At 43.5% G+C, this 132,124-nt stretch overlaps 8 protein-coding genes across 10 annotated transcripts; 3 read left to right on the top strand and 5 right to left on the bottom strand.

Annotated features, from left to right (window-relative positions):
• Positions 1–2,807: 2,807 nt before the first annotated feature.
• On the top strand, positions 2,808–15,705 carry EIF2AK1 (eukaryotic translation initiation factor 2 alpha kinase 1). Its single transcript, XM_074158619.1, is given in 18 exon segments — positions 2,808–2,856; positions 2,859–3,197; positions 3,200–3,245; positions 3,247–3,347; positions 3,723–3,881; positions 5,693–5,829; positions 6,599–6,630; positions 7,084–7,183; positions 8,001–8,081; positions 8,470–8,567; positions 9,042–9,095; positions 9,737–10,106; positions 11,081–11,192; positions 12,805–12,911; positions 14,170–14,290; positions 14,396–14,475; positions 14,810–15,043; positions 15,525–15,705. Coding segments are annotated over 18 exon segments (2,343 nt in total). The 3' UTR covers positions 15,648–15,705.
• Positions 15,706–15,978: 273 nt separating this feature from the next.
• On the bottom strand, positions 15,979–19,080 carry AIMP2 (aminoacyl tRNA synthetase complex interacting multifunctional protein 2). Of its 3 annotated transcripts, none has more exons than XM_074158682.1 (4): positions 18,936–19,080; positions 17,747–17,953; positions 16,993–17,224; positions 15,979–16,491 (listed from the first exon to the last, which is right to left on the bottom strand). In XM_074158682.1, the coding sequence occupies exons 1-4, from the start codon at positions 19,041–19,043 to the stop codon at positions 16,106–16,108; spliced, it is 933 nt and encodes a 310-aa protein (XP_074014783.1). In that variant the 5' UTR covers positions 19,044–19,080; the 3' UTR covers positions 15,979–16,105. The 3 variants fall into 3 exon arrangements, with proteins under 3 accessions (XP_074014783.1, XP_074014784.1, XP_074014782.1); XM_074158683.1 differs by having other exon boundaries at positions 19,029–19,043; XM_074158681.1 differs by having other exon boundaries at positions 18,930–19,043.
• A 266-nt stretch (positions 19,081–19,346) lies between these two features.
• Positions 19,347–30,168, top strand: PMS2 (PMS1 homolog 2, mismatch repair system component). Its single transcript, XM_074158679.1, has 15 exons — positions 19,347–19,421; positions 19,770–19,909; positions 20,464–20,550; positions 21,343–21,445; positions 22,138–22,321; positions 22,818–22,985; positions 23,734–23,831; positions 24,011–24,110; positions 24,380–24,464; positions 24,955–25,107; positions 26,181–27,093; positions 27,703–27,870; positions 28,153–28,253; positions 29,152–29,321; positions 29,758–30,168. The coding sequence occupies exons 1-15, from the start codon at positions 19,402–19,404 to the stop codon at positions 29,899–29,901; spliced, it is 2,634 nt and encodes an 877-aa protein (XP_074014780.1). The 5' UTR covers positions 19,347–19,401; the 3' UTR covers positions 29,902–30,168.
• Positions 30,169–31,057: 889 nt separating this feature from the next.
• On the top strand, positions 31,058–48,033 carry LOC141472032 (radial spoke head 10 homolog B2-like). Its single transcript, XM_074158789.1, has 21 exons — positions 31,058–31,190; positions 31,787–32,120; positions 32,831–32,906; positions 33,172–33,240; positions 33,448–33,621; positions 35,441–35,526; positions 36,165–36,285; positions 37,139–37,315; positions 38,000–38,141; positions 38,633–38,754; positions 39,219–39,408; positions 39,875–39,986; positions 40,071–40,150; positions 40,255–40,403; positions 41,466–41,573; positions 42,607–42,783; positions 43,552–43,683; positions 44,827–44,878; positions 45,381–45,491; positions 46,478–46,673; positions 47,098–48,033. The coding sequence occupies exons 2-21, from the start codon at positions 31,867–31,869 to the stop codon at positions 47,282–47,284; spliced, it is 2,715 nt and encodes a 904-aa protein (XP_074014890.1). The 5' UTR covers positions 31,058–31,190; positions 31,787–31,866; the 3' UTR covers positions 47,285–48,033.
• CCZ1 (CCZ1 homolog, vacuolar protein trafficking and biogenesis associated) lies at positions 47,737–60,681 on the bottom strand. Its single transcript, XM_074158790.1, has 15 exons — positions 60,487–60,681; positions 58,777–58,874; positions 58,562–58,655; positions 58,390–58,464; positions 57,298–57,345; positions 56,612–56,695; positions 55,423–55,598; positions 54,702–54,783; positions 54,024–54,085; positions 52,977–53,088; positions 52,340–52,373; positions 51,896–52,013; positions 49,722–49,880; positions 48,822–48,949; positions 47,737–48,087 (listed from the first exon to the last, which is right to left on the bottom strand). The coding sequence occupies exons 1-15, from the start codon at positions 60,583–60,585 to the stop codon at positions 48,032–48,034; spliced, it is 1,425 nt and encodes a 474-aa protein (XP_074014891.1). The 5' UTR covers positions 60,586–60,681; the 3' UTR covers positions 47,737–48,031.
• Positions 60,682–66,767: 6,086 nt separating this feature from the next.
• Positions 66,768–69,457, bottom strand: LOC141471708 (parvalbumin, thymic CPV3). The gene is made up of 4 exons (XM_074158355.1): positions 69,397–69,457; positions 68,901–69,033; positions 68,352–68,461; positions 66,768–66,793 (listed from the first exon to the last, which is right to left on the bottom strand). The coding sequence occupies exons 1-4, from the start codon at positions 69,455–69,457 to the stop codon at positions 66,768–66,770; spliced, it is 330 nt and encodes a 109-aa protein (XP_074014456.1).
• An 8,018-nt stretch (positions 69,458–77,475) lies between these two features.
• LOC141471693 (parvalbumin beta-like) lies at positions 77,476–79,726 on the bottom strand. The gene is made up of 4 exons (XM_074158330.1): positions 79,621–79,726; positions 78,851–78,983; positions 77,982–78,091; positions 77,476–77,501 (listed from the first exon to the last, which is right to left on the bottom strand). The coding sequence occupies exons 1-4, from the start codon at positions 79,679–79,681 to the stop codon at positions 77,476–77,478; spliced, it is 330 nt and encodes a 109-aa protein (XP_074014431.1). The 5' UTR covers positions 79,682–79,726.
• Positions 79,727–85,554: 5,828 nt separating this feature from the next.
• On the bottom strand, positions 85,555–90,420 carry LOC141471685 (parvalbumin, thymic). The gene is made up of 5 exons (XM_074158320.1): positions 90,362–90,420; positions 88,637–88,704; positions 87,639–87,771; positions 87,310–87,419; positions 85,555–85,998 (listed from the first exon to the last, which is right to left on the bottom strand). Exons 2-5 carry the CDS (start codon positions 88,695–88,697, stop codon positions 85,973–85,975), a joined length of 330 nt encoding a protein of 109 aa, XP_074014421.1. The 5' UTR covers positions 88,698–88,704; positions 90,362–90,420; the 3' UTR covers positions 85,555–85,972.
• Positions 90,421–132,124: the final 41,704 nt, after the last annotated feature.

A 132,124-nucleotide genomic window follows, 5' to 3' on the forward strand; every position in this document is an offset into this window, starting at 1 on the left:
AAGAGAGGAATGTAAGCTATAAAAAGGAAATGCTGAACATAAAAGAAAGCAAAACAAACCCACAGCCCTCAAGGACAGAGGCAATTGATATTAAGTCCTTTTTAAAATGCTGATTGGGTTTCAAGATGACACCTCTTGAAATACATGTAATTGTGTGTGCACAGTAAGCTGCTGAATACTTATGTGATCAACTATCAATTTCTATATGTAAATTTTTGCTACTATCTTACTATAGCACGTAGGTCCTTTTTAACTTTAGGGAAACTATAAACCGAGTGTTTAAAGCATAAGCTGCTGTGTTATACTGAAGTAACTGAGGGAACAAAGTGTAGAGCGGTTTCAGATTTATGGTACAACTTGGTGTTGTTGTTCATGGCACAACTTTGTGCTCTTGATAAAACTTAAGGTAGATTAAATAAAGCACAGTGAATTAGAGAACTTCTAGCCCCACGAAAGACAAATTATGTGCAAAGCCTTTAATTAGATCTTTCCTCCTTTAAAATTTTCAATTTAAATCCGCTCTATACACATTTTCCATTTCTGAGAAGATAATGCACAAAACTGGAAAATTCCCTCTCATTTTACTAAGAAATTAAGACATCTTTGTCCATCTGGAAGACTAAGATGACAGTTCCTGGGCTCAGTGATTTTCACATAAGATCCAGTCTTCAAATTGCAGATACCAGTGGCATCTCCTTTTTCCAACTGAAACAGAACCAAGACTGCAGCGAAAGGCAAACAGACAAGTATTATCTCAAAAAAGCCTGAGTGTTATATTGACCGAGGTAAACCTTAAGTATTTTTTAACCTATTTTTGACTGAGTGATACATTACCAGGTGTCAAGCACTTTGCAGCAGCAAGTACCAATGCCAGCGAGACTAATCAGATCCACCGCTTTTTCAAAACGTCAATACAATTCTTAATTTGCACAAAAGATCTGTTTGACAGAGAAGTACAAAAACTATCAACACTGATAATTTTCCTCTCCGGCTTCTCAGCAGACGTACAGACCCTGCTCCTGTGCCGCGCTGAGCGCAAGTGTGCGCTGTCACGTGCGCCGAGCGTTGCTACCCTGCGGTGATGTCATAACAGACGTTTCCCAGTATGGTATTGAAAAGTAAGACAGGTAAGACAGTTTCTTGCTTCCCGTGGGGAGTTTTGCGCCAGCGCTGTTTAGATTTTTTCAGCAGTCTCATCACAAAACACATCAGTTATGCCTTCCATCTAAATATTTAAATTTGGTCTCCACTTTGTGTACAATAAATCACAGCTGAGGAAGACTTTATACCAGATCCCATTCACAAAACTGTGTCTAACTGGGGAGCAGTGATTACACATTTATCTCATTACAAAACAAACACTTTCAGCAGTGATTGTAAAAAACCGGCAGACGCAGACACAAACACCTCGGTGGAAGTAAGGAGCCAAGCAAAGCTACTCTGCACAGACGTGAGGAGCGGGCACATCTGCACCCCCAGCCCAGCGCACCCCCCCAGCCCAGCGCACCCCCCCCCCCCAGCCCAGCGCTGCCGGGGGCAAACACATCGAGGGGACGGAGAAACACCCCAAACGCAGGCACGCCCCAAAAACAGTCCAGCCACCAAGCCGGGAAACGCTTTACCCTTAATTGGGAGGAAATTACGCCGGCGGGGCCCCGGAGGACCGCAGGGTCCGGTGCCCGCCGGCGGGACGGACCGCCCGCTGCCGCCTCGGCCCCTCATCGCGGCCCCGCCGCCTCCGGCCCCTCGGCCCCGGCGCTGAGCCCGCGGCAACGGCTCGGCCGCCCCCCATCCGCCCTCCCGAGGGGTTTTGGTTCCCGAGGCACCGGGAGCCGGCGGGGACATGTCCGCGCTGGGGAGCGGCGGGAGCCCCGGCCGGCTGGGGGCCGGCCCCGCGCCCTGCCCCGCGCCCTGCCCGCCCTCCCCGCGCCCTGCCCCGCCGTGCCCGCCCTCTCCTGCCCGCCCCGACCGTGCCCGCGGCCCCCGCCTCACAGAGCGTCCGGAGGCAGGACCGCAGCAGGCAGCGCCCAGTGGCGACTCTGTGCCCATGGCAACGCGGCGGGGGGGCGGGGAGCCGGCGCCGGGGGGGGGGGGGGGAACACACAAGGGGAGACGAATCGAGCCCGGACCCCGCGAGCGGGAGGCGGCAGGCCCCGCGGGGAGCCGCCGACCCACCGAGCGCGGAACCACGCCGCGGGGCCCGGGGCGGGGCGGTCCCGGCCGCCCTCCGCCGGCGGCGGGACGCGGGGAAGCCGCGCCGAGTCCCCGCGCCGGCAGCGGGAGGAGGAGGAGGGAGAGGCGGGCGGCGGCGGGACCCCTGACGGAGGAGGCGGGCACGGAGCGGAGGCGCCGCGCCGGGAGGGGCCGGTCCCGCCGGCCCAGGGGGTGGTGGCGGCGGCGGCGGGGCTGGGTCCCTCCGCCGCGTGCTGGGGCCGGCGCCCCGCCCCGCCCGGGGTCCCACCCCCTCCGGCTGCCGCCAGCCGGGCGGGCAGCGGCCGAGCGCCCGCGGGCCGGGCCGGGCTGGGCTGCGCCGGCCGCTCCCGCCGGCCGCCCTCCCCTCCCCTCCCCTGCCGTCCCTCCCGTCCCTTCCGGGCCGGCCCCTCCCCTCCCCCGGCCCATTGATTTCCAGGCGGGGAGGCGCACGCGGCGCCGCCGGGCCCGGCCCGCCCGCCCCAGGCCCGACGCTCTCCCCCCGGCCCCGTTACCTGGCTCGGCCCCGCTTGACTCGGCGCTGCCGGGTCCCCCTCGCCGCAGCCCCCGCCTCAGCCCGGCCCGCTCCGCCTCCTGTTACAGCCCGTCGGGGAACAATGACGTCCCTCCGCCGGCCTCTTGCATCCGGGGCCCGGCGCCGGCCGGGCGAGCGGGCGGGGGGAGGGAAGGAGGCGGCGGCGGCGGCGGGGGGAGAAGCGAGCTCCTCCGGGTCACACGGGGACCGGCACCGCCCCTGTGCCGCTGCCGGGAGCCGCTAGAGGGGGCTCGGCGACCCCCGGTCCGGGCGAGGGGCCGAGGGGCTCCCGTGGGGCGATGCGCGAAGCCGCGGCCCGGCGGTGAGGGCTTTCCGCCGGCCCTGCTGCCTGAGGGGCCGCCCCGGCCGTAGCCTTCCCGCCCGGCTCGGCCTTCCGGGCCCTGTCCGCCCCTCTCCGGTTAACGTTTTATCTCTCCGCGCCCAAAGAGCGGCCATAAGCGCCGGCCCGGCCCTGGGGCCGCCCACAGGGAGGCGGGCAGGCCCCGCCGGCCGGGGCGAAGGCCGGCGCCCGGCATGTGGCGGGGCGGGTTCCCGCCGAGGGACGCGGCCCCGCGGCCCGCCATCGAGTTTCCTGAGGAGAGCCCGGAGCCTCGCTTTGACGGTGAGAGGGGCGGGCGGGGCTCCCCTTCCCGGGCGGCGGGACGGGACGGGGGGCAGAGCGGCTGCCGTTCCCTCCCGGCTTCCCCTCGCCCGGCGGCGGGGGCGGCTGGAGCCGGCGGGCCCCGGCGACCGCGGAGAGCCCCCTCCCTCGGGGCCAGCCTCGGCCCTCCGGCTAGCCGCTTTCCGTGTGCGCTTAGAAAAATTAATTATAGTTACTTTCCTAATTAGTGCCTTAAGGTGTTCCGTGGCAGCTCGTGTGGTGCCTGTTTGTGAGCCAGGGCGTGTTGAAGCTGTGCGGGTTCGTGTGTGGTTTTGGTGTTGTGGTAAATAGGCGCATGGTGAGACCTGAACTCATCCTCCTGGCTGTCCCTTCCAGAGTCGGACGTGCCGGCCGAGCTGCGCGTTGCCAACGGGTCGCAGAAGTTTGTGAACTTCACTTCCACCATCCAAAACCAGCTGCTGCTGGTGTCGCTGCTGGAGCATCTCTGCCACATGTACACCCACAACCCCCTTCACTCCAGGTGTCTCTTCCGAAGTTAGTACGAGTGGCTCTTTCCTCTCTCTTAAACTGCCTCACCGCAATATACACCGGATTCTGCTGTGCAGGGTTGCAGCATAGCGTCAGTACAAAGCTGTAGGTCTGATCCCACTGGGACAAGAGTAATTCTGAGAAGAGGATGAGTACCCTGAATCAACTCAATTGGGAACGAGGACCTGTCTTATTTTTTAAAACAGTAACAGAATATTGTTGTGGATGCAAGGATCGGACAGCTCTGTTCCAGCTAAATCACGTGAGGGGTAGCAGGGTAGATTATCTCACTGTTAAATCTGATCTAAAAACATGGATAGAAGAGAAATTTAATAAAATTACTTATCAAGAAATAGCTGTAGCACGGTCTTCGCTAAATCTTTCAAAACTATGGTCTGTGAAGATCAGAGTCAATACCTTTAAGTCCTTTATTTTCTCGTAAAGTCTTTTGATATAATTCAGGGAGCTCACATTTTTAGGTGTGAAATGTTTCCTTTGAAATCTGTCTGATGTGTGAATTATCTTAGGTATTTTGTTCATTTAGGCATGTACTTAATGCATTTGAGAAACAATCTCTAAGGTTTTTCTCCTTACTATATGTGATTGTAGAAAATAAAATCTAAAACATTGCTTTTGCTTAAAATTGAAGCCATTTATAGCATCCAGTAACAACAGTGCAGACAACTGTCATTTTTTTTTGTTCTCAAAATCTGATATAGGTGTTTGACCCTGGCTCTTACTATTCTCTCTATCAAACCCCAAAATACTGGGGGGAAAAAACCCAACCACATTTCCTCCTTTTGGGAGAGGAAAAAAAAAAACCCCAAAACCCAACCTGGGCCTTTTCCAAAGTATGTAGCTGCTTGGCTTCCCAGTGTACTTCTATGGAAAGTTGATGTTCCTCCATTGGTACAGCTTAAACCAGTTTCCCAAGTGGAATAAACCTGATGAATAACAGAAAAACATATTGCAGTAATCATATCTGTTTTGTGGTTTTGGCTGATATATTCATGTTGGCAAGGCTGGGGTTTTCCCCCTTTTCTGGTGTGTGTAACTGTGTCCATAAGGCTTGTGTAGCAAAATTCCTGATTTCTTACAGGTTCACTTTCAATAAATTTTATCTGCTTTAAAAGATAAGTAATAGGCTGATATTTGACATGCTGGTACCAAAAAAACCCTACCCTCTTGCAAGCAAGTTTAGTTTAAGACCTTGGAACTCCTAAAACTTCTAAGTACGTTTTTGTAGCGTCTTCCCAGTTGTGCCCATCTCCAGTATTTGTTATTTTTTTATCTGCCACAGCATTGTTTTACTCCAGCTGAGGAAGATGTGGTGCTTTGGGGAGGATGGAAGGGGGTGACTTCATTCCTTACTATGAGTATGTGTAGAAATGCGTGAGTTTGTATGTAAATTAGGAAGTCTTGACATTACCAGTTTTTATTATAAACACGCCCTCGTAGCTGTGACATGCTTTCAATTTCTCTTTTCACCGATCAAAATTAGTCCAAGGGTAACAAGTAAGTGAACGGGTGGATGTTTGTATAACTCATCTGCTGAGATACGGAGAAGAGGAGATGCAGTTGTGACCAGGAAGGGCATGGCAAATAACTGTATTATGCAAAGGGATTCCCACAGAGCGGCTCTAGTTTGGATTTAATTAGTTTTTATTGCTTAGAGTATGGGCAACAGCACTAGAGTAGGAGTGACTGTTCAGTTTTTCAGATGTGCTTTCTTTCAAATCAGGTTTAAAAAACAACTGTTTACATGATCTTATAGGCAGGATTTATTTAACGTGACCTTTCTCTGTTCCTTTGCACAGTACTTCGTCAGGCTTTCACGAGAACAGGGCTGCTCTCCCCCTTTGCCTTCTGCGATGAATTTAGTACTGTAAGACTGCAACATAATAGAGCCATTACTGAACTAATGAAAGCAGCTAATCGACAAATACTTAATGGGGTAAGCTTTGTTAAATTTCTTCGGCAACCTCTGCATTGGGGAATTAACACATGATTGCATCCAAAGAAGCTTTTGTTAGGGGGAGAGGGGGAGTGTCTTTTAATATTGGATTGGATCTTTTTAATAATTATACAAAATGCTATTCCCATTCTACCTTAGCTGTCACAGACAGCATGTTCTGGCTTTGCAGGTGCAAAGCAAAGCTTTTGAAGCCAGCAGTGTTTTGTTCCTTATTAAATAATAAACCCCCAATGTTAAAATACTTATAAACACAGGCAAGGTGTTTTCAGTATTGCTACACCTTTTTTAGACAACAGGGACATCCATTTTCAACTTTTAATGAACAGTTACCATAATCAAGTTGGTTGATTATGTTAACACCCTCCTAGTTATGTTAGTGGAGGGCATGATGTGTATACTGCGTAACGTGCTTCAGACCCAACCAGACCTGTTTGCTTATCTTGCTGGTTGAGCTAAGCTAGTTAATTTTGTCTTAAGCACATTTTAAAGCCCTCGTTTTATCCTGTTTGCCAGCAGAACTCTAAAGGGCAGTAATCTCTCCAGCAGAGAGATGTTAGCAGATTACTGGCAGGATAATAATACTTTAATTTTGTGAAGCTCTCTGCAGAATGAAGGGCTATCAGTAACCTCGTTTGCTTCTAAGAACATAGTTGTGGTTTCTGTTTTGCTGTAGCTGTCTGTGCCGATGGCACAGTAGACCTGTTACTCCATACGGCATGTTTTTATGTTGGATTTTGTTGTTTCGTAGGAACTTGATAATGGAGATTCTCATGCAATTGGGTATGTATTCAAAGCATTTAGAAATATTAAACAACTCCCTCCCTAAAGTCCCTTGCTCCACTCTGAATTTAATTAATACTGCATTTCATATTTTGGCTCTGAAATGTAGAAAAAAAAGTGAAAATTCCTCCAAATTCTCAAAATGATCTGGGAAAAATTCCTTCTTCAGTACAGTTCTCACGGTTAGTGCCATCATTCAAAACCCAACTTTTTATCGGGCATAAATTTAAAGAAATAAACTTAGTATTTCTGCTAACGCAGAGTGTGGCTTTGTAGCACACGTGCATGCTGCTGCAGTCTGCTGGTTTTCAGTATTCACTGTGGTAATGTCAAAGTCTTGTCTTCTTTTCATAATGTAAATAGTATTTCTAGATTATGTACACCTGCAGCCTATATAATACCTGTCTTATAAATTGTAATTTTGTTTAATGCAGCCTAACTTTTTTTGATTAGGGAAAAAGAAGTTCTCTTTGAAGCACAGACTTCACGGTACTTGAATGAATTTGATGAGATTGCAAGGCTAGGAAAAGGAGGATATGGAAAAGTGTACAAGGTATTCTTTACCTTCCATTTATAACTGATCAATTTATATCTGGTTTTCCTTTGAAAATTAGAGTTGCTGGTTTGGCTGCTTTGTTTATTTTTCTAATATAAAAACAAAACCACTAATTTTCCAATAGAACAGGAGCAGATCCGCACACGTGAAGGGTGTTGGCATTTCATTTCAAAAGGTGCTCAGTTGCGGTTTCTGTTTTCTGTTTGTCGGAGGCAGGATATATCAAATGTTTTACTTGGTGTATTCTGACCTTTCTAAAGTGAACAAAAACCTCCTTATTTCTTGTGTGAAGTATTGTGATATATTGACTTAAAACACCACAGGAGCTGAGTCTGCACACTGCGATGTTCCAGTCGTGGCTGCTTGGAAAAAAGTAGCCTTAATATGAATATAAACTATCCAACCCGGTGTTGAATTGTATTAAATCCTTGGCCCGTATGGCCAGACTGAGGTTCCCCGCGTGGTACGTGCCATATGTAAATGACAGTTGTGTTCTCACAGATTTATTGAGAACCTGTTTAAGCAGTTACCAGGACCTAGCAGCATTTTTTATTGATGGAAAGATAACTATAAAGCTATGTGTTTCACAAAGATTGGGTTAGATGTTCGCAGTCCTGAAAGGAGGCAAAAGTGGAGTATCTTTATCTTAGACAGCTGGGGCCTGATCCCAGTTTTATTCTCTCATACAGGTGAAAGGTTATCAGAATGGAGTGCAGAAATTAATTTTTAGAAAATAGTTGATTCTAAAGGATTTAATAATTCATTAACCTAAGCACATTAACAACTGATTTTGTCCTATTACAATTCTTTTCAGGTCAGAAACAAGTTAGATGGTCAATTCTATGCTATTAAAAAAATTAGCATTAAGAAGGCTACAAGAAGAGATTGCATGAAGGTACTCTTTTTCCTGTGTTTCATCTCTGTTTTAACTCCCTGTCTGCTCTAGCTGATTCTGATTTAATTTAGTAATGCAGCTGTTTCCCAAAATATCAAACACATTAATAAATTTTTTTCCACATTCTGAGTTTCTAAGATTTGATCGTCTCAATACCTAGAAAAAAAAAAGTTACGAGAGGTACTTAAGTTCATTAAAAGGAACATATTATTAACTTGAATTTGGTAATCTCTGCAACTGTGAAAATCGTAGTTTGTTTTAAAGCTTCCCAATTTTCTCCATTGCTGTAGTAATTTTATCTGTTCTTTCTTTGTCAGAAATTGTGGGGTTTTGTTATCTTTTGCACTCAGAAAAGGACAGTCATACTGTTTCCTTTTCATATTTTTAGGTGCTACGAGAAGTTAAAGTGCTGGCTGGGCTGCAGCACCCTAATATCGTGGGCTACCACACTGCTTGGATGGAACAGGTTCAAACAGTCCACCCAAAAGGAAAGTACACCACATAAAACAAACTGCTTTTTCACATAAATATACAATTTTAATGAAAACCATTTCCGAAATATCAGGTGTCTTCAAAACAGCAGCAGGGTGATGTGAAGGACGGTGCCTTGTGGAGGTGCTTCTTTTACGGTGTATTATCGTATACATTATAAGCCCTAATTTTGAACAGGCTAACTTCTTAAAGGTGAAATCTGGGTGAATATGTAAGAGAGCCCAGTACAACCCTTTCAGTGACCTTGTACAACATGTATTTTCTTTTCAATTAAAGAAAAATGAAAAACATATTAGGGTTGCTTCTTAGTAGACTCAGAAACACCTTTGGCAGGAGCAGAAATAGAGAAAAAGCTATCTACAGGTAATGAAGTTAAATTCAGTAAGAAGCTGTAGCCTAAATGTTAATTTATAGTAAATACATGCATGCTTGGTTTTGTAAAATACCGTATTTATCTTTTCATCCAATAGATAAAACAAGAATGGAGTGGCAGCCATTATCTTTGGAGCAAGAGAGCGGCAAGTAAGTATTATAAGTCTCAATGATAACACTTACTTGGCTTTAATAAGTGTGTTTTTTTTTTTTAAAGCATCATTAAAAGAGTACAGAATTCAGCATATATTGCACAAGTGCTTTTTTGCTTCCAAATGATAACGAAAAAGAAAGCCTTAATCATCCTTGTTGTTTCTCTTCTGGTTGTTGCTTCTCTTCTGGTTGCATAAGCTGAAGAATATTACTGGATACTTCTGCCTTCTTTGGATCTCTGGTTTCTGCTGGAGTCCTGTTGGGGCGATGGGGCCCTCTGTCTCAGAGTGTCGATTGGCCCTTCCAGTGAGGGCCCTGTGAGAAATGCGATGTCACTGCTGAAGTTTAAAGGGATGGGGATGCACCGTTCCTCTGTCCCGTGAGGGCTGTGCCCTGGCACTGTGTGTCTGAGCCCTCACAAGTCCCTGCCGGGGGAGGGCGTTAAAAAGGCCAGAGCCTACGCTGCCAATTGCATCATCCTCAAGTTTTCTGTGGGGAAGCAGCTGAACTCTTACTCTGGAATGCAGTTTGCAATTGGAGGGGAAAAAAAAAAAAGGTTTCAGAATGGTGTGTCACAAATAGATAGTATAAAACTGTGTACATGTTTTGACTTCTCTCCCGTATTTTATTATTTTCAGTGATCGCTGTCACATTCAGAGTGTGGAAAGTGACAGTTCAATTATCTTTGCTGACCTTACTTCGCAAGAAAAGAAGTCCTGTGACAGTACCAGCCTTAGAAGTCTGGATAGTGAATTAGCGCAGAATATGGATGTAAGGGATGATTTTACAAACAGCAATAGTAAAGAGCATATGAAACCAAACCAATGTGAATTATCCATAGAATTACAAGAAGACTCTGTAAGTAGTGTTAGCAGTACATCGACTGATGTGAAAACTCATTCGGCACAGGGACCTCATTCTAGTCCGGCTCAAGATGCAGGCACTGGAAGTAAGTCCTGCACTGAAGGATGCTCCGGGAATGATGTAGCTGTCTGTGGAGAGTTTGAGGTAAATACAGTTATCTTTAGATATACTTAACTGCTGTCTAACTTAATGATGTTTGTAAAGTTGAGTTTGGTAGGCAGAGGAATGATTTATAGTATTAAATTTAAAAAAAAATAAATAAATTACTGCAGTTAAAACCAAAACTAGATAATTTTTACTGAAGGGGTAACACCATTACAAGGACGCTGAGCAGAGGAGCTGGCAAAACAAGCAAAAAAGCTTCCATGTGTTAGTCATCTTAGGTCCTCTCAAAGTGAATGAATATAAACCCATCAAACTGGAAGATGTTCAGTATTCGTTAATGATGGCTGATTCAGGTACTACTGATGAAAGTGTCTAGGTGCTGTCTCTGCAGGGCAGGATTTGGGCAGGCAGTCCCCGCTCTGCCTGTGACGTTCCAAACCGCTGGGCATGGCACAGCCTGCTCTGGAGAGCTTGCCGCTTTGGCTGCTGTTCGCAGTTCCCTCTTGCAAGAAACGCAAGATTTTAGAGGTGTTTGCTTGAGTTGCCCAGGTTAGCAAGTGAACTAGTACATTATCAGAAAGTGACATATTCATGTTAATAAATGATCAAATTACATATCAAGAGATTGAATTTTTTTACTATTTTATATTAATTTACACTATTTTCTTAAGCCAGAATGATCCTCTGTTCAGTAGGTCTAGAAGCTTTTGAACTGTAATTTGAATATTAAGGTATGTTTTTATCATATGACTTATATGTTTATATATTTTTATCATATAACAATTGTTAAAATTTTAGGAACAAGCAAAAAAAGTCCCCAAAACTAGACAGTGTTGTTGCATCTGCTTCTTGAATGCAGTAGATTAGTAATACTATATTTGATGTCATTTTGGTATCTAACTGTTTTTTTTTTAGGTTAGAAAACAATTCTTTTATTAACTTTAAAGAAAATAGCTAAGAAAATACTGTTCATATTACAGTGGCAAAATCATGGACCGTTGTTTTTCTGTTAGGTGGAGTATCGCTTGATGCTTCATATACAAATGCAACTGTGTGAAATATCCCTGTGGGATTGGATTGTTGACCGTAATAAAAGATGCAACGAGAGAACAGAGGAAACTTCCAGTAAGATTCATCACTGTCTTAAAAATTTTCATATTCGTTATAAAGCAAGGGTTTCTTTTTTCCTAATTGGAAGTCAACTTGCCTGAATTTATGTTTTACTTCAGCAAGTTATAGGATGGATCTTCTTTGTTAGATTCTTTATTCACTTACTCAAATAGCGGCTAGGTATTGAATCTGTTGGTAAGATGTTGGTAATGTTGGTAAAAGAGATTCAAGTTCATGTGTTTTAGACAACTCTTCAAAAAAGAATGAATGTGTGCCTGAGGCAGAGCTGTTACCTGGAGAGATCTGTGCCTGGGCGACGCTACTTATTTGGAGTAGAGGTTTTTATTGACAGAATCTGCTTTTTCTCAGCAAGCTGTTTAAATAATTGAAATTCTGCTGTAGTAGTAGTCTTGCTGCTACAAAACACAGTATTTGCAGGCTAATTTATCTGCTGTGGCAAATATAAATACATCCTTTGTTCCAGATAACTTAAAAGCTTTTAAGTACTTTGTAACTTTGTTCTTAAGAACCAAAACTCCTAGAGGCTAATTTGTTGTTGGCCTGAAGAATCTAACTTTCGCTTTGCCTGAGTGGCCGAGGAGTTCTCACACCCATACCAAGCCATCTGCAAAAATGGTTGATGTTTGGAAGTACAAGTTTAATTGTAATGCTCTTAAAGCATTAGAGACGTGTTGCTTTCTCTGGAGTGGTTGTATAAAAAAAGCATATGCTTAACAGATTGTAAGACATAAACTGTATGATTAATGTTTAGTCTTAGTTTTAATCACTATTAAGATAAATCTGTTCTCTTCAGTCATGGAGTAAGGTTTACCAGCTAACTATCAGCTGACTTCCACTAATGTCTCCTCTAATCATAGTCTTTTTAGTTTTCATAAGCTGGAAAATGACATTCCTGGTCAGGCATTGGACCTTGCAAAACGCCCTTTTCTCACATTTCCACAGGGGATGAAAGGGGAATGCGATCATGGGTTAGAGAGTAAGAAACAGAAACCATGTAGGAGTAAATGGCGAGTGTCCAAAGGGGCAACAGACATGTTAGATATGGGTCATTAAGAGTAGGAAGATAGTGTAGTTTAGTAAAATAATAAAGTAGGAAATGGTAAAAACAATGAGCTGGTAGGTTCCTTTAGGACAGCTACAGCCAGAGAAGCCTTGGGGATTTCAGAGGGTAGCGCAACAGCAGAGGATTAGCATCCGAAAAGGAAGGGTGCGAATCGATACAGAAAACATGTCATTATGTAAATTAGTATGATTTTACCTGGAACTGTATTTTTCATTCCAATTCAGCACTTATGTGGAAGTAAAGAGTTTGTTAACTTCATAATCAAATAGCTATCTGGTGGGGCTGGGAGCAGTGTTTTCAGGCAGACATATGTTCGTGTCCCCTGAACTTTCCTTTTTAGAATTTTGAGGTTAGTGACTCTTTGCTGTTTCAGAAAAAACTATCTTGGGAGAAGCATGGGAAATTCCATTTTTAAACTATGCTTATTCTGTTAAAAAATTCCTCCACATCATAAATTAACAGGATTCAACAAGACATACCGCCATAAGCTTAAATCACTCAGTAAAATTAGCTGAAATAATTTAGATTCTAAATTGTTTTCAGGTCCATACCATCTTGTGGATGTCCATTGGACGATGAAAATTTTTCAAGAGTTACTAGAAGGAGTGTGCTATATCCACAGCATGGGAGTGATGCATCGCGACATTAAAGTAAGTTAATTGAATTATTACTTGAAGTTAAGGAAAACAAAGTTAACTTACATTATGGGAGAAAGAAAGGAACTTCGTAGTTAAATTTGAGATGGCTTAAGCTCTTAGGAATTTAGCTGTTACATCTGAAAAAATGCATTGCGTCCTTTATGCCAGTGCCACTTTCTTTACTATAAGCATAGTACTCAATGACATTGACTTAATTGACTTACAAGTGAATTATGATTAAGCTCTGGAAACTTCTTCTCCTTTGTGAAGGCATTTTCTTGTCCTAAACAGGGATGGTCAGATTGGTTTTGTTTTGTCTTGGTCTTTCCTTAATGAAGGTAGGACCTAAATTAGCCAATTACCTAAAAAAACCTATTTTAGGTAATTATAAAAATAAGCAAAGCCCTGTGACCACACCTCAGTTTGCTAACAGCGTATCAGTTAACTTGAACATATTTTTAGAAGCTATAGGGCTGCTCTCAGGCCTTTCTCCCCTCAGCCTGGATTTTTGCCTGGGATTGCCCTGACCCAGGGGCAGGACCCTGCACTGGGCCTTGTTGAACCCCGTGAGGTTCACACGGACCCACTTCTCCAGCCCATCCACGTCCTTCTGGATGGCATCCCGTCCCTCAGGTGTGTCACCACACCACTCCACTCGGTGTCATCGGCAAACTTGCTGAGGGTGAACATAATGCTCGGATTTCTCCTCCTTAATGGTCCTAAACCCAAAATATATGGATAAAACTATTTCAGTTTCTCAAGTCAGTGCTCTCTACTCAAGTCTCTCATCACTTGTTTTTTCATAGTAACTTCCCAGAACAAGCAGCATGTTGCAGCTGTGCTTATCGCACAGAAAAGCATATTTTGCTTTACATTATGTCTAGCCCAATGATACTCAGTCCTCCTTCCTGCTGCATCAGTTGGTCTGATTTGCTGTCTGCTCTTCCCTGTTCCCGTTAGTGTTACTGTTCTGCAAACCTCCCATTTTCTGCTGGAAAAAAAAAGTACTTTATTTTTCCACTAAATCTTTTTTTTCCCTGTTTTACATTTCTTCCCGTTCTCTAGATCTTTCATACATGGTCTTTCTGCCCAAATGTTGCTAACACATAATTTGGTATCAGCTATGACTTTTTTTCTCTCTCACTAATGAACATGTTAAATAATTGTCTTACACCTCTGAAATACTGGATTTTATAGATATTGAAACAGGTGAAATTTCGTAATTATTTATATAGATGTATTTTAGATTTTATACTATCTTTTTTTGTAGCCCAGAAATATCTTTCTGTATGGGTCAGATCATCATGTAAAAATAGGAGACTTTGGATTAGCCTGCAAAGACCTTCTTTGGGATGATGCAGACCAGTGGTTTAAGACAGAAAGGATAAATGGTAAGAGAATAAAAAGCTTAGTGGGGTTTCTATGATATTAAAACCATTAAATATTAAATTCTTATGTGAACACTACCTGAGTAAGTCTAAATTGCCTTTTTAAAGGACTGACGCATACTTCGGGCGTGGGGACTTGCCTCTATGCCTCCCCAGAACAACTGCAGGGCTCTCGCTACGATTTCAAGGTAGGGAGTATTTTTTTTTTTCTATTAACACATGATGATAGATAGTAAGACTAAAACAAGCCTTTCAGTAGGTAAATACATACTCTTCCTACTGTTACTCGTAATGTTTTTGTTGATTTCAACTTGGCCTGCTAGTTTGCCACTAATGCAAAAATTATTTGTATTTCTAAGATCACCTTGAAGAATCTACATAGATTTGAATTTGTATTCCTTGGTTATCTTGAAACTTGTCATGAAGCTTTTTCATATTGTGAATTTTTAATGAGAAAAAGAAATATAGTAAGTAATTAAAATTACCAGTTATGCCAGAACTTTCTCTTCCCCCTGTTACCAGTCAGACATGTACAGCATGGGTGTTATCCTGCTAGAACTCTTCCAGCCATTTGGAACAGAAATGGAGAGAACAGAAGTTCTTATACAATTAAGGAATGGCCAAATTCCTCATACTTTCTACAAAAAATGGCCTGTTCAAGCCAAGTACGTTAAACTCCTCACCAGTCCGAGATCTACAGAAAGACCAACTGCTGCTCAGCTTCGTGAGAGTGAACTGTTCCACACCACAGAACATGTAAGTTTTGCCAATAACCTCAGCCTTCACAGGGTAAAGAGATATAAAAAGCAAATGCCCTTTGTTTCCCTGCCTGTATTATGGGTTTTTATGTTTTGTTTTTAACTTAAGAGAATTGTGTGATTGAGACTGTTTTTTCTGATTGCAGTATTTAGCCCACTATATTAATGTTTCTAGAAATACGAGATAAATGGTTGTGAAGGATAAGGTAACTTTATGAAGCCCGGTCAGTTGATTTACATACAGCTGGAGCTATTTTTATAGTTCAGAAAAGCTTTTGAAAATTTTCATCAGCTCTGCAGAATCTTTTTATTGTGTTCTTTCTTTGCCACACTTCTCAGGTGCAGCTGTAGTACAAATACGCAGAAGAGCAGTGGTGCTGCAGAACGTGTCTGTAGTGGACTGGGAACACAATTCAAATAGGTTAATAAGGCTTTTCCTTGTCTCTCTATAAATGAACTAAACTGACTCTCACTTTCAGGTTATTTCTAACCTACAACAGAAGGTGAGGCAGCAAGAGGAAGAAATAGAGAAGCTGAGAGAGAGGATAAGACTGCTTTCTGAAGAACAAGATGAACGTATGAGACTAGGTTCTCCTGTTTAAGTACAGGAAGAACTCACCTCTATGTGTGCTAACTTATATAAAACATTTCTTTTTTTACATAAAAACATTTCAGTGCATTTTGATTTCCCTGTCCTTTAAAGGTATTCATCTCTCTGTCTAAGTTCAAAAATCTCAGTCGCCAGAAAGGATTCCTGTTGCACTTGGCCTGGGCACAGTTTAACTTGTGTAAATAAGCATTTGGATTACAGGGAAAAATACAAGGAAAAATTAAAAGTGCCTTTTGTCCATAGGACTTCTTTAGATACCTTAGAATCATTAAACAAACATGCATGTTATGCATCAGTCACAAAAAGGAAGGTCACACCCAAAGGGAGCTGTAATGTTTTTATTGACTTTCGCACTCTGCCCAACTGTACTACTTGAACACATCTCAGAAGGGACTCGAAGAACCTCGGGAGGTATGAGATCACCATGACCCTGTTACGAGGAACACACACTCATTTCAGCAGCTTCATCACGGAGCTGAAAGGTGCCAAGTTCTCGCATGACTTCATCCATTTCTGCACGTTGGCTGGGGCAGTGTTGGCGCTCCCCGTCTGCTGAAGCGCGCACCAGGCGACCACATCTGCCACGCTGAGTTCGTTCCCCACCAGCCACGCCGTCTTGCCCAGGGCAGCGTTCATGGCGCGCAGGACGGCTCCTCTCTCCTTGCTGCTGCCCTCCTTCAGCTGGAAGAGAGCTGTGTCCACCCAGCTGTCCATCAGCGTAGAGGTAACTGCACTGTACTTCTGGCCAAACAAGGAAAAGAGGAACCTAGCGATGTTCCCCTCTCCTTCGATAGGGCACATGGTCTGGATGCTAAACTTCATCTGGGGTTTGGGAACTGAAATTAAGAGAAGAAAAAAGTGAATACCACACGGTAGAGAAGTTAATATAACAGTAATCTGTGATGTATTTGACTTGTGATGCCAGCAACACTGTTAAACGTCGTTAGCCTGATGAACAATTCTCAGTTTTCTTAGTGTAAGTACTTAGACTAAGGCAGGAACCTGGGATAAAGCGATCACGTTTTGCACACCAGCCCAATCTCCCACCTAATTTCTATTCTAGCAAACTTATTTGTAGAAACTGAAAAACGCTTCTATAAAAATAATCCTGTGGGTACAACCACCCATGTGAATGCCACATGTATTTTAACTGCAGTTACCATGAACAAGAATCTTCTTCCTCTGTCGCCTTCGTTGTTCACAGCTGTAGAGAGTGGTACCTGTCCATCATGTGTCAGCACAACCACGCCAAGGAGCTGTTGCCAAGGGTTTATAGCACAAGTTTCATTTTCTCACTTATTGTAAAATACCGAGCTACAAGGTAACTTCATTCTTACCATCCTTCCAAATTAGAGTGAAGCCCAGCTGATACTCGTGACGGGGCTGCTTCTTGGTCTGCTCTCCAAAGCACTTCAGGAGGTTTTCTGGCACGCTTTTCACCGAGGAGTGTGTGTGAACAGCCGATAGTATTTTATAGTGTTCACAAAGCAGGCTGTGTAGTACCAACAGTGACAGCGGAGGCAGAGAAGGGTTTGCATTGATCACAATATCTTTCAGGGCTCCGTAATCCTGCATGGAAAGTAAGAAACTTGGCAGATAAGACACATTCCAGATCAGACTTTGAAGCAGTGGAGTTTTCATTTGACACCGAAATGTACATAGCCACGCGTGTGTGTATCTGAAATGCTAAGGACAGTCAAGTAATTCAAGTTGGGACATTTAAAACTTGTTTAAACATCTAAACATCTTCCTTCTTCAACAATGACATAACTCAAGAATGTGACTGAGGGGAATTCTAGTCCAATCTGAAGCCAAAGTTAAAAGCTCCAGTTAGTAACAAAGAAGAAACCGTCATAATTTCACAATTAACCATTCTAGCTTGAATTGATATCCAAATGAGAACATACAGGATTAGTATTTTTAAAATGTTTGTATGTATAACCTGGATGCCCAAAACGAAACGGCAGTTGTAAGTTACTTGTGAGGCTGTAAGACGTGTATATTGTGTCCCAGGTTTTAATGCCACCCTTCCAGCCCCGAGAATCGAGGGCACAGGAGGTACCTGTCCCTCTATATGCTCAACTAACTCACCTTTCCAAGCATCAGATCTAAGTCTGCTCCGTTGGCTGTCAAAGGAGAACAGTCACCAGTTTGAATGATATTAGTTACATCTACATCAGCATCTGGGGTTTGTATCATCTTCGAGAGACCATCGACTGCACTCTTCAGTTCGTACAAGCGTTTCAGGATCTCTTCCTGGCGGGATTCAAGTGCTTGAAGTGACGGGTCAATCTCTTCCTACAGCAGAGGCAAAAAGGTCACAGAGATGTTCAGTCAGCTCAACGTCAGAACAGCCCACGGCTCACTTGACAGCAAGTTTTGAAAGACCTTAAACACATTCAAAGAACCGGAATGTCATGAAATGTCACCGACTTGTGCCTATTAGTCGTCCCTTTAGTCTGGATGAATGTGGTGAGAAATGGGTTATTTAACCAAATCTCTGAAATCTTCCTGCTTAATATCTTTTTTTTAAACCACTAGCTACAGGAATCTCCATAACGTAGTGAAAATCAGACCCCAACCACGGAAACTTCAAGTTGGCAGTGAAAACCCAAAGTCAGCTCGTCAGGATTCCCTCCCTCCCGCCCAGAAGAGCCGACTGACAGAGTGCGTCCAGGCTGCCAAACAAAGGAACCTCCTGGCAACTCCTGCAGTTAACAGAACCCCCGCAGGTTGAGATGGATCATACAAAGTCACTCCTTGAGGCCATCAAGCTGACAGCGGCCGGGAGCCGCCTGGCAGCCGCTGCAGCGCTCCTGGCGCCGGGACCGGCCAGACCCACTCGCAGCCTCCTGCAGCTCGGCCCGAGGGCAGGCGGCGGGGCTGAGAGCGGGGCGGGAACAGACCGGGCCCGGGCCCGCCGGGACAGCCACCGGCTTCGGCTTTTAAAACGCGAACCGGGAAGGGGCCCCGCCAGACCCGGGGAAGCCAAGCCGGGAACTGCCCGAGGCGCTAAAAATACCGCAGGGCGTTCCGGGAAAGGCCGGGCCCGTGTAACCCCCGAGCGAGGGAGGGCCAGCGCCTCCCGCGGGCTCGGACGGGTTCGCGGCGACCCGCCCCCCGCCAGCTCCCGGGCCCCGTCCGGAGCCAGCACCGGCCCAGCGCGGCCGGACCCAACCGGCGCCCGGCCCGGCCCCCCGCCAGCGCGGCCCAGGCCGCCGGGGTGAGCGCCGCGGTCCGTCCCCGTGCGTAGGCGCCCCCGCCGGCCCCTGGCTCGTACCTGCGGCGCGGCGGTGCGGTGCAGGCTGGGCAGGCGGTACATACAGGTCGGCAGCTGCTCGGCCGCCGCGCCGGGCCCGTGGAAGGGCCGCACCTTGTACATGGGCATGGCGGCACCCGCACGGTGCGCCGGGCCCGCCCCCCCCGCGCCCATTGGGCAGGGCGGGTGCACGGCGCCTTGACTGACTCAGCCGCGGGCCAATGGGAATCGGCAGCTGCCGCACCGCCTCCTCAGCTTCTTCCTATTGGCTAGCTCAAGCCATTGATTCGTGAGGCGAGCCTCCATAGGGCAAAAAGTGAAGCTGCCGGCTCTGATTGGACAGCCCTCTTGGCTAATCAGTGTCAACGGAGTTGAAAATTGGTTTCGGACTGGCGGGCTCTTTTATCCCGCGGCCAATGACCGCCTGGGGGTGGAGCCTGCGGGAGAGTCGTCCTGAGGCGAGAGCGGCGCGGGCCGCCCGGTCCCGATGGAGGCGGCGGCGCCGGGGTGAGGCGGGAGCGGGCTCGTCGGGCGGGTGAGGCCGGGGCGGGCTGGAGCGGGGCCTGGCGGGCGGGGCCACTCCCCTCACGGGCGCCTCGGGGCTTCGCTGTCCCGCGGCGAGCCGTGCCCTGGCCCCGGCGTAGTTGCGGCCTCTTCGGCCGCCGCTGGCCTCTCGGTTCCCGCCTCCCCTCCCGGGGAGGCCTGTGGGGCGGCATGGCCTCTGGATGCGCCCCCCGGGGTATCGGTGCTTCTCGCCCTCGGGTGTCGGCTGCCCTCCCTGGAGGAGCGGGCGAGCGGGGCGAGCCCTTCCGCTGCTCTCCCCTCCGTGACGTTCCCGCCGCGCTCTCTCCTCAGCCCGCAGCCTGCCGCAGCCATCAAGCCCATCGACCGCAAGTCCGTCCATCGGATCTGCTCGGGACAGGTCGTGCTGAACCTCGGCACTGCCGTGAAGGAGCTGGTGGAAAACAGCCTGGACGCTGGAGCTACCAACATCGGTAACCTGCTTTTCATCGCAGTGTCATACACCTCTAAAGTACTTCTTTTTCCTCAAAACAGTGTGCATATTAACAAATCCATGGCAGCACGTTTGCAGTGATTTTACACCTCAGATAAATAAAACATTTTGAGGCTCCAGCTGGGCTGCTAGAAGCATGGGATTTTGTCTGTGTTATTTTATTTGTAGCCCTTTCTGCCACTAAATAAGGTATGCACCGGTACAACAGAGCTGATGAGGCTCTGCCAGCTGCCGGCATCAAGCTAGCAGGAAGTTCAGGCAGGGTTGCAGTTTCCAGAGCTGCCAGGATTATAACTATTATAATTGGGAAAACTTCTGTTCAGGCAAAAGTGCAATGAAGCTGAACTTCTTGCACGTACAGGCTGGTTTGCATTAGATTGCCCTGACTTCTGACAGCTATGAGGATTTTTTTGTTGTTAAAACCTCATATGGAAAACCATTCCATTATTTGCTAAAGTTACTTCAAGTACAAAATTAATACCGAGTACTGTGTATGAACATAAAGAATTAAAAGACTGTTAATCAATTTTGTAGATATAAAACTTAAAGATCATGGAGCAGAACTGATAGAGGTTTCAGACAATGGAGGTGGAGTGGAAGAAGAAAACTTTGAAGGCTTGAGTAAGTTGAACCTTTTTCATAATTTATATTTGGACATTTTGAAGGCATATTTTCAGTGAGAAAGCTACTTTAAAAAACAAACAAACCAACAAATTTCCTGTGTTTCCTATTAATTTTTAATGAATGCTTGGCTTTTACATAATGCCTGCATGACCTGCAAGACTTGGGCAAAACTAGTCGAGACTTGTGTAGCACTATTGTGGTTGTAGTTCTTGTAGCTCAGAAATAATCTTTTATTTGACTGCTTGCTTAAGTGGAACAAAGAATAGAAATAATCATAGACGAAAAGTCCTATAAATGTTTGTTTAGATTCATTCATGTTGAGTCATCAGCTATTGTTGAAGGAGTCAAGCTTTGTGAAAGTGACTGCTTTTGAGAGGTGAATTACAAACTTGAATAATTGCTGGAAGCGAACTGACATGGCTCACACCGGTCCTGATGCACAGCGCAGCACTGCAGTGGCTTTCTTGCAGGGCAGAATCGGTGCTGGGTACATCAGTAGCAGAGGCAGGTACTGTGTGCTGCTCCGAGGCGTCTTATAACACATATACAGATAATGCTGGGTGAATTTGGGGTGTAAGTATGGAATAACGGGTGTATCTGAGGATTTTAAAGAGATCTTGCTTATAAGAAAAGGGGAAATGAAACATTAAATATTTAACTATTTTGTCTCTAATAATTATGTAAAATACAATGAATAATACAGGAGTTTTTTTGCTTCCTAATATGCATGCAAAATCTACACCAGTGTCACTTTGAAGTGAAATACGTATTTTAAATATCTTTTTCCAGCTCTGAAACATTATACATCAAAGATACAAGACTTTTCTGATCTAATACGTGTTGAAACATTTGGGTTTCGAGGTGAAGCTCTGAGTTCTCTGTGTGCATTAAGGTATTAATATTAAACTTCTTATTAGTAGAAAGTTTTTACATGCACAAAAATAACTGAAGCCAACTTTTTGGTTTATTGTTATTGATAAAATGAGGCTTTGGAGACTTCCAGTTCCTGGTCAGTTTTGAGCAGTAGGTCGCATTACACTCCAAGTGCTTTCCAACCAAAATTATTCTATGATTCTAAGCATCTGATTGGTCCTTTTATGTATGAAATTTTAGCGTTACTTAAGTATTCAAATCTTACAGTATGGAACTGTGTACACGCATAAGTGTTTGATCCTCTGATGCAAAGCACAGTAATACCTAAGTGCTGTTTGCTAGGCTGTAACTCATTAAAACTGTGTTTAAACTCCTCCCAGACCAACCACACATTCAAAATAGCACAGCTTTTGTACACGGTTCTGTGCATGAGGAATATTCTGCTGTTAGAGATTCGTATGGGGAACATAGTGTCCGACAAAACCAGACTTTAATGTTGCATTTTATAGGAAAAGCATAACAATGTTTGTGCTGCAGCTAGGGAAATGTGACACTACTCTTTGGGTATGGTTTTAGTCGTTTGTGGTGAAGAGTTAGTTTTAATTAAATGACTAGTATTGATGTAGTTTCTGTACCTGATTAGGTTGTGAGGAATGGGTAAGAAAGTAGAGTGCTCAGTGAGTAATTCTGCTACCTCTTTCCTCCCATTAGTGATGTTACCATTTTTACCTGCCATAAGTCTGCAAAGGTTGGGACTCGTTTGGTGTTTGATCACAATGGTAAAATTACTCAGAAAACTCCTTTTCCACGACAACAAGGAACAACTGTTAACATACAGCAGTTATTTTATACTTTGCCAGTGCGGCATAAGGAATTTCAAAGAAATATTAAAAAGGTATGTTAGATCAGAAATTATTAATTCAAATGAGCGTTCCTAACTCAGAATTTATTCACTGCTGAATGATATTCAGTTCCCTGTAGAAGACATTGATTATGTCAGACTATTTTGTGCCTGTCTTATATCTTCATCAAATAAGAAAACAGCTTTCCTGCATGCTTTCCTCATCTGTTCTGCAGTGATTGGTTTTAGAGGGACATTCTCAAATTTTAAGAAGAACCAATATCATAGTCACTTTTGTGTGTTTTAAAATCAGGGACTGCCGTGTTAGGGCTAAATATCAATCTTGTAAACATGCTGTTTGTTTTTAAAGCACTATTTTTCACATTTTTTTTTTTTTGCATATGGGTTGTAAAGATTTTTAAAAAATATTAAACCTGCTCCCTCATCCCCTTTTTCTGTTACCTACAAATATTGAATGTTTTGTTCCTACATTTTTGTTTTAAAAAGAGACATTTCTTATAAATGTGAACTTTCTTTTTTCCTTTAATAGGAATATGCAAAAATGGTCCAGCTGTTGCAGGCATACTGTATTGTTTCAAAAGGAGTGCGGATTAACTGTACTAACCAAGTTGGCCAGGGGAAAAAAAGCTCAGTGGTGTCCACTACTGGAAGTGCTAGTTTAAAGGAGAACATTGGAGCAGTGTTTGGGCAAAAACAGGTATTGCTTTTATTATCGAGAAAAGAGATAATAGAGCCGTATAGAGAGATTTTTAATACCTAGTAACTAGAGGGGATATAAGAAGCCCTTAAAAACCGCAAAGGGATGGAGCATGTGTTGAGGTGTAGCACACCCTGCAGGCTGGGGAAGGAGGAGCCGTGCAGCCTCCCTGGATTGCCTTGACGTTCTAGCTCTGATGGAAGAGAAGGGATTTAGGAGACAGGGTCACTGCGCGATATCTCTGAGGCCAGTTGTATGAGCTGCTGTGCGAGCCAGCCTCTGAAGGGTTGTGCTTTTGAAAAACAGCATTGGCACCAAGGTCTGCCAGTCACGAGAACAAGCAATTTAAAAAATCCTAAAAATGGTGTGATGTGAAAGTCTTAATTGGAGAGCAGAAAACTGAGGTGTTTCTAGCTTTTGCACCCTCTTCCTGTGAAACTAAGTTTCATTAATGATGTGGTTAATCTCTAAATGGGATTGCAGTCAACGCCTGCAGAGGGGTTGGACTGGAATGGTTTCTAAATCATAGCTGTAAAAATAATTCATTATGGCATTGTTTCTCTTTCTCAGTAAGCACAGCTACTGTCTTCTGGTAGGTTTGGGTATTTTCAGTATTTGACTTGGTCAGTCAACTGGAAAAAGCCCAGCATTTTATCAAATAGATTTTAAGGCTAACAAATAGCAATAGAATAGAAGGAAAACATCTATACATGCTCAATGTTTCACTCTTATTTGGTTTTTTTTTCAGTTGCAGAGCCTTATCCCTTTTGTTCAGCTGCCTCCTAACGAAGCTGTCTGTGAAGAATATGGACTCAATGCTACTGACATGCCCCAAAATCTTTATAGGTAATTAGAAGAGTACAAACCACTGTTGCCAGTGGCATTTTGCCATAACCCAAAATTTAACCCAAAAGTAGTGGTTCTTTTAGCCCCTTATAAAATATTCTTCCATTAAATATGCTCAGTCAGAAAAATTTCTTTTCCTTTGCTCCTCCATTGTACTTTACTGTATTCTTATCCAACAGCATTACGGGCTTCATTTCTCGTTGTGACCATGGTGTTGGAAGGAGTGCAACAGACAGACAGTTTTTCTTCATCAACCAACGTCCATGTGACCCAGCAAAGGTGAGATTTTCATATTTCTAACACCAGCAGCGCTAACTTGTTTGATGCTCTCCCAAAACCACTGGATTAGTAGTTGATACGTGTTTGTGGCTTGATGCTGCAAGTCTCTCTGTCTCAGGTTTTTGTCTTCATTGTGTCTATTTCTGTGAACAAAAGCTAATCATATGACGTATGATTTAGTACATTAATTGTTTTGAAGGGGATTAAATAACATACTGCTGGGAAATAGAATAGTATTGACATTTGTTGTTTCTTCACCTTCTCTGCAGGTTGTCAAGCTGGTGAATGAAGTTTATCACTTATACAATAAACACCAGTATCCATTTGTTGTCCTTAGCATTTGCGTAGATTCTGGTAAGTTAGGAGTAATTTTCAGTAACTTCAGTAAAGTCTATAAACCTCATTGAAGAGTAAGTTGTATTTATTTAGAGAATGTTGTTAACTTTCATCTGTATGACTTCTTGCACTGTGGCGATTTTTGGATCTACGGTTGGTGAGGCAGAGGCTGGCTTTAGCTGTGGTTCCACTTTTTTCCCCCCTCTACCTTTTCTGTACTCAAAAGCAACTTCTTACCAAGGAATGAGGAAAAGGCAACCTTATGCTTAGCTTAAATACAAGAAAGCTTGTATCATGTTATTGCACAGAATTAGCTTCTGTTTTGTTTGCTGGAATGTTGAGAAGGTTAAAAGTGTGATTTGCAGACACACGGTGAATGTTAACTGTGGCTCTGGCTTTAATCCTGTGGAATAAACATGGAGGGTGAAAGGGCAGAAAACTGATCCAAGGGTGGAATTCTTCTTACTGTATTTCATTTATAATGTGGTTGTTTTTCTTTCTTCTTTAGAGTGTGTTGACATCAACGTAACTCCAGACAAAAGGCAAATTTTACTTCAGGAGGAAAAACTTTTATTAGCAATTTTAAAAACTTCTCTGATGGAAATGTTTGGTAGCGATGTTAACAAACTGAATGTCAATCAGAAAGTTCTGGACATGGCAGGTAGGATACAAAATGTGACAGTTCTCTGTATGATATATGATAGAGAATTGAAAATGGGAAAATGTGTCTTCAAAAACCCGAAGAAGAAATGGAAAAGAATGTCTGGCTGTTAATTGGTATACCATTCAGGGCAGATTTTTCATGTATTGCTTACATTGAAAGATTGTTATTGACATCAAATAATAAAGAAGGACCCCAAGTTATGAAGTGATTGTTTTCGAAATTACACATGCCAGCACAACATGATTTACAGTCAACTTTATGGGGAAAAAATTAACACAAAATTAATTGGTAACGCTTGAAAAGTATTTCTCCCAAGATAGTGGAAGAGATCTTGTATGTAAATGTCCGTGAGAGAGAATGGTCAAGGTCTCATATATAAAATCTGAAATTTGAGTTCATTGGATTTTGAACTTTCATTTTTATGTAAAGTACAGAAACTGCTGAGTGTCTTGTGACTGTATAGTCTTTCACAATTCCATTTCTGTCTTAACACCACCTCATGCTCCTCATTTCTTTCAACAGAACCTCTTCTAATTTCCTTTTTTACTGACATAGACTCAATTATAGCCTGATTCTTACTGTTATTTTAAATTAATCATCAGTAAAATACATGTCAAGCTGACGACTTGTGAGGCTGAAGTCCTCTATTGATCTACAAATCACATATACTACGAGTATCTGTTGTGCCAGCTCCCTAACACCTTGCCAATGGGCTTTTACAGTGACCATCAAAGTGTAAGAGCAGTTCACTTTGCATTGTCACTCAGTCATTAAACTTTTCTGATAATATAAATAAACATGCTGATTGGACTGATTGCTGTTCCAGTTTAAAAAGAGATTACAAATTCACTCACACAAGTACCATTAAGTTTCTTAAAGATGTCACTGCTTGTCTGTTGGATATTAATGCATTTCAACCCCATCTGTCACTGTGTGAAGCTTTAGGCCTCCTCTGAGGAGTTTTCTATTTTTCTACCTCTCTTTTCATTCCCTTTACTAAAGCACATAATTTAATTCATGTTTCCATCTAACTTTGAATCTTGAAATATTCCTTATTCTGGTTTTGTTAGGTAACTTGAAGAAGACGCCTCCTGAAGAGACAGAAAAGCCTCAGGTAGAAATACTGCCTGACTCTGAGACTGAAAATCCAAGTGGTGAAGGAAAAACAACAATGACTCTTGCCAGATTAAGGGAGTCGTTCTCCCTCCATCAAACGACAGAGAGCAATTTTCAAAGCCCTAAAAGGGTGAAACAGCAGCACAGCTCCCCTAAGCAAATGTCACTTGATAGCACTCTATGTACTGTAAGGACTCAAAAGGCTGCCTTGACTAAGGAGTCCCAGAGATGTCATAAGATGGACTCAAAGAGGTCAATTCCAAGCAGACATTTGAGAAAATTAGAAGAAAATGCAGATTCTGGATTCTGCAGCACTTCTGAGTCAGATGCCGGATGTTGTACACCAGAAGCTGGGAGCTGCGTCAGTAGTGAACGTGTAATTAGTCTTCCTGAAGAAGAATTCTGTAGCTCCCAAGAACAACTTCACAATGAACGTCTTGAAACCGCTGGATGTAGTGAGAAATCATTGGAATGTGATGTTCAGGTCTTGGGCACTGAACAGAAGCTAAATCAAGTGAATGACTGGACTAATCAAAATAAGTTGTCTCAAGAAGCCAATAGCTCTTCCTCAAGAGTAAAATTTTTTAAAAGCAGAAGCTCTCGAAGTGAAGCAGATGAGTTCAAGGCAGGTGAATGTCCCAAAGAGAAGAATGCCAGGAACAATATGCCCAGTGTTGATGTACTGGTGGAAGTTAAAAAGAAAACTGTGCCACTTGAATTCTCTATGAAGGTTTTAGCAGAAAAGGTAAAAAAGGTAATACAGCAACAACAGAAAAGAACAGAAACACAAAATTACAGAAGATTTAAAGCAAAAATTAGTCCTGGAGAAAATAAAGTAGCAGAAGATGAATTAAGAAAAGAAATCAGGTATTTTCACCTTCTTAACATATTGTGTTCATCAATTAAAAATAGACCTGTCTTGGGGGTGTGGGCAGGAGACTTAGATCTACCACTTAGTTTTGGATATATCTTTTATTTAACTTATGCCATTAAAATGTCCGTTTGACAAGTTATTTTGCCTGACAGCACCTGTTTGAACTAAGTGCAAACAGAATGTGGAAAAAGACACTAAACAGAAGGTCACAAACATCATAGATTTGGCACCGTGCCTTCAGTGTTAGTCACTTGGGCTGTCGCCGTACTGCCTGTTTCTATGGCATTGTCACCAGGGGTAGCAGTATCACCTGGATAATCTAATGGCATTATCACCTGGATGTAACATGGGAGAATCCGGAACGAGTCCTGTCTTAATGATGGACTGCGTTCTGCCAGAAATGGCCTCATCAGTCACTGGTGGGTTCCAGATAACTCGGCTTTTTCACATCCATTTCCTGCTTAAATGAGATTTTTTTTTTTTTTTTATGATTTTGTTTCTAAATGTAAAGTATGTTCTGCAGGGGAGAAAGATGTGAAGTTTTACAGTCTAACATGATAACTGATTATGTGTAATTCATAATCTGTATTTTCTATATACAGTAAAGAAATGTTTGCAAAAATGGAAATCATTGGCCAGTTCAATTTAGGGTTTATAATAGCAAAGTTGAATTCTGATCTCTTCATAATTGACCAACATGCTACTGATGAGAAATACAACTTTGAGATGTTACAACAACACACCGTTCTTCAAGGTCAGAAGCTGATAGCGTAAGTATTTTCAGTGTCTTAACAATAATCATTTTGAAGTTTAATTCAATGTTTCGGAAGGATATCTATGATTATATTTATGTAGTATTTCACACTTTCAGAACACTTAAGACAGTTGTTTTTGTATTCTGTGGAAGTGATCAGCTCAGTAGTGAGATATTTTTTTTTTAACACAGAGAAGTGAAATGTTTTACTAGAGCTCTGTGTGAGTATCTCTGGATTGCTTCTGAAAGGGTCTGCTCTACGTACCTGTGCAGTACCATGTTCCCCTCTCTCTTTCAGGCCTCAAAATCTCAACTTAACAGCTGTAAATGAAACTGTATTGATTGAAAACCTGGAAATATTCAGAAAAAACGGGTTTGATTTTGTCATAAATGAAAATGGTGAGTTTGGGCCAGGATTGCTGGAAGTAAAAGAAGTTCAATGGTTTCATTTCATTATGCAAAAAACCTTTTGGAAGTTATCAGAAACTTTGACATAATATGCATTATGGTATGTGGGTGGTTTGGTTTTTTAAGACTTGTGATTCTGTGGTCTGTTTGCACTTTTTAATAGAACATTGTAGATATTCATCTCGCCAGCTTTTTGCAGAAGTTTCCAAAGACTTTGGGGTCACTGCCTCTGTGACTGGATGTGTATTTTCTGGGTGTGTTACGTTAAAATTCTGGTGTTTCACTAGTACACTTGCTCGTCCCAGCAGGGCTAGATGCAGGCAAATGATACACCTAGTAATTTTAAATTAATAGATACCACTGGTAAATGATGTTCTTTGGTTTTCCTTATGGCTTTAGCATTGACTTGCTCTGTACTTTGCAGCAAATTGTCTAACCTGCAAGCTCCTTCTTTTCCTTGTACAGCGAGGATAATGAAAGCGCTTTGCTATTTGGGAAGTCACTACAGATTTTTTCTGTATTCTTCATTCCAGAGTCCCCATTTTTTTTGTCTAAAATGCTTTTAATTATCAATCTCTTACCAACAAAAAATTTTAATTATTTTGTAGTCACGTAACCTCAAAATAGCTTCGTAAACCATTTGTACTTTGAAGTGGAAGGATTTGTCAGAAGGTAGATCTATCTGCTTTAAGTTTGCAAGCAATTTTTTTGTTAATGTAAAAAGGACATCTGCCATAGTTACCACCATGGTTAGTCAATAACATCCATCAAAAGACTAAATTTAAACCCTAGCATGTACGCAGATCACATCATATTAATGTATCAAAGTAGTTTCTCGATTTTTCTCTCAAGTGCTCTGTTTTGTTATTAATTATTGCAAATCTTCCAGCTCCTGTAACGCAAAGAGTTAAATTAGTATCATTGCCAACAAGCAAAAACTGGACTTTTGGTCCCCAAGACATAGACGAGCTGATCTTCATGCTGAGCGACTGCCCTGGTGTCATGTGCAGGCCCTCCAGGGTCAGGCAGATGTTCGCTTCCCGAGCCTGCAGGAAGTCTGTGAGTACCGTGCCTGGTGGTTGCTGTTGATAAATACCACCTTTTCTGGGTGGTATTATATATATACATATATATATATATAAAAAAATAAAATATATAGTGCAGGGGCAGTTTATACTGGGTGCCTGCATATATATATATATAGTGCAGGGGAAGTTTATTTACTACTGAGTGTCAACAGCTAATACTCTTCATTTTGTTCCTTGTGGTTTTGTCTAGTGTGACTTGGGAAAAAATTCTGGTAGATTTTGTTTCAAAAGAGTGCACTTACGAACATACTTAGCTGCATTTTGATCATCACCTAGGATCATCTTTCTGCTCCTAATGCCTGGCACAGTATTTATTTACTGTCGCAGCTGAAGTGCTCTCTTACCTGTGCCAGTTGACAATATGGAGAAAGAAAATAATAATTGTGGTTTTTTGCCTTTACTTGCAGGTGATGATTGGAACTGCGCTGAATGTGCAGGAAATGAGGAAACTGATCACCCACATGGGTGAGATTGAGCACCCCTGGAACTGCCCCCACGGGAGGCCCACCATGAGGCACATAGTCAGTTTAGACATCATTTCACCAGAATAAGTCAGTTTCTGTTATTGCTGTTTTCAGTTTTAATTCTTGGCAATATTTTGAGCTTTTATCATGACTCTTTTGAGTAAAAAATATTTTAGCCAGTCTTAAAATGTGGAGACAGTAGCAAACAGCAAGGTTTCATCGTTGTTCCTATCAAGTCAACAATATCAACATACTGGAATTCATGTGTAAATAACATTTCTTTTATTGCAGTGTGCTGTATTACTTATTTTTGCAATCAAGACTTTTAAAAAATAAATATAAATGTTTATACGTAAAGGTGAAGAGTAGGTGAACCTCATTTTTGTAACTACACTGACTCTTAAGTGGAATGTGAATGTAAGTCTTTAGTAGTGCCATAGAACATTCACTTTCTGTTTTTACATCCTGTGTATGATAATTTTAAAGAAAATGTAAATTATATACAAGTGAAAATACTTCTTTTTTTTTACTTTCACTAAAGGTGGGCTTCATTAGATAATTACTTCAAGCATTAATATTGCGTTTAATGATTAACCCGCTGACATCCGTGTTTAATGCTTGAATAGAATAATTCATCTGATATGTTTAATTAATGTTGTTCCCACCCATATTCCAAACATTTTTTTCAAGAATCTCTGCGAATGAATGGATAAAAGCTGCCTCACCAGGCACTGCCCATCAGGTGAGTCTAAGTTCTGTCTCAGTAGAATCAAAATAGCTAGAAAATCGTCCTTTTGAGTCACAGACCCATTCCAACAAATATCTAGGCTCCCCCATCCCCGTCGGACCGAGGTCTGACCCAAGAGATCCGTGTTCGTTGTCGCCCCTCCTTCCCTTTACCCCGGGGGGCGCGCCCGGGCCCCGGCCCTCCTGCGGGCGTGAGAGGCCCCTGCGATGGGCCGGGGCCTGGGCTGGGGCCCGGGCCCGTGAGGTGGGCTTGGGCCTGCCCCGCCTGAGGGGGCGAGCGGGCCCGGTGCCGTCCGGAAACGGTCCCTGTGGATCACGCGGCCCCCGGTAACCGGCGCGTCCCGCCCCTCACTCTGTGAAGGCGGACCGGAGCCGGCCGCCCCGCCGCTCCCGTGGCAGGCGGAGGTAATGCCGCTTGGACGCGGGCAGGGGCGGGCTCTCCTCGGGGCGGGCCCGGCGCGGTGTCCCCGCCGAGCGGCGGGAGGGCGGGCCCGTTGGTGTGGTGACGGCCGCCATCGGGGCGGGAAGGGCCGCCGGCAGCCGGACGCCATCGCCCGCCCGGGCCCTGCCCGCGGGTGCGATGCTGTGGTTGCCGAGCGGAGCCAGGCGCTGGCCGGCAGCGAGCGGTGGTGAGAACATGGCGGGTGCCCGGGGCTGCCCCTGTCAGCCCTGCGGCGGGCGGGTCCGGGTCTTGTAGTACGAAGCGGTGATCATCCGTGAAATGAGTGGGAGTTGGGGTTACAGCGGCTCAAGCAGTCGGGTAGCCTTCAAGCAGCTCTTACCTGGCAAAATGACTTCATTTTTATAAGCTACGGTGGTTGTGGTTCAATCTGCAGCTCATAACTTTGAAAGCAGGTTAAATCAATAATACTAATGCCGCTGTAACTTTCAAGAAACTCGCCAAACTCATGTTTCTGAGAAATGGTTTTCAACTTTTCCACACAATTAACTCTAGATGCCTAAAACCATCCTAGTGAAGATGGAGAACCCCGCGTGCGTGGCAGAAGCGAGTCTGTGGACAACGTCTGTGTGGTGGGGGTTGGGATGGACTTCGTGGAGGTCCTTCACCGGCACCGCTGCCCGTTAACCCGGCACAAGCCGAGACCACTGCCTTGGGGATCTGCCACTGCAGAGAGAACCCAAAATACATGCATGTGTAATCACGACGAAAAGATTGATAATTTGTCATGTAGTTAGCTGTTTTGTTGTTCTTTCTTTTTATCAGATAGATTATAGGGGAAACAATCTTTGCGTAAGCCAGTAAATATTCAGAAGGAAAATACACATTGAGACAGTTCGGTAGCCATGGCAAAGGACAAAAAGAAAGACGGCAAGAAGACAGAAAAATCTGCACGTTCTCCTATTCCCATGCAAAGTACTACAGCTCGGAGTAGTTCAACAAAGCTGACAGATTTGCAGACCTTAGTGAATGAAGGGGAAGAAACGCAGGCAAATCCAGTGATACCGGATAAAGAACCAGAGGAGGTAGAGGAACCTCCAGTCCCAGATATTCCTCAATACTACAAGGAGCCTGTTCTTACTGAAGTTATTGTAAAAAGGTATGCTTGTTACAAATACATCCGTGAGGTCAAGGATTCTCATTTAAGTATCTCTGGCGTACCCAGTGTCATGGATTTGACTCTCAATTGGAGGCAATGAATCAGGTTATTCAGACCCAGTAGTCATGACACCTTATGAGACTGAAGCCCATGGGATTCTGCTGCCTTCCTGCGCCCTCGCGTATTGCTGGTGCTCTCTGCTTGCCAAAAGCTTCATTTGTTTTGCTTGTTCATCTACGGTGAAGTTTTGTCTAAGTATACAGACAGTGGAGAAAGTGTAGGTCTGTCATGTAATGTTCAGTCGCTGCTGCCTTTTATTAGGGCTGTTCATATCCCTTCAGAATATCCTAAACTGAGGATACAGGCGAATGGCAGCATTAACTAAATCCTTTGGTAGTTCAAGGGGACTATACGTCATGTTTCACATACTGGCCAGGTTGCCTGATTGTAAGCTAGTAAATGCTACCAGTGTGCTTTGTTTTCTTAACTGGAAGAAATATGGGTCTGAGGCAATGCAACAATTATGTGAAATATTAAAAGGAAGGTGCAAAAAATTGGAAATTTTGTTGTAGCTCCTTTTTCTACACAAGATGCAACATCTGGCCTGTGTATAGACCGTGGTAAATCAAAAGTCATTATTACATGTCTGTTGTGATTTAGGTCTACTGGCAGTGATTTGAAATCTTCATTTTAGTTTGTTCTCTTTGTAGCTATGAAGGTGAAAAAGTCGACGGATTGTATGAGGGTGAAGGATTTGCATATTTTGAGGGCGGAAATACATATAAGGTGAGTGTATAAATTAAAAAATAAAGTAGTAGTGGAGCAAGTTCTTTTTCTGGGACTGGCAGGCTATTTCTTTTAATGTACATGGAGGTTGAGCACTTAGAATGTGTAAGCATTGAAAACTCTGATGATTTTTGGCCTTAAAACTTCATTTGAAACTAGTAGTTAGAAGGGAATTCCTATGTCATTATTTTGAAATCTTACAGTCACTGTAGGCTTCAGTTGTGGTAAGAATAAATTTGCAAATGATGCTCTTTTCATTTTAAAGGGTATGTTTTCTGAAGGGCTCATGCATGGATACGGAACTTACACATGGGCTGATGGAGTGAAGTATGAGGTAAAGTGCAATTTAATTTATAACAACACAATTACAGACAATTAAATGTGCAAATTCAAGGAAAGTGGATAAGTTGTAGTAATTGGTATAGTATGGGTGGCAACTGCAAACCTATGGGAGTGATTTCAGTCACAAGCCTGACTTCTCCCAGATAGTTGGGGAACAGCAAGTCTTAGTTTTTTTAAATGTTGTAATTTAATCTTTTAGGGAACATTTGTTAAGAATGTGCAGATGTTTAATGGCCGTTACACATGGAATGATGGCAGCGTTTATGAAGGATCAGTCAAGAATGGAGTTAGGCATGGATTCGGATTTTTCAGGAGTGGTACTCGTCCTGTTTCTTACATAGGCTATTGGTGCGAAGGCAAAAGGCATGGAAAGGTGGGTGAGAACAACAAATGGGAGCATGGTCCTGGGTGACTACCTTCTAGAACGGCAAGGACTCTTTCGTGTGCCATTGCATGGTCTTGTGCTATGTAGAGATCATTTTTCCCAAGGATCTTCTCTAAAGTTGTGAATGCTAATTAAAACAATTGGGAAGGGATCTCGTTTGTAGTGGAAGAGATGAAGGGTATCCTAAAAGAGTAATTGGAGTACTATGTGATTTGTCCTTTACGTTGCTCCAAGTAGATGGTGACAAAGTCAAAACTGACGGCTGTGTCAGTAGGAATGGCAAAGTGATCCCGCCTCCAACATGTGTTAAGCAGACCAAGTAAGATAATTACAATTAAGACTGCTTTATCTAGTGCAAGTAACATCTAGTTCCAACTTTAAAGGCAGGTACTTTTATCTGTCTCCATTTTGTGCATCCAGATTGAGACACTCTTCTGGGCCTGACATTTTGAAGGCTGATGCTCAGCATGTGAGGAAAATCTACCCTAATAACATGGGGTTTTGTTCTGTGTTGCTGATGAGACACCAAAATCACTCAGTCTGCTGTGGGTGGTCACCAGTGTGTTCTGAGAGGAAGCTATTGGATGAAGAACAATTAACACTGTAGACCTGCTGTTGGAAGTTGAGTTCTGAATGAGTCAGAAAACTGGTCTACCTCAGGGTGACTGCTGTGATTCAGAGAGCTGACTTTGGCAACTTAAAGTATTTCCAAGTGGTTTGAGAAACATAGTAAACTTTGACTTGGTGCAAAATGATTATTTTTTTTGAACGCTTGGGATTTTTTAAGGTCTTAAGTAATATTCATCTAAAGAGTTCGATTTTTTTATTTCATTTTATCGCTTCACAGAACCACCTAGGTTGGAAGGGGCCCTTTAAGATCATCTAGTCCAACCAATGAAAAAAAAAAACAAAAAACAAAAAACAAACAAAAAAACCACACACACAACACACCACACACAACCCACACACACACCACCACACCACCCAACACTAATCCATATCCCCGAGCACTATGTCAGCTCCTCTCTTGAATACCTCCAGGGATGGTGCCTCAACCACCTCCCTGGGCAGCCCATTCCAATGCCTGATAACCCTTTCAGTAAAGAAATATTTCCTAATATCTAACCTGAACTTCCCCTGGCGTAACTTGAGGCCATTACCCCTTGTCCTATCATCTGTAACTTGGGAGAAGAGACCGACCCCCGCCTCTCTACAGCCTCCTTTCAGGTACTTGTAGAGAGCAATAAGGTGTCCCCTCAGCCTCCTCTTCCCCAGGCTGAACAGCCCCAGCTCCCTCAGCCTCTCCTCGTAAGACTTGTGCTCCAGACCCCTCACCAGCTTCGTTGCCCTTGTCTGGACCTGCTCCAGCACCTCAATGTCTTTCCTGTGGTAGGGGGCCCAAAACTGGACACAGTACTCGAGGTGGGGTCTCACCAGTGCTGAGTACAGGGGGACGATCACCTCTCGGGTCCTACTCACCACACTGTTCTTGATACAGGCCAGGATGCTGTTGGCCGTTTTGGCCACCTGGGCACACTGCTGGCTCATGTTCAGCCAACAGTCGACCAAAACCCCCAGGTCCTTTTCTGCCAGGCAGCTCTCCAGCCACTCTTCCCCAAGCCTGTAGCGCTGCCTGGGGTTGTTGTGACCCAAAGCTTGAAAAGCTTTTGCTTTTGTTGCTTTCAATACAATGTCTCAAAGTGACTGTATGTAAAACTGATTACATGCGTCTTATGATTTGTGTGTGATCTTTTATTACTGCAGATGAATATTTAGGTATTTAAATTAACTATACTGTTTGTTTCAGGGTACCATTTATTATGATCAGCAATGTACCTCTTGGTATTCAGGCGACTGGGTAAATAACGTCAAAGAAGGATGGGGAATGAGATGGTAAATATGACAACACTTGTTCTTATCTTCATATTTTTGATTTTATATGTATTATACAGTTTCTCCCATTGTTGAAAATGAATACAAATTCTACCATTTCGTAGTAGCGTGTACATTCTACAGGGGAATAAATAATTGTACAAAGTGTTTTATAATAATGAAACAGACCTTCTCTATAGCTTACATTTTTATGTGGTATATTTCTGCTGATCATTCCCACAAAAGAATGTCTAAAGACAAAATCCAAAATCAGCCTTGGTGAACCACGAATCAACATTTAAAAACAAATAAACTCGATTGCTTTAAACTTGATTGATTGATGGAGCTGCTTTCATGAATAAATTAATTATTTGTGGAATTATATATAAAAGAATATTTTGATTAGCTATGGTGATGACTCTGGAAAAAAAGAATTGGTTAATATTTTTGCAGTGATTTGTAAGTTAGGAGGTAAACAGTGGGTACAATCAAACCTCTGTCTCCATGTTGCAGTGAACCATCTTCCAAATTAATGCTTATATTTAGCATTAATAAATGCTAAATTTGTTATCAATGACATTTTGCCTAAACCTTGCTTTCATAAGACCCACTTAGAATTTACTGCGAATGAGTCATTAACTGTTACTGTTTTCTTGCAGCTATAAGTCTGGAAATATCTATGAAGGTCAGTGGGAGAAAAACGTACGTCATGGAAAAGGAAGAATGCGGTGGTTGACAGCTAATCAGGAGTACATGGGACAGTGGATGTACGGCGTGCAGGTATTAATGTCTGCCCCATAACCTCTGTAGTTCAGCATCTGTCCTCTACCGCAGTAAAACTAGGCGGGGAGTTTTGTGCAGGATCAAGAGAGCTTTGTATGATTTTTGCCAGTTGAGGTAGTGGAAATAATGCTGTTTATTGTAAGTTGATTCTCATGTTAGCAGTATTCAAATTCTTAAAAGGCTTTTGACTTAGTCTTACAAAATGATAATTTAATTCTCTAATGTAAAATAGAAACCTTTTTCATAAAAATAAAAGTTTGAAAAGTTAAATGTTTGTGACTACTTAACTTGAGATATGACTTCAGCAGTGAGTATATGTGGCAATTTGCTTCCGTGTCACCTGTAACATACTCTTCCCTCTTGTAAAAGTTTTATGGTGGAAGGAGACGACTTCTGTCATTTTATTTTCCTTCCATTTATGATTCTGTTGGAAAAGAATGTGAGCTACTTGTTCTGTCTTTTCCCTCTGCATAACATTGTCGAGGAGTCCAGCTTGTGAGCAGCGTGGCTGTGTCTGGCATGGTGTCCCTCACCCGGCCACTCAGTGTTACAGGCCAAAGGAGTCAGGCAGGCAGGGTGTCTTCAGGAGTCTCTTGCAGAGCTTGCTCAAGTGTGTGTTGGTTCGTCGTATCCTCTGAGCGCTTCTCCCATGCACCTTTGTAGGGTATAGTTCTGTGGATGGTTTGAAGTACTGCAGCTGCCAGCTGGGTGCTTTTATTTGAGAGATTTGCCAACAGTGGTTCTTAGAGATGCCTAGAGGTTTCTCTTTTTTAAAAGTCTGGACTTGTGTAAATTGTAGCTCTTCTTGAGATGTTTTGGGTTTTTTTTTAACACATGATTTTTTTTCCAGCATGGATATGGGACCCACATATGGTTTTTGAAGAGAATGCCTGCATCTCAGTACGCTTTGAGGAATGAATACATAGGTGATTTTGTAAAAGGGGAACGGCACGGACGTGGGAAGTTCATATATGCCAGTGGAGCCGTGTATGATGGTGAATGGGTTTGTAATAAGAAGCACGGCAAGGTGAGTACTGACAAGCAGTAAGACAAAACTGCAGACAGCGCCAGAGGAGACTGTTCTGCTCTGTATAGTGAATCTCTAGATTTCTGTATGGAGAACTACATGCCATTTGCATTGTGGATGGAATCCCAACATAAAGGGCAGAGTCCACCAAAAGCAGTAGGAGTCCTTCCAAGGACCTTGCTGGGCTCAAGATTTGGCTCTGGGGTTAGATGTGTCTTGTGTGTATAAAGAAAGAAATATGATTTACTGTGGATGTTTTCCGTGCAGTAGGTGCATATTGATTTTTGCAGTGGCTGGTCAGTACTTTCACTCTTACACTACGAGCTGCTGGATCTCAAGCTATCCTCGCACAGAGGTGTTCTCATGTTAATGGGCTGTGAGCAGAGTGCCAAGTTTGCAAACTAAAGATTGCAAATAAGTCTTTCTATAAGGAGAGGGAATGCTTTTTTCCTCAAAATACTTTTCAAAATCAAACAGATACATAGGCAGTTCTTCATTCCAACAGTGTACTTTAATTAACAGATGACAAAGTATTTTATAAAAGAGGGTAGGAAAAATAATTTCACTTTATTTTGTCTCATATATTGTATTTTAGGTAAGATTCTTAAAAGGAAATTTGATTGAGAGCATTAGTGTTATTTTTTCTGATCTTTGATTTATATTTAAATTGAAATCTGTCTGTAGGGCAAGTTTGTCTTCAAGAACGGTCATGTTTATGAAGGAGAGTTCGTAGATGATTGTATAGTAGAATATCCTGCTTTTCGAGTGGATGCAATGGATGCAGAGGAGCTGAATGCCATTTGCACAGGAGGTAATTTTGGCACTGGTAAGCAGCTTAAAAAAACAAATTCTACTCTGTTCACATTTTGTTATTCCTTTTTACTGTAATGTGAAGCTGTTTGTACTTTCTCAAGAGCCAGACATGTTTCTTCAAAGAACTTTGATGAAGATGGGAGTTACCTTAACGATTAATGATTTTTGCTCCCATGCTTCTTGTTGCCTGTGTGTGACAGTGAGGTGAGTGACACATCCACACTACACCTCGTCATGCTTTTGGAACACTGGTGTCTGAAAGCTTCCTAACTTACACAGTATCTGCATTTCCTTTTGGCTAGGGGTTGGATTGAACAGAATTACTCTTCAATTGTTACGCTGTTGATTATGAAATCTCTACTCCTTGCTATAAAGAAGTCTATTATTTTCAGTTTGGAGTCAGTAAGAAAAGAAGGAATAATATATGGTTTATTTTCCCTGTGTGTGCGTGTATATTTTTAACTTCATTTTAGTTTGTTCTAATCTATTTTATTTGCATGGTAGAAAACTTCACAGTCATGAACAGCTCAGATAATCCTTCTGTTCTGGGATCAAATATTGAGTTGGATATATCTTCACTGCTTGACTTGTTTCCAGGGGAAGAGAGACATGAAGAAGCAAAACAAGTAAGAGTCTACTGTTTGATATTTTCAGTTTTCCCCTGTAGTGTGTTTCATATTATTTTTATTTCTGGTTTATTTGTAGTAAAGTAACTCTTTTCATTAACTATTCGAAAGTCTGAAGGCTGTGAAAACAGAAAAGCAAAAAGAATGAATGGGCAGTATTACCTCTTTCTGAGCTTCCACTAGAAGACAATAAAAAAATACGTTAACATATCTGGAAGGGCATTCATCAGCTGCCTGTAGCTACTGTGAGGTTTGTCTGCAGACAGAGACTAACTTAATTTTATCAGTCACCAAAAAATATGTCTTATAACTACATTTGAGTAATGTTCTCATGAACGTTTAACCAGGGATATGCTCTTCGAAGTTACAAGATCAAAAGCATTCTGTGCCCAGTTACAGGATCGGTAAAGGCTGATCCCTGCTTGCTATGAGACGATGCTGAAAACATATCCTGCTTTATTTAGGTAGAATTTGCTGTGTTGAGGCATGTTACAGAACTGAGAAGAATTTACACATTCTACAGCAGCTTAGGCTGTGATCATTCTCTTGACAACACCTTCCTCATGACAAAGCTCCAGTTTTGGAGATTTCTGAAGGACTGTCGGTTTCATCACTCCAACATAACTCTTGCTGAAATGGATCGGATACTGAGCGGTTTGTATTTCTGTCGATGGGGGCTGGACTCTAGGAGTTTTAATAGTGAACTGTGGAGATTTGGAGTGGCAAGTTCTACCACTACCTCAGCTCTGGCAGCTAAGTGCCCTGAGTGAGGACCTCTGTGCCCGAGTTCTCAGTGGATGCATTAACACGTCTCCAGGCACTTCAGATGCTTAAGTGAGAAAATCCAAAATTAAAATCACAACTTGGCTTCCGCTTTCATTCTGTATGCTGAGTGGATGCATTTCTAGAAAGAGAGAATTTGCTGAGATTCGGCTCTAGGGGAGCAGTTCTCCCTTCACCTGCCTGTTTGGAGGTGATACTGAGTCTGGCTTGGCTCTGCCAGGGGTGTTGTTACTCTGTGGTGAGTAGAGACGGAGAGGATAAGAAAGGATGAGTCAATATGCTTATAAGCATTTTAATTTGCATGATAACAATAGAGATACTTTTTCAAAATTTCTAGGTGATAAAACACCACTTGAGGAGATCCATTGTCCACATGAGACTTTACTGTTCAGAACATTTCTATCTTACCTTGTCTGGCTAGCATTTCGTATCTATTATGAAGAGCACAAGTAAGTTTCATCTTTTAGTGACATTTATTTCAGTGTAATCAGTTTGAGGCTTCCCAGACAAGAGTGTTTTTGTTTCAACTGTAGAGAGAAAGGTCCTTATCTGCAGAAGTGTTTCTTAGAAATGATGTCCAGGAATGTTATTCCCGCTGCCTGTCATATCCAAGGTAAGTAATGATATTTCTTCTGTGCCGGGCAGAATTCACCAATTAGTACCACATACATCACAGCTTTATTGTAACTGTATTTTTTTCCCGATTAATTTTTAAAGGTGTCTTATTTTCAGAAGAACGATGTACAGTTTTTGCCATGAGCTATGTCGACAAATGCTGGGAAATTTACAGAGATTTTTGTAGGCCAAGTACCAGACCTCCATTCGAACCCACAATGAATATGAGGCACTTCCTTTGGATGTTGAATGTAATAATCTAAATTATTTCATTTTGTGTGTGTGATTAGATGTGCTTTATTTGTTCAGTTTATATGAGCATTTTAAAATATTCCCTGTGGCTTCTGCATGGTTAAAAAGGTAGGAGTGATGTTATTTGTACAAACTGTCCAACAAATGTTAAAGGGACAGTTCTACAGAATTTATTTATGTACTTGGTGTGGTTTAACCCAGCTGGCAGCAGGGACCACCGTCCGCTGGCACAGGTCTCCCCGTTCCTGCAGAAGGGCAGGGAGAAGAGGAGGGGAAGGGAAAGGAAAAAACCTGGTGGGTAGAGATAAAGACAGTTCAATAGAAACAGTAACAGGAAAGGAAAATACAATAACAATAATGACACAAGTCACTCTCACCACCTGGTGAATTGATTCCAAGTGGTGATCACGGATTCCGGCCCCCCAGCCAACCCCCATTCATTTACCGAGCACAAAGTCTATGGTATGGAATATTCCATTGGCTGTTCCAGCGTTCTCTTTATGCTCCTTCTCATCTTCTATGGGAAGCCGAAAAGGGTCCTTGAAAAATACAAACATCACCTGGCAGTAACCAAAACAATATACATTACTGACTTTCCATATTATTCCTTTCCTACCAAACCTGAAACTAGCAACCACTAGAAAGAAAATTAACTCTGTCCCAGCTGAAGCCAGGACAATTCTTCTGCAGAGTTGAATTCTGATTTCGTGCTTGGTCATTTCAACTAATCAAATCTTTGACAGATGTGTTTTAAGGGACTATAAGTATTTTTGCTGTTTCTCCCTCTGCCCGCTCCAATCATGTAAAATATATATCCAAAAATGTCTTATTGATAGAAATCAAAGACTGGCAGCTTTTGAAATAACATGGTAAACCATTTTAATAATGTATTAATTTAATATACTGCAAGATGAACATGAGCTTCTATACTAAAATTCAGTAATTCAGGGACAGATCAAGATTGCACTCGAAATTTTGACACAGGCTTTAAAGGGAGTTAGATTAGGCCCATGTGGGAACTCCTTAAATGCTGGTAACATGTAACATTTACTCTTACCCAGGATTTTAAACTTCTCAGCAAAGAATTAACTGCTTCAAGACTTGTGGAAATACTTGTCAAGGATGGTCCTTCTCTACGTGACAGCAGTAGTGCCAACCTGGAGCAGGAGGTGTGTATCGAAAGAACATATCACAGCTCATTGCTGCAGGAACAATTCAAATTACTTTTTTAAAATGCTGCAAATACTGCCCTATCTGCTAGAACAGGAGGCAAATTAATTAATTTATTAAAAAAAAATAGAGTACAGACTTGAGTATCTATTTTTGCCTTCCTCCATTCTACCTTCTAGTTTAGCTGATGTACTTGGGTGTTTTGCTTATTGCCTTACCCTTTGAGTACCCTCTGGGCACACCTGACCGAGCAGCTCATCCTGAAGGGTGACGCTGCGTTTTGGGGAGGCTGCTGCAGGTGATGGCTCTGTCCGTGGGGCAGTTTCCTGACGGTGTGTGTGTGAGTCTCAGTGCTCCAGCTGCCGAGGCGTGCGCTGGAAATGTTAAGATGGGTCAGTAATTAAGATGTGAACCCACTGATCCTGAAAATCTGGCCATCCAAGAAACCTGCTCAGTGACGTGCAAGTGCTGCCCCTTGGGTGAGGTTGAGTAGCGAGGGCAGAAGCCTCTCGTGCTACCTGGCGTCCGGCCTGCTGTAGAGGCCTTCACCCTTCAGGAGTTAGCTCATACTCTGAGCGTCTGTTGTGAATGACATAATGGAATTTATTGTTCTAAACAGGATCTGATAAACTGAACACACAGTGTAAGTCTTACTAAGGAATTCATTATATACCCGTTTTGAGGGTGTCTAGAAGCATCATATGTGATTAAAGATTTTAGGTAATAGCAATAGTTGTGTGTTATTTGTTAGAAAAATTTCTCGTAGCTCCAGATACAGCAAAAACTGTGCAGTGTTTTATTTCAATATGACTTATCTAAGGCGTAACACAGTATATCACCTGCTGAATTTTTTGAGCTTTGACTGTTTTCAGTTTTTCTTCAGACGCAAGGATGTTTGAATAGATAAATGAGCCCAGTGAGGCTTCACAAACCATCCCTTCTGAGTTCTTTGCTTGCTGTGGTACATATGCCTGTTAATGAAGGGATTTTGCAAAAATGAATGAATTAATCACTGTGTTTGTTTTACTCTAGTTGGTTTTTCTTGAATTTGTTGAAGCTCTTCTGGATTGTGCGTTGGTGTATGTTACCCGTGATATGATTAAGGAGCAAGTAGACGGTGATTATCAGAAAATAAGCAGCTTTAGAATCAAGAATCTCTCCAAGGGAACCACAAATGTGTCGCTGTACCCACAATATTCTCTGTCCCAGGTAAAGTAGATGCAGACCTGTTAAATATTATTATATGTCCTCTTAGAGGGGGAAGCCGGGACCTGCGTATGTTCTGTGTTTCCTGAACATAGAAACCAATTTCCTCCTTTCGCATGAACAGTCATTTGATGGGGTCCTTCTGCTTTTTCTGTTTGTGGCTACCTTAGATTGTAACATCAGTACAGGCAGTTTGAACACACGTGCACATTTTCCTAGATAACTCTAAATACACAGAAAGTACTTGCAGGTCTTTGGTGCCCAAAGGGGAATTGGCAGGTTGGCAGACTGGTGGAAGAGACGCCTCTGCTTTAAGTTGAGTGTCTGAAATGACCCTGTGGAAATGGCAATCGTCGTGTGTAGCAAGACCTGCAGTTTCCCAGCAGTTCAGCTGTGCTCTCTTCTTGCTGAACTTCAGAATAAAGATTTTGTAGGTTGTAAGATGCCGTCTGTGACGCTGGTATAATTTAGATACACAGGGCAGTTGAAGGCATGACTTAGAAATGTTATTATTTGGAATTATGCACAAGATGGAAGTATTGATTCAAAGAGCATTCACAAACAGGTAGTTTCACAGTGTCTAAGCCAGTAGTGCCAGGGAACACCACCAATTCCCATTCTCTGGGCAGTTCCCATTCCCTTGCATCACTGCCAGCGTTCATGCAGGTGCGCAGTGAAATGGTCCAGTTAAAATAATCAGATTTTCCAAGACTAACAGAAAGTCTTAATTTAAAAATTTATTGAATGTAAAATTCTTCTGCTTTTTATTAGTACACTTACAGCAGAAGTATGATTGATACAGACATAACTGATGATGTTTCTGAGGCAGCTGAGCTCTATACTCGTTCGGGGTTGTCTTCAAGCAAAATTGTCGTCTCACAAGACAAAATAAATAAATACGAGGTATGTAAAAAGCCCACGCTGAAAGATGGAGGAGAGGGTTTGCAATTCAGGTAGCTTTAAGTTTTGAAAGGGACTGGAATTTCATCTAATTCTAAATACAGTGTGTTCCTGGATCCATGTATGAGCCCAGCAGTGGTGCATTTCCATGGCTAACAAAGCGTTTGCTCCCCCGTATACCCTCAGCTGTTGTTACTTCGACTATGGGGTGGTATCTTCTACATTAACTAAAACAGTGGGGAATAAAGCTGCAGTTTTCTCTTTATTTGCAAGTTGGGGAGTGAGAGGCAGAGAAGTGGGCAGAGAGATATAGAAGCAGTGGGGAAGGCAACTGCAATATAATTCCTAACACATTTTTCAGAATTCTTCCAGCAAACTTTTCACCTTCACCGCCTTTACAGTTTTGTACCCAGTGTGTGACTGTAATGAGGTTCTTCATATTCCAAGAACAAAAATGGATTGTCTTACCCCTGTCATCTCAGGGTAAGATAGTAAGGATTATTGGTTTGCACTGGAATCATGGAAATCAGACAGAATTTGGAAACTTCTCAACTTTTAGAAAACATACCAACACCAGCTGTTTGACCTGAGTTTTTGTGAGACTTTTATTGTCAGTCATCTGAAAAGAACGGCGTCATGAGGCTGCAGAAGATGCTTGGGATGACAGTTGGAGAGATCTCAGAGCATCCTTCTCGGATGTACTCTTGAATATTGTTCTCTCCTTTTCACTCAGTGTAATTCCTGGAGTATGTTTCTATAGTTAGGGATAGAAATTCATTATTGTTTCCTCAGGAGCAGTTAAATCGTAGTGTGTAGACCAACATGTAAGAACAGAGGGACGTGTCTGAAGACAGGAAACAGGAGCTTTCATTCTCTGCACTTGTCTTTCCCGAGCTCGGAAACAGGGTAACCCTCCTTCCCTGGCTGGTGGCAAAGTGAAGTGTTATCACCAATTTGCTAATACTTGAAAGTGTGAAACACTATTGCCATTTAAGTGTTTTAAAATAGGCATAATAGCAGAAGCATTTGGTTGGCAGAACGCTTTGGAGATGGGAATTTGTGTGACTCCAACGGACGTGTGATTTCACTTTTTAATTAGAACACAAGTCCAGGTGTTTCATAACTGAATTTAAAACCTCTTGCCAGGCACTGAGACCCTGTGAGGACAGAGAGCTTTCTCATCAAGAATTTCTCCTGGGTGAGTACTGCAGCTACAGGAAGCATCTGTAAGCAGCGGGGCTAGAGGACAGTCGCTCCTCCTGCAGCTGCCGAGGGGGTTAAACAGCAGCTGGACGTCTTGCTGTTACCGAGGGCAGCTGCCGTCACTCGGGCAGTTCCCAAAGGTTTAGGTTTAGCTTTCCACACCCGCTTGTACATAGCTGGGCAAGTCTGAATCCCTGAACTTCTTGTGCTTCTTAATTAGAAGCAATCACATTTTCCTTAAAAATAACTCAAAGGCTTTTAAATTGTAAATTCTTCCTGTTCCTGAAATTCTTCTCCCACTCATACGGGCGTGGAAACAGGAGACTGAACTCTGCCTTCATTATAAACAAACTTCTCAGCAGAGCAGTATTTCAGCCACAGGGCTAGCTGTAATTCAGGTGACAGTTTATATTTGTTTGTGCTGAAGGTCAGACCTGATATTTAATGCACAGAATTACAGACTGAGTAATTCTAATTTTCTCTCTTTGCAATATCAGATACTGTTCTCTCATTTCACACAACTCATGGAGGTATCAAAGACGTTCCGTCATTGTTCGTCTGGGATGCACAAAAAGCACAAGCTTTCTCTCCAGCAAAGGAACTGACAGGTAAAGCCGTCCTGCTGTTTTAAGACTAATGCAAAAAAATGCCTTGTAGCTTTTGAATGGTGAAATTGTAATTGTTTGTGCAGATTTCAGCTTGTCACAAGAGGGCAGTAAGTGAACATTAATTCTGGAGGAAGGTTTTTAAACAATATTTTTAATTTTTTTTTTTTAAATAAAAAAAATTAAATGAAACATTTAAGTACTGACTTAAATAGTTTCCCCAATTTTAAAATGCCACATTTCACTTGTCGGACATCTGTGTGCTGTAATTTGTGTTTACTGTGGGAAGCTCAATCCACAAGCCTGCCCCTTCTTTTTTTTTTTTAATGTCTTAGACAAACAAAAGATCTAACTGCTATTTCTTGCTTCTGTTATTTAATATAAGAATTATTATGAATGGTGTGGCACCACGAGCTGGGATGAGATGCCCGATGTTAGGACAGGCCAGCAGAGAGAAATGGGGAAGAGCATTTTCCTGTGCTGCGGCTGGTGCCACCGTCCCCCGGATGATGAGCGGGTCTCGGCCGGGGGGGTTGTGGCTGGGGAGTGCTTTCTGCAGACAGGGATCTCCATGTAGGCATCAGCTCTTTCACAGAAACCTGATGGCTGAAGAGTTAGGGATCTGAAACAAGGTTGGTTGTGAACGAAGCGGCAGATGGGCCTGGCCTGTTGCTGGGCAGTTGCCACAGGGGCCTGCAGTACCCTTCTCTTGGTGGCCACGTTCCTTCCCCTGGGCACAGGAGCCTGGATACTGAGCTGTCACCAGGTCACCGCAGCAGACATTTATCATAGGGCTAAAGGGGGGAGTTGGTGTTCTTTCCATGCAGTTCCCAGGGAAGGGCTGTCCCCATTCACACGATCATCAGAGGTTCTCAGTTGCCACCTCCCGAGCCGTGCAGTCACCAGACGCTGCCGAGTGTCACATCTCAAACACTGCAGTGAAACTGGAGTGCCCTGATAAATAAATGTATTTCACTTACATGTTGCAGATGAACCAAAAGAAGCCAAAACTGAACAAGATGAGGAGTTTAGTCTGTGGATGCATCAGGTGCAAATCTTTTTCACGGCAAAGTTCTTTCCTGCCTACCAGCATGAAAAAGCGCTGAGGGAAAAAATAAAAGACAATCGAATACGGGATGCGGAATTGGCTGAGCTGAGAAGGATTAAGGATGAGGAGCTGGCAAAGTGGGTGTTGTATCTTCTCTTGAAGTGCTGTTCTCTCTTCTCTTCTACTAACAAAACTACTGAAAATGAGACGTGTGCTTTAGTGAAGTCGCGCAGCATATTGTAACTGGGAAATCAGACTCACCCAGGTGTAATAACGGAATGTAACTTGTGACCTGTGTCACTATCAGGAGTAACAGCTACAGGCTGCCTTCAGGTTAGAGCTCGGCTCTGACGGTTCCTGGCACCTGAGCCCTGCTCTGTGCAAAGGCAGTTAAGACATTGTTTTACATACTCGTGAGTTGAAGTGGTGACGGGGCAGATCTTGTGCTTCCCTACCCTGGGACAGTTCCTGCTGCCCGTCCTGTGACTACAGCCTCAGTGCTCGGCCACTATCAATCTGCCCCTCGCGCACTGCAGTAAATTCTAAACTTTGTTCACGCAGAGTTATTGCTGAAAGAGCAGCGGAAGAGGCGAAGAGGCAAGAAGCGGCTGCAGCAGAAAAACCACTTGACTCCAAGAGTGGGGATTCTAAGGAGTCGGAGGAGCCCGTCGTGCAGGAAGAGGCACCCACTGTAGCACCCCCGGTCGTCACCAAGGCGCCTGCTGGCAAAAAGAGAAAGAAGAAATAAATGTTCTGAAGTTTCGTGTGCAGTAAGGTCTAAAATACAAGTGCGATTAACCCAGCCAGGCTCGTGCATATGCTTTTGAGGGAACCTGTCTGCTCTCGGGAAGAAGGGAGTGTTTGCGTGAGTGTAACCCCTTACACAAAACTGTTCAGGTCAGTATTTGACTTGTACCTAAAAATTCCCTCAGTGCCCGTACAAGAAGTGGCATCTTGTCATGACCTAAGTCCCAATGAAATGGTTTCTGCTCAAAACATGGTTTATTTGACTGAAATACTGCACATAAACAGGCATGTAAGAGGTGGACAAAGGCTGTAATGGGCTGAGGCAGGAGCTGCAGGAAGGGCTCAGCCCAGAGGGGGCTTTCTCCAGGGGCCCTTTGTAACTGCCCAGTTTCACCCTTAGAAAATCAGCAGAAAGTGAGGATGATGCAAATGACCACAGGAAAACAAAAAGATGCCCTTGAAAGTGTAACAATTATTAGTTTTATTTTGCCGTAAAATATTCACATAACGATATCAGAATGGAATGGTACAGATGAATTCAGACTGGTTTTCAATTAGTTTGCACATAAACATTTTTAAAATCTAAAAATTTTATGATCAGTTTACAGATTTTAGTAGAAATTTTGATTCTTACAAAGCAAGTATTGCTTTACTATTGTCATTATTCCAGTCAATAATATGACTAATAACTTCTCATGTTGAACAAGTGTCTGACATTGACATCTTCAATAAATCAGCCCTTGGCAGATCAATCCAAGAAGAAAATATTATTGAACTGTGTTGCACAAAGCTTCTTCACTTCTTCTGTAAAAAAGCAAAAATAAGATCTGTCAGTATGGTATTTTACAGGAACCCTGGGGATCATCAGTAAGAATATAGTTAAATCCAAACAGAAGAAAACCTAGGAGTTTCTAATGTAGAAATACACTTTGTTCTGGCTTCAGTATGAGAAAGGTGAGTCACCTCTGACCTTTCCGGCTGCCTGGAAGAGGAGTTGTTTTCTGGGTGGCTGAAGTGTAAGCGAGGTGTTGAGTTTGCTGCTTGGAGAAGTATGAATGTGAGCGCGTTGCCTCCTATTAAAACAGCCCTAAAATAGCTGCAAGTGGGACTCCAACTGCCGTTTCTCTCGTCTGGTTAAGAGCAGCGTTAGGGAAGAGAGGGCCCCGGAGCGAGGAGCGCTGATGGGACAGACGTCCTGTGAGTGACCTCCCCTGGATCACTGACAGACAGGCACAGCCCCGCTCACAGGGACACACCTTCATCTCTCGCCTGTAACGCACTCCATTCCTTACTCCTAAACTAAACTCAGAGCTCTCCTCGTTATTTGAAGGAGGAAGAATGGCTAATTAATAATTAAGAATCTCTGCTGAGTATTGCTGCTGTTCTTGCACAGCTGGCGGGAGGCAGACTGAAACCTTACCTCATCTGTCATAGCTCAATCCCTCTCTAGATTTCTTGTGAGATGGATTTTGTTACTTCTCCAGGGACATACATTTTAGTAGTAACTGCATTTAAAGGTAATAAAAAACAATCCTTACCATTAACTTCAATCAGATTTGCATTTTTTTGATTCAAAATGACATACAGTTCTCGCTGGTCAGACTTTTTCCCAACTACCCAGTAATCACTCATTGCCTTCACAATAATTTCCTCGTCTTCATCAACTCTGAAAGAAGTTTTAGAGAGTGAAGACAGTGGCAGCACGTTCATTGTCAGCAGGTTTATCTGTAATCATTAGGGTGTGCTGGATGGCTGTGGCTGTGCACAGGGACAGCCCCAGGGGAGTAGCCCCGAGTTGTGTCCCTCAGCCAAGCTCTCCGTGCTCTGCAGAACCCCCCCCTCCACTCGGGTCTGGGGACACTTCACAGAATTCGGGTTTGCCACACAGTGACCCAGTAATGGCAGCCGGAGCTGGTCTGGTGACACACGGCTTTCTCTGTCTCGCAGCTGGACCCAGAGCTAAACTGTCACTATCCCAGTCCTCCCACAATATGAGGGAATAGTCTTTGGTCACATATAGAGGAATTAAAGCCGTGTCCTTGGCCAGAGTGGGAAGATGATTGCTGCTCTCTAGTCAGAGTTACAGACATCACAATCATTCAGCATTTTCTTGTTCTTCATTAGTTTTTATAGTGAGAGAGGGTCTCCCCACCTCAGAGCACAACACGCGGTGACAAGGTGGCGGTTGCCTTCTCTGTCAGTGTTGTAGGAACTGAAGGTTTGTGTTCCAGGTGTCCCCGAGGGGGTGTGACGGGCAGGGCTGTGCTCATCCGGAGGCGAGACAGACCCGTGGGGAAAAGCATGAGGCTCCACCTCCCTTCCATGTTTGCTATGGCTACTCTGAGCCTCCAAGGAGATCAGGTATTTTCTTGGATAGAGGCCCTGGCCCTTCTTTAAATTATTTTTTTTAATTGTTTTTTTGACCAGTTAAGCGTTACCTGGAGAAGTCACTGTTGATGTCACCGAGAATCTTCATGAGGTCAGGGTGAACAGATGCAAGCGACACGCTGGGTGTTTTCCTCATGTGGATGGTGCTTTTCTCTGCCAGGTTCATGTGATTGAAATAGATGAACTTAAACTGAGGCTCCTTCTCAGCCCTGGGGGATTTGAAAGAAAAAGAGTGACTTGTGAGCACTGATGTGTTCTATAAACCACAGAGAAGGGTACCGCAGACATCCTGGAGTGACCTGCCCACCGAAGAGACCAAGTTCATTAAGACTTGTGGAATAAGCAAACATAATTTTAACACTTTTTTTTTAAAAAAAATAAAGGAACCATTTTTCCCCTCTGCTGCTGGTGAACAGCCTGGGGAGGCTGAAGGCCTTGTCCCACTTCCCAGAGGTACTTGTGTTTTTCTAATGAGCAGGTTTTTCTCTGTCCCCAGTTGGTTTCCGCGCTCTCCTGTGCCCGTCCAGTCTGGTTTGAGGAGATGCTGGCTCTGTAACTCGATTAATGAGTGACCCCCCCACTCGCATCTTTCTTTGTTACAACCACGAGAGAGAACTCTCCCCCCACTGGTGTGGGCCGACCAAGAGACTCTTGTCAAACCCCACCTCCTCTGCAACCGAGCCGGCACAAAACCCCTCACCTAGAGCTGTGGTTTGGGTGAAAGCCACCGCAGACTCAGAGCGGCACGAACTGGGGGCAGAGCTGGTGCCTCTGTCCCTGCATCATTCAGTCGGGGAGATGATGCCACCAGGTGCCTCCACACGCAGCCGGACCCCCCGCTCCCACCACCGCCCTCGGAGCCAAGGAACCGCATCGCTCGCAGGACACCATGGCATTAAACTTTAAAAGGGTTAACGCTGCCGAGGCCAGTCCCAGCTGACATTAAAACCCCCCGAGTTTAATGATTTAGTAGATTGGCACAATTTCAAGCACACCCCGTTCTATGCCCTGCAATTCTGCCGATTTGCCAAAGCTACCACTCAGTAAGTTCATTCACTCCCATCGTTGGTTTAATTCCTCTTTTGCTGTCGCAGGTGATGCTGTTCTTGCTCCCCCAGCAAACAGATCTGTCTACAAATGGACACAACTGGATGGACAGCCAGCCATAGTTCTAAGTGAGGTATATTTCCCGAAGCATTAACATCCTTTTTCATTTGACTTTTCCCCCCTCCAGTAGTCCTAGTCCTGCAAACCAGAACAGCCTGCTACACGCGGCAACACTTAAAGCAGCAGCAATTCTGGAAAAAGTACCCAACTTTCCAGCTTGGACTGGAGCCAAAGACCACACTTACTGAAATCCCCAGCTCAAACTGTTAAACAAAAGTAGTTGTCGTATCCAGACCTTCCCTTTCCTTTTGGATTGGCAGGAGTGAAGAGTTCCATACCCGTCCAAGTCCCTGTGTCCAAGGCAGGGACAGAGCCGGTGCCCTCAGTGTCACTTTGATGTGAAAAATACAGCTTTTTTAACATACCAAATAGCAGCAAGTCAAAGGAAATCAGCCCAAAGCAGGATGTGGGCACAAAGACAGTGATATTTAAACTCAAACGTTCTATTACCCCAAGGGCTATTTGTGGACGTTACGAGATTCTGTTTTGCTCAAGAGAAGTCAGGAAGTACAAACTGAAGTTCAGGTTTTACAGGAACTGCCGCTTCTCCACGACTCGGGGACGGTGCCAGAAGGCGACCGCCCCAGCTGGGGGGTTTGCCACCGCTCTGCGTTTCTGCACCCCAGGGAGCCCATCTCCACGGGGCCCCCAGTTTCCTTTCACGCATGAAAGAAGCAAAACCTCCATGTCCCACCTCTTGTACCTGCCTGATCTGCAGCTGGCAGATCGCAACCGAAACTAGTGAAATCTACCTTAATGTTGGCATTATTTTTTGTGCAAGGATAATGCACAAACAGGAAGGTTTCAGCAGCCACACAATAAACATTCGTTCCTAAATTAGTACCATGTATTGTTACTTCAAGGAGCACTAAATATGCAACAACAGGCACTTTATAAATGCTTAAGATGCGGAAAGACAGATAACCATCGTCTGAAGTACCCCGTTAACCCAACGCTTTCAACGTTTGGGCTCACGTTACCATTATTTAAGCAGTTCGTTAAACCTCCTTTTTAGGTGGCCAATGAGGGAGGGCGAGGGGAGCAGGGAGGTACAGACCCGGAGATCCTCCTGTTGATGTTGTACTGCTCACAGATGTCTGAGGCCAGCACTGTGAGCTGGGGCCCGACAATGCTGTCCAGTTTGCGGCAGAACTCCAGCGTGGGCGGGATGGAAGCTGGGGGGCAGAGAAAGGGAGAGGTGAGATTCTCCTCCAGGGAACAGTTCCTGTAGCTGTTTTCATCAAACATCAGTCCTGGGACACATTTCTCTCTCAATTATACCCTTACAGACGATTGCCAAGGCGCGTGGCAACTGAAACAGCATTAGGTCATTTCATTGTGCAAACTGAGTTACTTCTACACTGAACAAAAATCCAAAGACTGACACAAGAGCACTCATGAAGAACAGGCTCAAATAACAAATTAACGTATTTTTCAAGAGTCAAACAAGTTGCATGTCATAGCATTTTGTGCTAATTAAGCGATGCTAACAGGTACTTACCATCAATCATAAAGCAGACAGCTGCACTCATGGCCTGCGACAAAAAAGTTAAAGCAAAAAAACCATTTATAACAGGTTACCCCAACTTCCTCAAATAAATGACAATACTTCAGCGAGGGCACACAGAGGTGAACCAGTTCAATCAAAAACAAGAAAACAACCCAGTTTAAAGGTAACCCTTCACCAGGATAATCCCTCTGCAATCCTGTACAATGCAGGACAGTTGTGATTTTAACATTCAGCCCCGTTACCAGGTTTTAAGTTGTAGGTAAAATTTACTAAAAAGGCATTTAATGGAAGGATATGTGTCTGCAAGAAACTTGCATTTCATTAAAAAAAAAATAGTTTTTTGTTTTATTGACGAATGCCACGTAAAGCCAGGTATGAAACCACCTGAAGGGTGGTATTTTGTCTTCATAAACAACTGTGTGTTTTGGGGAGAGCACAGGAGGGGGGAAAGGGGATTCAGGTGTTACAGCTCCTTCCCGGAAACACCAGAGAGTTTTCTGTCTCTTTGCTTTAACCTGCTCATATCAACGCATCGTTTATACAATTCGTTAGTACTTCACATCATTGTTGTCTCCACTGTATACAGATTCCTAATTCTGTGGAGTAATTGCAAAGAAAAATGTAGTACCTTATAAACAATTAAATGAAGCTCTTCGTAAGTGTCATCAGTGTTAACAAATATTTTGGGGAAACGGCATTTCGCTTCTGGATCATTGAGATTTAAAGGTCCAGTAAGAAACCTAGAAATTAATTCCATAGGTCAGATGTGATGAATTCTTATATTTCAGTTTTTCCTATTTAACAGATGTTTTTTGAAACTAGCAATGACCTGCGTGTGTGACTGTATCTGAATACAACACCTTTTCAGCCATCCAGATGGGCAGGGAGCCCTTGATACATTATCTCAGCACTTTTACATTTACAAAGTATTATTTGCATCTGGAGCTCCAGAGCGTTACAGAACCAGGACGAGGAAGCCAGAGCAACGGCAAGGAAATAAACCGCACAGATCAAAGAAACAGCAGCAAAACTCTTTCCGCATTCAAGCTGTGACTCCCTCTAAAACCCCTTTTTTTGTTGCTAATGGGAAAACACTTTTCTTCTGCTTTCCAGCAGCACACTTGAACTAGTTTTATGTAGAACAGCGGCGTATCAGAAGCACCTAAACTTGGGGCAGGGGGAGGGACGGGACAGGGAGCGTGCACCAGCGCCCTGATCCCAAAATACCATAAATCAGGCAAGAGCAATTATCATGATTAACGAAATATGTCCAAACCCACAATTACTCAAAATAATGTTGCTCAGCTGCTTAAGTACAGAATTGCCCGCTCTGACGTGCTAAGCACAGAGGAAAAATAAATAGATAAATCCCTAGAATAAATCTGCACCTTTGTCCGCAGTGCCTGACTGAAAAGAAATGACAGGAGCTCTTCCGAAATTTTTCATGCAGTGCATTAAGAGCAGTGGGGAAGAAAAATAAATATGCAGTAATGTTAATGAAGCCTTTTCTCTTTTTTTTTTTTTTCCACAGAGGTCAAGTTTTACACTGCACCAACTACAGTGCGACCATCCAGAATGAACCCTGGGTGGAATATGTCCTCAAAACGTGTTCTCCTCCCAAACATTCTGCCCTTGAGGGAGGCAGCAGCAGAGGGAGACAGCAAGTAAGATCTACCTTCCATAGTGTTGTAGATTCCCTGGCATTTCAGCACGTATTGGAGAATCTCTGCCCGCTAGCTGAAGTGGAAAAGAACACACACGAGAAAAAACAACTTAGATGTATTTTCTGTTACTTTTTGTGGGCTGTCTTTAAATCAAATCAAAGCAAAGCATTTGCAGAAGTTACCACTCGAAGATGTACACTCTTTGTGTAACATGGAGGAGGTAAAGCTAAAGTGTAGGAGATGCCGACAGAACAGGGAATTCTGATTTTGCGTTTATTAATTTTAAAACTTAGCTTATGGAGCTTTTTGATGTGGGGAGGGATAACTAACTCCACGTGGCCTTACGGGTTTAGCCATGAACTGAAGCGATTCATTCGCAGCACTGAGCACTCATCGGGTATGGCATCAGTGAACTCCCTCTCACCATCCCACGTTCAAATTGCCAGCACAGTTCACATTGTGTGTGTCAGGGGCAAATACCTACCAAATAAACTGAGTTTAGTAAAGTGCCCTGAAAGCAATAAATCTCAGAATTCCTAAAGTAAAATTTAAGAGGGGAGGAGAAATGCTCCTCTTTGGCATTTTAGCCCTTAGTGGTACCAGATAAATGAAAAGAAAGGAAGAAAAAAGCCCAACCAAACCCAACCACAACCTGCACCCTCCGAGCCCCAAAACCCCAACTCCCGTACCTCAGGCTCCATGTGCCTTGGAAACAGAGATGTCGTCAGATATTTGTACAAAATTCTCATGTCGTCTTGCTCCAGTCCACTCCTACAACAGGGAGAAAAAGCACCGCGAGGTGTGTTTGTGCTGCAGTTCAGATCACGCATTTTCTCCAACCAAAACTCAGGCAAAGCACATTCCAAACACGGGCAGCAACGTTTCGGTGTCTCAGTAGATTCATTCCAAGAACACTCATTTTTAATAAAATGTTAGTTTATTTGCTAAATACAAAACACATCTAAATTAGCTGTAAACCAGAAGAGAAACAGAAACAAGGTCTAAACAAAGGTGAAGTTTGCTATTCTTACATCCGTTTCTAAGTAGAACTCCTCACAACCACTGCAACTCCCTGGTCCAGAACCACACAAAGAGCAATCCTTTAATGAACCTTCTCTACTAAAAGGTCCTACCGAGGAACTTGTGTACAAGCAGAGGCTCTGTGTGATGGCAACGACAAGGACATGTCTCCAGCTGCTCCTCAGGCCAACTTGGAAGTCACCATTTGGTACAGGTTAGAGATTTTAAAGCCAAAGACTAATGCCTTTCTTATATGACTCCTCTTTCCATTCAGTTTGCTCATTTTCATGCAACTCTCTCACTGTTGCAGAAGCTTAGCTGTTATGGCACTTATTTGTAGACTGAGAAGACTCTTGTAGGAAGACACAAGAGAATTATTGAAGTACCTACCAGATCAGCTGGTCGTTGTAGAGAAATGCAGTATACTTGACTATGCTCAGGCTTTCTTCCATCCTATTAATAAATGACTGAATTTTCAAGTAAGTCATTTTATCCAGTGGAAAGAAGCTAATTCCACAGAACACATCCAGCAGATCACAAGACTGTAAATGCAGCGTCTGCAAGTACTACGAGAATAATAACAGTTAAAATCTTCTGAGGGGATAAGAAAGCACAGCCTGTCTCGCTAATATTTAATTTCAGAACTAACTCCATAGAAGTATGAGCAGATAAATTCATTAGTTTTCAATGTGCAAAGGAAAAGATAATTTCTATTATTCTCTTTCTTAATAGACTGTAACCTTTAGCAAGAGATTTCCAATGCCCCACCAAACGCTCTGCTGTGTGAAGGACGAGTTACCCGACAGCTCCCTCTACAGCCATTTCACCTTACCACAAACCCCAACAAGTACAACACAGCCGAGCAGTACAGCAGATCTGTCACACTTATAATCTAGGTCTCATTTCCTTTCAGAGTTTCAGTGCAGCCCAAGCCTGCCAGCAACATGCAGCCAATTCGTTCAGTAGGGTTTTAATGGGGCAACTTGCGCGACCAAACTTTTCAAGTGTTTCTAATTCCCCAGTGAAAGAGAGAAACAACTTTTTATTGTATCTCTTTCTGTTATACAAATCTATAGCAATTACTATTTTATCTTCAGTAGGAACTTCAAAGTAAAACAACATTTTAAAAATAAAATTCCATTATTTCCTTTTTTTGCCATGCTCTATTTTTTAATTTAGTCTAGACAGAAGTATATATCAGCTAATCAAACAGGCACTCCTTATGTCTACAGTGGTCATTCTAGAGCCTGATAGTCTTACAAAAAACAAGCAAAAAAACCACCAACACCCAACAAGCAAAGGCTGTCCCAAAATCAAACTGAACTATGCTTTTGCTTACACTGTCACAATATTGTGTTATTTTAAAAGCCTGCTAAGAGAACAAGATTTTAAACACGAGCATACAGTGTCTACACTCCATGGTTATCAGATATCTATATTCTCATCTCTCCCACAAGAGAACTAGCTGCTGACAGCAGCCCTGTTTCCTTCTGTGCAAGCGAGAAAAATGGGGCAGACAGACACTTTTAAAGCACATCTTTTAAAGCCAACTGTATGTGCCTGAAAAATAAGGTCTTACCCGATGGAAGAATTTCTCTAGTCTCTCCTTTAGAACTTTCACACCTCCATCTTCCATGGCTTTCAGGAATGTGCCATTGAAAAGCTAATGGTTAAAAGAGAATCAGTCAGTTGGGTATTCATTTACAACGATTTCTTCTAACTCGGCCATGAATGTAACTAGATTACAACACAGCTCCTGTTTCTTAGTATTTGGGCTCCACATAGATCCAAACGTACCCCCTTTTTATTGAAAACACCTCTCAAATTTGCAGAGTATCTACGGCAACAGTGGCAGAATTAGATAGAAAAGGAAACTAAACTCTTTAATGGTAGAGAAATTATTTATCTGTGTCGCTTAAGTATCTTACGCTTTCGCTTTCTAAAAGCCAGATTGATGGCCTTTATCCAGTATTGTTTCTCCAACAGATAATATCTAGCACCGTCAAAATCAAATGTTTAGCAGTGGAACTGCCCATGAAAGAAGAAATGTGGACTTCACAGAACTTAGAAGGCTCTTATTTTCATAGTAAGCCAATGAACCAGCACAGGTAACTGCAAAAGGTGGATTTTTCTCTTCCGTCAACACCATTAGAGCTTCAGGAAGAGCAGACAATAGTAGAGACGAGAACATCAAAGCCCTGATGAGCTTGCCCATCCAGAGGTACCGTGAGGATCTCATCCTCTGCCCACAGGTGTTAACTCTACCTTGTACATGCTGTAGCACTGCTGAAGCACCGAACTGTAAACCTTGTCCTGCAGAAAAGAGGGCAGGATATCAGTATAGGCAGAGGCAGAATTTCAAATATTTTGGCTGAGCTACACATAACATATGTTTTTGAAGAGTCAGCAAACACACAGATTAGAAAAATCAATCTCTGCAAAGTTCAACAGCATTTTCAGTCAGCATCTGGAAACATCTTTGTACTTAAAAAGTAGTTTTTCGATAAAGGCAGTCCCCCTCCCTTACCAAAAGTGCCTCATTAACTCACAAACAAGATGCCAGTTACAAATAGTGCCCTTCCCCAGGGCAACTGTCAAAAATGAGCTTATTTCGGACTGGTTTTCTCTTCATCCAGGTCAAAGGCTAAAGGAGGTGGGACACCTCCTAAAAACCAGCAGGTTTCTCTTGGGCTAGAATCTTAACCCAAATGAAAAAAAGACTATTTTATTGTTTGTGTGGCAAAATAGCATGCCTATTATACCAATCCCTTTCTTAGATCCCAATGAACGGAACTAGTGCACACTATAACGAAGGAGACAGCAGAAGCAACCGGCTTCTCAGATGTTATCCCACCCGGCCACAGACTCTTCCTGTGTGCGACTGAACCTACCGATCACACTGCAGTTTGGACAAGACATCCCACGACAGTTAGGGGCTGTTTGTTTCCCCAGATTATTAGTAAAGATTACTAGCAGTCTTAAGCAAGTATACATGTATACTTAAACCTTATAAAAATACATCATAAGATTTCAAATCTTGCAAGAACTCTATTAAACAAACAGATCCTAAGAAATATTCACCTATTCCAAGCTAAAATCTCACAGCTGTACATTTCACTGATGTTTATCAGGTGATCTTGAACTGCTATCTGGGTAATTCTCTATCTTGCTCTCTTTAAATTTTATTGAAAACTACTTTGCCCTTTTTCAATTTATGGAGATGTACATATATAAAAATCAATTTGGCAGCAGTTCAAGAAGAATCAAACTAAGATATTTCTGGAGCTACTCTTAAAATACAAATGTAACCCATTAAAAAAAAAAAAAAAGAAAGAAAAGGAAAAAGTTCAGTATTACCAGTAATTCTTCTTCCTGATATTCGTAGACTGGCTTTCCATCTTTGTGTTTTTCTATTATGGGATTCCGTACAACCTAGAAAGTGGAAGAGGCTGGTATTAGACAATGCAGAATGCATTGAGGACACTGAGATACGATGCTTTAGAAATATGCACATCACATGCATAAGTACCATGACCATCCAGAAGTTTTCTTCAGGTTCATGGAAAAACTGTCTATTCTTCTGTGTATGTAGGGATTTTGCAGGTTTTGTTGGACTAAAGGTCCTGGAAAGAAAACATATATGTAGACACAGATATCTATACACACAAGAAGAAAACACGTGATTGGGAATTTAAAATACGGTGCTTGCGCTAACGCAATGAGCCGTGCAATCAGAGTCCATACCTTGTGAACTGTACTATAGCTTCACATAGTCCCACGTTTCTAATTTTTTCATTCTTTTCTACTTCATTTGGGTGATAGAAGAGAATCTTCTTTTCTTCCTAAGATTTGAAAAAAGAATCAAAGCAAATGCATTGTATACAGAATCAGAGTTAAAGAATACTGAGTTCATGGTCTGCTTGTTTCTTAACTTTAATCACTTAATTTCCTAAGCAGAATTTTATCTTGTACCTACATGGGCTTCTGTAAGAACAGATAAAAGGCATATTTAAGCACACTTGAGCAGTCAGTCATCCCAAGATCTCTCAAAAAGCTTTACGAAGTGAAGGCTACTGACATCACAGACCCATGTCCCTCGGCAGCTGGTTCAAAGCAAGGCGAGCTGCAAAGCCAGACCAAAGCATGGCTAGAGTCAATAGCTCACATTGCTCAAGGACTTGTCCAGTCAAGTTTTGAGTATCTCCAAAGATGGAGATTCCACAACCTTTCTGGGCCCTGTTCTGCTGTTTGACCACTTCACTGTAAACATTTTTTTTTCTTCTATCTCATCAGAATTTCCTTTGCTGGAGCTTCTTCCGTTATCTCTCACCCTTTTACTTCTAGAAGAACCTGACTCCATCCTCTACAGCCACCATGAAGACAGCCCTTGATCCCCTTCCACATTGCCTCTCCTTCAGGATGCACAAATCCAGCTACCTGAGGCTCTCTGGGTCCACCACGGGCTGTGGCCCCCGACCGACCCACCGACCCACTCCAGAGTTGCTGCAGTTTGTTGGTATTTCTCCTGCCCTGGGGAGCCCAGAAGGACGCGGTGCCAGTCTCACCAGTGCTGACAGAGGGGAGCAATCCCTTCCCCGGGCCGGCTCACGTGCCCCGGCACACGGATCCGAACGCTCTTGATTCCACTGCCACGAGGGCACGTGCCGATTCACCAGTGACCCGCTGGGCACGAGGGCTCCCCGGGCCCGTTTGGCCCAGCTGCTGCCTAACCAGCCCCCGGCTCCTCAGGGTGCACAGGACGGGGCGTTCGCCTCCGCTGGGCTCCATGAGGTCTCTGGGGGCCCGTCCCCAGCTCCCGGGGTCCCCCCGAACAGCAGCCCTGCTCCTGTCACAGCCTCCCCGGTGCCGGGGTCAGCCACGGCTGGAGGAGGGGGCGCTCAGGCTCATCACCCCGGTCACTGCCAAGCACCTAAGTACAACCGCCCTCTGCAAAACCGGTAACACCAAAGATTATGACGGGAACCGTACCGCGTGCTCTGACCTCAAAACAGAGGCTATAGCGTCTTGATTTTACTTAGCAAAGATCACAACAGCAAGAAAATACTAGCGATAACTCAGATTGAACTAAGTTAAGCGTTAAGCTTTCTAGCACGTTGTATCTACGCGCAGAAAATTATTTTCAGAAGTTACCGCGTCGGTAACAGACCGGCTCCCCCCGACGGTGCCTCAGGCCCCCGCCCGGCGCCCTGGGGGCCGTTCCGCGGCAGCGGCTGTGGCTGCGGGCGGCCCCGCCGCAGACGGACGGTACCGGCCCATTCCCGCCGCGGCGCCGCCGCTGCCGCCCGCCCCGCTCCGGCCCGGCCCCACTCCCGCCCGGGCGAATCCCGCGGCCCGGGCCCGGGGAGGGGCGGCAGGGCCCGCACAGCCGCCCCGGGCCCCGCGGCACCCCAGGCCGGCACGGAGCGCTCCCCGCCCCGCAGCTCCCGCCGGTACCTCTCCCTCTTTGGGTCCCAGCTTGGGATTGTAGATGAAGAAACTGAGCAGGGTCGGAGCGAGCTGTTTCTCCTGGCCGGCTGCCCCCGCCGCCGCCATACCGAGCCTGAAGCGAGCGCGCCTGGGGCCGGCCGCCGCCACACACCATCGGGAGCCGCCCCGGCCCTCCGCCGGCACCGGCACCGCAGCGCTTCCGCCTCCCCCCCCCCCCCGCCCCGGAAGAGCTCGGCGGGGCCGGGGCCGCGCTCGGCAGCGCTCCCCGCCGTGGCGGGGGAGGAACGGCAGCGGCCGGGGCGGTGATGGCGGGGCTGGCAGCAGGCTGGGCAGCCCTGGCCTCCCCGCGGCGGGAGGCTGTGCCCGGGCGGGCGGGCTGGCTGACCCGCCGCAGCCCGTTTGGGAAGGGCAGACACGGCGCGGCTCAGTCAGAGCTGCCCGGCAGCTGGAAAAGGGTAGAAACGCGTTAGAGGTAAAGCCCGAGATTCCAAAGATGAGATCCACCAGTTTGAGTATGTTGAAGGAAATGTCATCCGGCATCACTTAGTGGAGGTAATCCTTTCTCCATAAATAGATACGTTACATTTACTCTCATTATTTTTCGGTGGGGGTTTTTTCTGGCACATTTAAGATAGTGGCATTTAACTATTAAAGTGCTCAGTGTTTCTGTTACTTTTCAATTCCAATTTTAGTCAAAATTCAGTGTGGACTAAATTGTAAGTAAAACCAGCGACATGGTAAGAGATGTATCCCTTTGCTTCTCTATAGGAGTATGACTTTTAGGAATCTGAATAAACTAAAGTTACATAATTGCTTGAATAAACACCAAAGTCAGGCGTAAAGTACGCAATTGAACATCGCATTCCACCAGGTCATTTAGAAAAATGTTCCAGTAAGCTTTCTTAAAGTTGTGCCAGATTAAATCTGAAAGAAAACAACTTTTCCCGAGTTTTTAATTGTTCACTTTTATTATTATTTCAGTTCCTGTCGTCACTCTCAGTTTATATTCCTTTCAGTGCTGTAGTGCCGTTCCGGATAGCCCCCACGAGCCTCCGCAGTCGATGGCTGACTTGAGAACCCAGTTCAGTGCCATAGGAGCACTGTATGCAATCAAGCTGGTGTAAGACTGCAGCAATTTAATATTTAATGTCTGCACTCCAAAAATGAGAGGTGTAAGCAAGAGAGATGACCGCTGTTCCCCCCTGGGCTGGTGGAGTCGGCGTGCAGCCCTGCCTCACATCCCCTCTGCCGTGCCACGGCCGCACACCCTTGGTACCTGGCCTGAGGGAGGCAGCTGCCTCCTGTGAGGGAGGGGAGGCACAAAATGGAGAGAACAGCTTCTTTTGAGGGAGAGGATGCACAAGACTGGGGGGAGCTGCTGCTTGTGAGGGAGGGGATGCACAAAATGGAGGGAGCTGCTTCCTGTGAGGCACAAAATGGAGGTGCTGTCTGTGAGGCCTGGTGAGCAGCCTTGCTGAGGCCCTCTTAGGCTGGTTCAGCATGAAGTTCGTATATATGAATTCCTGTGAATGTAGTATGTGTGCAGAATCCCTTTCCGTGGAGGTAGAGCTCATCGCCACCTTGGGTGTCGCCTTTCCTACCTGCATGTGTGGCGTTTAACCCAAACCTCTCAAGAGCTGAGCAGCGCCTCGTGTCGCGTGGGCTGGACAGGCAGGAGCGACACAACAGGCTGAGCCATCGCAGCAGACAGAGCGGTTCCAGTCAGTGCCAGCCAGGTCTCTGGCAGCTGTAGGAAACCTTTCCAAAGCTGCAGAGAGAATTTGATTTATAATATAATGGGTGTGTTTTCAGAGAGGCCAGGGCGAAAGTGACTCCTGCCTCTCGCCAGTAGAAGAAAGCAGCATGGAGGAAGGTCCTGCTGTGCTGAGCTCCGCAGGGTCTCCCTGAGCAGGGGCTGAGTGAGGATCAAGCCAAATGTGTTGGGATGAGGCATCCAAATACAGTAATTCTCGCTTCCTACAGCTGTGAGTTAAAATTCAGCAGTGTGTGTAGGTCAGCCCTTCAGAGTTACAGTCTGTCTGTTTGAAGGCTGCAACACAGACGAGACAATTTCTGGGAGCATCCAGTCTGGATTGAATATATCACATGAAAACAGCAAAGTCCCCCCCTGACTTGTGCTGTCCTGTGGGGTGCGATCAGGGCTGCAGGCCAGAGGGGAAGTTAATTTCTTTATACTACTCGCTTAATGCTAAACATGGACATTCTTAAATTAGTGTTGCTGATAGTAAAATTAGTTAATTTCTTACCAAAGAAATTATGAAACTGCAGTGACTGTGAATTCTGGCTTGTGTTGTATTAAACCTGTAGGTGTGTGTTTGTTCAGGACTTAACACAATGGAGATCCTGGTCTGTGACTGGGGTACCTGTTTGCTGCTGTAATACAGATTCTGTTGCAAGGGATATATTGTGTTGGCATGTATGGTTGGGCAGTGGATACTTGCTGTAGTTGGTGACTGCTAAGGAAGATGCTTCCGTGCCAAACTTTCCCTAGGAAGGGAATTAATGTATGTGTAGTGATTGCAAAAATATAATTCTGCTCAGTGCAACCTCATCTGCAACTTGACATTGCTTTTGGTGGAAGTATTTGTGAGGATCTACAACAAGTAAGTGATAACAGATTCAATTAACTTAAATTATTACATTCCTAATGTACAAATTAGCAGGGCAGGAAGGAACTTCGATTGTGGTTCCAATTTCATCCCATCTTCTTAATTGTATGTGCAGTAACACCACACCTTGACATTTGCAAAGCGGCATCAGATCACCCTGAGTTTGAAATGTGATTCCTAGCCCATGATTATGTAAAATTAAACTGCTGCATAAGTACATTGGGAATTTGACAGGACAGGTCCTGCATCACGAGACAAATAATTAACAACTTTATGACTGATTTCCAATTTATTAAAAAAATTACATAGGAGTAAGAAATAGTATCTTCAGCATTGTATAGCCATATTTTTTGGTTTGTTGAGCCTATTTCAAGGTACTATTTTGAGCATTTCCGTCAGTTGCATAGCAGCAGACTTAACAAAAAGGTGTACTATAAATCACTTCGGGTGTTAGAGCTGACAGCTGTAAATAAATACAGCTGACAGCTCAAATAGCTCTTCCATTGACAGTATGCGGTCTAAATGTGTTAACAAATGTGTACACTCAGCAGTTTGGGATTAGTTTAGCAAATAAATTACAAAACAGGGCTGTGATCCAGCAAAAAGCACAATGGCTGTGTTCCCCTGGTCTGCAGGCTTTGTTAGCACTGTCACGGGCCTTCCCAGCACGGCCGTGAGGAGCGGGGTCCTGCTGGGGATCCGTCATCCCACCCCGATTGCTTGTCCCTCTGATCTCCAGGAATGTGAGCAGCTGGGTGCCATGGTGAGTGGAGACGGGTTAATAATGGACGCATTTGCTCTGCAGGGTCAGAGATTTCATAAAGGCAGGCAGTAACTTTACACTACCTTTGGTTATGATTAAGGATACAAAGTCACTGAATAACAATAAAAAGCTGCTTTTGTGCCACACTGGAGATACTTACATGTTTTGATTTGTTTAATGTGTTGAACAGGCATGTCTAGGTACTGTTACTGGCCTGGATCTCTAGTACATGTGAAAGAAAAGCTGTGAAGAGAGGATGAGGAAGGGGCTAGAAAGTTAGAAGGATTTCAGTTCTGAAAATGAATTATAATAATATGTTAATTATGTCCCTGCTGATCACCGCAAGAAACGAGAGAGAGAATTACATGAAGAATTATATCATAGTTTGAAATGTATAAGGCATGGTGGTTTTTATGCTTAGAGGTTCAATAAAGCCGCTGTTTATTCTTTTTTATTTTAACTGTTCACAGACAGGGTAACATGGCACAAGGTATTATGGGGTAAATAATGTGAACATGAAATGGAACTCTGGAGACCTGTGTTTTAATGGAATCAGAAGTATATTTTTATAGTTATTGTGTCTAGTGAATAATTTTAGTATACAAGGTACAAGTGGTTTTAGTATACAACTACATAACTAGTTGCAACTTCTGTGGCAATCTGTGAGCATGATGGTCAGTAGTAGCTGATGTCCGAACACTGCCTCTCCTGTCAAGTCTTTGTAGTGAATGCAGTTTATTAATGCAGTCCTTATTTCCACCCTTGCTTGTCAGTCCATAAAGCCCTGCCCAGGAGTGTCCTCAATTACCAGTCCCTGCGTGAGACAGCTGGAATTCTGCATACCGTGTCTCTAGAAGGAGGCTTACCGATAGCATTTTGGTTTGGGCTGTGGAGCAGACAGGTATCTGTCAGTGAGTAAATCCGGTTTGAGTTATCACTATCATGTGTTTTACAGCAGCATTCAACAGTATGATTCAGCGTTTCAAGGATCCCAGGAAAGTGATAAGTTGTTTTTTAAGGTACTTTTTTTCCTGATGGAAATGCATGAAAACGTTCCTTTAACTGCAATACTTTGGATGTTAGATCTCAAAATATCTCAAGTAGAGTAAGTGGGTAGTATTTTTTTCTGTTTGGTGCTGTAGTGCACAACTTGTATACAATAATATAAACAAGCAATTGAGACATGTTTTGAATTAGTAATGATGAACATGATGTTTCTAAGGCCCTTACATACAAACCAGTTAAAAGGATCCGTGTCAGGCCAAGAGGTGCTTCCCTAGTCTTTTTATTTCTTGCCTCTTGAGTGGACCTAAGTACATGTCATAGTTCAGATGTTTTACAGGAACTTCAGATGCAGACAGCTGTGCTATATTTTTCTGTCTGGGAAATGAAGTTCTAATTTCACTCACAAATTTGTTGTGGGCCAGGGCACTGCAGGAATCTTCAGTCCAGGGGCCTGCTCCAGCATTGGGTGCCATCTTAGCGGAGACTAACAGAGTTTGTGCTTTGCCTCTGGGTTTCTTTGTCTGGGCCTGTGGCACAAAGGCTGAGACACTGAGAGGAGCTGGAGTTCAGAGTGTGACAGCAACTGCAAAATTCTGTATTTTACATGCATTTTTCAGCCTGATGTAATACGATTCATCAAGGTCAGGACATTTAATTGTAAGTGAGATGGAGAGCAATTTGTTTGTTACTTATATGTGAACTAGTCCAAAACCCTTCTGTCATCAGACTGGTTTCAGTGCCAAGAACACACTTTATTTCTTGTGAATATCCTGTGACATGAATCTTATGCTGTGAGAATCTCCATGGGTCAGGTCCTCGGCTTGAGTAAATCTGAGTAGCTCTGTTGAAGTCATTGATACTCTAGTGATTTATGCCAGGCGAGCATATTTCATAATGTTAAGAAATATTATTAAGAGTCAATGTTCATTTTTTATCAGTTTGTATTATTTTTGCACAATAAAAGGGAAAATTTGATGACCATACTAAATTCTTATGTGTTACATAACAACTTGTATGCCAAATAAAGCTGCTTAAAAACATTTTGAAATGGGACAAAAATTCTATTTTCAGCCATCAACTGTTAAGAATTGCAGATTAATATATACGTGTTGTTTTTTAAAAAGCAGTAGGTCTTTCTTGGCTGGCTCTCCAGTCCTTGGCTCCTCAAAGGGTAAATGGCTGCAGAGAAGATGCAGAAGTGAGTGCTCAGGGACGAATCACTATAGAATTTGTACTAGTGCAGCTGTCTGCGGTGTGTTGCAGGATAGCACCCCCTGAACTTTTTTTCATGCTGAGTAAATGAGAAATTTAATTTATTTAACCGCTCTTGCTTCAATGATGAACATGCTTGAGGCCAACTGGGGTTTTTCAATTACTGGTCTAGTGGGAGGTTTCCCTGCCCAGGGCAGGGGGTTGGAACTTGATGATCTTTAAGGTCCCTTCCAACCCCAACCATTCTATGATTCTATGATCTGAGTGTTTTGAGAACTTCAAGCTTAACCCAAAAGGTCTGTTGTAAACAGAACTCCCTCTAATTTCAGAAGATGTTCCATATATGAAGTTCTGATAAGATATTGGAGGGATTAACACTTCCAGTTTATGAATTCACGTTTCAGTTTAGTAATCAGAAAAACAGACACAAGCTACTGTATATGATTAGTTTTTATTGTATATTTTTAAGGGAAGTGTCTGCTAAAGTAGAGTTTAGAGCATGGTAAGTGGTCCACACAATGAAAAAAAAATCATTAATCAGTGTTTCATTATGTTGCTAAGGCAATGAACAAATAACAGACACTGTCAAGGTAAATAGGGGACTCCTGATTTTCAAGGTTTTGGAGTGTCTTGTGCAGATTCATCCCAATTCTATCTTGTTTGATCCTTTTGAACCTCTAAGACTGCACCATTTCCTGGAATTCTGTGGAAGATAAGAGAATATTTACAGTAGAACTATTAAAATGAAAGGAATAGAAGTAAAAGATTAGTGGCTTATCAAGAGATTTAGAGTAGGAATGAAGAGAAAACAATTACCTGAGAGATGACCAGGGAAGAAGAAACGCATATGGAAGAGAGACATTGTCTAAACTTCCTCTTCTAGACAGTGGAAAGGCAGTGTTTGCTGACATTCATAAGGAATAATGAGATGTTCAAGGTAGTTTTAGCCTCTCTGCATAGTACTGATCTTGGCCAAAACCAAAGGAATGGCTAATACGGAATGTGAGTAAGAAGCAGTTAAGAGCTGAAGAAAAAGAATGAAAAGTGAGTCTGAGTGTCTTATTAGCTGTTTGTAGCGCATCGGCAGTTGAGAAGTGTTGATTTAGAGCACAGTCTAAAGCCAGAACCATCGTGCAGGTTGGTGTGGTGTGATGCTGAGGTATTGTGTTGTACGGTGAGATACGGGTATTTGGAAGATCTTTTAAACGGTTGGGTTCTGTGAGTTAGAGTATCTGATCTGTCCTGTCTCGGAATGACTATATTAGAATGTAGGTTGCTTCGTAAATCATGTGTGTTTATTCTGGCACATTTCCTAAGGAACTGGGTTTAATTCCTTCCAAAGACAGAAACAGAAGGGTTCTGTCCTCTGGCGCGGAGAGCTGGGGAATCTGCACAGCAGCACATTCCCGGCGTGCCAGTCCCTAAGCCCCTTTCATGCTCCCGAGGCAGCTTGTTTCTCTCCTGGGGCAGGGTGCCATTGCTGCCAGCCTTTGGTGAGAGTGTGCTTCCTGTTCAAAATGGGCACAGAAATATGGAATGAGGAGATCGGAGGTTTCTGCACTGAGCTCCATTAACTCACACTGGCATTTCCCTGGGTGAGTGCAATACGCTGCTTCCTAAAACAGCTGCCCCTTCCCCTCTGGTCCTTAACCTGCCGCTGAAGATGAGCAGCATCCATGCCCACGCACAGAGCCCGTGCTGGGATCTCCCCTCGCGGCAGTGACACTTGGTCACTCTGTTCTCCTTAGTATGGACAACAAATACTGAACTACCTGCTGCAAGCTCTTGCGTATTGTGAATGATCTCACTGACGCGTGGAGTTCTGCTGGGAGATAACTGCTGCAAACGAGGCCATGTATGTGCTGTCGGTTCTCCTGTGCAGAGCTGGTTCTTTTGCCCTTGATTTCACATGTGTGTATTACAAGTGATCCTTGTACTGCTTTATATCAGAGTACGCGGGAGGAGAAATAAGGGGTGGTTCCTTTCAAAACAACTGGAAGTTAGAGAGTGAGCAGCAATGGGAAGACCCCTCAGGGCAGCCTCAGTGGGGTTTTTGACGTGCTCGTGCAGAAGGAGTTGCAGAGATGAACCTGTAAGATCAAGGACCGTTTCAGCCCTTAAACAGGTTGCTGCTGCAAGGGTTTCGGTAAAATCACTGGAGGTGCATTAATGTACTGTCAACATAAAAGAGAATCGCATCTCATTTACAACACATCCTGGGGAGCCTTATTATGTGTGTATATATGTATATAACTTAATACCTTCAGCCCCAATTTTACCATCCCCATCATGGTCTGCAGTTGCCAAGAAGGTCTTGGTTTCTGAGGCAGTCAACACTCTGGCTCCACACTCAAACCTCTGAAGGAAATACCTGGGAAGAAAACAACTTTGATTATGATTTTGACAGAATATTATTCTTTTATGCTGGGTGTATAATCAAACTGATAGCTATCAGTAAATAAATTAATCACCACAACAGGCAAGTCCTCCCAACACTGCTTTTTTTTGACAAGCTAAATCTTAGTCACATAACATTTCTGCTTTGTAAGTCCAGCCCTGATACAATTTCTGCCCGCTACCAACATCCAGCCCCAGGGAGTTGCCGTTTTCTATACTGAGCGTTAAAGGCAAGCACTTACTAATTTGATTTTCTCTGTAGGGATTATCTACTTAAATACACCTTCCAGAATCTGCCAAAGGTTTTATCAACGTTTAGCATAACTTGTGCTCACATTTACAGGACAGTTCTGTAAAGTAAAAAGTGCTGATTTTTTGATAGCCTCTAAATAGTTAACACAGAAAATCCTTACTTGAGCTCATCTTCCTCAATAAAGCCACTTTGATCATTGTCGAGAATCCGGAAGATCTCCTTGAGCTGGCTGCTACTCTTTTTAGACATCCCACTGATCTGAAAGAATTTTTTGGGACTAAAGGAATCTGGAGCTGAAAATAAATTAATAAATAAATTAACTCCAGACCACTGCGTTCACTGTTCCTAAATGGTCCGAGGGTGCTGCTTTGTTACATTTAAATTGTTCTAAACATGAATGATAGATAAAGCCTGTCGAAGAATGAATTTTGCCATTCTGCACCATGCCCTCCTAAACATCAAAAAAACCCCCGTGGGGATAGGTTACAAACCTACAATATAAACCCGCCATGAACAAATACGCTGTGGCAGCTGAGTAAAGAGATTACAGAATCTGTTTACAGTATGTGCTTGTTCAGTATTCCTTTGGGACCTAATTAAACTTGCCATGTGTTACACATAGTAATAGATTTTTAGAGTATTAATTGTTTTCTTACCTTGGCAGTCCCGCAGAGCAGCAGCAATATCAGAAGGGCTTAGAATGTCTGTAAGGCTCATTTTAAACCTGTGCAAAATAGTATATTGCAAAGAGATTCATGAAGTGCAAATGCATCTTACAACAAATTGGCTTTTCTGTGTTTCGAAGAATACTATATGGCTAACAAGGTTTCTAAAGATAAATGAATCTGATCAAACCAATGTTGCTGCTGTTCCTAAACAAATTAAAAGACTTAATACATTACTTACTTAAAAATAGCAGTGCTGAAATAATACTTTTTCATTAGATGGATTACATAAATGATGTTGCAAGCTGATGATCAATTTTTTTTTTCATTTACCTGCATCCTGTTTAAGTACAGTACATTTTTAAACTCTGTGTAGCTGTTAATCTGATAATTAGTCTTACTGGAATGCACGGCATCTGGCAATACAAGTAACAGTACATGCAGTGGACAAAAAGACAAGAAGGTTTGCTTCTGTTTTCTCTCCCAACAGCTCTGAAGAATAAAAAGGAAAAGAAAGCTGATACTTATCTAGATAAGGTCCTTCCATATGTAATTCCAGCAATTAAAATAAAAATCTTAGAACAGTGGTTATTGTACTTACTACTGGTGCAGCTCAGCACAGTAATTTAATGTCATTAATCTCAAGTCAGCTGCTCACCTTTATAGCTTTCTCCCTAGGTAAAGGTGAAATAGCTGAGGAGGCAGCAGGCACAGTGGTAACGCTGGCTCTGGCTGGCCACGCTGCCTTATAAAGGATTCAAAAGGTGACAATAACCACGACTTGGGTTACTGTTTCATGGATCAAATGTTTGATTTGAGACCTAGCTCAAATTTCTTCCTTAACTAATTAAACTTTTCTTTCTATTTATATCCTAAGATAATATGGACAAGAAGAACGCTTTTTTTAATAAATCTACTTGTGCTTAATTAAGTACAACTCTGCCATCAAAACACAGCCTTTCAATCTCCAAGTGTGCTAAAGATTTCCAGGTAACCTCTGGCCCTGGAGTTGCTCCTGGGAAGGTGACTGCAGCCGGGAAATCCTTATGGAAAGGAGCTAGTTTGGTTTCCCTAAGTCTGTTGATCCTTTGGAATGCATAGAGGAAGTTGGAGATGAAAGATCAGAGGTGACAGTGTGTCGCTCTGACAAAGATAACTTGTCACTAGGGTAGAGGAAAGCATGCTGTAATTTGGGGTGAGCTTTCTGCAGTGAGCTTGATTGCCTGTTTCCTCACCGTTTTCTAAACAAGTGCTGTCCCCAGTCAGGGGCAGGGCACAGACCAGTGCCTTCAGTGAAACTGTGAAACGAGGTAACGCTGAATGAGCTGATCCTGCTGTCTGTATTCCTTGGGGGATTATGTATAATCAGGTGGCCAATTTAATAATCTATTTTGAATATTTTAAATTACATGAAATCAATAATAGACTTACTTAAAGTTGTAGGAATCAGACGTCGTTTGTGTAGAGATAGATTTATATATGTTTCACAATACACACTCTTACATTCTATTTCCTTAATATGAAATTAAAATTGTAGGTATATATAACTGGGGGTTTATTGTATATTTCAAGAACATTCATTTTGGAAAAAAAACCTTAAGAAAATTTGGAACAGCAGATATGAGGTTTACCTTCTCAGACAAAAGTCTATTTCCATCTTTAGGGGGGTTTATGTGGACAAAATTCTAGGATGAAGACCAATAAAAACCACATGTATTTTGGTTAGAGTTTACTGTGTAAGTCTGTTATGGTATCCAAAGTAATGTTCTTCTGATACATGAGCATTGTTTTATTTTTTAATGAGTGGAAATAGCATGGTGTGCTGAACAAGTAATATTTTTTGTAGTAGCAAAAGTTATAAATGATGCTGTGGAGTAGAGGAGTAATTAATAAATCTAAGCTTTGGTGTAAGTGAATGGACTACCGTGCATTTAGTCCTGGTTGGTTTAACGGCAGTGAGAAGAGCATCAAGCGCAGCCAGTTGTTCCATAGCCCCTGTTTGCCTGGGTTTGGAGAGAGAAATACAAGGTATAATTAACACGAAAAGCTGATTTGTACGAGTTGAAGATCTGATTTCAGGTACTTTGATGTTATTGCCGTTTATCTTCTTTGCTCAGCACTATATGTTCATACCGCTTCCTGTCTGAGGTGTGCGTGACGTTGTGGTCAGTCGGACAGGGCAGGGGATGAAGCACGGGCTGTCCCGAAACAGCTTCCATCCTTGTGGGTACCTTTCTGCACTCGGTTGTGAATTTTCTCCTTTACAATCTTTTCAAGTTTTGAGTTTTAACAGAAGGTTTTTTTTACTGATTCCACTTGACATTTTTACTGCCAAGATGTTTGTAGAGCAAGGTGTTTTTTTAGACCTGTGTGATAGTGCCATCGGTGTGACTTTGTAGTAGGCTTCCTTTATTTCTGCTTGCTGCTACACGCTGCTCACCCAACTGCCGGCTTTGTTTACATTTTGGACTTGCCATACGACACTAATTATTAAAAGCTAATAAGAATGAGGAAATTGAAATGAAGTAGAAGTAAATGATGAGCTCAAAATACGTCTGTGACTAATTCAGGCGTTGTATTAAAATACAAGCACCAAATGCTCCAAGAACTGCATCTGGTTACCTCATACTCCCTGCCGTGGCACAGGGTGCTGAACTGTTTTTACGTGTATTCAACAGTAGTAAAGTACCCAGAATTAGTATCATATTAAAATAAGATTTCAAATAAAAGTGAGCTGATTGCTACAATAAGTTCACTATTATTGCTTACGAAGGGATCTTTTAATGTTTGAAATTCAACACTGACAACAAAAGTGATGCTAATCCTGGCTGAAAGATGGTTTACAAAAGCCTAAAAGAGCTGAATTTCAGAATCAAGTTGATGTCACTGTATATTGATACTGGTGGGAATCTAAGGTTACTGGGTTTTATTTATTTATTAACGACACTTCATCTGAAGTACAGGTTTCCCTCCACTACAATTAGAATGAAATAATCAGGGATGAGTATATTATATAAAGGGATGTTTTAATTAGGTAATCTATTTCATAGCTAAATTTTCTGCCTGTTTTCCTTACTTCTGGGGTATGTGGTAACTTTGGTGATTATAATCACTTTAGGGCTTCAAAAACTGAGATCTACAAAAGAGATTTTCTAAAAGATACTATGCAAGCAATGTAATGCTATAAAGGAAACACCTAATAATCCAACCAGAACAGCAGCTGGTAGGTAACGGGCAGTTAACAGTAGAGCAGAATCTGGTACAGAGTCGGACTGTCGCATAGTTTCCAGGAACGTTTAGCACTTGTTCCTATGAAGTTCAAGAAAAATTATTAATATATTTTTTGTTTGTTTACTTGTTTTTGGTGTTTTGTCCTACTGGGGACATCTGAAAGTGCTATGAGTTGTTCATCTGAAGATATATGTACTTGTATAACTTTATTTCTGTTGTTTGCCCCCGCGGTGTCTTTACGCACAGTATATAAAGGAATATTAAAGCCTTTTTTTTTGGTTCCGGACTTCCAGAATTAAACTTGAAGGTGTAGTTCTGAGAAATACAGAACATAATAATTATCAATAATTATCAATAATTATCAATTACCAGTTAGTTGTCAGTAAACATTGATTAGTTCTTGCTAGGAATCTAAACGTATAAACAACTGTTTTCAAATCAAGTAACATTGACTTCTCTAATGAGCAGCGGAAAGTTGTTTTGCTAACTCATTGGCAGGTTGTGGACTAGTCTTGTACTCTTTGTGTTCTGTTTGCTATAAAGTACAGAGTTAATTAGCAGTGGCAATCAACCAAAGCCATGGCTTCGAGGCAATGCAGAAGGAACATCAGCAGTTGTGTGGGGTGAGATCAGAGGCGAGGTGTTAACCTGAGACCAGCTGCAGTGGTGTCAGGAGATGCGGGACCGTACGGCCGTAGGGCCAGACAATGGTATCGTGGGCCTGGGTAGCGGGTTCTGCCTTTGGCACGAGTTGGGAAGTAACTAAAATAGATACTCAGTGACCTGTGTGGTTGGCATTAGCGTTGGTGTCTCAATGGTGATGGCAGACAATCTTAGTGTGAGCGTAGTTACAATCATTGAAACGGGACATTGCAACAAAATGAGTTCTATTGTGCCACTTTGAGTTGTCTCTTAAGGCACATGCCTTAATCATATAGAAATAATTACAGAATCTGTTTTGAGTGGTTGCTTGGGACATAGTCTTTTACAGAATCACAGAATATTTTTGGTTGGATGGGACCTTTGAGATCATCGAGTCCAACCAACAAAAAAAAAAAAAAAAACCAAACAAAAACCAAACCAAAACAAAAACACCCAAAAAATCCAAGAACACCAACACCAAAACCAAACCAAACCAAACGCCCACAACCCCACCCCACCCATTTAACCCTTAATTTTACCCTATTTAACAAAGAGGTTTAAGAATATGGTTTAGTATTTGACTAATTTGGTACAGGGCATTACTATAACAAAGGATGAAATCCAGGCCTTGGAAGGCTCAGTGACAAAGCTTTCTTTCCCCGCAGCACACAGAGACTACTATCCCGAGCACCGAGCAGAGCGCTGGACGGTGGAACCCAGGATACAGGATACGTCCTGCAGCACTGTGGGTCTGGAGCTAAACGAAGACAGGTACTTCTCTCGTGTTAGGAGAAATGTCTTGTGTACTCTCCCCAGTTTAGGTTATGCCCTTATTGTTCTGTGTAAATGAGATTGAGTTCTCTTTGAAAATGATAGCAGAATAGACTAACATAAACTGATTAATAGTGAAACTGATTCACAGAGATTGTTCTGATCAGGATACTTTTTCACTTAAAAAGCTGTCTTGGGATACTGCTCCTAGCATTTGAGATCCTGTGTCATTGTCTTTAAATGCACTTGCAAGTGCTTCTGTGACTCAGTAACACAATTTTCTGACTCTGACCCTAAATGTAATTGTCTAAGATGTTTCTGTCTGCTGTCAGCATTAAAGCATTTAAGCACAGGCTTAAAACACGCACATAAAGCATGTGACAAAATTGTGTTGACAAAAGGCAGCCACATATTTAGGGACTCTGGTGGAAAGGGCTGGATGGAAACATTTGCACAATACAGGCCATGGTCTTACACCTCCAAATTTCTGATTCCAGAAGAGCGCTCTTCACTTTCGGGGGGGCTGTGGGAATGTATGTTTGTGGTCATGCAGCAGTCTTTCCAGGTGTGGCCTTACAGGCACAGTTTGAAGAGCTTTCTTAAAGCACATAATAAATGGTTACAGAAATGTTACAGTACCCGACAGCCTGTGTCAGTGAGAGACAGAGAGGAAAGGGAGGAAGGGTGTTCTTGTAGATAGAAAACGGCATTTTCTTCACCAGTCTGCTTTGTGGCAATACTGGAATAAGGAGAGGTCTGAAAACATCTCTAGTCACAGGCTCTTCTTAACTTTCTGGAGTGATCACTGAAGCTGATATCAGACTTAACTTGTCGTTAATTTTTTACTGTTCTTAATGGAATGGTAAGTGGTGAAATTGTCTTAGATTTGTAGACCTAGCAAGCTAATCAGTGTGGAAGTAAGTGTGGTTAAATGAAGGAGCTGCCTGTTAACTCAGGAGTTATCTGAGCTGGCTGTGCCTCTCTCTCTCAGGTAGCCATTAGTATTGGTACGATGCTTGAAGATCTTCGGGTGACCCATATTACATGGTGAAAATATAAAACATGGTATCAGCTGAGGTACATAGCATTTTCTGACAATAATGATAGCTTTTAGCCCTGCAGTCAGACCGCATTATTCATTCCACAGAATTTCCTTTGTTTATTGCTCTCCTGAGATGTCATTGAAATCATAAATGTGAGTTTGATGGATAATTCTTTTTTCACTATTAAGGAAAATTCTACAGTATTAGGGCCTGGTTAATTCATTAGAGTTAATGGAAACATATTTTTGGCTGATGTATAAGGCATGAACACGTTATTGAGTATTCATTAAAGTCCTGTAGATTGCTTAAATTTTGTGTAATATGATGATTTCCCCAACATCGTATTGAAGTTTCCTTCCTTCTCTGTAACATCTTATCATAAATGTGTTCTGCATCAGAACCGCTACAACATTAGCAGGTCATTTTGAAAGGAAGATTTTTCATCTGCAAATACTGAAACAATCTTCTTAAACAGCTCCAGCAAATACGGTATGAGACAGTCATACAGTTTTTTAATGCCCAAGAACAGACTTTTCAAGAGTTCCAAATTTTTCTAAAAGAGTACCTAAGAGCAGCTGTTGTGGGAAGTCTAGTGTTCAGGATGGTTAAAGCCATATAGACATTTTAGAAGGCTGTTTGGTTATCTCTTTATTTTCGTCACATCTGTAAGCCTAAAAATCCCATACATCATAGTGTCTAGTTAGGTACTGTTCGCAATTAGTTCGTTTTTTATAACTTAATTTGATTGCTGTGTATGTTTGCATTATGATAAAATGGCAATGACATCAAACTCTTGCTTTTCAACCAGAACCCTAACTTAGTGCGCAACCTGGAGGAACTTTGCATTCTTCTCATTCCTTACTTCTGGCTTGCTAATTCAGTCTGTCTGTAAAGAAAAGATTAATTTCCAAGCAATTTTTTAATTATACTTTCCTCAACAAACATTTATGTGTTTATTTTTACAACCCTGTGAGATGTGGGCAGTATGTTATCCTCAATTTTGAGGCGGAGAAAAGCAGCAAAGCTTGGATTAGTTTGGGGCAACAAGCCCCAATTTGCCACGATGGATCACCAGGGACTTGATTTTTCAAAGTGCTTTTCACCTATTTGTGTCCAAAACACCGCTGCCTTTGCCTTCAGTTGCATTTGTGAGGACTGTAAAAACACATCTTCTCTAATTAGAGTGCCATGCAAAATAAACAACCTAGAATTGTGATAACAGTTAGTACTCTTCACATTGATGTTGTGAGAGCTCGTTTTGGCACAACTGGAGTTGATCTGACTGAAGAGTCTCTGTTCTGGCTCTGTGTGCAGCCCCTCGGGTGGCCCAGGGACAGAGGGGAGCTCTGGGCCCCCGACTCCTGCGCGGTGCAGGGTCACCCACGTCTCGTGTCTCTGTGCCGGGGTGTGCAGCTTGCCAGGTACCACTGGCTGTGTGATCCGCTGGCTCGGGGACAGGCCCTGGGGCTTGGCACTACAGGCATTCAGTGTGCCAGGGGACACACCAGAAGGTATTTATTCCCCAGCTGCAAACTGCCACCACAGACCTTTCCTTCCAGACCTTCCTGAGACCTCCATCCTGCCCCAAGATCTGAGACACAGGGTCCCCTACTTTGGAAAACAAAATGATTTAATCTGGCAAAAGTGAGTCATCAATAGAAGTGGAGAAGTGGGTACTGGGAGTGTTCCGATGGGAATTAATTGATGCTGACGGAGCACTGGTGTAACTTCTTGTCAGTGGAACAATAGTGCCATCAGGTGGGCAGGAAGGTGAGTGATTCCTTGGAGAATTTTGAATGTATTGCTGTTTCAGCAATCCAGACACATCTTGCATCCACTTGATCTTATATTAAAATTGGCAGCTTAATTAACGCTAGGTCCTGCCATTTAATTAGCGTATGAAACATAATCAGTTGCATAAAGAATGACATAAAAATGCATGGAGCATTAAATACACCTCTTCATTAAATACCACTGCTACCAGTTACCGTAACCAGGTTTTACACCAAGGCATTTTATTAATTCTATGCTTTTACAACGGGTACTAGCTATTTATGCAAATATTGACAATTAAATGGCCCACAGAGATGCTTTTAATTCCTCCTTCTCTTGATATTTTTTACTAGAATCTTTAGTGCCCAAAATTCAGGTGAGCAGAGCGGATTCCAGTTCAGTCTCCCAGTGGTACAAGGACCTTCTGCTTAAAACATTGGGGAAGGTGGTTTAAGTAGTGCTTGCACTACTTCAGATGTTTTCCAGCAATATGAAATCACTTGCCAGCAATTGTTCTCCCAGGGTACAAAATGTGTAAATAAATAGTAGGCTTGCAGTAGGAAATACTGTTTATGGCACAGATGTCTCAGGTCTTTATCTTGGCTGCTTGTTAAGATTTGACCAGAGCTTGAAACTCTGAAAAAGAAATAAAAGAATAGTAAGATGGGACCACATTTTGTAATAGCACGGTCAAAAATGTGTTTAATTTTTAGAGTTAAAATGGGAGACTAATGATATTTCATCTGATAATCATTGTATACTCATAATAGTAGATACTTAAGGCAAAGAAAGTGTTGCATTTAAGTGTCACGTTGTACAGTGGTTCAATAGTAAAAAGCAGTGAAATTATATACTGAAATTTTACAAATATACGATTTAGGTTTCAATCCTGAAAAAATCTCTGTAGATGAAAAAGGTGAAAAAAGACTGACCACCTGTAGGTAAGGGCAGAATATGGAGCAGCTCCTGTGTTAAATCCTCTCTACAGTACAGCAGACGAGAGCACCTCAGAGTCAGATCCACAGCATCCCGCATGTGGAGCGGGGCAGCTGCCTAGAGCGGCCGTTGCAAAGGCCCAGCAGCAGGTATTACTGGGTTTAATGCAGTCACTCTCACCATCCACTCCAATTTTACCATCTCCATCGCTGTCACCTGCTGCCAGGAAGGCCTTGGTCTCAGCATCGGTCAACACTCTGGCACTGGCTGAGAAATTCTGCAGGAAAAGCCTGTTAAAGGGAAGAGGACAAACAAGTGAGATGCGCTCAGTACTGGCAGCATTTAGAGTTTGTTAGTGGTAACAGCTGTAAAATTTCAAGCGTGATTCAATTCTTGAGACTGTATCAAAAGCTTTTTTCAATGATTTTTAATTCAATGGCAAACCTTCCTCTAACTTCGGTGAGAATAAGGGTGAGAAAGGAAGAGGATGTTTCATCACAGTGTGAAAATCCTTCATCATGTTTTGATTTCATTGGATTAAAAAAGGCAAAATTAAAACTGACTCTGTAGTGAAAGGATTCATCTTGCCTCGTGTTATCTTCCTTCTTTTCTCCTAAGATGTAGACTCTTAAAGAGTGGCGGGAATTTTTCTAACCTTACTGTAACTTCAAAGTCAGATGAATATGATCTTCATGTGATCCAAATAAAGATGAGAGAAAAATAGTGCTTTGAATTCAGTCTAGTAAAAGATCTTGGAATAATAAGAAGCCAACTCAAGCAGAACTGCTATTTTTATCTTCACAGTCCGTCAGTTATCCCTACATGAAACAAGTCATTTCAGTGCTATCAGAGTGTTTTCTCCTTGTCATCCAGCCTTTCCTTCATTATTTGTCTTGCAGCTCCTTCAGCACAAGCACACACACATGCAGACACACACCATTGTCTCTCATTCAAAGAGACAGAAGGAAAGGGAGTATTGCTGATCTTATCCTGCATCTTGAGACAATAAAACACAAGCCTGTTGGTAACTCATTTTTTAATTTACTTACTTCAGTTCATCTTCCTCAATAAAGCCGCTCCTGTCCTGGTCGAGAATTCCGAAGACTTGGGTGAGCTGGTCTTTGGACTTGGAGTTGAGACCCACTTTGACAAAAAAGGTTTTGTAATAGAACGAATCGGCAGCTGAAATAAGCAGGAAGAGATGAAGAAAAGTAGTAAAACATCTAGAACGAAAAAAAATTAGCTTTTTGGTCAGAAGGCAGCAAACTGTTTTGCAATACAGTGAGGGTCATTACAAATCTTTGATTTTCCTGAGTTTGTTTCAGATTAATGAGATTTTTCCATCAATGATCTCTCAAACCAAGGAAGGTAAACATTGACTGTGGTCTTCATCATGCAAGAACATACATTTGTAAACAGGTACTTCACTCAGACGTAAATTCACAGAACTTGATGATAAAAATTGCACTCGTATTGAAATCAACGGGAGTTTTATTATTCTGTGAAAAAAACAGGATTTCAGTCTCTGGATATTTTCATGCTTAAAATTGCTGCAATGCACAGGTGTTGATGGGCGCCTGTACTGGGCTGGCAAAGATTAAAACTTGCATCTGTTTCATTACCTTGCCTCCTTTTTCTCTTTTTGGTAAAACCATTAAAGCTGTAATTAGCAAACAGACATAACGAGAACATCTTACCATGTACCCTGGAGAGGAAATCAACATGATTCTGTTCCCAGTGGAATTGGGACATTGGGGTAGTGAGGACAAAGGAATTTGACAGATAAACTGCAAAGCCAAACTTAAAACCTAAATGTTACCTTGACAGCTCCGTAGGCCAGCAGCAATTTCAGCTTCTGTCAGGATACCAGCAAGAGCCATCTCAAAGCTGCTGTAAAATGAAAAACAGTACTGAGTAGGGTTGATGCTGATCCTGCCCTGCCAGCCCGTGGTGCTGCCCCAGGGACAGCCCCGGTTGAGCCCTGGGGCAGTGGCAGCCTGAGCCCCTGGGAACCAGGGGAGCCGAGTGATACACGTGGTGCATCTGCCTCGCTCTTATCTCTAGTTAAGTCTTCAGGTGCACAAGCTGAGGACAAAACCAGACATATTTATACAACTGCATGGCATTTGGGGATCTTTGGTTATATCCATGCATTTTTGTGTGGATTATCGTGATGTCTTCCAAAGCTCCAGAGGAAAGATTGAACTCACCTTGCCACTTAGTTTCCCCCAAGCCAAGAACCGAAAAAAGATCTGCAGAGTCTTCTTGACTTAATTATTTTTCAAATGACGGAGATAATGACTTACATAGACCTTAGTTAAGTCCTCTGACCTTTTACAGAAGTCCTAAAGCCACGTGATGGCTCTGATACCCCAGGGGATAAATTACTGCGGCTGACAAGACCTGCTAGCTAATCAGATTGATATTTACATCCCAAAGGAATGTGCATGGTGTTTTAGACAATATATAAGGTTTATGCCATACAGAGTAAATCCTCTCAGCTTGCACCTATTTTTAGGCTAGGGAATGATTTTTGATCTGTGAATGAAAAAATATAAATTGGTTTTGTTGCTTAATGATAGCTACAAATGGACATCTTCGTGGTAGACTTTGACTTTTAAGGGCCCGATCCTGATAGGAATTACCCATGAAACATTACTCCTGTAATTGCCCTAATTCTTTTCAAATAATACTAATGCTGATGCATTTGTAATAGATATATCTGACATGCAAGTAGAATCTCACAGATAAAACTTTCAATTTTTAATCAGCCCAAAGTATTTTTAATAAGCTGGTATATAAGCTTTGGTTACCTGATTACTGAAATATGTACTTTAGACTATAAAAGTCTCTATATTGAAGACATTTGCTCAGTTTAGTTCATTGCATGGTGCACATTTTAAATCACCGTAAGAAAGTGTGTTCATTTAGAGAATGAAGGTTGTCAGTTGTTCAGCAGCACACAGGAGTGGTAGATCCGTGATATGTAGTTCTTTCTTGCTGTACTGAGAAAATAAACTCCTGTAAGGATTCAAACAGAAGCTAAGCTCAGGTTGGAGCTTTTCTCACACTGGTTGTTCGTAGGATCCTTGGCTATCTCATAAAATCTGGTGGAACTTAATTGCTTTGAGCATGGCTGCAATTGGCCGATGGTGTAAAAAGCCTTTGGGAGAAAATTTCACACCCACCCATACATAAACGTGCACTGGGATTTCAGTGTATGCATTGTAGATTTCAGTAATATTTGAGTAATGCCATTACATTTAAAATAAAGCCTAACACTTGGTCATTATAACAGAAAGCTGCCATCTTTTCTTTCAAAAATTATATACATGAAAATACAAACATCTCATCTCGCACATCTTAGTTTCCCTTGATCATTTCCAAGAGAAGAACGCTTAGGAGAAGCACTAACTGTACTGTTGTAAAGCCATGCTGTGGGGTACATTGAGCATTGTGAAAGCAAAGTTTTCTGGACTGTATAAGATCAACTGAGCAAGTTACTTTTAAAGGCATTTTATCCCAAACTGGTGGATATATAAACAAAACGATGCAATCTTTCCATCTTGGAATCTAGCTATGCATTTGTTTCAGATTCCCAGGGAAATAACTGAGAGTATGGCCTGGTATCACAGAGGATCTGGTAACTGTGTTGGAATTACTGAGCATTCAGGAAATAATCCTTGTGAGAAGACCACATTGAGCTTGCAAAGCGTTTACCAATGGTAACAGTTTTTGAGTGTTTCTGTGGCAAACCAGAGCTTGCCCATAGATGGCACCAAAGACAGTGGAGTCCAGCCGGGAAATCTCTGCTTGGGGTGAGAGAGAGCCCAGGGGCTGAGCATCAGAACGGGTTAGGGGTGGTTAACGGTTCTCTGGCAAGGGAGAGGAGAGCAAGGAATAGATATTTAAAAGAAAAAAACTCCGGTTTACCAAACGACTGGAAAGACTGGAATATAAACAGACTAAATTGAAAACTCAGAAATAATTCCGGGGGGCTTTCCTTTAGTGATGATTCAGAAGAACAGGTTTTTTGTCTGTCTAACAAACCCAGGTGTTACAGTCTGTCAGGGACATCATTGCAAATGTAGGATCAGTTTGTCCTGGAAGCCTGGGAGTTGGAGCAGAAAGTTAGTACCTGGGAAATACCAGCTGATTAGTATCTAGTTGGAATGAAGCTGATACGTATTTGCATATTCTACTTTGACATAGTTCCCCTTTGAACTTGGGGTCAATGGTATCTTTGTAACCGCAGAGGAAGGCATTGTCTAGGGGTACCGTCTTTCATGTTGTAACCTGGGTGGTGATCGGTTTTCTTTTCTGGAGCTTGATATACAAAAGCTCTGATTTTCTTGTTTTCATGAATGTAAGACGTACTGATGAGCAAATCAAAAGTTACGGAGCAGCCGTATCCCAGCTGCTGGATCACTTGCTCTGTAGGCCCCTGGTGCAGACAGTGTCCCACAAAGTCCGTACCAACGTCATGGTGTCTGTCTGGGCTTGCAAGCAAAAACAATGTGGAAATTAATCTTCATACAGTGTGAACACTTTAAACTAATTTGTATTCCACAGCACCCACTTACTAAAAAGGTTTAAAATATTTGAACAATTAAGCATGAAAATGTTAGGTAGACATCTGTTGAGGGATTTAATCAAGTTGCATCTATTTCAGTAACCCGTTCCAGGAAATGAATCCAGCCTTGGCCCCCTCTGCCCACACTGTGTGAAGAGCTCCAGGCACCTCTGATGGTGCAGCAGCAAAGATTTTCCACATGGGCTGGCTGCTAACTCAAAGAAGAAACTTTACCAGTGTGTGTGTGCGATGAGTGTTCTGACATCCCCTTGCCCTTTCTGTGCTCTCTCACTTGTTAGAAGATGACTGTGAGATCTTGAACAGTTGGGGAGCTGAAATTGAATCTCAAGTTTACAAATGGCTCTAGGTTGGGATTTCCAAAGGAACATGAGGTAAAGAGGCATCCAACTAAACACCAGGAGATTTTATGTTATGCATCATTCTGCTCCTTTATCAGGACAACCCAAAATTCAGTTTAAGAGCAATGGTGGGTTCAGTGGCTAGCACTAGGGTGGGCTTGGAGTATTGGGTTCAACACCCTGGCCCTCTTTTTCTAAGAGCTTGTGTAGGACAATCAGTTTCTATGCGTTGACTTCCTGCTTAAAGAGATCATAGTATGTCTTTATTTCACAAGTAGTATGGGAGGATTAGAGATTAAACTGCTCCTACAGGGAAATGAGGGGACTAAGATGTGTCTGAGAAGACTGATTTTGGGCCCAGTGAAACTCAGATCTGCCGCTAACTTTTTGTGTTGCTCTTTGTCTTAAGTGAAGGTAAAACATATAAACGACATTTCCTTTATCCTGGGAATTACGCAGCAGTACTATACTGACTAGGATGGTCTCTAAACCTGAGAACAGGTTATCAGTGGAATAATACAGGGTGTTGTTAGATCTTTTCTGATTTGATGTAGCATAAACAATTTCTAACAGAATTTTGGTTTTATCTGTGTACTCAGCAGTGTTTTATTTGTGTACTTGGTTCATAAAAGCTTGATGCAGAGGATTTAATCCTCACTTACTAGGTTGCCCAGAGAGGTTAGAGAGCCTCCATCCTTGAAGACACTCAAACTCAGTGGAGAGCAGCATGCCCTAAGCTGGCCCTCTGAGGAGGCGGCTGGGGAGAGACCTCCAGAGATCCCTCCCAGCACGAATTACTCTGTGATTGTGGTCTCATTCTCATATCACGTTTGTCTTGTTAGTACTTCAGATCCACATGGACATCCTGCAATCAAGGGTTTTCTCTAGCTCAGCGACACTGTCGAGTTCAGAGAACACTCCTGGCTATTCCCTAAGAAAATTGAAGGCTCCCACTGGTTGAACTTAAATTCTTTGAAATGAACCTTCCAAGAAAACTTCACATTTTTGGAATTTGTTTCTTCTGGGCAGAAAATATTCTCCTCTACTTGGAGGAGTTTAGCTTGGGTTTAGCTGTAAAAATGTGGATCCTGGTGCCAACAGAAGACTTAGTAGGGACTAGGCGTTGGTTTTGCTGAACCGTCTATGGGCTTTTTTTGAAATTATTGTAATTCCTTCTAATGAAGTGGCTGGATGGTTTTAATAAGATTTAAAACTCATCTTCTTGCCAGGATTTGCTGTCTAAGAAGAAAAGATTTTCTCATAAACAAAATTCTCTAAAGTTTTACGTAAAGTTGCAGCACAGCCCAGAGTTGCCTGACCCTCTGAAGGGCCTGGTTCCCCGTGGCAGCAGAAGGCGGTGATGTGCAGTTGTTCAGCATCCCTGGAACACAGGATGGGCCACTATGTAGTCCTGCATTTCTTGCATTCCACATGAGCTTCAGATGTGCCCGGAATGCGGGTCTGTCACTTAGGGTATTGTGTGCGCCAGCTGCTTTTCAGCTAGTGCCAGGATATGCCAGTGATTAGCAGCGCGAGGAGCTAATGCATGTGTTACCTCTCTCTGTTGCTGCAGATCTGGATTGCTCTGCATCTTTTTCTTCAGCAGACAGAAAAATGAATGAGGTAAAAGGAACCAACAGAGTCTCATCATTATGCAAAATATTTCAGTGCTGCAATTAACAGCAGCTATAATTTAAGCCCAGATTTAACATCAAAGGCGGTGGGGATAGAATTAGGGTTTATATTCACTGTAACTCTGCCAAGGCTTCAGTGAGTCTGATTGCCAGAGTTCCTCGGTTGCGTTAGCCGCCTGAGCTCTGCCCCAGCTCTCCGACGCGCCTGGTGCGAGTGAGTGGCTCCTGCCTCACACAGTCATCATGAAAATGCCAACGCTGAACCTTGCATGGAAGTTCCAGAAGGCTTTGTTTCTGCTCCTCTGAGAAACAGCTGCCAAGTTATGTTAGAATTATCATGTAGTTTCAGCAGGGAGTGTTAAAGTGACGGTCTGCTTGTGAGCTGGAACCACGGCATGGTGGAACGGAGACACCTAAGTGTCGGTGGGGAAACTGCCAACCCACTCAGCCAGAACCCCCGGCATCTCCTCGGTCTGTGCATTTAACCATGGACATGATTTACTTTGTCCGTGAATGAAGACAAGGCTATAACTAGCTCCAACTCCTGTAAGACACTTATCAAAGGAAAGACTAGTTCTTAGTTGTTTTCGGACTTAAGAAAATTGCTAATATTATATAGATGATTATTTGTATAATAAATGAAAGAACTGGGTAATGGCCATTATTTAGCAACATAACAGAGCTTTCAGGTAATCAAACAGCAAGACTGGCTGTTGTTTCATCTGTAGGAAACAGAAATTCACAGATGTGGCAAAATATTATTGTTTTGTACATATTAAGAGATAATAAGCAACATGTTCATTATTCACAGCAAAACCTGCAGGCCTGTGGCCCACGTTGTCAGGGGACTGTGACTTGTGGCAGTGTCAGTTGGGATTAGACCCTTCTCCTCTATCTCACAGCTGCCTTAGATTTCATGGAAGATAAATCTTCTTAAGGGAGAGTTACATTTTAGGCCATAAACACTTTCTGATGATACGTGCTGTAGCCTAGTGCTTCAGTTTGCAAAATTATCCACAAACTTACTCCATGCTTTGAGTTATGTGTCAACTCCTCTGAATTTTTTTGCTCATATTCTCCGGGTTGTGACTTAATATAAATTATTTTTAGCTATCTTGTTAGCATTGCTTTTCCTCAAGGATCAGAGAATGAAGGAGAAATAAAACTCAATGAAATCAGTACAATTAAGCCTTAAAAGATGTAATGTTGTTTAAGATGACAAAAACTGTGTCTGGTGAGTCAGCATGATCAAGTGTGAGGATGGAAAACCTAAACAAAATTTAAAAAGCAGTTTTTCCCCCAAGTTGCTTTTGTTTGTTTTTTTTTTAATTTTTTTCCTCCCCCCTTCCAGCCACAATTTCAACATTATGAGTGGTTGAAAATCACAAAGTGCCTTCTTTACAATGGAAATGTAACAATGCCATGTGACCAAAACAGCTGTACATTGCAAGATTTCTCAGCAGTCCGGCCTGTGGGCTCAATGTAGGGGGAATTGTTAATGCCTTAAACAATATAAAAATGTACAAACACGCGCTGAGTGCGAAGTGCTTGTTGGACGAGGTAATTGGAAGAGTCAGTCCAAGGTTGCCTTTGGTCTAACGCTGTCTATGCCTTCACCAGAGATTGGAATTCTGTCAAGGAAGAAAATGAGAAAGGCAGGGAATAAATCTAGATGAAAGTGATTTTAAACATCTTTAGAAAAAATAGATAAAAATGACTTAAACTCCTAGTCATGGAGGGCTCCCAAAGTTATTATAACACTGCACAAGCTACTGCTAAACTGAGATTCTGGGGGCGTAACAGATTTTTCACTCCTTAAAAAAAATAAGTGCAGAGAGGAGGAATGCGTCTGTAAATTCAGATTTGTGGGAAATCCTGAGTTAAAGGTAAACTATCTTTAACCCGTTACAAACTCTGATTATAGCCAAGGATGCAGAGAGCGAATTCGGTTGAGTCTGTAGGTTCAATATGAGGGATTTTCTGGTTTTGTTGTTCCAAAGAAGAAATACCAGTGGTGATGTAATTTCCGCCTGGGAGATCCAATGGTTGAGGGCTGAGATCCGCATAATATAATGCCCTATTTGGGGCTCACAAACCGAAGCTGCAGAAGCTGCTGCTGAAGCAAATTCCTCCAGCAGTGCATCTCCCTCCTCCGGGGCCGGGCTAAGATTAGCCCCTGTGTCTGTTGGAGTTATTGCCACCTGTCCCTGGTCGGCCGAGACAGCCCCTCTTCACTGACTTCAGCTCTAATATATATGATGCATAATGGCCTATTTTCCCTTGCTGCAGTTTCTGAAAGAAATAGCCTGGCCAATTCCCATCACCCCTGTGAGGCTTTCTTTAGGAATTTGATTTGCTTTCTCGTAGAAGGACTGCCCACTGACGTTTGCCCTTCAGATAATTCTCCAGGGCACAATTCTGTGCTGCACTGAGCAGTTCTAGCCTTGACAAACAACACCAGCCTTATTCTACATTACTGAATTCACCGCTCAGGAGTATTTGCCAACCTTCGACAGTGGTAGATGAAGAAACAAGTTTATGTAGGTGGAAGCGTGTTTAAAAATGGAAGTGTCATATGGCCAGAAGTGCAGAGCATCCATTGCCAAAATGGAAATTCAGAGAATGCAAAGGTGTTGAGGATGGTTTAAAAATCTGGTGCATTGAGTCTGTGGATCAGACATACAGCAGAGTTAACCCCAAGGCTGCTGTTACTGATTGCAGGAACAGGCTCTATCTACATTGGGCCTAAATGTCCTGTTGCTGCAACAGAGACCAAATGGGAGTAAAGCTGTGAAAATAAAGGACTACTCACTAGTATAGAAATTGTGGCAGAAAGTACAAGCCCAAAGTACTTGGATGTGTTCTTCGTGCCACAGTTGAAATGCAGCCTTAAACGCATGCATTTTAAAACACAAATTTTATGAAGTTTCCAAAAGCCTTACCTTCCACCCCAATTTTGCCATCACCATCAGTGTCACCTGCAGCCAGAAAAGCCTTGGTCTCCGCAGAGGTAAGGACTCTGGCACTCGAAGAGAAGTTCTTCAGGAACAGCCTGAAGGAGCACAGGGTAGAGAACTGAGAATAAAACTTGAGTTGTATTCTCTGAAGTGCCCTTGACACCCAGAATGTAATGCCTGCTCTGATCTCCTGAGGAAATCCACACAGATTCAAGGAAAGGCAAGGAATTGAGTCTTATTTTTAAAATAACTGCAAGTTTCTTCTAGGACACCAAGTGAGTTCAAAGTTTTACTCTGTTTAAAGAAATACTTACTGAAGCTCCTCTTCTTCGATGAAACCACTCTTGTCCTGATCCAGGATTCCAAAAACTTTCTTTATCTGCTCAGGAGTTTTGCTGGATAAACCAACCATGGAGAAGAAAGACTTGTAGTTGAAGGAATCATCAGCTGGAAGAAACAGAAGTTGTTTAAATATTTTCCCTTGAAGTTGTTACTACTGCATGTATTCCTTGGGAACACGTGTGCCTTTTCTTAAGCATCAGCTTGCTCCTCTATCTCTTGTTCCCCGGTGTAGCAAAACAGTAGACTGGGTGGATAATTTCCCCTTTTAATCGCCCTGTGCCTGTGCTCGTATATCCCCTCAGCCAGTTGGAAGTTTTCTGCTCCAGCGCACATTCTGCTGAACCAGGATTTAAGCAATGTGTCACATGCAGTTAATAACAAATATTTAGAGGGTGCTACGGTGGCTACAGACCAACTCCTATAATTCTTACTTTCTTTTCACTTAGTTCTTTCTGTGGTGGAGAATTTGGTAGATAAGTAAGTAATTTGCAGTCTTAAACCAGCTCTTTGAGCAATTGGAAAATTGGCTTGGTCTGGCTGAGGATCTCTTAAGAGAATTGAGACTGGTCATGGCTTCACAAATGGCAGGGAGGTTGGAACTTGATGATCTTTAAGGTCCCTTCCAACTCCAACCATTCTATGATTCTGTGAAATGACACTGTGATTCTGCAAGCCAAGGCTTTTCTTGACATGTTGCAAGAAAAGGCTAACTATTTAAATACAAGTCTTTAACAGGTTTAGTGTGAAGCCAGCCCTAACCAAAACTGTGGCCCTTTAATTGCTGCTCTGTGTTTCGGGGAATGTTACACCGAATAACCACTTGTGCGACTCTGTGAATTCGAGGGGCTGTACTGTAATGTAGCTCGAAAGAGATCTCACGGGGAAGGAATCCAAGGGAAAATGATAGGCATGTCGTCTTAAGACATAAAAATGATATGCATCTTCTGGCTGCAGAGAGACCATTCCTTACCCTGGCAGCTGGAGAGAGCAGACTCGATATCTTTAGCAGAAAGGATGTCAGTGATGGCCATTGTTGAGCTGTAACATAAATTAAATGTGAGCTACTTAGTCATTAAAATGACTCCTCTACCTCTTTCACGGCTGTTTGGAGTTGCTGCTGTGACAGTGTGTGATAGGGGAGACGTTACTGATCTCATGGCAAGTGAGGGGTGTTGGGGGCAGGTCCCCGCTGGAGCAGGGTGAGGAGGGGGGGCTCTGCGGGGGGGCGCAGGGTCCAGCAGGGACTGATGCTCTGCTGCAGGGGAGGTGTCTGGCACTGCAGAACTTCATGGCTTCCCAGAGGTGGATTATTACTCAATTAAAATCCCCATATATTTACAGCACACATAAAAGATAAGGCTCCGTGTGTCCCCTGGAGCTATATCTGGAATAAATCTACTATTACTATCAATACATGTATGAATACAAGTATGAAAATAGTGCAGAATAAGTAATAGTAATTTTACTCGTTGGAAGGAAATCTAACTTCGGAGAGTAAGTTCCTCCTGTTTGGTTGCAACAATAAATTAACTACAAAATAAATTTGGCTTGCTGGGCTGCTGCATCGTTAAAAGACTACATATATGATAGCTTTATAGAAGGGTTTTCTTAAGTCTGTTGTGGGGGGTTTTTTGGGGTTTTTTTTTGGGGGGGGGTTGTTTTGCTTTCTTTTTTTATTCCATATAAGTGATAATAAACCAGATTTTTTTCCAAATTTTGGCATTTCAGTATATTGATGTGCTTAGAACAGAGGTATTCAGACTTAGTACTCCTCCCTAGTGGAGTGGAGGAGGCACTTTCTTCTGATACAGCAGCATTTGACAAAAGATGCTCTTTGTCCCTTTCAGCCTGCTGCAAGAGTTTCCCAACGTAATACATATCACTTAAGAAAATGCTGCAAGGCCTGAGTTTCTAGTCTATTTTTTAGTGTGGACATTGTACCGATGCCTTTACAGTTTGATAAACTGAACTTTAAACCTTGGGACAATACTGCAAAGCAGCGCCATGTTAATGAAGGAAGGGGAACTGAGGCATAGAAAAGCTATTCTTGAAAGCCACAAGAGAACAGACATGTCTTTTCATGAATCTCTGACTGCTCTTCAGCCGCATCACCCCTCCTGGCTGAGCAGGGAAAGCAGCGCCCAGGAGGAGGAATCCCCGTTTCCAGCCCGTGTGCTGGTCTGAGATCTCCACGCAAGTGGGAACTGCCCCCAGTACGAAGCGTCTGCCTCCAGGAACCTGCCCGTCCTTTCATTCCCTTTCTGAGGGTCCCCTGACAAGGGGACACACTCCCGCCGGCGGCAGAGCACTTCTCCAGCCAAGGCTGAGGAGTTACTTCTGGTTTGTCCCAGTGCCTTCTTGTGCAAAGTACTTCCCCCTGTCAGCACCAGGTGAGGTGGTTCGGAGCTCTGCCACTCGCCTCATTCTCACTGCTGACAGCATTAAAAATGGGGGAGAGTTGAAGGAAAACCTAAAAATTGCAGCATGGTCTCATTTGTTACAAGGAGCATCGTTCCTGTCTTTTTCCATCCCATGATCTCAATGCTGATTCTATTCTAAGTTAGCTTGTGGAAAGGACCAGACATGCTGGAAGCTGACAGAAGAACAGATACTTTAATTGCAAAGGCGCTTTCCGGTTAGGGAGCCTTTTCTTTTGTGTTTCTGTGTCTGAAAGCAGAGGATCTAATGAGCTTACCTTTGTGGTCTTCTCGGCTGGGTAAGGAGGCAGTCTGGTTGGGAGAGACGTACTTGCCGTGTGTCCCCCCCAGAGCTGAGCTTGCATATATATACTTTAAGTTGTATACCATATACAGATTTTAGATTTCAGCGTCACGGAGGGGGAATGGTGTCAAATGAACTTGCCGAACTAATCATCTTGCACTATTTTTATCTCAAGAGAATACATATGATATTTGCAAACGAAACAAGATAAGTGGCTAGATAGGCGAAAAGGACAGTCTCATATCGAATTTCTTCTGATTTAAGCAGAAAATACCAACTTCTCCATATGATGCGGGGCAGAAATCCCCCCCCGCCCCACTGTCGGATGTGCTTGATCCGAGGAGTCAGATGAAATGAAGCACTTCTAACTTCTGAAGAGATGACTTTGATGAAGGTTTAAATGTGATAAGTTGTTATCTGTAGACACTACATGTGATAGACTTTTATCATCAGAGCACTGAACAAAAAGAAAAATTAAAAATGTCCTCTTCAAATGTTTGTGTGGCAAACCATTTAGGGAAAATAATAGTCCTGTTGTCTCCCAGAAGGTCTGGTCTGTTGTTGTTTTGAAAAAAGCACCACACAGTGAATTTGTTGCTACAGGAGGTAAAATAATATTATGTCAATCCCTGGAACAGTTGGTTGGGGGAGGGCATTTCGTCTGGTATGTTTCCAGAGAAAATCTTTGAATTCTGAAAGGTTCTGACATCCTGTTTAGTCGCGTGTGTATGAAGCAGAGGGCTGTGATCTACCCAGCTGTCTCTGAGACAGAAGCCCCCGAGCCCCACATAAGAGATCTTTGCTTTCAGAATAGAGAGAGAAATTTCGGTGGCAGCATCACGGCAGGGAGCGTGGTGCGAAGAGTGTCTTTGGAGTTTTGTAGACGACCTGCCGGTCTCCTGTAGATAAGTCATTATGGGGTTTGGTTTTTTGGCAGCGCTGTTTTCAAGGGTTCCTTTGTGCTACTTACCTTTTTTTCTCTTTTTTTTAATATAAAAAAATTGATGCATATAAACAATTTGATGATCTCAGTTTTCTTTCCCGAATGTCATAGCCTGAGTGGGTGAGGAGCCTTGACCTCACTTGTGGCTTGAGGCAGAGAACAGCGAGAGACAAGTCACTTGGATGGCATCGTGGCCAGGGCATAGCGAGGGGTGACAGTACAACTGGCATCACCGCTTGAGGTGACAGTGCAGGGGCTGTCTGAATGTCATCTTTCTTCAGAAGCATTTCCCTGTAAACAGAAGGCAAGCCCAGCCAGGCACAGAAGCCAAGGGCCAGTGACCCCCAGTGCCAAGCTGAGGGCGGCGGGTAGTACCTATGAGACCTCGGTGCATCCAACACGACAGCGGCTGGGGACAGAGGAACAAAGGACACTGTGTGGAAGGGGTGGGGTTTCGCTTACTGCAGATAAACATAAGAAAAATTAGTGCTACAAAGGTTTTTTCTTTTTACAAATTCTGTATGTCTGCTCTCCATGAAAGTTTCAGACACAGATAATTCTCGTGAGGGAAGAGCCGTGGGTTAAGAATGGCTGTGGAAGGTGTCGGCGTCCCCAGTTTTCTGAATGGGTTGTTGGCCAGCTGACGCTGAAAAATTTCAAGAAGAATTTGATGGATAGATATTTAATATCGCCTCTTGTTGCCACTGGTGACATCTGGTAGACGGGTTACAAATATCACTTTCCCCCCTCAAACTCTTCTAAGAAATGACTTTTATTCTCCATGGGAAAAGAATTCCTCTCCCTTGTGCACACAGCAGCCTTCTCTCCCCCTCCAATTCGGAAAATTGCCTACATAGTGCCAACAACTGATGTGAAGTAAGTAGGGCGTCCGGCATAAAAGCTGGTGGCATGATATGACCTAATGAAGCTAAGTTAAGGGGAAGGCCAAATTCTGCTGAAACTTTTGGACTGCAGGAGTCTACATGGGAATTTGGGTTCTGGTGTCTATTTCAGAGAATGCATTTGATTTTAGATGCAATGGCTTCTCATTTTGCCCAGAGCTAATTCCACATATGTTAACCCCTCGCCCCCACTCTTCCCTTTAAAAATAGCATTGATTGCTGTTATTTCCCTTAATGCCTGTGGACTGTTGCCATTAGTTTGAACTTTTGTATGTGAATCACACAAGGATGCAGCCTTTAAAAGTCTGCTTGGTTTTCTATGAGGCTTCAGCAAGATGATTCCTTTTGTTCTCTGAAATTTTAAGGATAAAGCGTGAACATCAAATGGTTTATGGCTCTAGTCTGTTGAGCTGCATTCAGACTCCAGCAGATTTTGGAGTCCCTTTTGCAGTGAGGTTGGAGGCAGAGAGATCCAGAGCACATGCACTGGCTGGAGGGGTGAAATGCACCAGGATCATGTAACTCTATTTACAACCTTTTTATTTTCAAGCCTGCCCTTAGAGATCGCAAAAACATCTGTCTGGTCATTTTTACTTTCTTAAATCAAATACTGTTAGTAACTTTCCAGCTGCTATCCAGCGTGGCAGGGCGAGGAACTGGGGAAGCATTAAAAGGCAGGGAGAAGGTACCCCTTTCTTTCAGGCTGCCAGGTTACCACAAACAGCAGTTTTAAACCCTGGGATTGAGCCTTTCTCTTTGCGGGAGTCTCTGCCTTCAGAGGGCTCTGTAATGGAACGCTCCTCTCTTCTTGCTTTATTCCTCCCAGTTTCGATCTTAACTCTTCTAACACCTGGAGTTACCTACCAGGTCGAAAAGCTATATTTTAGGTCATCATAAGTTCTGTGGTTGTTCTAGAATATATTCTTGTCATTCTTCTTTCAGTCCTGACATGAATCGTGTGCAGCAGAATATCAAAACTACTCTAACCGGTTGTGGCTGCCTACTTTAATTTAAATAAGCGTGCTTTGCTCGTGTCTGCCTGAAGTCGTTTTCCCTGAATGCTTATGTCAGGGATATCCATAGTCACCAGCCAAGGAGCAGAAACCACCGTATGTAATGTGTTTAACCTATTGTTAAATGGCACGGGAACAGGAAGAGTGGGATATTCATTCAACTTGCAATTTGCTTTGGGAATATCTGAGATGAAAGGAATTGTACGGATGTAATTTAGTGTAACTGTATTAATGCATCATGCGCCTGTCATTTGAGGAAGGTAACTCTTGGAGTGATCTGGAACTATTTGTGAATGATTTTGGGTTTATATTACTTAATCTAATATCTGTAGACACCTTGTAGGTACCCCCCAGAAAAATGCTGAAAAATACCAGAACAGTTGCTATGGGGTGAGGAAGCTGTACGTGGGAAATATAGCAAATAACATCTGTTTTATTTTTGCAAACTTGAATGAATCACAATAATTCAGTGATTTATTTTTCACCAGCTGTCATTCTAGTCTCAAGTGGCTTCAGCCTCTGAGGTAGATTTGCAGAGATTCTAAGAATTTACAAGGTACCTTTTCAACTTCAAGTGCCCTTTAAAGTGCTAATTCACAAAATTTCTTCAGTCATGTTTTTCTTACATGTGTAAAGCATAATTTTAAGCCAATTGTATTGTTTACATAAATCAGACAATTTCTGGTTCTGCATAGCTGGAATTTGCAAGAGAGAGTTTAATTTCTGATTCCAAAATTTGAAAGGAGTGTGGTCCAGATGTAAAGTCTATGTGATTTCTCAAGCTGTAGCTTGAGATTTTTGTTTCTGAATTCAGACTTTCTACTTCACTTCCATTTCTGTTTCTGAAAGTGTTCATGCATTGATGCAGAAAGAAAAAGGCTTTTTTTTTGAAGAAAGAAATTAACATAGGATGATTTCTGAACTGATAGATTCCCGGGTCTATTAAATCTTATGCAGTCATTCATAAATGGACAAAATACTTGAACCTCTGGATGACTCTATCCATAGTTTAAAAATGAGATGCAGCAAGTGCCAGAAAGCCTATATAATAAATAATTTTCCTACTTTAATTTGAAGCAAAAAGGTTACTATTTTTGGAAGTATCCTAATAAACTTGCCAATAAAAAGGTATGTGTGAGATAATCACATTTTTTGAGTAGAAAATAAAATCAGTTCTGTCAAGGCAGCCTTCTCTGGCTATGTTGGCAGCGAAGATTTGTGCTGAAAACAGAAGTTCTAGTCAATGTTTGATCTACTACGTCCTGTTGTGGAGCTCGTTCCTCCACTCCCTCTGCTGAGACTTGGCAGAGGGTCCCCGTAACCCCGGTCTGTGCTCTCAGCGCCGAGCTGGTGCCGTCCTGCGCCGGGACTGGGGTTCATCAGCACTGTAAATCATCAGCACTTGCTGTAAATGATCAGCAGTTGCAGCAGGCTTTTGAATGTAGTCACGTTTGAAATGAACTCCTGAGTTTTTGAGTCTGTCTGTATATCCTGTGCAGAGTGTATCCCACCACAAACAGAACTCCCTGCGGCTCTGTGATTGCAGGAGCCTGGAGTAGGAGTTGGGTCGTTATTTGTGCGTACATTAATCTAGGACTGATACTGCTGAATAAAGCAGTGCCTTTGGTTTTCCTGGCAGAGTTGCTTGGTAAGGATATATATATTTCGAGGATACATAGGTTTCAAAACCCCCAAATGCTGACTGACATAATGTTGCCTGTCAGAGATGTTTTCCTGTGCACAAAGCCCATTCCCACTCTCATTTATAGGTGCCCAGTGAGTTGTGACAGCCCCCCACTCCCCCGGGTGCTGAGCTCAGGGACTGCTCCAGCCTGTGCTGAGCCCAGTGCAGCCCATGTTCTGAGCTCAGGGACTGCTCCAGCCTGTGCTGAGCCCAGTCAGCTTGGCTTCTTTTTGAGGGAAACAGGAGCGTAATGCAGGGCTGAGGGGTGTTGGGGTATTGTCCAAATGTGGAGCTTGGGAACTCGGCAGCCTTCCTTAGGCCCTCGTTAGACATTGCCAACAAACAGAAAGACACTGACAATAATTAGAGTGAGGACTATAGAAAAGTAAGCTGAATTAATATGGAAATCAGAACTAGAAACATAATGGCATCAGATATGAAAGCATCAAGTCTTTACAAACAAGAATTCATTGAGCATTTGAGAGCGAAGCCTGGTTTAATCAAAGAGTGCACCACTAAAGGGATGCCACTGTTCAGATACTGAAAGGGTCAGTGGGATGAAGGACAGACGTGGGCGTTGTTCTCCCTGTACAGAGCGGTGTTTGTGCTGTAGCTCCTGAGTAACACCAGAGTCAGAGAGTCCAGGCATCTCAAGCTTTATTCTGTGGTGTCGGACAACACAGACAGAAATGTGAGTTGTTATTATTATTCTTTTATGGACATATTCACTATGGATCCTATCAGCAAATTGCTGCAGTTAGGTATTGTATTCTAGTGATAAATTCACATAACAGTCTTTCCTTGAACGGCAATGGCCTCCATCTTCACTAGAGTATAGCACTGATTGCACTTTGCTAAAAGCACACATTTAAAAAGGGGGTTTTTTAAACTGGAAACTTCAGGAGGGAAAGGCTAAGAGAATCTCCAGGGCAGGAGGCCTGTCTCCTTCCCAACAGCAGTTTGAGTCTGGCTGTGGCTGGTTAGCTGCTACAGCATAAAATGCCCTCACACTGTTCAGAAGTGGGCCATGAGCTCTTGCTCACACACGGAGTCCTGCCAGCAGTAGGGGAGACACTGACTACATCTCCTGTCCTCTGAGACAACTCGCAGAGTGGCAGTAAAATACAGAGACAACAAGTAGGTGAACAAAACTCTTGGGATTCTTGGATCAATCTTAGAATTTTTAAAGGATTTTTCTCATTATTTTTTACCTTTTGCATTTGGATATACTGTATAGCAACCTCCAGATTTAAAAATCCAGAAGGTGAGAGCAGAAGGTATCCTGCTGATTCCTGAGTTCTCCATCGTGCCTTGTCCTTCTCTGAGCAGAGGTGGATGGAAGCAGGTGTTAAACAGAGTATGTGCTGAAGTACTTTGCTGAATTCGAAAAGTGAGAGCATTTTGCAAATGTATTCTATGTCCTACACAGTGCTGAGCTGGGCTGGACAAGCTGTAGTTCTGGGCAAAATTTGCACTTAAAATTTTTGCTGGAATGTTAATTACTTATGTGCACAATGTGTTGTTACTGAAATTTGATTATCATGTGAAATGTGAATCCTTTACTAAGCAGTGCTCCAAAGCTGTTATCTCAGAACACCACGGCAGGGTAATTTCAGAATACCAAATCCCAGCCATTTCCTGAAAGTTACAGCTTTATAAAACTCTACTTAACAGCGGTGTTGAAAAATGCGTGCTAATCAGTGCAGATCTTCTCCATCATAGAACCTAATAATTGATGGTGTCATCAACAGCAGAGACAGTCATTTAAATTATGAATGCTTCTGATTATGAATGATGGAATGTTCTGGCATAGGAATTAAAGTGTATGCATTATTAGAACTAGTAGAAGAATTCAAGTCGTGCTTTGGAGAAAAGTACAAAGTTAGACATGGTTTAACGTTCATGAATATTCAGGTAACCCAGCCCATCTTTCTGTGAAATATGTAAGTATTTCCAAACAGATAGAGAAGTATGTACTGAATAATGTTTGAAAGTTGTTCTAAGCCTTGCTGATGTCAGTATATAAGGCCACCACTCCTAAGTTAAAATATCTGTAAGTAGTTATGTCCATGCCTTTATGGGTGCAGGCGGCTGAAACGATCAGCTTCATCTTTGTCAATCTGTTCCAGTTTCATGGAGCCAGTCTGGGAGCTTCCTGATGAGGGGGGACTCTGGTGGACCTGGGGGAGAGTGACTTCCTCTGGGGGGTGACCTGCTGGTCCGGGGCATTTCTGTCATCACCGTCATGGGCAGAACACGCTGCTATTTAGCGCCCGGGAATATGGACAGCATTGAGCAAAGTGTTGGTAACAAAACAAAGGAAAACATGGGAGCTCATCTTCTGCTGATGGAGCCAGCAGGTCGCCTTCCATAAGGAGGATTTCTGGGTGAGTGGAATTGGATTTCACCCAGTTTTAAACTAGAAGTATGAAAAACACAATCTGATAATCAGGCATCACTTTCACAGTATCGTGGTGTCCTAATTCTGCCGGTTCTTCGGCAAGCCCCTGGAGTTTTCCAAGGAAAACTGTGTAAACAGCGACAGTGGCAAAAATAGCAAGACAGCTATTAGAGAAACAAACCTGGTCAGTAAAATGGAGAATAAAGCGCAATCTTCAGAGGTTAAAATGCTGTAACTCCCTTTCCACAATTGTTTTTATGCTATTCTACTGAGGGAAACATCCACAGACCTCCTGGAGACTGCACTCTGGAGTGTCCCCTGCGTCGGGATAGTGGCTGGGAGGTGGGACTGGAGAGTGCTGGCTTTGGGATGAGGCCATGGGGCTTTGTCCCCGTTATCTCAGCATCCCAGTTAGAGCCCACTGCAGCTGGTGGAGAGCACCGAAGCCATCACTACACAGCCCAGTTCGGCTCTGCAGTGTGCCTCTAGGAAGGAAAACAGCCTGAAATCCAGCTTTCTCAAAAGAGCGAACTCTGATTTGAGACACTGCCTCATTCTATGTAACTGAGGAGAGTTTGAGCTTTTCCTTGTTTCTATGAAATAATCCGGGTAAGCCCCATAGAGGCAGAGCAGCGGTGGGTTCCCCTGCAGTGCTCTCGCCACATACTTCACAGCGCAGGCTGCGGTGATCCCACAGCCCTGCTCCCCTCTGAACCACCCGCCTCCCTGCTTGTGCTGCCACGGGCTTGGGGTGAGACATTCAGGACTGAGCTAATACAGTTCCTCAGCTCTCTGCGTCCAGGGAATGCTGAACACATGCGGAGCAGATGGGAGAGATTAAAAACCCATAGAATTATAGGTGAGAAATGTTCACAATTAAAGTGACAAACAGGAGATTTCTGTGTATGTCTCTTTCCTGATTATTTTGAAGGGCGTTAGGGTGAAAAAGGCTTAACATACAAAAACTATTGTTAACTCCATTTAGAATCAAATTAATTTGACTCAACCAGTACTTTTCAAAGCGATCTTTGTTTCCCTGCACTCTAGGGGAAAAGCAAAGCACAAGCAAATCAGTTTGTTTAACTCCACCACTTAATTTAGGACCATTTTAAGTTGTCTGATGAATTTGGTAATTCAGCTTGTCCTCTACTGTTTCAGCTACTAAGGAAATTCCAGTTCGGGTCTGCTGGATCAGATATCCTGTGTCTCAGCTGACCCAAAATCCCCATGGTGGCTTTAGCACCATTCTTAAGAGAACCATGCAGACTTAGTGACTGACAGACGTGTTTACCTGATCACGGCAGAGAATTGACTGTAAAAGATAACGGCATCAATATTAGAAACCTCAGAGTTAAACAGAATTAAAGGATGATGTCTTGAATAGTCTTATTTTTTGCTGCTATTTAGTGCAATTCATTAATAACAATTAATTAAGTAGAAAATAAAAGCTGAATGGATCCCTCTTGTTGGTGAGAAATTCTCTTCACCAAAACCGTAAGCGAAAAATAGAAATCTTTCTAGGGCCCTTAAATGTTTTTTTCAAAACTCTGGTCTCCAAGCACCATGTCTCTTACTCCCACTGGGCTTGTACTGGGCAAAGCTGAGTAACTCTCTGGCCTGTGCTGCTGATGGCGTGCTCCTGGTGCTCCTGGTGCCAAAGCAGCAGAACAGCCTTGGGAACGGCCGTGGACACTGCTCCAGCCCCGGGGTGCTCTGAAGGGCCAGGCTCTGGGCGACTGGACAGACCCGCTTCGTGTTGAGGCTGTTTTTACGGATCCCTGGCAGGGTGTAAAGTTACAGACTGGTCAATGCAGATAAAGCTGACACATACTTTCAGGCATAGCGAGAGTTTAGGGCTATATTTAACAAAAACACCGAGTTCTGTGTTTGGGTAATACACTCTGCCTCCGTGCCCAACAGAGTCCCTGGAATCCAGATTCTCTCTTCCCCTGTTGATCACATCCCACATACTGGTTTCAAATTTTGTCAGATTGTGCTTGTTTGGGGAGAGGTATGGCTTTGAGGTAAATGCATGGAAGATACTTCATTTAAATGCATCCAGTTTTTAACCCTCAAGGATTTGGTCTCTTTTCTCCATAATGTTGGTAAAAATGCAGCATTGTATTTCCTTTCTTTCCATGCGGGTGAAAAAGCGCGGTGTTGACAAGCACGGGAGAGGGCAGGGATTTTCTGAGGATGCCTGGAGCACACCTTTGCACCAGAGCTAGCAGTGTCTCCTGCTCAGTGGGGACAAAACACCTATTTTTTCTTTATCTCATAGTTGATAACACCATCTACTAGAGTTAGGTTTTTGAAGAGCTGCATTCTGAATACTGAGGTTTAAAAATCTGTCTGTAAATAACATAAGTAGAAGCTGCTGGTACAGTGGAAAACCTGGGCAAAGTGACTCTTCTTAACATTGGAAATTAAGCCCACTCCCCAAACAACTGTAATGCACTGTCTGCATTGTGTCAACTTTTAAATACATGCAATTAATGTTCTAAGGTCCACTTCTTTGAATCATAGGTGGCAGGAATCTTTCCCTGGTGCGGACGGCTATTTCTGTTCTGAGGGACACCGAGCACTTTCCAGATCTTTCTGAGTTTGCATCATCTGACATTTCTGCGGGCGATGTTTGCTCAGGAGTGAGCTGGATTGTAAATTCTACAGCTGTGAAGTTATAGGAAACAGGAGTCTTGGCTAATTTCTAAACAGAGCTCTGGAAAGGAGTGAGTGGGAACTTAATGAATAGAGATTGTGGAATCAATCTCTTAATTAGTTTTGATTGGGGCAAAGTGCCTATACAACAGGTTTTGTATTGTATTAGTAAGTATGACAACACTGAAATTTATTACCTTCTCCTACTTATATTATTTTTCTTTGCTTTTCATTCTGATAAACCTTTTGAGTTTCTCAGCATTGGGATTGTGGCCTCGACTTAGTGTTTGTATTTAAATCCTCCCAACTGAACAACTGATGAAGAAATGATCTTTTGAAGTCAGTAGCACTTGGAAGGGATTTTCCCCTGTGCACAGAAGGACAGGCTCTGTACGTGTGTCTTAGCTAGGTCAGGCTTTTCTTTATGATTTTTTTTATTTATAGCTTTATAAGAAGAGGCTGCTCAGAGAATTGCACTTTATTGCAACTCATAGTAACCAGGTGGTTTTATCCTGCGTTAAGGAATCACTCTGATGAGGAACAGTTTTTCTGGGTGAATGAATCTATTTAAAATCTGAGTATGTCTCACCCTGCATATTCCCCTGCTCTGCCCGAGGCCAGCCCTGTCCCTGTGTCCTGCTGGTCCATGTGGCAGTGACAGTGGCTTTGGCTGAGGAGAGCTGGACATGGCTCTTCCAGAGGCTGCTGCTGGTGTTTCTGCCTTGGCTGGAGAAGAGAAGAGATTGCAGAATGAAATGAACTTTCCCTTACAGGGATCGATACAGTGCACAGCCTGCACAGTCTCCCTGGGTCCAAGGCAAGGAAATTCCATGGATTTGTACAGGGACTGGAGTAAGAGTCAGTCTCCCAAGCAGAGCAATCATTTATAAATTATAGGCACAAACATATGATATTTATAAATGCCTACTATACTTCCTGTTTCCACTGAAGTCAATGGCAAAATTCCCATTGGCTTCAGTACCAACAGAATCTGGACCACAGTAAGATAAATGTTTCCCATTAAAATTATGATATAATTAGCATTGGGAAGCTGCTTAATGAGGTGGATCTGATAGCTACAGAAGCTGTGGATCATTAGTATGAATTGAGTCTTTGTTTCTCTACTACTTTAATTTAAAATTAAATAATGTCCTTGTTTTTACCAAGCTCTATCAATTTTTCATCGTGTACCTCTTTGTGGTCAAAGCCACTGTGGTATCATTATTAGTGAAACCTACTTTGTGGACTCTGTCTGTGAAAAACAAAAGAAGTTTCCTATATGTTATTTAAGATTCTGTTTCCCTGTAAGTATAACGTGGCTAATCTCTTTAATGATTTTAAAAGGTGTTGTGTGAACTTGCTAGTTACCATTAATTATTCTGGAGATGAAGAATTGTACTTAAGTACTGGCCAATCCTTTTATTGTTAGGGTTTCTGTAATTTCTTTATTCTGGTAAAATCAGAATTTCGCTTACGTTAGTCCCTAGTCCCAAGTCCTTGCTTATCCCTGTCTATTGACCAAACTTCTTCTGGAAGTCAGTTGAACTTTTGCCTGAATTAGGGCTGATTTATGATGGATTTTGTCCATGTATGAATTTTCCCAGTTATCAAGATGATAGTTGTTTTTTTAAACTGAAATAGTTCCGTCTGCTCTGATACATGAGACAATAACAAATAGCGAAATACTCAATTCAGAAAAAATTAAATGACTAGTATTTTTTTCTATCCTACATGTTGTGCTGTACAGTTCATCTTGGGTTGGGGAGAGAAACAAATATTGTTATGGAGAGCAAGGAAACAGTGCAAATGTATTTCTGTATTTCTAATTTTGTCTTTGGGTGTTGAGTTGCCCTGGGTTAAGTTGCATAATGATAAGTAAAGCAACTGGACACAATCCAGTGCAAAGTGATGCATGAAACCAGCACTTTTCCCCCCTAGTGTGTGAAAATTTGTATCAGCAAGAAACAGATAGTCTGTGTGTAGCTGGAGAACTGCCTGCACTTTGATACCTGCGTTCTTGTCAAATGAATCATTCTTGCGTGCAGACACAAGATCCCGGGCTCACTGAAGCGCAGAAGTGACACGCTGACGCCGGGCGACATTAACCCTTTGCCTTCACCACTCTGCACCAGCCTGGCCCTCTCAGCGGTGGCCCAGCAGGAGCCGTGGCCGAGGCGGTGGCCAAAGCGGCCATTGTGCAGGATTACAGCGCTGTTCCGTGCCCCACAGATCCGTATGGGAGCCAGGGGGGATCTGAGATCTGCTCCGTCCTGTCACAGAGCGCTGCACTGAGCTCCTCGCTGGTCCCACGGTGTGTGCTGGCCCGGGGTGGCCTGGCTGTGTGGCGGCCCTGGCGGCCACTGCTGGCCCAGGGACAAGGCATGGGGCTGCCTTTCTGAGGAAGGGGCCACTCAAGGCCTTTCTGCTGGCCACCAGCTGGGTTAGTTGGTACAGGCTCAACCAGCAGTGTAAAAGTAAAGGCTTATGGTCATCACTTTGTTCTTTAAGCTTCTTTCACCCTGAAAACCCAACATTTGACTTTCTACCAGCTATGGACCAGGGAACCCTCATGGATAAAAAAAGCCTTTGGTGTTAAAAGGGATTACATTTTTTAGTAAATAACTTACTTTTAAAACAACCCTCCAGCAGCGGAGAGAATCAGAGAATAATTTCTGTTTTGCCTTTTTTTAAAGTAAAAAAATGAAAGGTTTCTATTTTTAGGCAGTTGCCCATCAACTGCTTTCATAAAGCGTAGAATAACAGTGTCTGTGTGAAAGAAAGAGGGAAGGGTTCAAGTCAGTCTAAGCCAGTGTAAAAACGTGGGTAAAGGTGATGCAGATTTGGGCTGTTGCTCAGTCAGTCGGTCAGCAGTTCTGCATTCAGGTTTGTCTCGGTGTGTCTCCCTTCAATAAGGCACAAACATATAAACATTGCAGATTTATCTTATGTGTGTAGGTGAAGATCTAGAGCCTAATTGCAATTAAAAGTAGCTGTTTATGGCTGGTTCACAGACCTCCAGAGCTTACAGGTACTGCTGAAGGTACAGCGGGCCTTTGTGGAGCTGCTGGGGTTTATTAATCACTGGGATTGCTTTGGTTGACAAAGGGGCAGCTGAGCCAACGGTCAGTCGTGGTGTCTGTGGTGGTGCATCCCTGTGATCTCCCAGTGGCATTCAGAGATGCAAGGGCTTGTTCCCGGGCAGCTGAGGCAGCGGGGGGGAATTGAGTCTCCCAGCTTTTTGGAGCAGGTGCTCAGAACGTCGCTTTTGGAGGAGGTATCACTTAACCTGTGCCGCTGGAGCAGTCACCTGGGGAGGGCTCTGCTCTCGCCGTGCTCGAAGGAATGCTGTGTGTTGGGTAATCTTTGCTGGGGCAGTGGGGGACCAACTGGGCAGACGGACTGGTCTGACTAAAGCGGAGCGGAAGGATGAGCACTGTCCCCTCCGGCTGAGCCGAGGCATTCGGCAGTGGCTCGGGGCTGTCCCACCGGGGCCAGTGGCACAGGGCCAGCCACGGCTTTGTAATGGCTCTGGTGCTGCTGCCGTGCTCTGGGGGTGATACAGAGCACGGGCAGCAGGTTTATATTTATCCCAAACACACACCTCGCACTCCGTTACGCTTTCCAGGTATGTAACAGCCAACAGCATGGAACTAGCCTTTGCAAAGGACATGGCCACCGTGAGTGGACTCATTAAATTCTACACCCACTTGGCAGCCAGTCCTTGCACATTAGATTATTTTTGGAGTCCTCTGTGACCATGGAGTGGGCAGGATTTGCCTAAGAGGAAGCGTCATAAGAATAGGATGGAAAAGAAGAGTGAATTCTGTTGCTTTAAAGGCTGGTCCTGGAAGAATAGGAGGGATAATGCACTAATCAAATTCTGACAAGGTATTAAGGAGAAAAGAAGGGAAAGCGGTTTTGAGCTGCCTGCACTAAAGCAGGATGCCTGAAAAATATCGTAGTTCTTATGCATACACATAATTTTGATTTAGTTGGCATTACCCAGGGATAAGTCATACAGCTCCAGCAGCCCTAGACGTCGGTGCCTGCGAGGACGGGCCTCGCACGCGGTGGTGATGCCAAGGGATCAGGGAGAGTGCCTGCTCTGAGGTGAACCACAATATAAACAAATACAGGTACCTCATCTTGCCCAGCTGGTTTCAGCACAGGTCGCACACATTGCATGTGATGCGTGTTGACATGATTACATGGATAAAGCATGTAAAAGCAGGCCTGACCTGTGTTTACAGGAGAGATACCAGTAACACGGGGTGAGGATAATCACAACTGTTTAGGGAGAGCTTCCCATCGAGATCAGTGAGGTCTGGTGGGCTTCCCTCCCCTGGGACATTTATGTACCTGTAAGTTCTTCAGACAGAGCTCTGCAGCCTGGCCCTGTTCAGCCATGGTGGCATGGTGGCAGGGATGGGGACGTCAGGGCTCCATACGTGTCACCCAGGGCTGGGCTTGCTGCCTCCTCTCCCTTTATGTTCACTGAGAGATGACAGAAGAGCAATAAATAGGCCAGGAGAAGAGAATGACCAAAGGACAGGAAAATAACAAGAGTCAAAAAGTAAACAAGATCATTGAAGGCTGTTCTGCCTTTCCCCATCGTCTCGCTTCCCTTGCCTGAGCGTGGCAGGAGGAACGGGACAAGCGGGGTGAGGCTGCAAATCCTAAATCACAAACTCTGGTAGGATTGACATCAGTATGCTGGGATGGCTCTTGGCTCCCCAATCTTCTTTCCCTTTGTATCTTACCCTAATATGTTTGCTACACTTCATAAGACTTCCTAAAATGTAAAGCCTTTAGAGGTGGGGGATTTGCAAACATTGCTGTAGAAAGCCCTTCTTCAAGGACCAAGCGTGTGGAGTGCTGCCCCAGCCTGGCTCCTAGCCCCGGACTGTCCCTGCCCCAGCCTGGCTCCTAGCCCCGGACTGTCCCTAGCCCAGCCTGGCTCCTAGCCCCGGACTGTCCCTAGCCCAGCCTGGCTCCCAACCCCGGACTGTCCCTAGCCCAGCCTGGCTCCCAGCACCGGGCTGTCCCTAGCCCAGCCTGGCTCCCAGCACCGGGCCGTCCCTGCCCCAGCCTGGCTCCCAGCACCGGGCTGTCCCTGCCCCAGCCTGGCTCCCAGCACCGGACTGTCCCTGTCCCAGCCTGGCTCCCAGCTCCGGGCCGTCCCTGTCCCAGCCTGGCTCCCAGCCCCGGGCCCTCCCTGGCCCGGCCCCGCCGCTGGCCGCAGGACCAGAGCCCCCCCGTGTGGCCGCCGCGCTGCGGAGCGGTCCCGGGGCTGCGGGCGGGCAGGGGCAGCGGTTCCCCGGGGACAGCGGGGACAGGCTGTGAGCTCAGTGCTCCCGCAGGACACAGCGTCCCCTCGGCACCCTGCTGGCTTCTGCAGCCTGCACGGGCGAGCGGAGGCACTAAGGATGTAAAAAATCAAGCCTGTAAAACACTTGTAATCACATTTTATGGACAAGGCTGCTCCTCATACGCTGCTGCGTTAGCTGGGAGGATGAATACGAGGATTTATTTATAGGTCACTAAATCCTGCCCTGCCGTGCAAAAATTGAGAGACAAAATGTCAGCAGCAAAGTCAAAGGAGTTTCCAGTGCTGCCCCTTTCAGCTCCTCTGTTGTTTTGTGTCCCCTGCGTGTGACTCCTCTGGTTCCCACAGGTGAGCACGGGGCTGCTGGGATGACCCAAACCCCCTTCATCCTGCCAGGGTATCTTGTACAGAGCCCTCATCCCGCTGCCCTCTTCCTTAGCGCATTTCTCCATGCGGAGCTTCAGTTCTCCAGAAAGATTTTCCCCCATAGTCTGGATTCCCTCATCAATCCACGAATAGCTCCTGTTGGCACCGCTGCCTGAATCACACCCACCCATGCTCAACCTTATGGAGGTACCTTCTTTGGGTAGAAACCTCAGAAAGTGGATCCTCGAATAAAGGACCCAATTTCAAACAAAGCAGTCCTTTGGGATTTGAAATATCCTGCAGCGCTATATCCATTGGGACACAGGAGTGTCTAAGTGCACAGCCAGCGCCTGCTGGAAGTATGCTTATTCTAGGAGAATAAATAAATCAGCTTATCCTGACAGGCTACAAGTTACAGAGGATTTTGTCATTAAATCGGAGTTATTCATACCAATTTCACATGTTCAAAAATCCAGAAAAATGTGAAAAGATTTCCTGTGATGGACAACCTGAGTGGGCAGTGTGAGGGCTCTGGAGGCAGGTTATGGCACCATCAGGGAAGAGCTTAAAAGGAACGTAACAGTGAGTTCAAACCACATGTGATGGTGGTAACTGTGGTGGTGTTGTTACTAACAGTATTCCCACAGATGTTCGAGGTGTCGTAGGTGTTTCTCAGGCGTGCAGGAGAGGATTCTGTCTGGCCAGGTAGCTCACAGTGGGACAGGAACTTTTTTCCAGTTTGACATGAGAACAAAAACTCTAAACACAATATTGGCAATTACTTCGCTTCCTGTTGAGAACATGTTCCTTAACTATTCTGGCTTTCTTTCCTCAGAAAATAAGGTGGGGAAGGCGATAGCTGTAGGGAAAAGAATAATATATAGACATTCAGCTCCTGCAGTAGTTCAGAGTCACCCTCGGCAGGTACAGAAGTGATGTCCTTGAACTGCTGTAGCGCCACAGCCCAAGTTCTTTATCACATACCCTACTGGGACAGAAGAGAAGGATCAGTAAAGCGGAGAGTGTAGACTGGACAGCTGGTGCTGCACAGAATTCTTAGGAGGCAAAGGGCATTTGAAAAGAATACACTACGGGATCCAAGGTCCCCAAGTCCTCTGTAATAACCCATGTCCAGTTTCAGTTACCACGGGGGGGCACAGGAGAGTTCCTCCTGGTTTACACCAAGGTAAGTATGAACAGAAAAAGCAAGCACTTAAGGAATGACAATTCAGCCATAAGGTGGTAGAGGATGAAATGTCAGTGTTTAGGGGATGGGAGAGAGCGTGTTTGGTTTGAAAAGGGGGAGCCAGTGGAGCAGACGGGGCTGGAGAGGAGGAGCTGGTCCAGCGAGGTCCCCTCCTGTGTGTCCAGCATGGCCAGAACGGCTCACAGCTGTCTGGGATGGGAGGTGGATCATGTAGCTGTGTCCCACCCAGCACAATGTGCCCTGCCCAGCCAGATGTCTTCTCCCACAGGGGAAACCGAGCCATTGGCAAAGCTCTGGTGCTTCAGAGAAACGTGAAAGACCTCAGAAGGTAATTTGTGCAGCAGTGGGGGTGTGCTGGGAGAACCCCCAGTTCCCTACTGGTGGAACCTCTTGGCAATCGGAAAGCTCTGTGAAGCATGGGATCCATTCACAGTAAATAGCGAGCAAGAGAGACCTAGTCTTGTTTCACGCCTCTTTAGGTGTTCACAGAGCACTTATTGACCACAGGCTCATTTTCTTACTGAGTTACACAACCCTTCCATGGGCATCTCAAGTTCCACTAAAGACTGTTTGGGCTCCTGGCCCTCAGTGCTGTCTTTGAAAGATCACGCCACTTGGACAGTTAGAAATGTTTGCTTTAGTCTTCACTCTGAACATACTGCTGATCAGATTATAAAAATTTGATCTCACAGTCACATTAACTTTTACCTTAGTTCTTTTTCCATGCTATTTATCTCCAAAGCTTTTTATAAAAGACTTCATATTTTTCTCACTGTCGCAGTGAACAATGCTCTTTTTATCTCTCCCTAAGACTGATATTTCTGTAATCATTCTAATAGCCAGTCTGCACTCATTCCAGTTTAAGCTAATCTTTTGCAACACTGTTGACTGGAATTGTGTAAATATTTCACACAAAATCTTCCCAGTGCCTTGTCTAAAAGCCCCAATATTTCCTTCTCCACTAAAAATCTTAGCTGGCCCCTCTGACCATCGTGCTCCCCGTTCCCGGAGCTGTGCCGTGCTGGCAGCTCCGGCACGCTGACAGTCTGTCAGAACACTCGGATCTTTTTCCTTCTCTGTCACTTCCAGCCGATGAATCCCAAGAACATGACTTTGCAGTTCACATTATTAAGTTTCTATCACTGCAGGCAAGAAGGTCATCTAATTCCAGGGTGGTGATCTGGCCCTCCTCAGCAGGGCGACCCCTCCCAGCGCTGTGTAACGCACATTTTTGGAGGCTGGGCCTGGTTCGTCGTTCCCGGTTCATGGAAGCACACATTAAATGGCACCACTCCAAAGACCGGTCCCGGAGGAACACCATTGGGTAATTTGTGCCATTCCAATAACTCCTTTTGTATTATAACCTGTTACTCCTCGTTCACATTGCTTTTATATCAATCCCTGTCATCTCCACTTGCAGTAATGATTTCCCATGGAGCACTGTATCAGATCATCTGTTCCAGCTCCAGCAGACTGAGTGCACTGCATTATTCAGTTCTAAAAAGGCAATTATCTTTCTCAAAATATACTAGCTCAGTTTGACATCCTATACTTTGGTAAACCGTGTATTTTTTCTCACATTCACTTTGCCTCCCTACAATTAATTGTTTTTTCTTTCAAAATTTGTTCTACAGAATCACAGAATCACAGAATCACAGAATCACCTAGGTTGGAAGGGACCTTTTAAGATCATCTAGTCCAACCGATTAAACAAACAAACAAACAAAACAAAAAAACAAACAAACAAAAAAAAACCAAAACAAAAAAAAAAAACCACCAACCACCAAACCCAACAAAAAAACCAAACAAAAAAACACACACAAAACACCACCCAACACTAATCCATATCCCTGAGCACCATGTCAACTCCTCTCTTGAATACCTCCAGGGATGGTGCCTCAACCACTTTCCTGGGCAGCCCATTCCAATGTCTGATAACCCTTTCAGTAAAGAAATATTTCCTAATATCTAACCTGAACCTCCCCTGGCGTAACTTGAAGCCATTGCCCCTTGTCCTATCATCTGTAACTTGGGAGAAGAGACCGACCCCCGCCTCTCTACAGCCTCCTTTCAGGTACTTGTACGGTTTAGCATTATACTGCATTTAAAAAATACATTTTAGAATATATATAAATATTCTAAAAAACACTTTTTAGCCTCTAAATATTATATTTGCTATACTGAAGTCCTAGGCAAACTTTCATTCAAGTTCATTACACCTTGGCTGCTTTTACTTGTAGTTTCATGCTCCAGTTCGTTCAGTGTGCTAGGGAAGAGACTGTATGTCTCCCTCAGTGGTTTTTCCATTAAGCAATACAGTTTGTTTCTCCTAAGATACTGTCATTCTGTTATCCCACCCCTGTTTGCTTTATGTATCATTGCCATCCGTCATCAGCCTTATGTACATCAAAGCAAAGGTCCTCTTTGCTCACCCTGAAGCAACACCATCTCTCGTTAGTTAATTGATTATTAATCTATCTTTTACCTCCCTATGCCTTTTATGGAGCTCTGCCACCATTGGGGGCATTTATTTTCTGCATTATGTCTGGGAAGTTAAATTCTTCCATAAACAAGGAATTATTTTCCTGTAATTTTACATCCCTTATAATTTATATTCAAGTTTAACTAAAGGAAGGAGGCAGAGGAGACGCGGGGTGCTGCCAGCGGGTACCTCACTACTGCTGTTGAGAGCTCAGCTGCCTGTCTGACCACCCTGGTCCTCAGGAGCTGGCACCCACTCAGGACTCAGCGAGAAGGATCGATATGAAGTTAGAGTGCAGAAACACTGTTTGTCATGTTTATTGATCTGCCCCCCCATGGATATAATTTTTTCAGTATTTTTCTGTCACCCAGAGCCAAAGAGAGTAGCCAGGGCATTTCCTACGGGGCGGTCTCTTTGAGCTATCGAGTCATCTCCCTGTCTTATTTGTTCTTTACTTCTTCAGAGAATTGTTTCAGCCAGAGGAAGGCATTCCCTGAGACGATACATTTCAGCAGGGCCAGGGGAGAAACGCGCTCCCACGTACCTGATCCCCTGGACCCACCAGAGATTTGCTTCTGGGCAGTGGGTGCGACACCAAAGAGGTGGAGGCCTTGCTGAGAAAGGACACGGCTGCAGTTCCCTTGGCCCCTGTGGGGAGCGCTCCAGGCGGGGCTGGGGACGCCAGGCATTTTTCAGATGTTTGCACAATGAGGAATCGCCATCACAGGGTCAGGAGCAACTGCTTTCAGAAAGTAAATATTGTGCATTTGTGAGTTAGGTAATAGCTGAGGGCGGGAGGCGCTGCAGCTGGAGCCTGGAGGGAAGCAAAGGCCTTTGCAATGGGAACTTCCCTTGGGATTTGCGCTCTGTCAGGCAGCGTGGCCACATCAGGGCTGTGGGGCTGTGAGACGCGCGCGTCAGCGTTGGGTCCCACGTAGCTGAGGTTCTTCTGACTGCAGAATCAAAGTGCAAGTGGGATAGAGAAGCCTTATTCAATCTCTCACGTCTTGTTCTATGATCTGAAAATACATAATGTGGGTTTCCAGGGGGTGTTTTCTGGGAGGCTGAGGAGAAGGGAAGCTCCCACATCCTCGCCTGTTACTTTGTTTCACCATAGACACATTAGCAGTTAGGGAGAATGTTTTATAAATGATCATGTATTTGTTTGTTCAAAACTGTACTGGGGCATGAGTTACATGCCGGTGAAAACACACAATAATCTTTCCTGCTTACAGAACCAAAGCTGAAGTCTAGACCTCAATTTCCCTGAAGTCTGTGCTATTTATTTAAAGCTTCAGTTGTGACCTAGATCCAATTCTCACTTCTGAAAGGTACATAAAGTTCTGACTTGCAGCAGTTTTCTTCTTAAGGTCATTAATATCTAGGTATGTAAAAATCAAGAATTCCAGCCTCATCTCACATGAACTATATTATATTTTCAAGAAGAGTCGTTGTTTGTACATAAAGGTATGCACAGGATATTGCTGGCAGGGGAAAAGCATGTGGTCCATACATACTTGTTATTAACTGCTTTAACTTGACTTCCCTAGTTTTATAAGCAGCACTGTCAGGGGAATTAATTGCATCAGCGTCAGCAGAGACAAAATTCAAGGAAGAATCCTACTCACAACAAGTTAAGCTTTAATACTGCAAAGTTGTCATTATGTGTATCAAAGGCTGTTGGAAGTCATGTTGCTGGGAATAACCATGGGGCTTGTTAATACAGTCATATCATCCTTCTGACAGTGGCTGACTTTTGGGAAATGCAATATGAAATTTTCCTTAGGTTCTCATCTCATTCCCATACTGCGTTCATTTCACTCTTAGTGTGTTTCCTCTTTAATTTCTCAGCTAGGAGCTCGTTTTTCAGCATCTGCCAAACTGTATAATGAGTGATGAGCAAGTCTGAACAGAGTCTGAAGTGAATGCAGGTTACATCTTTTCCTAGTTTTGGGAAAGGGTGTTGCCTCAGCATTAGCTGAGGCCGTGAGTTGAGTTGAGGCCTTGCATACGCAGGGTCATATTGTGCTTCTGAAGACAGGCACAGGACAAGGCAGATCCCCCATTTCTGCCTCCCGTGGAAGACACTTTTCTTCCTAGCATGTCCTTTTTCAGGAGAGTAACTCTCAGTGGGTATTTCTTCCTTTCTAGTAATCTCTGCAGTACCTCACCAGTCTCTTGGGGCTGACCCTTTGCTCGGAACGGCTGGAGCTGCTTTCGAGGTCTGTAGCAGTTAAAAGTGCAGAATCGGAGAGGTGTTCTGCTGGCGGTGTACAGGCTTACAGAATTGGTAGCACTAATGTAGACATTGCTTCCTTGGGATTTTATATGCATTCTTACCTATGTCTGTCACCTGCAAATTTGTCTGCGGAATTCCTTTTCCATCCTTCATAAGTAATTCTTTTTTTTTAAGATTGGGCAGGAGCCTGAGCGCTTTTCCCAAATGCAGTGAGGTGAAGCAAAAGGCAGCAGCACAGCAGTACCGCCGCAGCAGGCAGAGAAACGGGAATGCCTGTTCTACACCAAACCTGCTTGACTGTGTCTCGCTTGCGCTAAGGTCGGCGTACACTGATTGTGTGGAAAACACAGACCCGCTCTTAAGAGTGGTGTCAATAAACAACTATAAATGGTAATTGTTCCTAGTATTTCCTGGGCCAGCGGACGAACTGGACTCAAAATTACATACACAAACCTCATGCGCAATTGCATATTTTAATTTGTAATTATCACAAGTGCCTATGCTAATTGCTTGTTATGCAGTAGCGGTAAAAAAAACCCACAAACTGTTCCATTTTTTGTTGTCAATATAACTAATTTATTAGTCCTCTCAACTTAATGAATATTCTTTCTCTATGTGAATGATCTCTATATATCTGTAAATCTTTAAAAGCAAGATTCCTTCAACACAGGGTCAGCAAATCCATGTCATTATGTACCTGCTGTGTTCCAACCAGTGACCTTCATATCTAGGTCTCATTTAGAAATATTTCAGCCCCTTTAACACTGTTTTCATTGTAGGACACTGAGCACGCTTTCTCTGATACTCTGTCATGTCTTGCAGTTCTACACAGCAGTACAGAACTCTGCTTAAAGGAGGCGGTATCCACAGCCATCTGGAGATGTGCTTAATTCCTCAGGGGTGGACGAGTCTGTGTTCCAGGCAGGGACAGGAGTGACAGAGCAGAAAAGCAGTTGGAGCCCGTATGGGGAGCAGTGTCCACCTGTGAGCTCTTTGGGCACTAAAGCAGCCCATGGTGGAGCTCCTGTGCGTTTCTCACCCAGAGGTTACTCTAACTGCAGGGAGAACTGTGTGCCTTTATCGAGCCTCCTGCAGCAGTGCCACGGCACCGGAGCCTGCGGAGGGGGTTGGACTGGGCTGGAGCTTTACCTGCTGCTGGTCAGGTCTCTGGGGAGTGACTGCCAGGTGTGTCACTGTGCCAGGAGTGTGCCAGGAGGCAGGACCTCCTGCCTGCTGCCATCCAGATGTTCTGGAGACCTTCCTTCTCCACTTCCTCTCCTAATAGCATCTCCTCTCCAGGATGAGCTCCCCGTAGGTGAGACCAGGAATCCTCACATGGGTATTTTCTCTCCAGTTGTTGCCCAGGCAGGGGACAGAGACCAGCGTGGAGAAGGCTAGAGATGGTGGCCAGGCTTGTGTTTGCCTGCGGGAGCAGAGCACATCGCAGCAGGGACGTGTGTGCAAACCCATTCCCAGCGGGGGGACCAGCCAACGGTTCAGCATGGCCAGCGAAGAGGAGGCTCTTGTAACCATCCCGATGCCAACAGCCTGAATCAAATACCGGGCAGAGGAGAAATAAGGCATGATCCACTGATGTTTCTGCTTATGCACAAAGAGCAGCAGAAGATTTGCGTGTACCACAGGAGTATTTAACATCTGTAGGAATGTAATAATAGTTGTGTTAATTTGCTTGATAAAAATAGCATTTTCTGTTATCTACATTCAGTGATTCAGCATTTTTGTGACAGGTCTTTGATGAAAATAAATGTGTCTAGAGGTTTGTGAGGGATGAAGATTACATTTGGTTCCAATTGAAAAGTAGTCCATACTGTGTTGGATGGTTAAGCTGTAAAATTTAACCGACGACAGGATAAAAGCGATAATCTTGCTTTTACCAGCTCAGCAGTAAAGAGAGCAGGTGCGAGCCATGTTTAATCCATGGCCCCCAGGAAATCACAGGATCACAGAATATTTTGGTTGGATGGGACCTTTGAGATCATCGAGTCCAACCAAAAAAAAAACCAAAAAAAAAAAGCCCACGAAAACCAAAAAAAACCCCCAAAAAATCCCAGAACACCAAAACCAAACCAAAACAAACACCCACAACCACACCCCACCCACAAACAGACACAAACCAACAATCTCGGGCACTAGAGCATGCCCTGAAGTGCCATGTCTACACGATTCTTAAATACATTCTTAAATACATTCTTAAAAAATGGGAATGGTAATTTCTGTTGTCGTCCTCTGCCAGGTGTTGGGCGCTCTGCCTTTCTGATCCAGAGCTCCGGCTGGAAAGACTGATCTGGCAGAGCTGGGCAAAATGGGATTAGCTCTGGTAACTGCCACTTATGGTAATATCCCGTGTAGGCAGCACCTGTGGTCTGGCTTCATCAGCAGACAGCCTGAGCTGCCTTCACGCAGGACTCATGCAGGAGCTGTCGGCTCGGCAGGCAGCGTGCCAGCCTGTGCCCACGGCACGTGCTCGTAGCACAGGGAGGAATCGTGCTTAACGCTTTCCTTTTTTCCTTATCTTTAAAATTCCTAGTCTGCTTCTGCATTAAAAGGAAGTTCCAAGTAGCCATGATTTTAACATTTCCTAATGTTTTGGAGTAGATGTGTCAGCTACTGTGTTCTAAAAACATTTGGGTGGGCAAAATTGCCTGGCACTGGTAGCGTGCACGTGCAGAGGAATTAACATTCTGGCAAAGGTGCTGTTAACTGTTTCTCATCTAGTTTAATCTCCTATGATGTTTTTTCTCAATTTACAGCCATAGTCATCGTACCCATGGAGTTTACAGCACTGCAACAGCCCGTCCTGGTTCTGTTGGGTTAGTGTCATGGGAAAGATGAGGAAGGGACTGTGGCAGATGGGAGGTCTTTGATCCTTGGGTGCTCTTTAGACTCTCAGACTACAAGGATAAGGAAAATAAGCTGCATATTTCAGGTCTGTTTGTTTTTCATAAGTGACCAGTTAAAATTAATAAGTAAACTTTTAAAATAAGACACTGTCTTTATAGTGCCAAGGATTTTTCAAATGCTTGTGCAACTTGTTTTTAGTGAGCTGTTCCCTGTCTGTGGCATAAGCTTTGCTCGTTGGTTTTCATCGCTTTCTCTGCAACAAGTTTTCACTGGGATATTTTATACCCCTTTCTGTCCCAATTACCAAATAGTACAGAAATTTATGTCTGATTACTACCTTCAATAAATGGTTCTTGTTCTGAATTTTGTCTTTTGAGCCCATAACTATTAAAAATCAAAATATCAGAAATTATGTTTTGCAGTGTACATGTGCTGGATATATGGGTTTGGGCTCCTTGCTCAGTTGGCAAGATTCTTCCTGATCCTGCTTAATTTGTCTTGATTCACCTTGATTCTTCTCTGTCTGATTGTCCTGTTGAAATTCCAGTGCTCTGGAAGGCAATGTTCATTAACATAAGAAGAATTAGTAAGATGTCAGAGCATCCACCTTTCAGTACAAGGTAGATCTTTCTTTCCCTTTCAGAGCTTTGGTGAACTGCGCCTCCCTCTAAACCTTCAGTCCTTGTGGGTTTCTTCCAGCTGTGCCCTTTGGCTGGAAGCATCAGCTCCAGTTGTCTGGTTGTTAGCAGCTTACTCTGTTTATTGATCCCTTTCTGGATCTGACCTCTAGATCCAAGTGCTTCTTTCAAAAATTCCTTTTGGCAGTACTGCACATTATTTCCAAATTGGGATGGGCTTCCCCCGATACGTAGCACGGTCCTGAGCCTGAAGTCGTTGCTTGTGCTTTCACTAAAACTAAGGCAGCGGGAGACTGCTGAAGGGGAATGCAATGGTCTAAGATAATTTCTGGTTTAATTTTGGAGCAGTTACTTAGGATTTAAATTGAGAGGTGAGTGCCTACATATGTAAAAAATCATCCTTTAATCTTCCCTGAGCTTCAGCTTGCTTAATGTTAATGAAAACTAGTTCTTGTATGAGGGCTTTTCTTAATTATTTTTTGTAAAGTTAGGTATAAAGTGGCATGGAAATGGGAAGTATTACATCAATAGGCAGGTTGATCAAGAGTACCCTGTTTGATAGGACTCAAAACAGTTTTTCAACAGGTGACACATTCAAGTGGTGATGTATATAATATTTATCAAAATTTAGTATTAGAATTACTTTTTTTAGGGAGATGTGGAAATCCTATTTTATCTTCTGCTCAAATGTTTGCCGTCCTTTTTTGAAAGGATTTGGGATGAAGAGATTCCTGCTGATCTGGAGGTCCAGAAAGAGACAGTGCTGTTTCGGCAGGCTTGGGTGAGCGGCGTTTACACCCGCAAGTTAGTTATTAGTTAGTTAGTTATTTAAACAGGCTCGTTGCAGGCCCGTTGGCTGCAGCCTGGCTGTTTTCAGGGGCGCTGGTGCTGTACCTCATAGACGGTTTCACTAGAGCCTCGCACTTGGGCTGGGAAGGTGCTGAACTGAACGCGGTCGCAGGCAGCCCCGAGCAGTAACGCCCGACTGTGGGAGCAGTCCCAGGCAGGAGGAGGTGTGAGAGCTCTGAGCAGCTCCCACAACTGCTGCTGTGGTGGAAGTACCGCGTGGGGAAAGGCTGATTGAGACCTCGATGTTTGATCTGCTGTGTCTGACGTGGTCTGTTGGTGAGAACATTCTCTCTGGTTCACTTTTTTTTCCCTTGACACAGATATAATGTATATTTAGACCGGTACTGCATTAGACATTCATTTGGTTAAATGGTTTCTCGCTATATCCAGCACTGCTTTGCTGCATCTGGAGCAAAATTTAATAGAGCACACAGTTTAGCATTTGCTAAAAATAAATAGGAGAGGGTGGCAAGGAATTGCTAATGTAGCTATGAAAATTTTACAACAGCATCTTTACGCAAAAGTCATTTTGCATTTCCTTTTGTGTTAATGGAAATTACTTAGTTAAATTCCTACACCTTTGGAGAGAATAGACACTCAGAATTTTTCTGTTCAGATTTTGGGGAAAGGTTCTATCGGAAGCTTTAAGATACAAATCTGTCACCACAGATGTGTCTTTTAGTCCAGCATTAGACAGTTGTCAGTGGCATAAAAACCAGTTCAAAAATTGGCATTTTGGCTGGCAACATCATCACAGTAATGTAAGACGTGGGGAAAGAAATTTGCCCATTCATGACTGTATTTCTTGTAAGCCAGGATAGAATCCTGGTGAGAAGAAATTTATGCTGATGTTGGCACTTCTTATGCCTTTTTGATGGAGTACTTAAATGGTCTTTCACAAAAATTCATTCTTTTGATTTATTCCATTGATTCCATAGGGTGGTTCAGTGGACTAAAGTGAAATGAACTTGCTTTAATAAAGTAAATAAAGTAAATTTAGATTAATTGAATAAGATACATTTACAATTACGATCCATCTTCATCTCTTAGTGTTAAAACCTCTTCAAAGCCCTCCTGTTTGAAGCCAGAGTAGGTAGCACCCTTCCAGGTCAGGCCCATCAAAGTACAGTAGCTATTCCCGAGTCAACAGAAATGGAAGTTGTACTGAATTTTCCAGGACATTAGTGGCAGATGCAAATCCAAATATAAAATATTTCCCAAGAAGAATGTAATTCCTTAATGGATTTACAAGGAATGGATTCACAAGAGCTGCTGGATCTTTATCTAACACATTTTGGAGTGAATGTAAACTGAATTTTCCACCAGCGATTCCAAATATGCCCTGCCGTGTTTTTCAAGGATTCGTTTCCCCGTGTGCAAGCTGAAGTATTTGTGGGAGGAAGTCAGAGAGTTCTGTTCTAAGCTCATTTTAGAGTGACAGACAGATACTAAAGGGAAATATTTGATTCAAATAAGCGAATTTCCTTTACTGATCGTTTTAAACCCAGTTTCCTTTATCCAGTCTTCCTCGGGAGCGCTATAAAATTGGTTACAATGGAGAGAGATGGCTCCAGTTATATAAAACCACTATTAGGTCACTTATGACTGAAAGGGGATAAAAAATCAAAATTGGTGATATTTATTTGTCTCTGTCAAGTGGAGAAGCAAATCACTTGGTGAGATATAAAAAGCCAACACTGTCAGGGAGAGAAAAGGGAATATATTAAAGGATGAGAGATTTTTCCTTCGAAGGGAGGGAGAGCAGGGTGTGTGTCTCAACATTCATACACACAGAAACTAATCTTTATGCTGAAAACAGTGGCCTGGAATAAAGATGGTGATTCTGTTGTTGGCTCTGTTCCTGCCGCCCGGTGAGACTCGGGTTTGTAGTAAGCAAATTGTGACTCCTTTGGGCTGTATTCACAGTTACACTGGAGACCTGTAACACCCCTCCGGCAGCTTGCTGGCTCTGCTAGACGGTGTTCCTTCCGCACCAATGATGTTATCAAAAATATTGAAGAAAACCACCGAAAATAAAACCATCAACATCCTGTAGTTGATGCAATTATCTGTGTCTAAAAAAGGGTTTTAACACCTCCCACACGGAACAGCAGCTTCAGTAATTTGGCAACGACAGCAGCGCGTAATGGAGAGACGTGAGGCCGCGGTAGGTGGCATCACATCCCCTTTGTGTACAGGAAGAGTTTTGTTTAAGTAAATACATTTTCTTTTTAAGTACCTTTTGGGTTACTCGGCATTAGGTTGCTCATCCCATCAGTCTCGTGTCGTTACTACGGGTGTGTAACGGCAGGTGGGTGAATGGTACCGTCCCCGTGACGGCAGGGAGTGGATGAGGTTTCCCACCGTGGGTTTTGGTGGTGTTCCCGGCGTGTTTGGAGGCAGGGAGTCACTGTGATTAACACGGAGAACAAAGGGGTGGAAGGTTTGGTTCTTCAGCTTCCACCGGTGACTAATTCCCAGCTAACCTGAAGTGTCCCGTCATTACAGATGGGTGCTCCGACAAGTCCTGCTAATGACACGCTGCCACCGCTGCCCGCTGATGTCGCAGCAGGGTGTTTTATCAGGAAATTGCATCAGGGCCTGCCATTCAATTAGGATGGGGTGGGCAGGGAAATACAGCAGCCTGGAATGGTTTTCACCATTGAAACCAGAACACCCTTCATGGTGAACCTGCTGATGGGCTACGGATGACGTTCCGAACTCCACGTCCGTAGCTGCTGTGAACCTCAGTTATTTACATACGGAATTTGCATGGAGTCGGTGACGGATCTCAAAGAGCCCTGGGCGCTGGAGTACACTGGATTTCCCCGTGTGGTTATACCCCAGCATCATCTGAAAACACGTCCTTAAAAACTCTGGCTTTAATGTCAACTGGGAGGGGACCACTCCCATCCAGAGGCCCCAGCCCTGGTGTCCGTACGCGGCGGAGGGAGGTGGGATACAGCTAATAATGATGGAATAACCGTGAATTCCGTTGTGTATTTATAATATACGTAGGGAAAGAGCTGGCGGAATGCTCGTACGTCGGTGCAGAGCCATTTAAATTGAGATGGGGACTCTTTGTACATGGAAAAAAAATAATAATGTGTTACGTATCGTGTATGAACTTAATGGGAGAAGACCATCATTTGCCTTCCCAGTCCATGAAACTTAGATCCGGCCAGACAAGGAATACTCTAGGACTTTTTATTGGTGTATATGGCTTTTAAAAAACATAATTCGAAAGGAATACTCTGGGACTGTTTGTTGGTTTATATGGCTTTTAAAAAAATGAATTCCAAAGGAGTACTCTGGGACTGTTGATTGGTTTTATATCGCTTTTAAAAAAAATAACTTTTATAATAATAAAAAAATAAAATAAGCAGTGTGACGCCTTAAGAACAGCTCGCTAAAACGACAGAAGGGGAGATGGTCTGCCCTGTGGTTATTGGAGTAAAACATGGAAGAAGAAAATAGGGAAAAGAAATTAAAAAAAAAAAAAAAAAAAAAACCAAAAATAAAACAAAACAAAAAAACCCCAAACAAACAAACAAAAAAAGAAAAAAACCAAAAAAAACCACAACCGAAACCTCATTTCCAAAAAAATAAGGGTCATTTGGTGCCGCGATGAGGGTGTTGGAGGGAGGGTGAGGGTATCTGGGGGTTCCCTCGCTCGGAGCCCACCGGCCTTCGCCGGCCCCCCCCGCGGGGGACGGGCGGGACGGGCGGGGGGGGACGGGCGGGACGGGAGGAACCGGGCACCGCCGCGGGCCCGCGGCGGTGCCCGGTTCCTCCCGTCCCGCCCGTCCCCCCCCGCCCGTGAGTGATTGGCTGGCCAGGCTGTCAATCACCGATCATCCCTCCCACCCCGGCGTCTAATCCCGCCTTCTAAGGGCGAGGCGCGCGTTGATTGGCTCGCCGCGCTATCACTCAGCAGACACGCTCTGCTCCCTCCCCTCACCCCCCCGCTCGCTCTCTCTCAGGTAGCCCCGGAAGATGGCGGCGGCGACGGCGTCCGCAGGGGTTCCGTGAGGGAGAGCGCGGCCGCCGGGCCCGATGCCGCGGGCGGGCGCAGCGCGGAGGCGGGGGTCAGCGGCTGCCGGCCGGAGGCGCTGAGAACCTCCAGCCCCTCGTTCGGCGCCCGGCCTCGGGCATGCGGCAGCGCGGGGGGCTCGGCGGCGGCGGTGCCGGGCGGCGGGGGAGCGGCGGCCCGCCTCCCTTCGGACCCCGGCGCCCGCTGGGGCTCGTCCTCCTGCTGTCGCTTCTCCTGGGGAGCGGCGGGGCGGCGCCGCGTCCGCCGGCAGGTGCAGGTGAGGTGCGGGGGGCGGCGGAGGGAGCGGGGCCGGGGGCGGCGGGGCCTCCGGCTGGGCCCGGGGCGCGGAGGTGGCGGGGGAGCGAGGGGACTGCGGGTTGTCGAGCCCCGTCCCTCCCCCGTGCTGCGGGCCCGGCTCGGCGCGGGGAAGGGCCCGGCGGGCGGCTGGTCGCCCCAGCGGGGTGGGCTGCGGCCCCGTCCGGCCTTGCGGGGCACGGCCCGGGCCTGCGGCATCCAGCGTACCCCGCTGAGGGCGGCTCGGCTCCTCCGGGCTGAGCTGCGCCCCTGGTCTCCCTCTGCGTTTACCCACGTACGCTCTTGCTGCAGCGGCCGCCGTTCGAGCCGGTACAGACCTCGGCGTGGTCTTTCTTTTTCCTATTTCCGCCGTGAATTCCCGGTTCTCCCGTTCCCGGGTGGGGGCTCCGCGGGCGGGCGGTGCGTCCCTCCTTTCCGGGCAGATTAGTCCGATCCCCCCCGGCCCCCCCGGCCCGGTCTCTCTAAATAGTCATGTAGTTCACATCTATTTGCCTCTTCTGTTAGGTAACGCTAGCTCCCTTCGATTTCCTTGCTTATTTTCCTGTTTGTCTTAAAAGCACAAACTAAAAAATATTTCCTCTCAATGGTAAGAGCTACTGACTAGAGGTTTATTAGTACTGATAGGGAACAGCCGTCTCTCTGCTTGGGGGTTTCTGCGGTATTGTATTGAGGCTTGCAAACACAACATAGTCTTGGGACTGAACGCTGTTGGGTTTGGTTTGGATGTGTACCGAGCTTCGTTTCCAGCCATGAGGAGCTGAACAGCAGAAATAGGCAATATGTTCAGAGAGCAGGAGGAGCAGCAGTGGGGAAGCAGAGATCTGAAGCACAGAGATTAGGTCATTTGGCTGCTGTTCCGCAGAAAGTATCAAATCTGGGAGTGGAACCCATACTTCCTTTATTTTTGGACCTATGCCTCTTTCCCAAGTATTTTTCTTCCCAAGAACATTTCTGAATGGCTCATAAGTTACTCCCTCCGTCAGCCACCTTTGTGGTCTTTCTTACTTTCTGTACAAGTAAACTGCTGAAAAAGAGAAAACAGTCAGTCAAATCTGTATTTCCTTTGGGACTAAATGATCGTTTTCTCATTTATGAATTAATTGAAGTTTGTCCAAGTAATATTAACTTCTCTTTAAGCTGTAAGATAAGACGGCAGAATCAGTTCGGGGGGGGGGATCTCGTCTGCTTTTTCTGTGTCTTTTCCTGAAATGAGGTTAATTTTTCTGTTTAAAGGTAGATGTCAGAGTGGCTGCATCCAGTGTTCTCTTATTTTATTTTATTTTTTAATAAAAATTCTTCTTTGCTATCAGGACTTTGCTATGTATCTTATGAAGGTGGGAAATCAAAACATAACATCCATGACACTGGTAAAAAGCTTCACTCAGAATGAAAAGTTGATTGGACAAAATGTAGGAGATAGCACTGAAATGTTGGGGGTTTTCTTAATTTTGGTGGGATTGTTTGTGTTTTTTTTTTTTAAAGGCTGAATCAGGTATCTTAAATGCAGTACTGCTAAGAGAAGTTCTTATGATGTTGTAATATTGGACTAATGCAAAACCAATGAGGTATCATAATTTTATATGTTGTCTTTGGTTATAATTGTAGCCCACGGTATGTACACATGGGACGTTACCTGAAGTTTAGCAAACTGTGCTGAATCCTGTCATAGAAAACCCAGTGACCTGCAGGAAATGAAACGGCTGCTTTCTACTGTATCTTTGCCCATATAGTAAGAAGCAATGTATTTGGATTATATTATTGACAGGTATTTAGTATTTAAACCTTGCAGGCCTCAAAAGGAGCATTTTTCAGTTTCACTGGCATCACTTTTGCTGGGAAGACTTCCTGCTGAATGAAATCATGTGTGCGAATGGGTTTGTGTGCAACAGATTCTTAGTCTGCAATGTCCTGTGTCATCACCACAGCAGTGACCAGGTAGAAAGCTACATGGGCTTTTTTCCCCCCTTTCCTTTAAATAGCTTACCAGTGGATGGCAGTGAGACTGTTTTGTCTCTAACCTTCTCTGTCGGACTATGCAAATTTTATAGCCTGTCTAGAAGACAAGACTGTGACTTTATTTTGCTGGGTTAAGAATCACGAGTTGTGTTTAAAAGCACCTTCAGTCATATTGTGAATTTCTCTCTCATATTTCCTGTGACAGGTTGCTTTGATTTCCTGTACTGGGTTGGGCAGTTGCTGAGGGTCTCTGTTCTGGGCCTTGGCAGTTTTTCCAGTTCACCCTAATGCTCAGTCTAATATGTACGAGTTGTAAACTTGTGAAGAATTTAACAAGCTTTTCATAAAATAATTAGTAACTGCTTTCAGAATTATTTCAGGATCCCACAGTTCTTCACCTAGCAAGAAGGGCTGCTTCTTTGACAATGGAGAAACATTTTGATGTGCGTTGCCCTGAGCTTGTTACGGGAAAGGTGGGAATCCGCAGAAAAAGTAGGAAGGTATCTGTAGTTGTGGTAGTGAACTTTGCAGAATAGTTCACAGAATATACCCATAACAAATTAACTTCTCTTTTGGGGAGGAAGCTGGAAAGCAGGAAGTGGTGATGGGCAGGTTCTAGCAAGACTAGATTGGATTCCTAGTTCAGGAGCGCTGGGTTTTGTGGAACTGCTGGGAGGTGTGTCAGCCCCTGTGGCTGGGGAGCTGTCAGGGTCCCAGGGCTTTGAGTGAGATGAAGGATGCCACTCTTTTTAAGTATGGCTTCATAGCGTTTGCAGATGAAGGCGTGCATTGACGATGTGTTCTATATTTGTCTTGCCTTTTTGAGGTTATATTTCTAAACTCATTTAACTTTTTTTCTTTTCAACAGCAAGGAGAGGAGGTAAAGGAACTAAGGCTGTAACTGTTCCCCTGGCTGGTGTCATAGCGATTATTGTAGAATATAGGAAAACCAAGATATTGAAGATGCTAATAGCTAAAAATACTTTGACCAACTTAGATTTAATTTATTCTGTGAATGGAAAAGGAGGATGCTGATATGTACTGTGATAGTTCTGAATTTAAGGTTTTACTTTATACTGGAGGTGAGAGCTGGGGGCAGGTCTCCTGGAAAGCAGTTCATAGAATGAAGTGCTGTGGAGTATTAGTGATTTTACCCAAATGCATCAGGCTAAGATGACTCCCGCTTTTACTACTGTGCGGCTGAAGTGCGGGCTCTGGGAACTGCTCTTTAGCAGCAGTATTTTGCAGCTAGACGTAGTGCATTATAATCTGACACGTCTCCTTTACAGTGCTAAAGCTTTGCATTTACATCCAGGCTCTCTGTTCTTCTGACTTGGGTTTCTATACCTGACGTTAACTCAGCTGCCTCTCCAAGGAAGCTCTGAGTCGTAATGGAGGGTTTGTGTGTAAGGTCAAAGTATTTCTATCACCTCTGTGCTAGATGAAGTCTTTGCAAATACAAGGTAACAGGGACTCAAAAATACTAGTATTTTCCTGTAAAACTCAACTAGGTGGTAGCATTTTTTGCGGGTGTGTTCATTTTTACCCTTGTGATGAGTTACATAGTCTGCTCAGTTGAATGGAAGCAGCTGGACTGGTGCCTACGTGCTGTCTTGGTTTGTGCTGAGAACCTCAGTCCTAGGACTTCCCTCCTGGACCAGCTGAGTGTCACGGCAGTGAGTCCTTGCTGATGAGCTTGGTTGTGCACAGTCCTGGAAAGATGCTTTTCTTATTATGTGCAATTTTCTAAGCATATGTAAGTGAGAGACTCAGATCACTCCAAGTTAAGAAAAGTCTAGCTTGTAAAGTGGGGATTTTAATTAGTGGCGTATACTTTTCTTGGGAGTAGTCTATCTTTCCTCCCCCTTTCAAGCTCTAAACTTGTTTACTTCTCCCTATATTTCTTTTTCTAGGTTCTCTCCCAGACGCCTAATAATTGTAGAGCTAGAGCTGCAAAGTTGTCTTTTATCTTTTGTTTCTCTCTTTGAGTTTGTGACTGAGGCAAGAAGCCAGCCCCGACTCCTTGGCTGCAGGGATGTTCCCTGCGAGACTTTCTTCACAGCCTTGCTCTGCTCCCTCTGCCTCCGGCTGCCGAGTGTCTGGACTTTGCTACAACTGAAACCATCCTTACAGGAGGAGGTCATTTTCTGAGGTCGTTTCTCACATCTTGAATGCTTGGGTGTATTTGATAATTCTCAGGTATCATTCAGCCTATTAAGATAGCACTGATCAGAGACAGTCTAAAGGTACGTTGTCGTGGCATCAGGCACAGGTCATTGGTTTGAAGGCGCCCATTAGTTAGTGCTGATTTTGCCCCAGATCCTGTGTAAAGAAAGGAGTTTGTGTTAGTAGTGAGATCTAGCATTCTGTTTGAAAAGCACAGAAGACAGTTGCTGTCAGGCAAATTTGAGCAGAAGTAATTTCTGGACACTTGCTGTAGTCTGGTTTGGTCTCTGCCTGTGTATGGTTCCCTGCGCGGGACAGACACCCTCCCTCAGTGCAGTGCCAGAGGCTGCAGAAATCACAGTTCTCTGCCGCAGTCCTAGTGCTCCAGTTCTGCAGCCGAAGGACAGCACGTGGAGTACCAGAGCCTTCCTTGGGTTTTATTTTGGGTCTGCCTTTCTGTTTGGTGTGTGCATCCCTTACCTGGGGCTTGATACGGCTCTGGATACAGTTTGCAACAGCTTCCATGCTTTTATTGCTGCCAATACACTCTTTGTTTTCCCTCTGCTGCTGTTACGAAAGGTCTTGAGCGACATAAGTGATACCAGAAGCGTTCTGTGGACACTTCTGTAATCAGAAAGGTACAGTGTGTCAGGGTGGCTGTCCCACTCTACACGGGTAGTTCAGGCATAACCAGTAGCAAGGTGTTGTGCCACGTACAGTTTGGGCAAGGTGGTGGTGTGAGCAAGTTATGTCTGAGAAGTGTCTCCTGGGGGATTCCCAGAATGAAATGCTGGTACAAAGTAACACCTGGTCAAACACTACTGCACTTACAAAAGCTTCCTTAGTGGTAAGGAAACATCACTGCAGTGACTCAACAGTGACGTGATGTTTTCAGGACTACCTTTGCACCCTGAGACTTGTTTGGTACGAAAGAGGTGTAGAGAATAGTAACAGCAGGCTTTTGATGCTGGCTTTTAACCTTTCAGTCCATAGACCAGATCTAGTTCTCCAAAATCAGCCATTCATTCTATGGACTGTTCTTCTGAGGGATCCTTCGGCTATGAATAGGGATGAGAAATAGAGCTGAGTAAGCTCTTTTGGCAAAATGTTGCTGCTTGCTTTCTTTCCCACATTTCTTAACCCAGTCGTACATTGGAGTTGGAAACGCATCTACTGTAAAATCAAGATTCTGGAAAATCCCATCACGTGAAGGTTGCATGTATGGATTTCTTTCACATGAACAGAAATAAATTAGTCTCTTCAAACCCAGTATATTGTAATAGGTTGTATTCCTGTCAAATGGTGGGAGAAAGAGGTACTGATGGGTTTGTTTCCATGCTGCAGGTACTTCTGATGGTTTGAGATGCCATGGTGTGTGATCTCCTCATGCTTCTCTAAATGATTGTGGTCCATTCTGTCTAAAAAAATAAATATCTACAACTTCTGTGCCTCACTGCTGGAGAAATAGTGTAGCAGATGAAAACATTCTGCACTTGAGCAGGAATTAATTATCAAACCCAATATCTAGCAGTATAGAACCGTGTGCTGTGCAGAGTTTGTTACGTGTATGTATATACACGCACAGACACACTTAAGAATCAGATGGTACCTTTGCGAGATGATAATGTTGCCTAGATTTTCCAGAAACACTGCCATGAAGGCATAGGATACATAATTATTTAACATGTATATTTTTTACCTTGTCTTAAGATGCCTTTGTGCAAACATGAGATTCTAACACTGAAACTTCAAACAGCTCTCGCTCTGTAAACACTTGAAGTACTGGCCTATATTTAGTGCTTATTAAAATTGAGCAGTATGCTGTTGTGTGAGTAATTCTTTGACATTACTGGGAAGACTTGTAGGGTAATAGAATAAGGACAGAACTGTAAAACTAAGCCTAGCGCACAGTTTTACTGGTTACTGACTGTCCAGCCAACGCTCGGGCCAGGGCAAGCGTGTAGGAAAAATGGGGATGGGAGCTGTTGTTGTGGGGGGCTGTAGGTGGGAATCCAGCCCTGCCCCAGGTGCCCCACTGCCTTAGGAGGTGTGACCTGTGCCACCGTGGCTGCAGAGAGGACTCCATCGGATGGAGAAGCTCACCTGAAGCACACTCTAAAAGTCTTCAGGGGGAGCGTGGGAGAAAACAGTGTGAAGACGTGTCGGCTTAGATTGCAGGGTGGACTGGTGTTCTTTGGGAGGACAAATGGGAGGACTGGGATAATTTGCCAAGAATTGTTAACACACAGGGTTATGCATCCAGTTGTGATACGAAGTAGCTAATATTTTTTTGACAGTATTGTAACTTACTGTGTAGGACAGTAGTGATGTCAGGGTCAGGTATCTGCAAACCACATCTCACTATGAAACTGGCTTTTGCCACTGTGGAACTGTGGCCAGAACACAGTGGGGTGGGAGAACTGCGGCAGGGGCTTTTTTGTTGCTTCACGGGGGAAAACTGTCGGAAATTGCCACTTGCTGTCTTCGTTACCCTTACTTCTGATGATTAACTCTTGTAATATAGAAGAAAAGCTGGTGGTTTTTCAAAACACTTGTCTGTGCACACGTATCGGCCTTTAATTCTCCCCACCTCCCGGTGAGGGACTTCATAAATAATAGGGTTCTAGGGTAAGACAGGGATCTATTGGGCAAGTTCAGTAGAAGGGTGAAATGTTTCAATTTCTCTCTAGAAGAATATAGTAACAGAGTAACCTGTATGGGATTTTGGGGCTTCTTTTATTTTTTTTCTTCCACTTCCTCTGAAAGTCTTGTCATCTTACTTGTGTCTTTCTAAGCGTGAGACTTTGCTTTAGGCCGTAACACAAATCAGATTTAGGCAGGAAATAGTTTTATTGACAAGCTGTTAATCACTGCTTCTTGTATTCAGAAAGATTAAATACAAGTGTGTACAAGTAACTTGGAAAGCTGTACTTTTAAGTCCTTAAGAGGTTTTTTTCTTGAGTCTATATCTAGTAATTAGGATTTTCCGTAGTTGCAGGGAAGAAGGGAAAATAAAATCAGGTGATGAAGTGCTTTTGCATAAAGATACATTTGTAATATCTATACTTGAAAGTGACTTCTGTTAGTTATGCAAACTTCGCATTATCCCATATAAGGGTAGTACTAATATCATGAGACGATAGGCTTTTGAAATAACTCACTACAATTAATAAAATTTTCAATATTTTTTCCAGATCAGTTTTAAAACAATAAAAATATAAACGTTTGTGTTTTCTATGAATGGCAATAAGTTCTAAAAATCTGAAAGCTGAAAAGTTCAGGTATAAACTGAGAACCTCGTTAAAGTCCCTTAAGGAGTGTTATTTATGTCTGTATTTAGGGATTTGCTCAGTGAAGGAACATTTCCAGTCTCTGCTGGGAATACTTTGGGCGTTTGGAAGCAGCGTTAGATTTCCTGAAGGTGCTGGCATTGTGTTGGGGACATCAAATCAATGAAAGGCGGCTGAGATCTGGCAAATGCGTCTACTGGTAGTGGGCATTGACATCAAAGAGTGACTGGAATTTGGAGTGCCTCATCCAAAAATTCTCTTCTTTTTTTCTCTTGAGAATGTCTGAAATGCAAATAGCACTCCTTCAGAACTTGTGTTAAGTTTTTGTTTGCTTGTGTTGTGTCTTAGCTGAAGGCTGATGGTGGTTTGAGTGCAGTCTCGATACAGTATTTTCAAGCCTGTTGTGGTACAGCATTGCGTGGCTAAGTGACGGTGTGCACGCCTTTCTGCTGAAACTTACCCCCACAAATTCTGCTGTTCTTTGCCTCAGTTGTTAAATGGAGCAGAGCAGGAAAAAACTGAGATGCTGGGAGTGAGGTAACTGATGGAATGTGCTCTTGAGTTACTGTTTTGTGAAATACAGGAGTTGCAATGCATGTTTTGCTTTACCTTCTCATACAGATCAGACGTTGCACAATAGATGTGTCTGAAATTGTTTTGGATTTGTTTTAGTGTTGTACCTGTTACCCACGGGCCTTCAGAATGTGTAGGCTGGTTGTATCTGTATTGGTTTTGTGCCTATTAGTAGCAAACCTCTGAAGATTTCAGGGAGTAAATAAATGCAGGAGAAACCCTTTGTGAGGAAAAGATAATGATCTGAACCTGACTGGTGAAGAGCTGTGTAGGAGTCCAGAACACTTTCCCACTTCATTGCTAGATAGAAGAGAATTGTAGCATTATTTAGAAAAGTTGAGATAGATTTTAAAATCATATTTATCAAAAGCACTATAAATTAGGGTGATGCTACACTTTTAAATCTGGTTACGTTATTATCTGTTAAACTCAGAGCAAGTAGACTGACCAAGTTTATGAGAGATAGCGTGGAGGTAGCTCGGGAGCAAAGTTAGATTTGGTCATTCATTAGTATTTTAAAGGCTGCTCTGTTCCGACCTGATGTCATAGAGTAACATCTCGGTTCATGATCATGTAATTTGAGGGTGTCCAAGAGGCAGTTTAAGTGACTGCTGTAATGCTGGGTTTGTGCTGGAAATAGTTAGAGCTATTAGAGCAGAGCTGCCATTTATATAGTGCTCTCGCTTATGCAGAGGGACGGCTGTCGCATAGCAACTGCCGTGCCGAGCGCTCCGCATCAGATGCTCCCTTCAACTTCCCTCTGCCCTTATAATGCCTAATTTATCTGGGCCTTGCACTGCCTTTACCGCTCTAGTGGGTGTCTTTTAGTAGTGTCATCAGTAATGTCTGTCGTGTACATTTACTTTTTCTCCCCAAGCTTAGAACTGTTCAGTGTTGTGCGGTTTTTAGACCAATTTCCTGAAGGTTGAGACCTTAATTACGTTAATCACATTGGACTGAACTGGGGAGAGTCGGAGTTCAAGCTTCACAGCCTCTCATAGCCTGTGACTATGAGTCTCTGTGTCCTCATGGACACAGACATCTGGCCCCACGTCCTTCTGTGTGGTGGCCACTGCTCGGCCATGGCCAGGCCCGCTGGCTGGAGGTGCTCCTGGTTAGTGGGGGCAGAGGAGGCCACGGGTGGGTGACACACAGGAGTGTCTGGGAGCATAGTGGGCAGACTGGGAAACTGGGTGGAGAAGAAAACCAGGTCTAGCAAGAAACAAACTTTGGTTTGCTTAGGTGTTGGTTTGGTAGTCAGTGGACTATCTTTTGAAGAGAGTAGGCTTGAAAGAAGCTTGGGAAGGTATAGAGAATCCTGACCTATATAAATTGCTTTGGAATATAGTTTGTATGAAAATAGCACGTTTGAACGGGTGGAAGAATGTTAATACATACTGAAGTGTGTATTCTCATGTCTGTACTTGATCCTGAGAATGCCAGTGTAATTTCTCATCCTTGTTTTTGCAGTGAGCGTGTCCGTGTACTTGCCTGCGTATAGCCTCTGACTTCAGAAGTGCTGCGCTCCAATCCAGACACTGGTGTAAAACTGGCTCGTGAAATGGCAGTCTTCAGAGGTGCTGAAGAATCTGCTTCAATAGCTGCTAATTATATGCCTGCCTTGGCCAGGGCTTTGAATTGTTTATGATACCATGTGCTTGTTAAAAGTGGGTAAATGACAGCATAAAATCAGTATTTAATACTGTAAGGCTTTGAAAAATGACCTTATTTTCTGTGCTGATAATTCAGGATCATCTTGATGCCATTTTGAGATGGAACATTCACTGCAGAGAGTTCTTGTAAAGCATTCTGTTGTGTTACCCCTGCAGTGACACACACAGTAACGCAGACACGCTGCTGCTCCTGCTTGGTTTGTAGAGTCCTGCGAGCATCCCGGCCTCTTCCTCCCGCTCCAGTGGTGCGCATGGACCCGACCAAAGCACTCGGGCTGTTGGTGTTCACTCACAGGAAGCCTGATGTTCGTGGCATTTATATATAGTATTTTGGGAATGTTTTGCAGCTCCTTTGCTAAAGAACGGATTCTGACTTCTGGCTAGATAGTAAGACATAGTAGGTTGTTACTGTGTAGGGTTACATTAAATACAGTAGGGTTTTAAACTGAGATGATATGCTGAGTAAATTCATTAACTTCTCTACTTTTAGAATCTGTTATGTTAAGATTCTTAAATTCTGCATTCATTATGAAATTGTGAGTGCTATTTACTGGATTTGATCTAGTTTTAGATTAATTAAATTTACAATGTATTTTAACAGGGTTCATTTATTAAAGAGAACTATTTTTTTTTTTCTGCAATGACTATATAAAATGGTCCTCTGGGTTTAATTTCTTTCTGGTTACTTTTTTGGTCAGGATCTTGTAATAAATAGTTGTCATTCCTTCATACTTTCACAGTTTACAAACAAAAGGAGGTGTTAAACATCTCCTACCTTTTCAGTTCCAAGTCACTTTATTAAGCTGCAGTGGATTAATCACTGGATGGAAATAGTTGAAAAATGCAGCAGAGGTTATACCGCAGCAGGTTTTTCAGCGCTTTGTCAAACATCAGTTCTAATACTTAATCAGTGACTTCCATCGCTGAGTAAGCATTTATGCAAGCTATTAAAATGCCTTCACTTATAATAAATTTAGCCCAGTTATAGGTTGCCATCATTTTATACTTAATTTTACATTCATTTTTTAAAAGAAGTGCAAATTGAAAAATACCACTTAGTAATTACTATGTGAGAGACTTCAAAGTTTATCCAAATAGAGATGGATTCTGTAGTTCTTAGTAAGTAGCTCTTACTTGTATGAGTCATCTGAAATGCTATTCTGTAAGTGTTGCAGAAACTTGCCCATGATAGTTGGCATTTTTCTTGTATTAAAGCATCTTTTTATAACATCGCATGTGAAATTTGCCTGGTGCTTTTGGAAGTTTAGATGACTTCTGTCATCTTAATGAACTGCCAGTGGTCACCTGCCTTTTCAAAGGTCATCTTTGCTTTTCTTTTTTGAAAAAGAACCAACCCTTCATCACTTCTTCCAATTAGTTGCTGTTAGTTCACACACTTGCTTCTCCTGGGAATTACAGAAAGTCTGTAAGGTTAGGAAGTAACCTGCTGAACAGCAGGAATTTTTTTTTTTTTCTGTATTCATTCCAGGACACCTAAAGGAGATGGCTGCATTGCGGGGAGGAGGGTAACTTCCATAGAACACCTAGATTTTAGGCTTGATAAATATGCAGTTTTCTTTGCAGAAGGAATTCCAACTAAAAGATGTTGTCTTTTTCATATAAAACACTGCACGTGTATTCAGCTATGTCTAACTCGTACAATAAATGCAGCTTGTGATTGTTAGCGCCCGTTATATCTCATTTTGAGTTAAATAAGCCAGAAAGCTGGCATAAGACCACCAGGAGCTTGAGTCCTCCCTGCTGGATTTGCTGTGATAACTTGTGACTTTTGGGGGGGACCCAGGTGGGATCCAAAGCCGGAGTGAGCATGGTGGTGTTTCTGTAGACACGTGGTGGCCGTGCCGCTGTGGGTGTGGTAGTCCCGGGGCTCGGGAGGGAGGTTTGTAGGCAGAATACCCCCTTGCATGAGACCAGCTGGTGTAGTTACTGTAGATGTAGTTCGGGTGCACAAGCCCCTGTCAGGTCTTGAAAAGAAGCAGCGAGATTGAAAGTGGTAAAACAAATTGTGAAGAATTGCTCCAGGTTTCAGTAGAGGCTGAGCAAAAATACCATCTAGAAGAAGATGTGGTATTTGGAGCAGGGGAGGATGCTAACGAGAAGTGATAATGCTCATCTCCTGTGGGGAGCAGGAAGACACTAA

Source organism: Numenius arquata, chromosome 14, assembly GCF_964106895.1.
Source record: "Numenius arquata chromosome 14, bNumArq3.hap1.1, whole genome shotgun sequence".
NCBI lineage: Eukaryota > Metazoa > Chordata > Aves > Charadriiformes > Scolopacidae > Numenius > Numenius arquata.

Coding starts and splice junctions, on each gene's coding strand:
- AIMP2 (XM_074158681.1), bottom strand. CDS start 19,043: ATGCCCATGTACAAGGTGCGGCCCTTCCACGGGCCCGGCGCGGCGGCC. Junction 17,954..18,929: donor CCGCCGCGCCGCAGGTACGA/GCCAGGGGCCGG, acceptor CCTCTGCTGTAG/GAAGAGATTGACCCGTCACT. Junction 17,225..17,746: donor TAGATCTGATGCTTGGAAAG/GTGAGTTAGTTG, acceptor CTTTCCATGCAG/GATTACGGAGCCCTGAAAGA.
- PMS2 (XM_074158679.1), top strand. CDS start 19,402: ATGGAGGCGGCGGCGCCGGG. Junction 21,446..22,137: donor AGTTCTCTGTGTGCATTAAG/GTATTAATATTA, acceptor TCCTCCCATTAG/TGATGTTACCATTTTTACCT. Junction 23,832..24,010: donor ATGCCCCAAAATCTTTATAG/GTAATTAGAAGA, acceptor CTTATCCAACAG/CATTACGGGCTTCATTTCTC.
- LOC141472032 (XM_074158789.1), top strand. CDS start 31,867: ATGGCAAAGGACAAAAAGAAAGACGGCAAGAAGACAGAAAAATCTGCA. Junction 33,622..35,440: donor AAGGCAAAAGGCATGGAAAG/GTGGGTGAGAAC, acceptor TGTTTGTTTCAG/GGTACCATTTATTATGATCA. Junction 44,879..45,380: donor TCATCAAGAATTTCTCCTGG/GTGAGTACTGCA, acceptor TTGCAATATCAG/ATACTGTTCTCTCATTTCAC.
- CCZ1 (XM_074158790.1), bottom strand. CDS start 60,585: ATGGCGGCGGCGGGGGCAGCCGGCCAGGAGAAACAGCTCGCTCCGACC. Junction 55,599..56,611: donor TAGAGAAATTCTTCCATCGG/GTAAGACCTTAT, acceptor TTATTCTCGTAG/TACTTGCAGACGCTGCATTT. Junction 53,089..54,023: donor AATCTACAACACTATGGAAG/GTAGATCTTACT, acceptor ATTAATTTCTAG/GTTTCTTACTGGACCTTTAA.
- LOC141471708 (XM_074158355.1), bottom strand. CDS start 69,457: ATGAGCCTTACAGACATTCTAAGCCCTTCTGATATTGCTGCTGCTCTG. Junction 69,034..69,396: donor TGCTCTGCGGGACTGCCAAG/GTAAGAAAACAA, acceptor ATTTATTTTCAG/CTCCAGATTCCTTTAGTCCC. Junction 68,462..68,900: donor ATTGAGGAAGATGAGCTCAA/GTAAGGATTTTC, acceptor TTTTCTTCCCAG/GTATTTCCTTCAGAGGTTTG.
- LOC141471693 (XM_074158330.1), bottom strand. CDS start 79,681: ATGGCTCTTGCTGGTATCCTGACAGAAGCTGAAATTGCTGCTGGCCTA. Junction 78,092..78,850: donor ATTGAGGAAGATGAACTGAA/GTAAGTAAATTA, acceptor TCCCTTTAACAG/GCTTTTCCTGCAGAATTTCT. Junction 77,502..77,981: donor TGGTAAAATTGGAGTGGATG/GTGAGAGTGACT, acceptor TTTCTTTTTCAG/AGTTTCAAGCTCTGGTCAAA.
- LOC141471685 (XM_074158320.1), bottom strand. CDS start 88,697: ATGGCCATCACTGACATCCTTTCTGCTAAAGATATCGAGTCTGCTCTC. Junction 87,772..88,636: donor TGCTCTCTCCAGCTGCCAGG/GTAAGGAATGGT, acceptor TGTTTCTTCCAG/CTGATGATTCCTTCAACTAC. Junction 87,420..87,638: donor ATCGAAGAAGAGGAGCTTCA/GTAAGTATTTCT, acceptor GTGCTCCTTCAG/GCTGTTCCTGAAGAACTTCT.